This window comes from Labeo rohita, chromosome 12 (genome assembly GCF_022985175.1).
Source record: "Labeo rohita strain BAU-BD-2019 chromosome 12, IGBB_LRoh.1.0, whole genome shotgun sequence".
NCBI lineage: Eukaryota > Metazoa > Chordata > Actinopteri > Cypriniformes > Cyprinidae > Labeo > Labeo rohita.
This window is the reverse complement of record NC_066880.1, coordinates 1,194,012-1,338,190: the sequence shown is the minus strand read 5'-3', so window position 1 is coordinate 1,338,190 and position 144,179 is coordinate 1,194,012. Positions and strand designations below refer to the sequence as shown.

General features: G+C 33.7%; 4 protein-coding genes across 10 annotated transcripts in view; 2 read left to right on the top strand and 2 right to left on the bottom strand.

Annotated features, from left to right (window-relative positions):
• tbata (thymus, brain and testes associated) overlaps positions 1–14,259 on the top strand; it is a 16,020-nt gene extending 1,761 nt beyond the window's left edge. For both annotated transcript variants that reach the window (XM_051124889.1, XM_051124888.1), the window contains exons 3-9: positions 2,905–3,066; positions 5,137–5,231; positions 7,088–7,252; positions 9,213–9,294; positions 11,079–11,232; positions 11,690–11,724; positions 14,061–14,259. In XM_051124889.1, coding sequence (XP_050980846.1) covers positions 2,905–3,066; positions 5,137–5,231; positions 7,088–7,252; positions 9,213–9,294; positions 11,079–11,232; positions 11,690–11,724; positions 14,061–14,110 — 743 coding nt within the window. In that variant the 3' untranslated portion in view covers positions 14,111–14,259. The remainder of the gene's footprint in view (positions 1–2,904; positions 3,067–5,136; positions 5,232–7,087; positions 7,253–9,212; positions 9,295–11,078; positions 11,233–11,689; positions 11,725–14,060) is intronic.
• An 11,671-nt stretch (positions 14,260–25,930) lies between these two features.
• On the top strand, positions 25,931–32,514 carry star2 (steroidogenic acute regulatory protein 2). Its single transcript, XM_051124763.1, has 7 exons — positions 25,931–26,160; positions 26,242–26,346; positions 26,609–26,742; positions 26,825–26,980; positions 30,017–30,201; positions 31,972–32,065; positions 32,276–32,514. The coding sequence occupies exons 1-7, from the start codon at positions 26,007–26,009 to the stop codon at positions 32,387–32,389; spliced, it is 942 nt and encodes a 313-aa protein (XP_050980720.1). The 5' UTR covers positions 25,931–26,006; the 3' UTR covers positions 32,390–32,514.
• Positions 32,515–36,951: 4,437 nt separating this feature from the next.
• LOC127174312 (A disintegrin and metalloproteinase with thrombospondin motifs 14) lies at positions 36,952–107,472 on the bottom strand. 4 transcript variants are annotated; one of them, XM_051124692.1, is made up of 22 exons: positions 107,169–107,472; positions 106,494–106,870; positions 83,394–83,550; positions 79,210–79,406; positions 68,852–68,935; positions 62,231–62,387; positions 55,280–55,385; positions 51,626–51,769; positions 51,176–51,308; positions 50,879–50,992; positions 49,324–49,472; positions 49,077–49,249; positions 47,133–47,266; positions 46,910–47,033; positions 45,129–45,209; positions 44,349–44,512; positions 44,104–44,269; positions 42,672–42,804; positions 42,388–42,595; positions 39,767–39,896; positions 39,329–39,424; positions 36,952–38,009 (listed from the first exon to the last, which is right to left on the bottom strand). In XM_051124692.1, the coding sequence occupies exons 1-22, from the start codon at positions 107,245–107,247 to the stop codon at positions 37,483–37,485; spliced, it is 3,633 nt and encodes a 1,210-aa protein (XP_050980649.1). In that variant the 5' UTR covers positions 107,248–107,472; the 3' UTR covers positions 36,952–37,482. The 4 variants fall into 4 exon arrangements, with proteins under 4 accessions (XP_050980649.1, XP_050980650.1, XP_050980651.1 ...); XM_051124693.1 differs by having other exon boundaries at positions 62,240–62,387; XM_051124694.1 differs by lacking the exons at positions 68,852–68,935; positions 79,210–79,406; positions 83,394–83,550; positions 106,494–106,870; positions 107,169–107,472 and adding exons at positions 66,305–66,447; positions 66,561–66,870.
• Positions 107,473–122,486: 15,014 nt separating this feature from the next.
• Positions 122,487–144,179, bottom strand: part of pald1a (phosphatase domain containing paladin 1a) — an 85,893-nt gene continuing 64,200 nt past the window's right edge. For all 3 annotated transcript variants that reach the window (XM_051123764.1, XM_051123765.1, XM_051123763.1), the window contains exons 19-20: positions 131,706–131,861; positions 122,487–123,087 (exon numbers count right to left, since the gene is read on the bottom strand). In XM_051123764.1, the coding sequence (XP_050979721.1) occupies positions 122,938–123,087; positions 131,706–131,861 (306 nt within the window). In that variant the 3' untranslated portion in view covers positions 122,487–122,937. The remainder of the gene's footprint in view (positions 123,088–131,705; positions 131,862–144,179) is intronic.

Below are 144,179 nucleotides of genomic sequence, written 5' to 3'. Positions count from 1 at the left end.
CAAAATAACCCAACTGCGTTTTGATTGAGATTAACTGGAATGCACAATAAAAAATACATTTTTGTTTCTGTCAGTACTTTCAGATTTGTTAAAAAAAAAGTACAAAAACAGGCGTTATTAAATTATGTTTATTTTTTTTTTTAATAATTTAGGTGTTTTCTGTGTCACAATGATCAACTCAATTAAACAATTTGCTAAATGAATTCTTAGAGATTTTAATACTAAAAAAAAGGTTTTCTTTCTCAGTATTTTTTGTTTGCCAGAACAAATATCTAAACATTATTGAATCAAGATGCATTTAGTTAAGAAGCAAAATTATGTAAATAAACAAACAAACATCAAAAATATCTGCTAGTGTGCCAGTTTTTTTTCTTACTCCATTCTTATTTTAATCACTTAATTTGGATGCATTTTTTTTTCAGAAAACAAGGCTTGTTATTTGTCATTTTGGTTCTCAAGTAAATTTATCTTGATTTAAAAATGTTTAAATATTTGTACTGGAAAAAAACAAAAAAAAAAACAAGACAAAAGTACTGAGGAAGAAAACTTCTTTTTTAATTCCTCTCATTTTAGGTCCAGCAACAATAGAAAAATAAAATGATTTTTGAAAACAAAATCCCATCAGATTTACTTCAATAGATGAAGCTGTCAGTCAGTTCCTCTGTTCCTCAGTACCATCCTCTGCAAAAAAAAAAAAAAAAATATATATATATATATGTGTGTGTGTGTGTGTGTGTGTGTGTGTGTGTTTATTTATTTATTTATTTATTTATTTATTTATTTTTCAGTATTTTTTGTTTTTGCCAAAACAAACATCTAAACATTCTTAAATTAAGATGCATTTACTTAAGAAGCAAATTATGTAAATAAACAAACAAACATCAAAAATATCTGCCAGTGTGCCAGTTTTTTTTCTTACTCCATTGCCAGACATTTATTTATTTTTTAAGCATAAACTTGTTTACTTTTGATGCTTTTTTTTAGAAAACAAGGCTTGTTATCTGTCATTTTGGTTCTCAAATAAAGGTATCTTGATTTAAAAATGTTTAAATATTTGTACTGGAAAAAAAACCAAAAAAAACAAGACAAAAGTACTGAGGAAGAAAACTTCTTTTTGAATTCCTCTCATTTTAGGTCCAGCAACAATAGAAAAATAAAATGATTTTTGAAAACAAAATCCCATCAGATTTACTTCAATAGATGAAGCTGTCAGTCAGTTCCTCTGTTCCTCAGTACCATCCTCTGCAAAAAAAAAAAAAAAAAAATATATATATATATATATATGTGTGTGTGTGTGTGTGTGTGTATTTATTTATTTATTTATTTATTTATTTTTCAGTATTTTTTGTTTTTGCCAAAACAAACATCTAAACATTCTTAAATTAAGATGCATTTACTTAAGAGGCAAAATTATGTAAATAAACAAACAAACATCAAAAATATCTGCCAGTGTGCCAGTTTTTTTTCTTACTCCATTGCCAGACATTTATTTATTTTTTAAGCATAAACTTGTTTACTTTTGATGCTTTTTTCAGAAAACAAGGCTTGTTATCTGTCATTTTGGTTCTCAAATAAATGTATCTTGATTTAAAAATGGTTAAATATTTGTATTGGAAAAAACAAGACCAAAATACTAAGGAAGAAAACTTTTGTTGTTGTTGTTGTTTAGATACATCCTCTCATTTACTTCAATAGATGAAGCTGTCAGTCAGTTGTTACCATCCTGAAAAAAAAAAAAAAAGATTTGCCAGTTTTTTTCCTAACTCCATTGTCAGACTTTTTTTTTCTTATTTTAAGCATAAACTCATTTAATGTTGATGCATTTTTCAAGGCTTGTTATCTGACATTTTGGTTCTCAAGTAAATGTATCTTGATTTAAAAATGTTTAGATATTTGTACTGTGTAGATAATTCCTCCCCTTTTATGTAGGTCCAGCAACAATAGAAACACAAAATGATTTTTGAAAACAAAATCCCATCAGATTTACATCAGTAGATGAAGCTGTCAGTCAGTTCTAACCGTCCTCTAATTTCATTCTTAATGTTAAATGCTAGACTTGTCATTAAAACTGCATTAGCGACAGGAAGTGTTGGCATAAAAGCAAGGAGAACATATATTTTGTGATAAAAGCAGTAGGTAAATGCTTAAAAGATTAATCCCAAATTATTATTTAGTACAAAAACATGTATTCCTTCATCCTTTTATCCTGTTGAGACTCATGGCACATTAAAATATGCCTATAGCAGCAGGAATCCTGACACAGAAAGTGTTTTGTGAGGTTTTAGGCTCTATTAGCATAATAAAGGCACCTGAATCTATCAAAAGCCCCGTAGCCCTTCACGAGGAGAGTGGCAGCATGTTAATCTGTTCTCTGAATGACTGTAATGAAGAGTTGCTGCATAAACACACAGTTTGTCCTTGCGAACAAACGTGACATTTACATACTTCCAGCGGCGAGTTCTTCACGCTGAATGCGAGAAAGTGTGAATAAGCAGGTCTGTATTTGAAAACCCACACCGGCCTGCCCACAAGTTTCTAATTTAGACTGTATTGATGGCGAAGAGTAAAATCAAGCACAAACAAGCCTCGGTCTCCATGGATATTCATGCGGCGCTCTGATAGCGTGCGGTGAGGTGTTGCATTGGGGGATTTACAGCTGTGTCTTGACGTGTGATGACTTTTCACCTTTCTTTGCTTATTTTTTTCTTTTCTTTAGCAGCTGTTCATCACTGTGAAGAGCTTCGGCCACAGCAGGTGTTCAATGCATTTTAATGCAGGTTTTGATCAGGCCTCGCATGCACGTATGGACGCATGGTTCCCCGCTGGATCTGAGAGACTTGAAAGTCAAAGTTAAGCCCGATCACATTTCCAGCACAGATTTCCGATGGTCTTTTCTTTCCGCAGGGTTGAACGGTAAGCCGGTTTGCACGGTGAATGATGACTGGTACGGCTTCACTCCTCTCTGTCCACATCCACTCATTAAAAGTCAAGTGTCTTTTGGTGGGAGCCGTTCGTCTGCGTTTCCCACACCTGAAATTGGCTCGGATCGCTCTGGACCACGAGGAGGTACAGAATCAGAACGCTGAAAGCTGCTTTTCTGTTACAGAGACAGTTCGCTCAAAAATTATGCCTGTGTCATCATTTATTCACCCTGATTTTGCAACAAACCCGTGACTATATTGCTTTAGGAATCATGAAAAGAGATGCAAGAGTGAATATTCATAGTCTGCAGAGCTCAAAAAAGTACTTTTGTGTTGTTTTACATGAGGAACTTAAAGTTAAGTTATTCAAATTTTCAAAAAAACTTTTCAGTTTAAAATTTTTTCAAACATAAAGCTTTCAAATTTTATTTGTGATGTTTAAACAGTTCGATTTTTAAATGTTTCTGTTTTAGGGATTTAAATTTTTTGAGTGAAAAAGCAACATTTGATACAAACAGAAAGACAATGTTTTTACTTTTTATGACTGAGAGAGAAAAAATATGCATTCGCATCCATTTTATATTTCTATTTTTATTTATCGTGTATATGCATATTTTTTTTTAATCTTATAAAAAGTGAAGAAAAAAAAGTTTGACTTAATGTCCTGAGACCCTACATCCTCATGTGAGGACATTATATTTTAGTGAATTTCTTTGAAACTGTAAATGCCACAGTTTTAAGTCTAGATGTCCTGTACAGAGCACATTCAGGGCTTTTCAGAGATACTAAATGTTTGGATGTTTCACCATGACCTCTCCCTCTCCTTAGTCTTCAAAAATGTCTAATATTAATTTAATAACACTCTTATGGAAATATGATCATATTTTGTAATTATCATTTAAATCAGACACATTTTTTAACTGTGTATCATAAATCAACATCACAGAAAAATGTTATGGGGTTTCAAATCAAAATATGACTTTCTGTTACGAAACAGGACATTGATTTCATATATACATACCGGGACTAAAAGCATGGGAGACACAACAAATGAATATGGAAAGAAATTATATTTCAGTATTTCTATGAAATCTTACATATTATAATGAAAATCGTGTCAGTTATTACTCGTATTATTACATTTTTTTTATATTACATGTTGCCCCAAAAACACATTAATATGCAAATTAGATTTAATTTATAGATACATTGTATATAATGAGAAAACATGTTTATGGCCATTTTACACACATTTTGCATAAAGAATAATGGTATATAAAATCATTCTGTTATAACATAGTTGAGACTCATCTTTATACAAAGTTTGGTTTAAAAAAAAAAAAAACAATTGTTTTTGCCTATGCATGTTCATTCATGTCTTTTTTTTTAAAAAAAAACAAAAACAAGGAAATAGCATAACTTATGAATGAAATATCCTTTTTTACTTCTTTTTTTAATGCTCTAAGCAATGTAATGATATGAAAAAATACTCACTTTTTACTTTTTTTTCATGGTCTCTGGAGGTTAAAAAAGTTTGACAAAACATGCATATATAAAAAATAAAAGAAATAAAAAGAAATATATAAAAAATGGATGCGTGTTTGTGGAGGTAGTTATATATGCGCATAATGTATGTGTTTCAATGTTTTGAATGTTTTCTAGGGAATCATTTATGCATGGCTTATTCTTTTTTTGACTTTGAATATCAAACTGGGATAGAAAATCAGCATAAAAACTGCATGCATCACATTCAGAATTTATTATTATTTTATTAAATATTATTAAAAATTATAATTACATTACATTTTAGCAGCCTAATTTATGCTGCTGCTATTGCAACTTTTAGATTTAATATATTGGCCTCTAGTTTTTAAGAGGCAAATATTACAAAGCCCATATCATGTTTGTTGAAAAATAAACATAATGAAAAAAGAATGAAAGATTGTATTTCTATGCATCGAAATACATACTAAATGCTAATATTTACTTGTCTTTAAAAATATAATTTAATAATAATAATCTATTTGGGTTGATTAAATCAATAGGTTGATTTATTTATTTGCATTATTTATTTATTTTAAGTTAGTTGACCTTTGGAAAGTTAGAAATATTTTTTTTTCCAATTTTTCCCACATTTAGAGCAATAAATAAATAAATAAATAAATAAATAAATCCAGATAACAGTTCTTAACTGTTTATTTATTTATTTTCACAGCACTGATTTCTGAAAGCTGGCGTGAAGAACTCAAGGATTTGGCCACCAAAGTCAGTCTTTCAGCGGCCGCTGAGACTCAGCAGGACAAGAGAGAGGTACTTGACCTTTCCCTTACCGTAGGCGTCACAAATGATGCATGAATAATGTTCAGAACTGCATGAGCAGGAAGATGAGAATACAGCCTTTCTGAAAGAATGGAGAGATTTTCAGCTGAGAGCTGATAGGAACTTCTCAACTTTAGAGTGTACTGCAGTAAAACCCAGCGATCTGTGTGATTCATCCACACACAAAGCTTTAAAGACTCACTTTATTCCTACCAAAACACTCACATCAAACATTTGTTTTTAAGCTTTTAAACCACAATGGCACATTTTGCATTGCAAAAGGATGCTGTCAGGAGAACAGGAGCTTTGAGCATAATACACTCAATCCAGATCTGTTGAAAACAGACAGAAATCAGATGCGTTTCTTCAGGTTGTGCAACAGGGGCAGATATAAACCAGGTTTTGGTGTAAAAAAGCCAAAACAATTTCTTTGAAGATTTCACATATTTCATGCGATTCTTTGTTTATATGCTGCCGAGAGCTGATCGTGTGCATCATTAGCCTTTCAGACTTGAAATTGAAAATATGATCTGACTGTTTAAACCAAAGCAAATTTACAAAAGAACAGATTTCCGGTTGCCTGTGAATTTGGTTTCAGATGGGTTTGCAAAAATTTTAGTGAAAGGTCTTCAGTTTAATTCCCAGAATAAAAAATGCATTTAATGCAATGCAAAACACTTTTGGGAAAAAAAATGCATAAATGTACAAAGATTGTTTGATTATGTATGTATGTATGTATTTATTTTTTTATTTATTTTAGTATGCACTGATGATTTTCAACAGTTTTCAACATAAATTGTAACTAGAAAAATGCTTTTCAGTTACTAAATGGGTAACTATTATTAAAAAATGATAATTACATTACATTTTAACAGCCTAATTTAATATTTAATATATTGGCCTCTAGTTGCAAGAGGCAAATATTGCAAAGCTCATATTTTTGCATAGATTATTGGCATAAATCCTGTTAAACTGTAAATGTGCAGTAAAAGATTTAATGTATAAATGTAATGAATTATATTTTTAAAAAACTACAAACTGACATCATTATATTTGCCTTTCAATCATCAGTCATTAAAAGGAAATTTAAAAGTGTAAAAGCATTAACGAATTGCTACAACAGACCCAGAATAACTCCAAAAGCTCATTTATTTCTGCAGCAATATTATGGATGTGTTCAATTAACATGTTCGTTAACTGGAACACTGAGTCATTTTGACAGATAACAAATATTATCTACCTGTTTTAGAAACACTGCTAATAGGGATGAGAAGTGAAAATGGGAGACAATTACATTTTAAAACATCCGTCTGAAAAACTTAGAAGAGACTTGAGGATATGGAAAGAGAAACAAGTAAATCCCAGTGAATTATTCATGATTTCTTTCATAAATTACGTTGACAGACCACAGATGCAAAGTATATGTTGTTACAGAGGACTATAAATGGAAAAAGAAAATAATCAAGAGGAAAAGAATGCAGTGAGTGAAAAGAGCTCTTCCATAGATATTCTTGTTATAGCATGTCATTAAAATACAAGCATTATGTTATTCATCTCACATCTGAAAATAGAACATGAAGGAATATTTACAGCTCATTCAGTCAAACTGATGGATGAAGATTATATGTTGCAACCTTATGATTTGAAACGATCTGTTTCAGTCCTTTTGAGTAGATTTCTTAATTTTAAACACAGGCTTGTTAGAAAAAAACTTGGACTGATACACATGCATCAAGTTCAACAGATGAATGGGCATGTTATATATTAGATGACCCAGAATAAATCAGGTGCATTTCATTTTAGAAGCCTGAAAAAATTTTTGTGTTTCTTTGTGAATAAACTCAAAGAAACTCGCAGATGAGGAAGCTCCTCGCAGGAAGACGCAGTATTCGGCGCAGTCCGGCCGGATCATTCCTGCTTCATCCTGGGGAGGGAAAAAGCGCAGCAGCAGGACTTCACACAAACGAGCCCAGCGATGGCAGACGCAAAGCCTGGAGGGAGTGGAGCTCAAGGTAACACAGCTGTGGTTATTCGCTGACCTTTGCATTCTGAACAAGTGCATGGCACAGTTTGATGAACGTGAGCTCCAATATTTATTGCATTGCATCTAGATATAACACAAGCACTGGAAGATGTAAGAATAGAAATCCCACTTTTTAATTAAAATTGCCAGTCACATTATTGAAAAAGGCATCACCTGGTTGATACAACAGATTGCATATGCCGTTCAGGTCATGTCATACTTGCCTTAATTAAAATTGATTAGAAGTTATGTTTCTGTGGAAATACTTAGCAAAATACTTAATTAGAGCGTTAATTCACCTCTTGCAAAGTGTTTCAGAATAAATTAAGTGCAGCAGGCTAATCAAACAAATGCACAACCAGTCAAAAGTCTGACATAATTAAGATTTAATGTTGAATGAGGTCTTTTCTACTCACCAAGGCTGAATTTATTTGATAAAAAAGCTGTAAAATTGTAAAAAAATTATTGCTGTTTAAATAACTGTTCTCTATGTGAATATATTGTAAAATGTAATTTAATCCAGTGATGCAAAGCTGATTTTTAGCAGCCATTACAGACATTACAGAAATAAATTATGTTTTGAAACATGTAGGGCTGTCAAACGATTAATCGCGATTAATGCAAAATAAAAGTTTGAGTTTGCCTAATATATGTGTGTGTACTGTGTGTAATTATTATGTATATACAAATATGCCCAAATTAATGTATATATTTAAGAGAAATCTGTTATGTACAAAATATTTTTTTTTATATATAATATAAATTATATAAACATTATAATAAATACATATGCACTGTAAAAAACTATTTGTTGAGTCAACTTAAAATAATTTGTAACCTGGCTGCCTTAATATTTTAAGTTCAGTCAACACAAAAATTATTTATTCAACTTGAAATGTTAAATTATACTAAGTGACAACTTGGATATTTGAGTTGAATCAACTTTTCAAAACAAAATTTTAAGGCAGCTGGGTTACTTACCCATCTGTTATGTTTAGCAAACACAAATATCTAAGTTGTTACTTAGTACAACTTAACATTTCAAGTTGACTAAACTTATTTTAGTTGACTGAACTTAAAATTTTAAGGCAGCAGTGTAACAAATTATTTTAAGTTGAGTCAACAAATTGTGTTTTTTTTTTATTTTTTACAGCGTACTTATTTCTTAAATACATACCTGAATGTGTTTGTATGTATATACATAATAATTACACACAGATCACACACATATATTAGGCAAACTCAAACTTTTATTTTGTATGCGACAATAACTAGAAAATAGTTATTTTAAAATATTACAATTTTACTGTATTTTTGATCAAATAAATTCAGCCATGGTGAGCTGAAGAGATTTTTTTTTTCCAAAACAAATCTTAATTAGTCCAAACTTCTGCCTGATAAAGTATATTTTTTCCCAATGCAATGCTTTTCTGTGTGATGAATAAACTGTAAACTGAGATTGTTTTCTTTGACTCTTTTGATTGAACTGCCAAATCCTTCTGAATTAAACATGCAATGTGATCTGAATAACCATGTAGCAAACTGCAAATTGAAATGATAAAAATACAATGAAGTCTGCAATCTCTACAGTTTGCTAATAATTCATTAAGAATGCAGCCCACAATGTGTCAAGACAGATCCTGAAGCTCTTCTTGTTTGCTCATTTTCAATTTCAGATATGATGAATATGAAAGGAAATGTAATAAGCAAATCAAATATTTAATTACCATTTCATAATTTCAATATTTGGTTAGCTGGTTTTCTTCACTCCTGCGGGAATGAACTGCTGAGATCAGTGTTCGCTCTCTGTCCGGGGTTATTAGTCACTAGCACTGAAACTGAAATGAAAATGAATTAAAAACTAAAACAAAAGACACAAACACAAAAGTGTTACTAAAACTTTCTATAAAAGTGTCTCGGTGCTACTAAAGTAACTCTGTGTCTCTCAGGTGCTGGAGCTCTTGTGTCAGATCCTGCAGACTGATTCTCTCTCGATGGTTCAGCAGTGGCTTTTGTTGGCGAATGACAGAGGTGAAAAACTGGTGTTTCTCTTGTGTAAAATCTGTTCTGTTCTAAAGCTCTCTGATATTAGGGATTAAGGACATGCATGAAATCGTTAAGAATGGAAGCAAGGAAAACAATATCTGTTCAGAAACAGAGTTGTACAGTGAAGTCAGAATTGCGAGACGTAAAGTCAGAATTGCAAGACGTTAAGTCATAATTGCAACATATAGATCAGATTTGTGAGACAGAATTGCAAGACAGTCAGAGTTGCGAGACGCAAAGTCAGAACTGCGAAACAGGAAGTCATAATTGTGAGACGTCAAGTCATAATTGCAACATATAGATCAGAATTGCGAGACGTCAAGTCATAACCGCGAGACATCAAGTCAGAACTGTGAGATGTCAAGTCATAACCGCTAGTTGTCAAGACAGAACCGCAAGACATCAAGTCAGAACCGTGAAACGACAAGTCAGAACCATGAGACAAGTCATAAACGCCAGACATCAAGTTAGAATTGCGAGACGTCAAGTCAGTACCACGAGACGACAGGTCAGAACCGGCAGAGGTCAAGTTAGAATTGCGAGACGTCAAGTCAAAATCGCAAGACATCAAGTCAGAACCGTGAGACGACAAGTCAGAGCCATGATGCGTAAAGTCAGAACCATGAGACAAGTCATAAACGCCAGACATCAAGTTAGAATTGCGAGACGTCAAGTCAAAACCATGAGACGTCAAGTCAAAATCGCAAGACATCAAGTCAGAACTATGATACGACAAGTCAGAACCATGAGACGTAAAGTCAGAACCATGGGAAAAGTCAGAACCGCGAAACAACAGTTCAGAACCGCCAGACGTCAAGTTAAATTTGCGAGACATCAAGTCAAAACCATGAGACATCAAGTCAAAACCGCAAGACATCAAGTCAGAACCATGAGATGACAAGTCAGAACAACGAGACGTAAAGTCAGAACCATGAGAAAAGTCAGAACCGCAGACGTCAAGTCAGAATTGCGAGACCTCAGGTCAGAACCGTGAGACATCAAGTCAGAACCGGGAGATGTCAAGTCAGAACCACGAGACAAGACAGAACCATGAGTCAGAGACAGAACAGCTGTCATGTCAGAATTGCGAGACCTCAAGTCAGAACAGTCAGAACAGCAAGACTTTAAGTCAGAACCATGATACGTCAAGTCACAACCGCGAAGGGACAAGTTAGAACGTCAGAATTGCGAGACATCAAGTCAGAACCACGAGACGTCAAGTCAGAACCTTGAAATGTCAAGTCAGAACTGCGAGACGTCACGTGAGGACTGCCAGACGTCAAGTTAGAATGTCAGAATTGTAAGACGTAAAGTCAGTTGTGAGACATAAGTCAGAATTGCCAGTTGGAAAGTCAGAATTGGGAAATGTAAACTCTGAGTAGCAAGAAAAGTTTTAATTTATGTCCTGCAATTAAAACTTTTCTCTCAGAATTATAAGAAAAACACTGTAGGAATATAAAGTCGCAATTACCTTTTTATTTGTTTTTATCCTGTGACAGAAACAAGCTTCCACAATTCCGTGCATTTAATTTCTCATGAGAGAAAACTGTTTCGTTTGTTCTTTGTCTCAATTTATTCAAGTTAGTTATGAGATGTTCTGTTAAAATAATCACCACATAATACTGTACAAGCACAGCAGGGCAGCACAAATAGTCCTATTAGTTTTTGTTGTAAAAACATCTATGAGTTTAACATTTGGACACAGGGCGCCTGCGTCCTGCAGATGGATGTGCTATTGAAGGCTCATTAGATGTGTTTTCTTCTCTTAGAGAAGGAGCTGGTTCAGGGGTTACTCCAGCAGGCCATGGCCGACTCCAGCTCTCTGACCCAGCAGACATCTGGATCTGAACTTCTGCCATTGACGTCTGAAGATCTGCCTGATCACGTGTTCCTCAACTCATCTGTAAGCCGGAAGAGGAGCAGGTGAGTGTTTCCAGCAGGAACTAATACTAATAAATTAGTAAATTAGCTGATTAGTACTTTTTTTTTAACACCTCTCAGAGAAGAAATTATTTACAGTTTCATAATTAATGCAAATGCAAGATTAATTCTACAGTGCAAAAAAAAAAAAAAATCTTACAATATATATTTTTTTAGAAAACAAGACAGAATATCTGGTCATTTTGCTTGTGAAATATCTGATCTAAGAATTTTTTATTTTTTGTAACTAATTTGTAACTAGTAGTGCTATTAATTAGACTAATTTTATTAATCATATTTTTCAAAAATAGAATGTTATTACTGTGTTACTCATTTGTTCCAGAGTTGTTATTAATTAATGATGGAACAGTGTTCTAAAGTGTTACTTTTATCAGTGTCTGTTTTTATATGACTATCATTATGAATGTTTCAGTGAGTTTATCATCTGTCTTTTGCACAGTTCACATCCCGCGGAGACATTTCAAGACGAACCAGGTGAGGCTTTTGTACTTGTGTCAGATGCAGTTTGCTGATGTAAACTGGAGTGTTATTAATATGCCATATAGTCATTCTGAGAGGATTGAGTTCGTGACTTCACGTGGGCTGCATTTGGCAGAAAAGTGTAATGTTGCTCTCAGCTTTTATTAAAACACAATTTGGCTCCATTTCAAACTCTGCTGAATCCACTGCCTACATCAGGGTTCCTCTTTCCTGGTTCTGGAGAGCCACTTTCCTGCTAAATTCCATTCCAAATGTGCTTCAAAGCTTGGCTGGGATTTTCAAGTGAACTCAAAGACTTTGATTAGTGGATTTAAGAGGAACTAGAACTAAGTGCTGTAGTTGGGCTGGGATTGAGAAACCCTGGCATTATAGACAGCTGCACGCCTAATAATAAAGCTTGTTTATTGGCACTGAAGCTTTAACGTTTAATTGGTCAACGTGTTCTTTAGATATTAAAATGTTCTTTTAAGAAGGTTCTTTTAAGAACTGTTAACTGAAAGGAACCCAAATTGGTATTTTAAAAAAGAATTTTGCCCATGTTTTTCTCCAGTTTGCAGTCTGGAGTAGTGTAATGGACACAGACTCTGTTTTTCAGAATTCCATCCAGTCAGAGAAGATCAGACATGTTTGATATTTTGAAACAATCTTAGAACACAGATTGTTTTCATCTGTCATGTGTCTCCTAGCAACTAGGAGCATGTATCTGTGTTTGTTTGTTGTGAAAGTCTGGTAGTGTTTGCTCCTCTGTAACCACTTACACAGTGGGCAAGCGTGTGATGCCTAAAGTTTGGAAATCTGTCAGGTAGCCAAAGGAATAATTTACTGCAAACTGCATATTTGAAGAAGATTTACCCCATTTAAGATGTAAATGAGTTTATTTCTTCATCAGATTTTGAGAAATGTGTCATTCCATCACTAGCTCACCAATGGATGTGAATGGGTGCCATCAGAATGAGAGTCCAAACAGCTGATAAAAACATCACAATAATCCATAATTAATCCACACCACTCCAGTCAATCAGTTAACATTTTGAAAAGACAAAATCTAAAACAAAACCATCTTTAAGATGTTTTAAACTAAAATACGAGTAATGCATAATTATGCTTCCTCCAGTGAAAAAGTGGTCTGGTCTGAATCAGGAGAGAAATCTGCACAGATCAAGCACCGTTTCCAAGCCAAAACAGCTCTAAACAAAAAAATTATTGTGATGTTTTTATCAGCTGTTTGGACTCTCACTCTGACGGCACCCATTCACATCCATTGGTGAGCAAGTGATAGAATGACACATTTCTACAAATGTTCTAATAAACATTACAAAACAGTAGAGAAAACTGAGTAAAATCGTTTATTTTGCAAATGTTTTTAGTATTGCATGCGTTTTAAGTGTTTTAAGTCATCTTTAATATTTTTTTCTCACTCATTCAATGCAGTGCTGCTCTAAAATATTCTGATAAACAGTAAAATAATTGGGTAAAACAATGCATTTTTAAATGTACTGAGCTATTTTAACAACATCACCTACGTTTTGGAACAGAGCTCTTGTGTGTCCTTTTATCACCATAGAAACCTGAAGAGCTCATTAGATTGCATTTTGTGTTTTGTGGCTCATAGTTTATATTTGCTCCTTTGAGGTTTACATCTACACTCTTAGAAAAAAAAAGGTACAAAAGCAGTCACTGAGGCAGTATCTTTTCAAAAGGTACAGTTTTATACCTTATTTACCCCTGCAGTGTGCTTATTAGTACCTTTAAGGTATCTAATGTATAAAAAATGTACCTGATTAATACATATTATTACCTTTTAAAAGGGTACTGACCCAGTGACAGCTTTTGTAACATTTTTTTTTCTGTGTGTGTGCATGTGCACTAGTGATCTCTTTAACTTCTCTTCTGGAGAAAGCATATTGATGACTCATCCTGCATTGTTATCTCTCATGATTATTTGTATTTTTTCAGTCCTTTTGGAGTGAATTCCAAATTTTGGGGTGAAATGCATTTTACCTTACAGAGAGATGCAACTTCATACTATGACTATCTTCATAAATAAGACGTTCTGAAAATTGCTGTCAACAAAGCTGGAATTAAATGAGCGTCGTCCACTTCACAGACGTCAGATTCTAGTAAACAAGCAGTCGAGCGCTTCTGTTGGTGGTTTCTATAGTAATGCATTCCAACTAAATGACTAGTGTCTGTACAGGTCCTATTAGCTCAGACTGATATTCTGGGTTTCTTCAAACTCAAATGACTGATGTCACATTCTCAGAATGTTCTTATGATGTTCTCTGCATGTTCTCAGTGTTATTGTCTCTGAGTGTCTCTTTCTATTTTAGAGCGGATCGGAGAGGCAGAAGTTCTCACGCTGTACCCAGAAAACACATAACAGCACTGCTGTCACGAACGCAACATGTGCATGTCATGCTTCTGAATTAATTAGCTCGTTTAGCAGTTGTATTATTGTAATCATCATAGTGCAATGCAATGTTAATTTTTCATTTCTTGCTAATAAAGCATACAAACGTATTGTTCTTAAGCGTATTCATTTTCTGTGGGAGTCACGTCTCATGTGAAATGCCATTAATCAGGCAGCAAATTAAACAATTTAGACAGTTTAGAGCTCAAATAACAATATTTGCATTGAAGGATTTAATATACTGTAAGCGCTTTAACACAAATACGAGTTGTTAATTTCTTCTAGAATATCTTGTGGACTTCCATTACTCTGAATTATGTAATCACAGGTGATATATGATATGAATTTAAATACTTTCAGTTGATAATCATGCTGTTTTGAACCCAGAACATTCATTTGAAGTAACAAATTAGGCAAAAAAGGAAATTCTGTCATTATTTATTATTATTATTTTTATTTTGCACTGTTTTAGTTGTACACAGCAATTGTTTTGGCAAAACAAACGTGTGTGTATATAGAGTTAATTTGATAAAACAGATAACTCTCTTATTAACAATTTTCAAAAGTCATGTTTTTTTCTTTTTGCATTTGCATTTGATTAAGAAAGAATTACTAAGACAATAAAGCAAATATATAAATAATAAATTATACTAATAACAAAACAAAGCTTGAAAATGTAAAAAAAAAATTGAGTTATCTGTTTTTGCAAATAAACTCTTCATATATATACAATGCCGCTCAAATGTTTGGAATCAATAGGACTTGTAATGTTTTTTAAAGAAGTCTCTTATGCTCATCAAGACTGCATTTATTTGATCAAAAATACAGAAAAAAAACTGTAATATTGCAAAATGTTATTACAGTATAAAATAATGGTTTTTATTTTAATATACCGTAAAATATAATTTATTCCTGTGATACAAATCTGAATTTTCATTAGCTTTTAGTCCAGTCTTAAGCGTCACATGATCCTTCAGAAATCATTCTAATATACTGATTATCAATGTTGAAAACAGTTGAGCTTTTTGAACCTGTGATATTTTTTTCAGAATTGATTGATCAATAAAAGGTTAAAAATAACAGCATTTATTTAAAATAGAAAGTTTTTCTAACAATACACACTACTGTTCAAAAGTTTGGGGTCAGTACATTTTTGAAAGAAATTAATACTTTTATTCACCAAGAATGTGTTAAATTAATAAAAAGTTATAGCATAGATTTACATTGTTAGAAAAGATTTATATTTTGAATGAATGCTGTTCCTTTTAACTTATTCATCAAAGAATCCTGAAAAAAGTATCACGTTCCAAAAAAAAAAAATATTTGGCAGCACAACTGTTGATAATTCTAATAATAAATCCGCATATTAGAATGATTTCTGAAGGATCATGTGACACTTAAGACTGGAGTAACAGCTGATGAAAATTCAGCGTTGCATCACAGGAATAAATTATATTTTAAATTTTATTAAAATAAAAAACATTATTTTATATTGTAATAACATTTTGCAATATTACTGTTTTTTTTTTTCTGTAGTTTTGATAAATAAATGCAGCCTCAATGAGCATAAGAGACTTCTTTCAAAATATTATTATTTTTTTAATCTTACTGATCCCAAACTTTTGAGCGGCAGTGTGTATATATATATTATTTTTATTATAATTTTTTAAAAAATTATTATTGTTTTTGTGCAAGTTAAGTACGATGATGCTTTATAGCCCTTATTACAGCTTTGAAACTTTCCATTGTAATTTCATGTTTGGATGGACATGAAGGTGAGTAAATTACATTCTTGTGCTGTTCTAAAAAGCCTTCATTTTTGGTCAAAAATGCCCCGCTTTGTAAAAATTGCTTGAAAGTCTTTCATTATGCTTTTTCAAAACTTTTGTTATAATTAGCATCGTTTTTGTATTTCATTTTAGAACATGATTAATCGTAAACCTTATTGATCTGAGCTTACAAGTGAAAAACAAGCGTTATTTGTTCATGATTTTGGCATCTTCACTCAAAAACTCAGATCAATGAGGCCTGCATAACTAGTGTTTTCAGAAGAAATGACTCAACATGCTGTTTCTTTGTGCATATCATAGTCGAAACAGTTTGCATTTGGTATGTTTGACTTCATGTTCAAATCTCTGATGCTTGTTTGCAGATATTGTCAAATCTAAGGAGAGTTCGAGACACTGTTGACGCTCTGCTGAAACTGGGGTTTTCTCATTTGAGACGCAGCAAACTTCTTTTAATCTTGTCGGTGTTCAGGACAAACGGCTGTGGTATTGAAGAGATCTCGTGCAGGTTTTATTTCCCATGGGTGAGTTAGTGAACATCTGCCGTTCTGATCCGGTTCTGATTCTACAGATGTGTAACCATGGCGACGGGCTCAAGCGTGATCACGTGTCACACGTGTTGCTTCTGTTGCCAAAACAAAAAAACAGATTTTGCAAATTGTCTATCTCACTATTGACGTTGGGAAATGATAAGAGCTGTAATGGAAGGTTGTCATCTCGACACTTTCATTTCTAGTCGTACCTCATTATTCCGACTGTATAATCATCATATATCCCTCTGTAATGAGGTGACATTTTCTGTGATTTTAGGGGAGTGAATAATGAAAGTCTTTACAGCGGAGCATGAATGGGGCGCTTTAATTGAATTGTCAGTTTCTAAACTCCAGCTCGCCAATGCAATCAAAGCGAGCTCTGAGAAATCAGACATCAGGAATAAAACCACGTTGCGTGAATCCATCCCACGCCGAGCACATTAGTGCAGAAATGTCTGCGGTGAAAGCAGCTCTTACTGTCTGTGCATTACTGTTTCAGACAGATTCCCCTCATCTTTGGACACTCTGGCCATCAATATAGAGCTTAAATGACTCTGTTACTCACACAAAGGCTTATGTAACTTCAGCAGACCTCAGTGTCGTATTTCCTCTGTGGGTGAGACTGAGTTTGTACCTCAAAGAAAAGTTGTATCAGACCCAAAACGCCGCATCTAATGATCTGGGACAAATGAGGTGTAATGATGGTGTTTATGTTTAGAAATTCACCCTTAGAAGTGCACACTTCATGCACGAATCCCTTCCGGCCACCACAGGAGATGTTTTGCTCTTTTGCACTCATGCATGTTGTAAATTTTGTATTGAAAAGCTTCTGCTTCAGCAAATATCACATTGCATTGACAAATTGCATAAGAAGACACATGACGTGTTATGATGCTGTGGTGAGCAGCATCATTCTTTTCGGTCGTGACTAGTTTCAAACTAAATAAGAAACCCAATATAAGTTACAGGTGTTTGTTTTTTTTTATCTTTTTTTATTGTTTTACTCCATTGCATTTGAAGAGAATGTCCAACTACAAGATCTTAGGGACTGAATGCATTAGGTTGATTCAAGGTGCAACATTAACAGGCTATGTGAATGTGAAACGCTCCATGGATAATTAATTTTCTTTCAAAGAATGATATTTAGTAATTTAGTAGGTCAAGGAACAACACATGCCTTGTTATAGTAACCAAAGACAGTCAAAATTTACATTTAATATTTTCTAAAACTGCATTGCAAAACATTTGAATGTATTACAGTATTCAAAATGTGCATATATTGTAAATACAATGTAACAAATGTTGATGCATTTAGTTTTCATTATTTATACATTATTTATGGAAGCACATTTCCACCAATTAATTTAAAAAAGGTAATTGCAACTTTTTATCTCCCAATTCTGACTTTTTTCTTACAATTTTTTTTCTTTCTCAGAATTGTGTGATATAAACATGCAATTCTGCAATGCATTCATGCATTTGGATTATATAGTTTTAATGTAAACAAACTAATAAATTTAATGTTGTGCAATAATTTTGTCAGTAATGCTGTACAAACAAAATTTCTGCATTAAAAAAAATGCTGGCATAAATTATTATTAATTATTTGCATCGTGAACAGATGTGTGCTGATTCAAAGTAATTTAAATATATGCATTTTTTAAAAAATGATCGTATTTTGAAAACGCACTTAGAATTCAGAAATCTGTTTATTGTGAATATAACCTTTCTAGGGACTCTGGGTGCAGTTTAGAATATGCTATACTTTCAATGTACAATGCATACTTTTCAGCTTCCTCTGCCTGGAATCATGATTTTTGTACCATCTCTGTCTAAACCAGCCAGCCACATTTACTCAGTTGTTTAATTTATTTATATGATGCAATATTACTAGGTGTGGAACAAGCAATATTCAAGTTAAAATGCATGAGACTGAAACAGTTTAGATCTACTAATATTAAATACTGTATATAAATCTGGTAATTATGTATTTAAAACACATTTAGTACTATTATTAGTTTATTAGTACTATTACGAAAGGTAATTACAATTTATTATCTTACAATTCTGACTTTATCACATTTTTTCCCTTAGAATTGTGATATAAACATGCAATTCTGAAATAAAGTCAGAATTGTGAGATGAAAAGTTGCAATTACCTTTTTTAAAATATTTTTTTATTGAGTGGTGGAAATGGGCTGCTATAATTATTACTCATTCTAATATTGACACATCAACCATTATTTACAGTGAATAAAAGCTCATTTAAACGGCAAAAGTAGTTCACAGCATGTTTGCATTATTTTTTGTTCTTTTATGTCTAAAATGTGATGAAGTGCATCTCTCTGTTATCAGCCTGCAGGTGGCCTTGTGTGAGGATGAATGACGCGGAGACTGAACTTCACCTGCTGACCACATGCTCAAAAACTGGCTAAACTCCAAACACAGCTGTTGTATCACTACGCTGCATTTATCTGCTGTGCCTGCATTTAGCTTGAGCAGTTAACAAGCATGAAATGATTGTATTAATACAGGCAGGATTTCAGAAAGGCTGCATGACAGTGATTAACAATGGCCGATGTTTATCTGCTGGTTAATGCATGATGTGATGTCAACTTGGAATAGAAAAACAGTTCAGAGGCATTTCAGGCAGAGAAAGTTACGAAACCGTTTTCTTTAGAATAACACGCACTGATTGATCGTTCAGTGTAAAACCAGGGATGTGCACTGAGTGCAATTTTATGTTTGCGTAAACATCTTATTCACACTTATTTACAGCTGATGGAATGAGGAAAAAACAGACATGAGAGATTTTTCATTTGGAAATTATTAAAATGATTATTAAAAAAAAATAAATAAAATGAATAATGCCATTTTTAAATAAATCAATCTTTGAAAGAGAGTTAATTATACATCAAGCAAGTATTCAGAGAGTATTTCACATTCACATATTAATGTGGGATCCTTGATCAAACTGACAGGTTCAATCCCTGAGATCTTGCAGTCGGTTCCCTGCTGGAAAAGAAGCTTTTCAATTAAAGATTTACAACATATGGCAAAAGAGCAAAACATCTCCTGCGGAGTTCAGAAGATTTAGTGAATGAGATTTAGTGTTAAAACCCTCCTGGAGAAAAATCACAGTCTGTAAATACACTGAAACTCAACAATAAACCCTCTCAACCAGCTCACATGTCTCGCATTATGCTAAAAAAATTCAAATAATATTTTGCATAAAAAAATAAAGATCCCTAATTTTACATTTTTAATCACTGTGACATTTTCAGGTAAATTTTTACATTTTATATTTGACAATCAGATTCTGATTACTATAATGCAAAATGCAGTCACTGTATGTCATTACATGAAGAAAATACGAAGGCACTTATAAAAAAGTATCTTTCTGTTTTTTGCATTTCACCTATTTTTCCACTCCTTTTCACTTTTTTACTTTCATTAAATTTAGCATTGTATGCTATGAATATGGATGACTGACAAACTGAATATAATGTTCCTCATTAGTAACATACAACATTTATATATAATCTATACAGTATTTATTATATAGCTGTGTATTTACTGAAGGACATTATTTTAAAGCATCATTGCAAAACTGAGTGTTATGAGTATTACATTTTTAAAAATTGAAAAAAGAAAAACTTAGCTAGGTTTATGATGCTAATAACTGTGGACACCTGTGTTTCAACACTTGAAATGATTGAATTTGTCATCATACAGTATGTAATGCAAGTTTACGTATAGAGTTTGTGATTAAAGGATTGCGTGAATAAAAGCTAGATTTAACCTTCAGCTCTTGCATGATTAAATACAGCCTGTTTAATTACACGGATACAGAACAGTCGCAAAACATGATTGTTTCATGCACAAAAAACTTTAATAAGATCATAAGTGTGGAAAAAGTAAAAAAAAAAAAAAGGAAATCACTCAGAGATGTTTGAGCCCTTTAATCAGTGAGTGAATGAGAACTAATGAACTTTTGTCTTTGTGCCGCTCGTTAAAGCAGAAGCTTGATGAGGTAAATATACCTGAGCGTTTGAAGGGTCGACCAATTACTAGAGTTTCACATCTGCTGCATTTAGCATTTATGAAACCGTATTATTTCACCATGCATTATGAACTGAAATAGCAGATAAATGAATAATTAGAATCAGCAGACCGAGAGACAATAAAGTGCCATCATTGCTATAAGTTGTTTTGTGTAGGCAGAAGTTTCTTCATTTCATGAAGAACCTCTTAAAGTCTCTCATTTCATTATAATGGGTAAAAGTTTATTTCAAGAACAAATACTTACTATTAATTAGCATGCATGTATAGCCAGTATACTGGCTGTCTATTAGTGCTTAGAAAGCACATATTAATGCCTTATTCTGCATGGCCATATTTTAGGTCTCTTAATCCTGCCTAAACTTAACAACTACCTTACAAACAATTAATAAGTATAAAATACTTTAAAATAAAGTGTGATCCAAAATGCATAATACATATAGATCTCACTTATATTGAAGGAATCATTTAGCCAAAAAAAAATCTGAGTTTAATGTAAAAAGCTTTCTTCAATTTTAATGAATATTTTCAAAGGCTTCTTTCTCAAAAAGAGTTTGTTTCTCCACATCAGCAGCACTTACATACATTAAAACTTAGAGTTTTATTTCTATCTTTATTCTGAGTTCAATTTCAGTGCAAGTTTTAAAAAGTTTTTTCTTCACTTAACCATCACTTACATACACCAAACTTAGCAGTTTTATTCTTCTCTATATTCTGAAGGTTTTTGCTGAGGGGTTTGTTTGTATACCATTGGCCTGATTTTATTTCTTGTACATTTATCTATTTGCTTCTATAGATTTCAATTGCAATGCAGATTTTTCAAAGTTTTTTTCCTCACTTAACCATCACTTACATACCCCAAACTTTGCAGTTTTATTTCTATCTTTATTCTGAAGGTTTTCACTGAGGGGTTTGTGTGTATACCACTGGCCTGATTTTATTTTTGTGCATTTATCTATTTGCGTCTATAGAGTTCAATTTCAATGCAAGTTTTAAAACGTTTTTTCTTTACTTAACCATCACTTACATACACCAAACTTAGCAGTTTTATTCTTCTCTGTATTCTGAAGGTTTTTACTGAAGGCTTTGTTTGTATGCCATTGGCGTGATTTTATTTTTGTACATTTATCTATTTGCATCTATAAATTTCAACTGCAATAGAACTTTTTTTTGTCTTTTGAAAAATGTTTTCACTTGACTCACTTACGTACACCAAATTTAGCAGTTTTATTCCTCTCTATATTCTGAAGGTTATTACTGAGGGGTTTGTTTATATATCATTTATTTATTTTTGCACATTATCTATTTGCATCTATTTCTATTAGAATACATATTTTTAAAGGTGGTTTTCTCAAAAATGTTTCTTTTTTTCTTCACTTTGTCATCACTTACATACACCAAACTTAGCAGTTTTATTGCTCTCTATATTCTGAAGGTTTTTACTGAAGGAATTGTTTATATATCATTCCCCTGATTTTATATAAGATTTTATTCCTGAACACACCCTGAAAATGTATTTTTTCCTAACTGTTGACAGTATTTTCTGATTTGTGGAGTGATAAAAACAGAAATCCAAAATCCCCTCTGTAAGAACATTTAACACCAATATGTCAATAAAATTAAAGAATATTCTGAAACTTGCTTCATCCAGTGTTCAGATTTATTTTCTGGAAATTTATGGAAATTTGTGCATGTTTAATAAGATAATGCCTCGTTTGCATACTTAACATTTCAGAAAACTTGTAATACAAAATGTAATGTTTTATGCACTGTGATTAACCTGGGAAGTATGGTGATAAAAAAAACAAACATTTCTAATGTTTATTTCATTGTTACTTGCTATTTATTTGTGAAATCTGCTAGTGATTTCCGAGTGAAAATATATATTTTTTTCTTTTTCCCCTCAAATGTTATCCTATTCATCTGTGGTGTTTTGCCTCAAGTCATTATTCTCTTCTAACACAACCTTAGAGTCAGAAGTATATGTTTTTAAGTTGTTATAATGATTGGCGTACTTAACATTCACATGCAGTGCAAAACATTGAATACTGAACCAGATGTTGAGCATTTTAATGTTTCTGTCGTCATTTTCTCTGGTTTCAAAAAGATTCCACTGTTTCTAAGCCTCATTTGCAAACTATAACTGTAATTACTAGTCAGTGTAATTAGCTTTCACTGGAGGGTCAAGAAGTTCAACAGTGCTGCATTATTGTTACTGGAGCATAAACACACACTCATTACTGTGCGAGTGATTCATCGGTGACCTTTGTGCTGCTCACGACTTCATCTTTCAGCTGCCATTTAAGAAGTCACTGAGTCTCAGCGGGTGACCGATGAAGATGATGTTTGATGATGATGTTTGATGCGACTCTTGTCGCCTGCAGGTTTCTGGCCTCCATTATGGCTTCTGCTGCATTGACGCAAGAATCATAGATCAACGTCTGGACACAAAAGACCTGAGGATTCCTGTGGCGTGAGGTTTTTAACAATTTCACAGGTTGCTGCTAACGTGACGGCCACTGGACCTTCAGCCCGACCTGTTCTGAGGTCAGTGAAGTCAAATGTGAGAGATTTTAATGCAGCGCATTGATTTGACTTATTGATGTATTTTGCTTTGGAGAGAATGTGAGGTGTGTGTGTGTTATAATAAATGACACCTGCATATATATTGCTGCAAATATCTTTTGTCAAATATCAAACATTTGACAAAGTCAGCATTAAAGTCAGCATTTGTTGTGGTTAGTAATCAAAATAACCCAATTGCAGTTTGAATGAGATTAATTGGAATGTACAATAAAAAAAAAACATTATTTTTGAAAATTGTTAAAAATCGAGTTATATGTTTTTGCAAATTAACTCTTTAATTACATATAAAATTTCCATGCATTTGGATTATAGAGTTTTACTGTAAACAAATTAATAAAGTTAATGTCATGCATTTTTGTCAGTAATACTGTACATGATCAAAACGGGTCAAATTTCTGCATTGAAAAATAATCATGGCATAAATTATTATTATAAATTAACTATTTGCATCATGAACAAATGTATGATGATTCCAAGTAGTTCAAATAAATGCATTTAATGAAAAAAAAAAAAAAAAAATCATATTTTGAAAATGCATTTATTTAAACTACTTAGAATTAACATAAATCTGTTTATGGTGAAAATAACGTTTCTAGGGACTCAGAATGCAATTTAGCATATGCAGTACTCTCTATGTACAATGCATATTTTTCAGCTTCTTCTGGCTGGAATCATGATTTTTGTACCATCTCTATCTAAACCAACCAACCACATCAATTTTTTTTTTTCATATTATGCAATATTACTAGCTATGGAACAAGCAATGTTCAAGTAGTTAAAAAGCATGAGATTGAAACAGTTTGGATTTACTGATAATAAATATATACATTCATAAATATATACATTCAGTTTATTAGTACTATTACAGAATCTGACCTGTCTCTTATATGTATGACTGACAAAAATGCATCACATTAAGTTTATTAGTTAGTTTGTTGAAGCTGCGCAGTCCAAATGCATAAACATTTTATATGCAATTCAAATTTAGGCCTACTTTTTTTTTTTAGTGCATAAAGTAATCAGTAAAACAATACAGTAAAAGTTAGTGCATAACAACACATACTGAAGTGCTTGTTTGGTGAATTCTACTGCTCTGATCAGTGTTTTCACGCCACATTTCTTAGTATTTCCGACTCAAAAGCCCCATATTCTAGATAAAATGTAATTGCTTTTTTGACAGCGTGCAAAACACACGAGACGCTGATAGAGGAGGTTTTCATGCGCTGCTGAATTTATCAACTTCACACAGATAAAGTTCTCCAGAGCTTTAAATGACTCAGCAGCTCTGATCCCAAATCACCTGCCACTTTGTGCAGTTCGGCAAGTCCGTTTTAAACAAACACAAGAAAAACGGCACATTTTGTTTGCAGCGGACTTATTTGCATGCCATTTAATTCAGTCATCAAACAAACATCTTGAGAAAACAAAAGTTTACTTGTGCATTATTGTGATGTTTTCATCAACTGTTTGGACTCTCATTCTGACGGCACCCATTCACTGCAGAGGATCCATTGGTGAGCAAAGAAAATATATGTATATGTAGTCATCCAGAAATTCTCATTTCTGTGGTATAACATCTTGTGTGCATGTGGATTTTTTTAGATTGAATTAACTCTGCCTAGTTGATCATTTCAGACATGAAAACAAAGACAAATGACTTTAATTTGACACCAGGATGAATGAATCTGCCTAAACTCTTTCATCTTAGTGTTTCGGTGCATCTGTTGCCCTCATGCATGATGACACTTGTTCTTCACTGAAATCTCAATAAAAGGATGTGAAAGCTGAAATGTATCCTATATATGAGGTGGATTTGTGATTGTGATGGTACTAATGTGCTTCAGCATGTCTTCTGTCCTTTGGTCGGAGGTGTGGCTGCTGAAGGAGGTGAAGGTTTCTCTCAGGGTTTAATGAAGGTTAAGGTCAGTGTTAGGGTTGTTCTGCAGATCTCTGAAATAGTCAGAGTATGTGGGACTTTAAAGCTTTAAATACCTTGAAGAGTGTTTTCCCCCTTGTGCTGGTAATAAATAAAGGAATATTTTACTCAAAAATGAAAACAAACTGTAACACTTTAAAACATGGTCTTAACATGACCTTGCAATGAGCAATATATTTCCATGAATTTTTAACCTTTCTTGATAAAATGTAAGTAAATAAAATAAATACATAAATAAACAAACAAAATGATTTAAAAATAATAAATCAATTAATACTAATAAATCAATTATTTAGTAATAATAAATAAAGACTCACAGCTATACATGACTTTACAAGACTAACAAATGTTAACAAATGAGACCTTATTGTAAAGCATTAACAAACACAAAAATAATTGGTAGATAAATAAATAAAATAAATAAATAAACAATAAATAAATAAATAAAAATTAAAAATAAAATAACTTAATAATAGTAAATTAATATTTCTAAATCAATTATTTAGTAATAATAATTCAAGACTCCCAGCTATACATGACTCTACAAGACTAACAAATGTTAACAAATGAGACCTTATTGTAAAGCATTAACAAACACAAACAACCAAACAAATAGATAGATAAATAAATAAACAAGAAATCAATCGAACAAATAAACAATAAATAAATAAATACATACATAAATAAATAAATACAATTATTTAAAAATAAAATTACTTAATAATAGTACATAAATAAATCAATTATTTAGTAATAATAAATTGAGACTCACAGCTGTACATGACTTTACAAGACTAACAGAAAAAATACTTAAGAAAAAAAAAAAATACTATCTGATACCATCAATACCATCTTTCATTATATCTAACAGGTGCCAGTGACTTCAACCAGTGCAAACCTGCATTCTTGTTCCTCTCGAATGTGACCTTGGAGGCAAAGCCGAACTGAATCCTATCTTGTAAATGGAGGCGTTATCTTCATTTCTGTCCTTCACCGTCTCTATAAAAGCGTCCCGCGGCCTTCTGCTCTTCGCCATCTCAGCGGGAGCCAACATGCTGCCGGCCGTCCTGAAGCTCTGCTGTGGAATCACATACCCACATCTCCGGAGCATGGCAGGTACCTGACCTGTAGCTCCCGCTCGATGCATGAGTTTGTGTTTGTGTTGTGTTTTATTGATGTGTCCGTGCCGTCCTGCAGGTCTGCAGCGAGCAGCTCTGGTGGCGTTCGGCCAGGAGATCGCACACTGGCAGAGCAGAGGACAAATCACCCTTCCAGCATGGAGCTGTTTGAGATGGACTGAAGGTGAGTCTGTGCATTCATATTTCACTTCTCCCCAGCTCATGCTGCGTTTCTTTGATCAAAAATACACTAAAAATAGTGAAATATTATTGTAATTTAAAATAACTCTTTTCTATATGAATATCTGTTAAAATGTAATTTATTTCTGTGATCAAAACTGCATTTTCAGTCAGCATCATCTTTTATGTTCATATGCTGCTCAACAAACATTTCTGATTATTAGCAATGTTGAAAACACTTGTGCTGCCCAAATGAATGTTTTCAGAGGCAGAGTCGGAGCAGAGGACATCTGTGTTGGCCGATGAGGACGTGTTTTATCTGAGACAAGGAGAAAAAGCATTGAATGAAGCTCTGAAGATCGTCGAGTCTAAGGACGGATGGACACTGGAGACAGCTGAGGTGACTGTCTGTGGATGTAAAATGTTCTCTTGTTGTGCAAATTGTCAGAACATGTTCTCACTAAAGCATTTTTTCCTTGAAGAATGGAGATGTAATCTATAGTAAAGTTCTCACGGGCAGCAGGAGGGTTTTCCGATTAGAGGCTGAACTGGACGCGTCTCCAGAGGAACTTCAAGACATCTTGTTCTTCAGAGTGGAGGAGATGCACGAATGGAACCCCAGCATCAGACGCATCAAAGTAAGACATATGCATATTTTATCTTTTGAACAAAATTGGTACTTTTATTCATCAAGGATGCATTAAAAAAAAAAAATGCATGACAGTTTGCACTGAAAAATAAAAATGCATGGCAGTTTCCACTGAAAAAATTAAAAACGCACGACAGTTTCCACTGAAAAATAAAAATGCATGAGTTTCCACTGAAAAATAAAAACGCACGACAGTTTCCACTAAAAAAGTAAAAATGCATGACAGTTTCCACTGAAAAATAAAATTGCACGACAGTTTCCACTGAAAAATAAAATTTGCAACGACAGTTTTCAATGAAAAATAAAATTGCATGACAGTTTTCAATGAAAAATAAAATTGCACGACAGTTTCCACTAAAAAAGTAAAAATGCACGACAGTTTCCACTGAAAAATAAAAATGCATGACAGTTTCCACTGAAAAAATAAAGATGCATGACATTTTAATGTCATGCAGATATTGCCCAGCAATATTGCTAATAATCAGAAATGTTTCTTGAGCAGCAAATCGGCATATTAAAATGATTTCTGAAGCATCATGTGTCACTGAAGACTGGAGTAATGATGCTGAAAATTCAGCTTTGATCACAGCAATAAATTACAGTTTAACAGACATTCACATAGCAAACAGTATGTGAGCAAAGAAAAAATTGCAGTAATATTTCATAATTTTTAGTGTATTTTTGATCAAATAAATGCAGCCTTGGTGAGCAGAAGCTGTGAGCAATCCTGAGAGTCACGGCTTCCCAAAGCAGAGACTGTAAATGTAAATGTAGTGTCAGGAGCTCTAGATTGATGATTTTTGGCTTGCTGAGCAGCTCTCAAGGACACAGTGCTGTTTAATATTCTCTCTTGATAAATCAATAAAGCTAAAAGTGTTCAGAACTGAGAACATTGATCTGTTGCTTAAGCAGATATATGAGGTGGTTGAGATTTCTCTCATCCTCTCCGAGGGTCACACATCGTCTGCTTGTAAGACTACATGTGTTAATAACATAAAATATTAAACAACAACAATGATGTAATACCAGGCCTATACTACTGTAATTCTGTGATTCAAACTATGTTTGAGAAAATCACCATACAGTATATATTTTGATTCTCTATAATTGTTCTAATTGTAATTCAGTCAGCAATGCTTATTAATATGGAAATTATTCTTAAGCACTGCACTATGCATAATAAGCACACCTAGCTGATAGTAAACTATAAATTGTGAAGCAATCAACAACTCACAGAAAACAAACTATATAGTAGAAAAGCCTCAATTTAAGCATCTTGCATGTAATTAGCTTGCAATTTGTGTTATAAGACGTATATCTTTTGCAAACAGCTGCATGTGTGTCTCTTGATAATAAGATAAACATACACGATAGAACAGGTTGTGTTCGTGTATTCTCAGATAAGTGGCTCTGTGATTATGGTGCGTTCCATGTCATAATTACTGTAATTACTAGATGACTATCTGGACGTTCGACTCGGAGATGTTCACTTCTTCGGACTAGAAGTTGTGCGTTTCTATGGCAACACTGTTAATGGAAAAACTAATGTGTAATTAATAGACATCACCACACTACAGCATTACGCAGACACCTTAATTCACTTTTAACGGGACATTAGATGTGCTTCCGAATTAACGCAGATTAGCGCAACTGTTTGCATCAGTCTTTTTGAGTTTGAGTTTGTAGCGTAAACACATTTTTAAGTTGATTACTCAAAAAAATTGAAATTCAACAGCTAACTTGGTACATGCTAAATGTAACTTAATTAGCATTTAAATGAAATGAGCAAGATATCACTAATCTATGGAAGCACGTTTCCGCCATAAATAAATAATACCAAAAAGATAATTGCTACTTTTTTTTCTCACAATTCTCGCAATTGTTGAGTGAGTTAAGTCAGAATTGTGAGATATAAACCAAGATATAAACTGATCTAAACTTGCAATTCTGAGAAGTCTTTTTCCCCTTATAACTGGACTTTACCACTTGCAATTGCGAGTTTATATCTCAAAATTCTGAGAAAAAAAGTCAGAATTGTGAGTTTAAATCTCTTGCAATTCTGACTTTATTTCTGACAATTCTGATTTTTTTCCTCAATTGCATTTGCGAGTGATAAAGTCCAGTTTTAAAGGGAAAAACTGAGACTGTTCTCAGAATTGCAAGTTTATATCTCACAACTCTGACTTAACTTGCAATTGCGTGCTATAAAGTCACAATTGAAAGACAAACTTGCAATTCTAAGAAATAAAGTCAGAGTCAAGAATGTTTTCTCAGAATTGCGAGTTTATATCTCACAATTGTGACTTTATAGCACACAATTACGAATTGTTAAGTGAGAATTGTGAGACATAAACAGACATGAAAATGCAATTGTGAGAACAGTCTTTTTTCCCCTTAACCCTGGACTTTATCACTCGCAGTTCTCAGAAAAAAAGTCAGAATTGTGAGATATAAACTTGCAATTGCAGGAAAAAGGCAGATTTTATCTTGCAATTCTGACTTTATTTCTCGCAATTTTGATTTGGAAGCATGCAATTTTGAGAATTTCACAATTCTGAATTTAAAATGCACAACTGCTGAGATAAAGTCACAATTACCTTTTTATACATTTTTTAATCAGTGGTGGAAACTGCCTTCCAATCAGTGGCATTAGCGCATCATTGCTCATTATGTTATAAAGTCATTATAATGTTTACTTTCAAAATTAACCATGGTTTTACTACAAATAAAACCAAAAAAACAAAAACAAAACATGGTTATACTTATGACTGGTTTTCTGATCCAGGGTCACAAATGGTAATCAGTATGCCAAAAAAACAAAACAAAACAAAAAAAAACACGGTTACTACACTTTTGTAAAACCACTGTAAATTTTTGTAAGAAACGCAAGTTTGCAGTAAATGTTAACTAATAAATTTTCACGGTTTGCTTATTGTAACAAAAACTTGTTTCTGTGTTATGTTTCTGTGAAATAACTAAAGTCCGACTTAGTCGTTCGATTAAAACAAGCACGTTTATGCCACAGGTGCTGAAACACGTGGGCAGGGACACCATGGTTACACACGAGGTTTCGGCGGAAACGGCGGGAAACCTGATTGGCCAGCGGGACTTTCTGAGCGTCAGACATTCGTCCAAAAGCGGGTCACGTGTTTACTTGGGCGGAGCCGCGACGCGTTTGGAGTCCCTGCCGCCTCAGCCCGAGTTTGTCAGGTAAAATCACACGTCCGACGATGGACTGAAGACTTGTTTCATTCACACTGACTTATTTTTGTGGAAAGCAAAATAATGTTTGAATACCTGAGCTTATGTTTTCTGATCGCAACGCCACAATTTTGAGACTTAAGTGAATGTAGAATTTCAAATATATCAAATTTGCCTCTGTTTGTTGCTCAGAGCACTTTTATAACATCGAAAGACTTTGCATGTAGCGCACAAGCCGTATGCACCTTAAGGCAACATTTTACTTTAAGGGGTGTGACTGACATAACACATGTGACACATGGAGGTTTTATGCATGTTTATGACATGTCATTAAGTGTCATTCGCTCAGTTATGTCATTTTAAATGCAAAGATGACATTGTTTGAGATGCCTTTGTCATCACAACTTGACATAAACCAATACATCATAACCTGTCAGTGTCTTTATCATGACAACTTGACATTAACAAGACAATTTTGTACTATATAACAGCTATATATGTTGGAAATATGTGACCCTGGACCACAAAACAAGTCTTAAGTATCACGGGTATATTTTTAACAATAGCCAACAATACATTGTATGGGTCAAAATGATTGATTTTTCTTTTATGCCAAAATTCATTAGGATATTTAGTAAAGGTCATGTTCCATGAAAATACTTAGGAAATTTCCTACCGTTAATATATACAAAAATTATTTTTGATTAGTGATATGCATTGCTAAGAACTTCATTTGGACAAATTTAAAGGCGATTTTCTCCAAATTTTGATTTTTTTGCACCATTATGGTGGTGTCTTGGGTAGACTTTTCTATGATGTAAAAAAGCATAAAATAAAGAAAACATAAATGTGTGGGATGCTGTAATTAACCGTTTTTGCAGTGATATGGACCAAACTCTGCGTGACTTAACCCACCATTTTACTGTTTTCATTTTAATTTTTGGGTGAATCACTCTCCAAATGCAATAAAATACAATTTTATTTATTTATTTATTTATTTATTATTATTACTATTATTATTATTGGATGATTGCATTTATTTCTCTAAAAAAACAAAAAAAAAAAAAAAACCATGAAATGAAAAATATTCATGATGCTGTTATAAAATAATTTGACAGAGTATTAACACTTAACATTTTAATGACAAATTCAATTTGTACAACTGAAAAAAAGTGGTCAGAAAAATATGAATGACACAATTATAATGATCCCATGACCACATGACAGTTTAATGTATATTAATGTATATTAACCCATAAAGCTAAGTAGTTTATTAGGTTTGATAATAAATCTGCTATGTCATGTTTATGACAGATTTATGACAGGTTCTGTTGTCTTGGTAGTGTCGAGTTATCACGACAAAGACACTGACAGATGTATTGGTTTATGTCAAGTTGTCATAACAAAGGCATCTCAAACAATGTCATCTTTACATTAAAAATGACATAACTGAGCAAATTTGTCATAAACATGCATAAAAGCTTATGTCACAATTATAAAGGTGTAATGTCAGTCTTATGCACACCCCTTCAGGTAAAGTGTTGCCTGCTTTTTTTGCATGTCTTTTTTTTTTTTTTTTACAAATAACCGTCCACACTACGGAACGTAGAAGCTGAATTAATACAGGTTTGGACTGACGAGGGTTTTTCTTTTTGGGTGAATTATTATTTCATGTACATCTTAAATAGGAGTTAGCTACTATAACTGGACATAATCTTAAAGCATTTTCTCATTATAAAGACTGTCTGTAAGTGTTTATTTGGTGTTTGTTGTGTTCAGGGCTGAAGACGGACCCACCTGCATCATCCTGCAGCCGCTTCAGGACCGTTCCGACCGCAGTCGCTTCATCTGGCTGCTGAACATGGACGTCAAGGTACGAAACATGCACGTTTCATGATTTATGATTGATTTTGGAAGTTGTAAATAAAACATTTTACAACTCTACTTCAAAATTTAATGTTTAAATGAATTACTCTGTTATTATTTATGAAATTTACTACCGATTTTTGAGAGAAAACCGTTTCTATCTTTTTTTCTGATGCATTTCTACAGTCGTGTGTTTGACGTGTCCGTGTGTTTTCAGGGTTGGCTGCCGCAGTCACTAGTGAACAAGGCTCTTCCTCGAGCACAAGCGGACTTCACTAAACACCTGCGGCGCCGGCTGGCCGCGCAAAAACCAGAAAACAACAGATGTTAAAAGTCAGACATCAACGTTGACAGATGATATAGGAACACACAGGCAACATACACCTCAGATCAACAGTATGAAACTCAAGATATCAATGAAATTGATTTCACCATATAAAAAGACAATAAAAGCATTTTCACAGCAGTTATTTTAGTATTTTATTTATATTTTAAATTATTCCGGTAGTTTTCTAGTTTAGTTTAAAAGGTCTTTTTGACCTTTTACCTCACAAAAAAAAAAAATAAATAAATAAATAAAAATCGCAGCAATGTTTAATAAATGTTTCTAAATTATTTTTTATCATATATTTTTATTTTTCATTGTTTGTGGTCATTTTAATTTCAATTAATGTTAATTTTGTTTTTGTCATTTTTATTTTATTTTTTTAAAAATATTTAATAAGTTTTAATTCAATTTCAGTTTATTATACTACATCAGTTGTTTTGTGTCTGATTTTGTTTCATATAATTCATTCAAAAATGAAAGTTTAAATGAGTAAACAGGAAAAACAGCAGCATAGGGGGTTTGGAGCAACATGAAGGTGAATAATTATTTTTTGGTGAATATTCCTTTATGGAAATCATCCTGACGTGCTGTTATCATGCAGACTCACGCGTCTGCGCTCGCAGATGGAGAGCGTCTGACAGACTCGGCGTGATTCGCTGCGGATCCCACACTTCAAAAGGACAAATGACATGTTGAAGAGACTCTAAAGAGACAATCTCCAGAGTGAACTTTTATCTCAAATAGGCTCCAAAATCACCAGAATGGCCTTTAGAGAGCAGGAGAACATCAGCAGAGGACAATGACTCTATTCAATTGGATGAAAAGATTTTAGACATGCCTCAAATCCACAATATAATTGGTTCTGAACTTATAAGACGCTCCAGGGTCAGAGCACTTTATTTTTTAGTGCAGCTTAAAGGAATCGTTCAGTCAGAAAAATATAGAAAGATCTGCTATTATCAACCTTCATGTTGCTCAAAAAAAAAAAAAAACAAACTTTTTTTTATACATCTATCAGGTATCACGCAACATTTCTGGATGAACTATACATAAAATATATATATATATATATTATATATTTTCTATTACAAATACTGTTCCATTTTAATCAATGTCAAGTATAAGGCAGCATTTTTGAATGAACTGTTTCTTTTTTATAAATATTTTTATTTTTCGTTACAAATTCAATAAAATATATTATTCTATTCAAATGATTTTATAAAAAATATTTAGAAAAAGTATTAAAATACTATTAAAATATCTTAAAACAATCTTTAATAATCACTGCTGCTCCTTTTCATAAAATTATTGTTTTTTATAAAATCATTTTATCAAAATATAAATATTTTAAAAATATAAAAAAGTATAAAAAATATGTATAAAAAATATCAGAAAAGATCTGCCATTATCTACCTTCATGTTGCTCAAAAAGAAAAAGATTTCACAAAAGAGATTTCATAAATCTATCAAGCATCATGCAATATTTCTGACTTCTTTTTTTTTATATATTTTATAGATTTATTATATATATAGAGAGAGAGAGAGAGAGAGAGAAGTATTTTTTTTAAAGTATTAAAAATACTATTTAAAAATGTATAAACATTGCTGCTCAATTTTCATAAATGTCAAGTATAAGGCAGCATTTTTGAATGAACTATTTTGTTTTAAATGTTTTTCTTTTTCTTATTAAATTCAACAAAATATAAAATATTACAAATATATAATACAAGTATTTTTTGTATAAAGTATTTGTTAAATTATTTTATTAAAATATAAAAAAATATTTTTAAAATATAAAAACTATATATAAAATATAAAAAATACTTTTAAAAGTAATAAAAAATGTTATTTTGGTCATTTTCACTTTCTTGAATAAATGTGTAACAAATTCAGTCAGAACAATACAGAAAAATATGTATGTAGAAAGAGAGAATATATTTTTTAAAAAGTATTAAAAATACTGTTTAAAAATGTATAAACATTGCTGCTCGTTTTTCATAAATGTCAGCATTTTTAATGAACTACACATCTTTTAAAAAATTGTAAAGATGATTTAAAAATTATTTAAAAAATATATATATTTTGATATTTTAATAAAAATATTTTGAAAAAGTATTAAAATATTTTAAAACAATCTTTAATAATCACAGCTGCTCCATTCTTATAAAATTGTTTTTCATATCTGTTGAGCATGTAGCAATTTTGAATGTTTTTTTATTGTATAATGTATTTTTAAAATCATTTTATTAAAAAAATAAAAAACTTGAAAAAATCTAAAATACGTTTAAAATTAATAAAAAAAAATTACTTTCTTGAAAACATGTTTAACAAATTGCATAAAAGTTTAAAATGTTCAAAAATATTAAAACTAGTTTCACAGAAACTAAACTTTTTTTTCTGCATTTTCATTGATGTGTGTGTTATGGGTATAAATGATGAATTGAATTCTTGCGCTGCTCACTGAGCTCTGCTGCTGCCTGATATTACAGATGCACTTTTAAACATTAAAAATCAATGCAAACAAGTCTATATTAAACTTAGGCGCAGCTACGCAACAACTCGAGTTTCTGGGATGGATGGAGATTGATTAGTTTCCCTCACATCCGTCTGCATTTTGACTTTCTTTTTTACAATCCATCTTCCTTCCAGATGTCATAATCAAAACCGGTTTAGCTCTGCTGCTGCAATAAAACCCATGGACTTACTATTGCATACTTGGATACTCTATTTTAAAATTACATCATGATTTCATTCATATTCATTTCATTAATACAAATCAGACAATGCCCTGTAAAAAAAAAAAACCCTCACTTTTCATCAGACAAGTCTGAATTGTGTGAGTTGCAATTACCTTTTTATTTTATTTATTTATTTATTTATTTTATTTCATGGCTTCTTTATTAGTCATATTGTTCGCTGATGGGAATTTAGAAAAATGAAAAATCTCAGATATTAGTTTTGTTTCATTTTTAAAAATTATATTCTTAACCTTTACCTTTTATAACCCAGTGAAAAATAACCCAAGCTGGTTAAACCTGATGTTTCCACAGAATCTGTTTTGAATGTGCAAGCAAATAAAAACTCCACTTTTTACAATGTGTATACTTTCATGTATTTCATCATCCTACAACTTAAAAATTTAATAAATATTAACACTTAAAGCTCTCATTCATGTATATACAAGTACTATACAATACAGAAATTAGGTTAAACCACATGAGAGATGGCAGACCCGACGCTCTCGCACCTTCTGAAAACCTGCGAAAACCTATTTACAATTTTTACAAAACCACCCAAAAACATCACGACGGTTAAAAACAGATGCAAGGTCAATAAGAAAAACACAAAATCCAACACACAAACGGCAGGTGCTGCGTTAGAGGTGGTTTCTGTTGTTTCACAGGTGAGTGACGTCACAGGTCAGGAGCACCAGGAGGCGTCTAGAACCACGAGTACACTTGCTTTGTAACACTTTAGTAGATTCATGTAGTAGTTTAGCGTCATAAAAACAAGAAAAAAAAGAAAAAGAAAACATGCCGACGTTGTTTTTTTATTTATATACTGCTATAGTGTTGTATATACATTATATATACATTATATATATATATTTATTAGCTTTTTTTATATTTTGTAAATATAAAATTTGTACATTAGAAAGGCTATTATATATACAATTAGCTTTTTTTATAGATTTTGAGCTTCCTATTTTTCATTTATTATTATATATATATATAAGCTTTTATTTTTAAAAGCATTACACAAGCTATTTGAAAAAAAATATATAAATAGCTTGTGTAATGTATGAATTATATATTACAAGAAAAAATAAGCTTATTTTATTGTTAATACTTTAAAACTGTTAAAACTAATTATTTATTTACTTGCCAATTTTGAATTTTTTTTTAAATTTTTTTTTTCTAGTTTTTTAATCTATTATCTATTTTTTATATATTTCAAATGAGCTTTAATTTTTATATTTTGTTTGTATTTTGTGTGTATAAATGTTTAATTATTTTTAAAAAAGGTTCAGTTTTTAATTTTCAGTTTTAAATTAGCTTTTATTTTTATACTTTGTTATAATATATAATTCATACATTACACAAGCTATTTTAAATATGTGTGTGTCTGTATGTATAAATGTTTTTTAATTGAAAAGTTTTTTTTAATATTTCCATTTTCTTTTTCATTTGAGTATTTTTTCCATTTTATCTCATTGCTAATATTAGTAATTTGAATACTTCAACTTGAAATAATTTTAGTTACCATTTTCGATTTTTGTTTTTTTCTCAAGTTTTCATCTATGATCTATTTTTTATATATTTTATATTAGCTTTCATTTATATATTTTGTTATAACATATAATTCATACATTACAAAAGCAATTTATATATATATATATATATATTTTTATATTTTTTTATATTTAAAAAAGTTTCATGTGATCACTATTTTACATTTATTTTTGCAATTGGCATGTGCTGATTTAAAAAAAAAAAAATATATATATATATATATATATATATATATATATATATAATATATATATATATATATATAACAACATAATAAAGTTGTTTTGCTTTTTTGTGTAAAAAAAAAAAAAAAAAGTAAAATTTTAAAACGTTTTAAAATTTGGTCAAATAATGTGTTTAATTGTTGTTGTAATTAATCGCACCAAACGGCAAAAGGACTCTGGGAAAAATGTTATGTCAATTATTTTGACCGGCAGAAATGAACGTGTTATTTTTCGAGGGGTTTTGAAAAGATTTTTGCTTCGGCTTTACTACTTTGCAGTCAATCACAAAACTACATCAGAGTTACAAAGCAAACATACGCAGCTAGACTCAAAAATAACACTGCTACCATCTATATGAGCAAATATTGACGTACTACAGCCGAAGACGCGCGTCTAGTAGTCCTGAACACACAAAACAACACGGATTGAGCCGGAAGCAATTGCATTTCAATAACAGCACCTTTCGTCGTTTCTCCCGTTTCCACACACGGAGCAGAGGATTGTGGGAAGTGCAGCGGACTTGTGGGTGACGTGGGTTCGTTCTGAGGTAACCAGTAGCTGCTGTCTGATTGGTTAGTGATCATGTGACCGGCGAGTCCCTCGTTCCGCGGGTCGTGGCGAGCGAGTCCTCAGTGGCGTTCTGGATCTGGAGTCCGTCTGGTTCCCTGCTGGGCGTCTGGGCGGTCGGGCGTGTGGTGCTGACGCCCGGCGCTGGAGGTAGAGGTGAGGTGACGGTCTCCGGATAGGATGTGCTCTCGTCAGCTTTAGGGCTCGTGGCGGCGGCGGCGGCGGTCGGGCTCGAGGAAGTGGGCCGCGGTCTCCTGGTAGCTGCTTTAGTGGTGTGAATGAGCGGAGCTGCTGTAGACGAGGAAACAGACGTCTGAGTCTGCGTCTGCTGTGTCGGATCGGGATTTGTTTGAAGCAGAGGAGGGAACGTGAAATCCGGAAGCCATGAGAAGGGAGGATGAACGTCTGGAGAAACTGTACTGAAACCCAGCTTCCTGTTACAGGACTCACAGCACAGTTTATGATAACCCGGGATGGAGCAGTAGCGCGCCAGAACCTCCATCTGACAGAAGATTGACTTATCGCCCAGACACGGCTCATCTGGAGCAGAGATGGGAACAAATCAGGAAAGATGGATAGAGGATGTTTTTTAATAATAATAATAATAAATACAATAAAATTAATTTAATAAATTATATATAATGAAAATTTATTTATCATTTTTACAGGAGTATTTCTGAATTTAAATATACAGTAATTAATAATATCAATAAAAAAATTCTGTATAATAAATTAATTTAATATTTAATTTAATTAATAATAGTAAAGAATAGTAAAGTACATTCATATAAATTTAATGAATTATATATATTAATATATTAATTTTGATGAGTATACATTAATTTAAATAAACAGTAATTAATAACTAATAAAAGATTTTTAAATAATAAAATGAATACAATTTAATAATAAAATATAATAATAAAACAAAAATACATTTAATAAATTACATATATAATATATTAATATTTTCAGATGAGTACTAATTAATTAAAAAAATAGTAATTAATTTAATAATTTAAACAATTTAATAATAAAATAAACTCAATTGATTAATTAATAAATGTATTCATTTGATTAATTATTAAATTTTTACTGTATTTTTAATATAATAAAATCTATTTAGTTTTGTGTTTGTTTTATTTTTTGTTTGAATTTCTAATTTCTATTTTTACTGTATTTGTAATATAATAAAATGTAATTATTTAGTCTTGTATTTATGTTTGATTTTTTGTCTGAATTTCGAATTTCTATTTTAACTGTATTTTTAATATAATAAAATCTATTTATTTAGTCTTGTATTTATTTGTTTGAATTTTTGTTTGTTTGAATTTCTAATTTCCATATATTTTATAGTATTAATTTCTAGAAAAAATATTTTTTTTAGTATTGTTATTAGTGTATTTATTAAAAATACTAAAATACAAAAATAAATGAACTGCAATTACATTACTGATTACTGAAGTTAAAAAAAAAAGAATATATGATTATACAAAATAATTAATTAATACTCATTCATTCATCAAGGATGCATTAAATTAATCAAAAATTACAGTATAGGCATTTATAATGTTACAAAATATTTCTATTTTAAATAAATGCTGTTCTTTCTATTTATCTAAGAATCCGGAGTAATGATGCTGAAAATTCAGCTTTTGATCACAGCAATCAATGACATTTTAACAGATATTCAAACAGAAAATGGTTCTTGTAAATTGTAATAATATTTCACAATTTTTACTATATTTTTGATCAAATAAATGCAGCCTCGGTGAGCAGACCACAGCAGCAAATTAATGAGAAGCGGATCACTGGCCTGATCAATAATCCATCAGCGTCTTTATTGACGAGTCACTTACTATTGTCTTTATCCACAGTGTTTTCCGGTAGTTTCTCTTCCACAGCGGTGAAATTCTCCAATAAATCTTTAGTGGGACTGGGTAAAGATGGCTCTCCTGAGAAAAAGAAAAAACAACACAAAAGCACACTTCCTGTCAGACATTTGAATGAATGTATGTCTCTCAAAACCAAAAAGCTTCTTTTGAATGACTGGAATTAGTTTGTAAATAAATATAAAGTGAGTGAACGACATATGAATTTCCTTGCAAACATTTAAATTAATTCTGTCAAGCTGTCAAACTCCAAATGGAGAAAGCAAGGTGAATTATTAAGATATCATCTTAAAGCCGAGTGCTGTTACAGGATCCGCTCACTCTCATGATGAACAGAAGTCTAATCAGCGTCTCGTACGATCTCATGTCTCTGGTGTTTGTGCTGACGGTCAGTGTTTGTTTCACCTGTGCAGGGAGGAAGCTTGCAGATGGACACAGATTCGGGTTTGTCCGCGTCACACTGTCCCGAGCTGCCTTCAGACGGTCTGCAGATGACCTGCCGCTGCCGGATCCCTTCACCGCAACTCACCGAACACTACAGGAAACACAAATATCTTCATTCATACAGATCGTTCGGATGAATGCATGAGGAAATCTGGGTATGATAATAACAAATATTACCACTTTACAATTTGCTTTTTGAACCACAAATTTGTTAACCTTAAACAATTTAAATAAATTAGATTTGAAAACAATAAAAAAAAAAAAATTCTATTTAATATATTCAAATGTATTACAAAATGATTATATTCATAAATAGAACTTTAAAATTTATTTCATATTTGTCATACTTGGAAAAAAAAAACAATACCAGAAATTAAAAATAATTACACATTTCTAAAAATGAATACTAAGTCACAGGTAAAAATGTCAAACTCACAGGTAAATGTGGACTGATAATAACAAATATTACCACTTTGAAATTACCTTTGCATTTTGAACCACAAATTTAGTTAATTACCCTTTAACAATTAAAATAAATTATATTTAATTTATTCATATGTATTACAAAATTTTGTTTATAAATATATTTATATAATATTTGTAATACTTGCTTTAAAAAATAAAAAAATATAGAAATTAAACATTTCTAGAAATTCATACTAACTCACAGGTAAATGTGGACTGATGGTATGGACTTATTTAAACTTTATTTAACAAGAACATACTAATTTAACATTTTTTTTAATTTTATTTAACAATAAAACAGACCAAAATAATTGGAATTCATTAAAATGTGTTACAAAATGGCTAAATTAAACTTTTCAAGCAAATTGAAAATAAATTATGAAAATTGCAAATATACAAATGAAAATGTAAATATTTAAATCAGTATGATATTTGTATTTAATATTTGTAGCACCTAAAAAATAACATTAAACATTTGTAGAAATTAATACTATATTTAATATAGATTTATGATGCACATGCAAATATTTTAAATGTAAAAAATTATTATTAATTTATTAATTATAATTTTTTTTTTGCGTTTTCATTAATCCTATTTTTACTATTTTCATAATTCCTATTTTAATAATATTTAAACACGTTTAATAAATTTCTTAACCTAAATATTTAACTCATATTTCTGATTATCATCTAAACTCCAAGTCTTATCTCCTATGTGCAGTGTGTGTGTGCGCGTTTGACAGCTTTTATTAAACATTTATCCTCTGCCGTGTTGAGGAGTGTCATTGCTGTCAATGTTTTGACAGGAAATCTTTCATCCGTTTGCTTTGACTAATGAACTCTCGTCCTCCTGTCCTTAAACTTTAAACATGATGTCATTTGCTGCAGTTTTGCAACGTCACAAGAAAATCATGGATTTAAGCATGAAAACGAAAGAAGAAACTAGTCTAAACTCCATTGTGCTGCGGTTTCCACACCATTAAACATCACAACCACATCTGCAGACCCAGATTAAGACGAGCTCCAAAATAAACAGCGTTTACAACTGAAACAGTCATTCAGTCCAGCACAAAGCTGACAGTTTCTTCCAGTTCATGAAGGATGACCCCAAAGCTCTTGGGAGTTTTGTCCCTCAGCTTATTTCTGGGTACAGTTTTTTCCCCAAAATGTAGTCAAGTAGTGAAATCATTAAATTATTATTTTGAAAAAATATTTTTACTTATATTATTTATTTTATTATTTAATAATATTCATTATTTAATATTATTTTGTAATTAATATGTAATATTATTTTTTTATTTTTTAAATCATATTTAAATTTTTTTTTTAATTAATAAAAATAATATTTCCTGTTGAATACATTGCAAAAAGTTTTATTTTCTTAGTATTTCATCAATATTTAAATACTCTTAACTCAAGATACATTTATTTGAGATGGAAATCACGTCTTGTTTTCTGACAGATTAAAATGCAAATATCTGCTAATGGGGTCAAAAAAACCATCTTAATTATCAGAGTTGATAACGAGTTGATTTTCTGACCCCGCTGGCAGATATCTGTTTTTGTTTTATGCATAAACTAAATTTTTCTCAGAAAACAAGACTTCATGTGATTTGCATCTCAAGTAAACGTATCTTAATTTAAGAATGTCTAGGTACTTGAAAACAAGACAATAATACTGAGGGGGAAAAAATGAAATGAAATACTACAGCTATTTAACCTTTAATTAAGAATTAAAACATTGTAATGTTTATATACCATTAATACACTATAATACTTACATAAATATATTCTCAAGTAAACATATCTTAATTTAAGATTATTTAAAATTATACTAAGAAAGAAAATCAGTTTTGTTAATGTTCTATATTAATGTAAACAAATACAAATAATAAATGTTATATGTTCAGTTTTTCTTTTTCCTGTAAATTAAAATGAATAAATACAACTATTTACTGGTGCCTATATTGATGCTGTTTAATAATAAAACCATTATTTTTTAGGCACCAAATCACAACATGACCTGCCCAGAAACCAAAAAAAAAAAAAAAAAAAAAAAAAAAAGACTTGCCCAGAAATCCTTTGCTTGTATGAGACGTCTATTATTAAAGCCTCACCTGTGACCAGGCTCCGGTTCTCCACTGGGACGGGCAGGCGCTGGTGTTACAGGCTCTGCGGGTCTCGGGACGCTCCTCGGTGCAGTATTTGGTGTGAACGGGTCTGTTGGTGCCGTTCTGGAGCGGCTGCATGCACTGGACCAAACGAGACTGATATCCCAACTTCCCGCAGGACTTACTGCAGGGACCCCACTCCTCCACCACCCACCTACACACACAAACACACGCCTCGGTTAGGCTTCATTCAGGTCTCAGGTGACTCATAATGCTCGTGCGGGACTCACGTGGGCTGACTGCAGCTGTTGGTGTTGCAGCGTTTACGGATGGGTTTGGGCTTTTTACTGATTTCGCAGAAGTTCCTGTGAACCAAACGCCCATCGCTCTTCCTCCGACAGCCGTATTTAGTGTACTGGACACCTGAGGAACACATGTGCATTAGCACTTTTATTGTGAACTACCAGGCAAACGTTTGGAAGGTCTTTGGCAAATTTACATCTTGAATTTCTGACTTTTTCTTGTAGTTGTGAATTTACATCTTGAAGTTCAGACTTTTATCTCGTAATTGCGAATTCACATCTCAAAGTTCAGACTTTTTCCTGTAGTTGCAAATTTACAAGTTCAGACTTTTTCCTGTAGTCGCAAGTTTACAAGTTCTGACTTTTTCCTGTAGTTGCAAATTTACAAGTTCTGACGTTTTCCTGTAGTCGCAAGTTTACAAGTTCTGACTTTTTCCTGTAGTTGCAAATTTACAAGTTCTGACTTTTTCCTGTAGTCGCAAGTTTACAAGTTCTGACTTTTTCCTGTAGTTGCAAATTTACAAGTTCTGACGTTTTCCTGTAGTCGCAAGTTTACAAGTTCTGACTTTTTCCTGTAGTTGCAAATTTACAAGTTCTGACGTTTTCCTGTTCTGACTTTTTCCTGTAGTTGCAAGTTTACAAGTTCTGACTTTTTCCTGTAAATGTTATCAAAGTTCTGAAGTTTACAAGTTCTGACTTTTTCCTGTAGTTGCAAATTTACAAGTCCTGACTTTTTCCTGTAGTTGCAAATTTACAAGTTCTGACTTTTTCCTGTAGTTGCAAATTTACAAGTCCTGACTTTTTCCTGTAGTTGCAAATATACATCTCAATGTTCTGACTTTTTCCTATAGTTGCAAATTTACAAGTTCTGACTTCTTCCTGTAGATGCTGTAGGTGCAACTACAAGACTTTTTCTTGTAGTTGCGAATGTATATCTTGAAGTTTAGACTTTCTTTCATAATTGCAAATTTACATCTTAAAGTTTGTACTTTTTCTTGTAATTTCTTGTGAGTTTACCTTTCGAAGTTGGTATTTTTAGCGTAATTTAGACATTTTCTTGCCATTGCGAGTTAATATCTCAGAGTTTAAGTTGGGACTTTGAGATGTAAACTCAATGCAAAATAAAAAAGGTGAGTGCATCTTTTTTTCTCATACTTATACATTTAGCTTTGCATCACAGAATAAATTACATTTTAAAACATGTTCAAATAGAAAATGGTTATATATTATAAATATATTAAATATAAAACTTATTATTGTTATATAATTATAATAATATTTTTACAATATTACTGCTTTCATTCTATTTTTGCACAAATAAATGCAGCCTCGGTGAGCAGAAGAAACCTATTTTGGAAAAAAAAAAAAATTCTTATTCCAATCTTTTGTAATAATTTTCATCTTGTGTTCATTCGCACACCTCCGCCACAAGGTTTGGAGCACGGCGACCAGCTCTTCAGAGCCCACTCGTACGTGTCCAGTTCAGCCAGCAGCACGTTGTTGTTGGTGATGACCGGCAGAAGATCTTCGTGAATGATGTATTTGTAGCTCAGGCTGATCTTGGTGTCCTCGGCCTGCGGGTTGACCTGTTCGGAGCAACAAACTCAAACTCAACACCCGCCGCATCAACTCAATCAAACTCCAGCAGTGTTACACAGCTCTTACCAGAACCACGATGCCTTCGTGCAGCGGCCCGACAGTCTTCAGCGATTCTTTGCCATTTGCCACTGAATATTCCCACTCCAGGCCGTTCTCAATGAAAGTCTTGGATGTGACTTCTTCTCCCTTGGCGTTCAGGATGAAACTGCCAGTGACTTGATTTTTAACAGCTGAGGAACACAAGCACGGACAGAAGAGAAAGAAGGGGAAAGAAACTTCTTTAGAGAAACATTATGGGTTCAACGCAACTTAAGCTATTAACAGCCTCTGTGGGATTCTCTTTATTACCAGAGAAAATGATTTTAGTAGGCGTTACACAATGACAAAAGTTTCAAACTGCAATTTTGCACTTTCACAATACAGTGCATTAATAAAATGTATCAATGAAAATGTTTTAATTAACAACACTGCTATATACCATACTATGAAGTCTATATACTACAAAGTACACACATAGTAGCAGTAGTATGCTACACAGAGAATATCAACACATGAGCATATTGTTTTATTCTTATGAAATAAAACTCTTTGTACTTCACATTAGTAAATCAGGTTCTCAGCAGGAGCTGAACATGAGCTCAGGGATTCAAAACAAAGAAAAGAACACAAAAATACATACATACATACATACATACATAAGCATTAGAAAAACTGCTGAAGCCAAGTTGGGAGATGCTGGGGAGCATAAAACGGTAATTGGTCTCAATAGGAAGCATGCCTGCCCTAGTTTGTGCCGCTGGAGAAAAGCATTGATTCCTACCGAAAGATGCACAGGTACAAACTCACCAATTACGTGAGGCGATGTTTCATTTTCCTCGATCACAATGTGCCGAGCACCAGCAGGAATATCAAACGTCTTCAGCAATCCTAACAAACAGAGCGAGAGCTAGAGTGATCACGTTTAACAATAACAACCCAATATTTCATGCAAAAATCATACATTGTATTTTGCATAAAGCGAATGACTCATTTTAGCCAAATTAGGTTATTTGCATCATAAAAAAACACATTTTATCACACAAATTCTCACTGCTGAGAATCTATCTCTGAAACTGCTGAAATCTATCTCATCATTCTAGTGATTTTAAAGTGAAATTGCTTTCATGAGATTCGTCCAGACATGAAAATATCATACACAAACGCTGCAGAGATTCAGAGACACAGAACTGATCTTTACTTTTGGCCCGAGGTGTTTTACATGATCAACAAACCAATATACGATCCTTCACAAAGAAAAGGTCTTGCTTGTATTTCATTACAAAATCATAAATTAAATTTTGCATAAAGCAAATGAGGCCGATTTTAAGACTGAATAAATAATTTTTATAAAAGTAAAACACATTTTACCACATAAATTCTGATTAACAAGAAAAAAATCTCACCATAGAGATGATTTTTGGAGTGAAATATGAACTATGTGTTTTTATAATTTTATTTTATTTTTTAAAAATATTTTTTAAATATTTCTATTCAGTATTAAATTGTTTTATTTCAGTTTTTATAATTTTAGCAAATCAGTCTAATTTTATTCTATTCATTTTCAGTTAAATGTTATTCTTTTTCGTTTACATTTTTCATCTAATATTTATACTTTATGTTTTAGTTTTATTGAGAACACCTTTAAAAATTTTTAAATCAACATATTTTTTTACAGTTAGTTACCAAAGCAAAAAATTGTAGTGTTTTAATCTAATATGCATTTTATTTTGTATAATTCAATTCAATTTAATTTATGTATACAGCACTTTTCACTCTACAGAGTATTAATGAAAATTATTAATGAATTTAATGAAAATACTTGTAGTAGTTTTAACAGCATTGTTATATGCCGTAATTTAAAGTGTATATACTACAAAGTGCACAAATGTGACCCTGGACCACAAAACCAGTCATAAGTAGAATACTTGTAGCAATAGCCAAAAATACATTGTATGATTAAAAATTATCGAATGTTTTTGCCAAAAATCATTAGGATATTAATAGGATATTTTGCCAATTTCCTACCGTAAATATATCAAAACCTAATATGCATTGCTAAGAACTTCATTTGGACAACTTTAAAGGTGATTTTCCCAATATTTAGCTTTTTTTTGCATCCTCAGATTCCAGATTTTCAAATAGTTGTATCTCAGCCAAATATAGTTGTACTATATTGTATTGTACTTATTTATTCAGCTTTTTAGATGAAGTATGAATCTCAGTTTTAAAAAAATTGACCCTTATGACTGGTTTTGTGGTAGTACGCTATTCTGAACACAGACAATCTTGTTTTACTGTAGTAAAATAAAACTCTTTGTACTTCACATTGAAACACTTTATATTTTTCAGCAGGAGCTGAACATGAGCTCAGGGGTTTCAAACAAAAAGAAAAAGAAAGTAAGTGAACTGAACTATAAATTAAACTTGTGTTTGTCCCAAGGCATGTGTGTGTTTTTTAGGCCAAGGAGAAAGATTGAAATAAACGCTACTGTTGTAAATAATAAAACGTGGTTTCGTCAGGTTTGTCTGATCTCCAGTGTTTGTCCGGAGGCCAGCTGAATGTGTTTGCTCTCCATGTGAGTTTGTACCTGTCTTCTTCGGGGTTTTGGCGAGCGTGAGTTTGACGGTTCGGCAGTGTGAATTGTCTCCCTCGCAGACGCCGCATTTATCCTCCTGTTTGTACGATCCAACCTCCTTATCGCAGCCGACGTGCTGATCAAAAGAGACAGACAGGAGGGATTCAATCATTCACTCTTAATAGAAACAGGTCAGATCTTAGTACCGCGTTCATGTGCATGATATGATTCTCACCAGACACTCTCCTCGAGCGCAGACGCTGAACGGATCCGTATAACTGCAGCGCGTCCCATCATGCATCACCTGGTTCATAAAGACGATTTCACCTGTCTCTTTAGAGCGGCAGCTTAACTCGCACTTATGAGCCTCTGAAATACACAAACAGACACCAGACATCAACATCTCGCTCTTGAAGACTATAAAAACAGTCCTTTTAATATAAAGGCCAACAGTCTTCAGATTACATAACAGCGACTGCAAATGTACAGATGAGCTGCAGGCATGAACTAACAGAACGAAGTCATTTCATAGGGTCTGCCTCTGTAATTAAAGTCCCGCTGTGAATAAAAGTGTCTGCTAAATGACCATCTACTTGCTGTCAAGAGTTCACAGCTCATGCAATGCAGATGAGAGATGTAGAAAAGAGAAATGTCTCTCAAGGTGAGCCGTGACTCACACCAACTCACGCACAGATTATGATAAAGAAAAGCACAATGAGCCTCAGCTGTGTTGCTCAGCAAGACGTGATGTTAATTAATGCCTTTGCTCTATATATGGATGTATAGAGCGTTTTTCTCTTCATGTCTCTCTGCTTCTCAGAATGTCTTTCTCACAGGTTCCTTATTTTCTCTATCCGGTTTCTGCCAGGAACATTGTGTTCCCGCGTCCCACTCAGCGTCTAGTGTAAGCGGTGAATTCAGCTGTTTCAGGGTCACAGTGAGTGCTGTGCTCTTTCAGAGACTGAATTCACTGGGCATCAGAGGCAGAAATGAACCAGGCAACAAAAGTGACAGAAATACCCCAGATATTTTCAAAAATAACACCAGAGAGAAACAGATTTGTTTTTGTTACATTTTTACATGTGCATTTAAATGTTTAGGGTCAGTAAGTTGTTTTAAACAAAAAAAAGTCTCTTAAATCTCACCAAGGCTGCATTTATTTGGCCAAAAATACAGTAAAAATTAAAAAAATATATTAGAATTTAAAATAGCTGTTTTCTATGTGAATATATTTTAATTGTAATTTATTTCTGTCGTCAAAGCTGAATTTTCAGCATCATTACTCTTCAGTGTCTTCAGTGTCACATGATCCTTCAGAAATCATTCTAATACGCAGATTTTCTGCTCAAGAAACATTTCTGATTATTATTAATGTCGAACAAAATTGTGCTACCCGATATTTTTGTGGAAACTGTGATACATTTTATTTTTCAGAATTCACAGGTGAATAGGAAGTTCAGAAGAACAGCATTTATAGAATTAATTTATATATTTAAAGATAATTAATAATTTATAATTTTAATAAATAAAAATATTTTGTAATATTATAAAAGTCTTTAATGTCCTATTCTTAAAAACAAATGTTATTAGCCCCAAACTTTTAATTGGTGGAGGTATTTTATAAAATTCTGTTTAGCAAAAAAGTATATAGGTCATAAACAAGCAACATACTTCATATTTTGTTAAGGTTATACAAATAAATTAAAAGTTCTCCAGAATAGGATTTCCAAACTGTGGTTTGTGAATACAGGAGAAGTTGATAATCAATTCAATCATGAAAATGTGAAACTAGAATAAATAATAATAAAAATACTATTAAAATAAAAGCCTAAAGAAAGACTTTAATTTTTTTTTTAATTAGACTTAAAATTTTAATATTTGAATAATATTAAATATTGAAAATTATACTATTTTAATATTAAATAACTGAATAATTACAATGTAACTGCAATTTTATTTTAGAATATTTAAATATTTTACAATGAGTTTACAATGTGTTGTCACAATATTGGCTTATTTAAATTATTTCAAGATATTCAGGTGTCAAAAATGTTTGGGAATCCCTGTTCCAGGAAATCAATTCCAGAATGCAAATATAAATATATTAATATAAACACTTCATATATGAATGTATTAATATATAAAGTGAAAAAAATGAATTTAGCAGAGCTTCTCTCACCATCAGGGTGTTCATATGGGAGCCATGTGTGTTTGATATTATTGTGGTATTTGTTGCTCCGCTGGACGCACTGCTGCGCTCTGAAGTCCTCATACGGGCCGGGGCAGTCCTCTGTGTTACAGACTTGATAATCGAGTGTCGAACCTGGACAATCACGACCTCCATATGCAGGACTGCAGAGACAGAAAAGAAATGAATCACAGAGCCGTTTCACGTATGAGCAGGTGTAAACAGGTTTGTAACTCACACAGGGTTGTTGCACTGGCGGCTGCGGGATCGAACGCCTCCTCCGCAGGTACGAGAGCACGAGCCGAACTTCCCCCATGAACTCCAGCCTCCGTCGTGACCGTAGGGCTCATAAGACGACCGCCAGATGCAGTGGCCTTTAAAACACCACTGCAACAAACACACAAATTCACTAGTATCACTAACCCACAACTATTACTGTACCTGAACACTGTGTCCTGAACATTTAACTATACTAGTACCCATATAAGAGATGAATATATCAGTGCTATTGTTCAGTTAAACTTAAAAAATATCAATGCTATTGTTCATTTAAGAAATGACATATCAATATTGTTCAATTATGAAATGAAAATATCAATAGCTATTGTTCAAATATGAAATTAAATATCAATGGCTGTTGTTCAATTATGAGATTAAAAAAATCAATGCGATTGTTCAATGAAGAAGTTAAATATTAATGCCTATTGTTCAATTATAATATTAAAATATCAATGCTATTGTTTAATTATTGAATTAAATATCAATATTGTTCAATTACGTAATTAAAATATCAGTGGCTACAGTGTAAAAAATAAAAAACACAATTTGTTGAGTCAGCTTAAAATAATTTGTTACCCTGCTGCCTTAACATTTTAAGTTCAGTCAACTAAAATAAGTTTAGTCAACTTGAAATGTTAAGTTGTACTAAGTAACAACTTGTATTTTTGTGTTTGCTAAACTTAACAGATGGGTAAGTAACCCAGCTGCCTTAAAATTTTAAGTTGATTCAACTCAAATATTTAAGCTGTCACTTAGTATAATTTAACATTTCAAGTTGAATAAACCTGAACTTAAAATTTTAAGGCAGCCAGGTTACAAATTATTTTAAGTTGACTCAACAAATTGTTTTTTACAGTGTACTGTTCAATTTTGAGATTAAAATATCAATGCTACTGTTCAATTATGAAATCAAAATATAAATGGCTGTTGTTCAATTAAGAAATTGAATATCAATATTGTTCAATTATGAAATGAAAATATAAATAGCTACTGTTCAATTATGAAATTAAATATTAATGGCTCTTGTTCAATTATGAGATTGAAATAGCACTGGCTGTTGTTCAGTTAAGGAATTAAAATATCAGTGGCTACTGTTCAATTAAGAGATCAAATATTAGTGGTTATTATTCAAGTAAGAGATTAAATATTGATCTATTATGAGATTAAACATTAGTTGCTTTTGTTCTAAGCAACAATTGTCAAATGAAAATATGATCAGTAGTCACAGATGAAAGTCTGACGCTTGTAAACACGCCAGAGTAACGAAGTAATTTACGGATTTAGATGATGGTTGGTTTTGCTCCAAGTACAAATAGCTGGTTGTCAAAGAATCTGTTGTTTGACATTTTCCAAAAGCTGATTTCTCCAAAGCAGGTCAGTTTGTTCTTGCGCCAACTAAACATACAAGCTTTTTCTCAAGGTTGTGTGTATAGTAAAGGTTGTGTAAAGGTGATGTGATATACCAATCTCATTCAATTGTTTGATCGTGTTGACAAGAATCACTCCAGTCTCACCTTTCCTGGCGCACACTCCGTCCCATCAACCGGCGGGCCCTTCTTGGTCTTACAGAAGTACTGATTGTCAGGATGGCTGCACCACAGCTGCTTACACGGGTCATATGTACGGAACTGGAGGAAGACAAACTCAGAATCATACTGCATCCAAAAGGAATTTGTTTGTCTTGATTTGGCTCTGCAGATGCACAATATACAAGCTAATGTTGCCCATCTTGTTGTAAACTGGTCAAGCTTCAGTCTATATTTACAAAACCAGAGCTAAATATAAACGTAGAAAGATTCTTGAGGACTTACGGCGGTGCACATCTTATACCCCACACCGAAATCAAAGCGGCACTGCTCATCCATGGAGTAGTTTATCCCTGGAAGCTCTGTGAGTTTGGGCCATTTCAGCTCAAACGGATCATCCAGGAGACAATCATACGAGCTGAAAGAAATAAAGCGGTGCCAACACTGATCAACTTCATTGAAAAAAATATTAATTCTGTCTTGATTAAGAGATTATGACAATGGCTATTGTTCAATTAAGAGATTTAAATATCAATGGCCATTGTTCAATTAAACACTTTAATATTAGTGTCTCTAATAGTGGCTCTAATAAGAGTTGACTTTCTTCTTTGGAAAACAAAATAACAACATGAGCATCTGTAAATGTTCACAGCGTCAGATTTAAAGGCATTACTGTCATTTCTTTCTCTCTGGAGAGATAATGCTAGTCGTTTTCACTCTCTACTAGCGTCTTACTGGAGGTATCGGTTGAGCTCCTGTTTGCTGCAGCGGGACCAGTGGTAGCGGTGAAATGCGGCCTGGACCAGCGGAGCCATGATGCTGCCCATACTGGTCTCATCTGAGCAACGGTTCCCCTGGCCGTCATGCTCCATTCCCAGCCTGAAACAATCAACACAATCAGCAAACAGTGTCAGTTTAATCAAACAGGGTGTACTGTAATGTTGGGAAGATTCATTTTAGTGAATTGGTTCATTTAGACTATATAATGACTCACTGATTCTTTCCTGTGCAGCTTTTTTGTAGTGTAATAGTTATGAGTTGTTTATTACTATGTTTTCAAATTATTTTATTAGTTGTTTTTAGCATTTATTTGTGATCAAATCAAATGCTGTCATTTAAATTACGCTACCATTGAAAAGTTGGGTACGATTTTTAAAAACATTTTTCTTCTGCTCACCAAGGCTGCATTTATTGGATTAAAAATACAGTAAAAACAGTATTTATTGTGAAATATTATTACCATTTAAAATAACTGTTTTCTGTGTGAAAATTATGTAAAATGTAATTCATTCCAGTGATGCAAAGCTGAATTTTCAGCAGCATTACTCCATTACTCCAGTCACATGATCCTTCAGAAATAATTCTAATATGATGATTATAAAATGCGTTGATGAACAAAGTTCAAAAGAACAATTTTAAATATATATGTTTTGTAGCATTATAAACATCCTTACTGTCATTTTTAATCAACTGAATGCATCCTAAAAAAATGCAAATAAATTTACATTTCAAATAAATTAAAATATATTTAAAATGTAAAAATACATTTTGAACAATAGTGTGTGTATATATATATATATATATATATTCTAATAGTAATAGATTTAAAGTTGGTTAAGATTTTTAAAAACATTTGTCTTCTGCTCACCAAGGTTGCATTTATTGGATTACAAATACAGTAAAAACAGTATTTATTGTGAAATATTATTGCAATGTAAAATAATTGTTTTCTGTGTAAAAATATTGTAAAATATAATTTATTCCAGTGATGCAAAGCTGAATTTTTAACATCATTACTCCAGCCTTCAGTGTCACATGATCCTTCAAAAATCATTCTAATATGCTGATTATAAAATGCGTTGATGAACAAAGTTCAAAAGAACAATTTTAAATAGATATATTTTGTAACATTATAAACTGTCATTTTTAATCAATTGAATGCATCCTAAAAAAATGCAAATAAATTTATATTTCAAATAAATTAAAATACATTTAAAATGTAAAAATACATTTTGAACAATAGTGTATATATATATATATATATATATTCTAATAGTAATAGACTTAAAGTTGGTTAAGATTTTCAAAAACATTTGTCTTCTGCTCACCAAGGTTGCATTTATTGGATTACAAATACAGTATTTATTGTGAAATATTATTACAATGTAAAATAATTGTTTTCTACGTAAAAATATTGTAAAATACAATTTATTCCAGTGATGCAAAGCTGAATTTTTAACATCATTACTCCAGCCTTCAGTGTCACATGATCCTTCAAAAATCATTCTAATATGCTGATTATAAAATGCGTTGATGAACATAAAGTTCAAAAGAACAATTCATTTCAAAAAGATGTTTTGTAACATTATAAACACCTTTATTGTCATTTTTAATCAACCGAATGCATCCTAAAAATATTTATATTTTAAATAAACTAAATTTAAAATGAAAAAAAAAAAAATGTTGAACAGTGTATTTATATTCTAATAGTAACAGATTTATAAAGTTGTTACTGTTCTAAATAGTGTTACCGGTCTTATTAAAAATGATTCATTCGTGCACATTATTAAAAAAAAAAAAAGAGTGCTTGTTTTGATCTTCATTTACTGTGCATCAAAGTTTAGTGATATTAATGAAATGACTTTTCTGCTTACCTCTTATTTTTTAACCATGAGTCATACAGAGACACTTTTCACCATGCAATCAATTCATCAGGTCTGAACCTACTGTTCAGTTCTGTTAATTCAGTATCTGACTTCATTTAGAAATACTTCAGATTATAAAAGTGAAGTAGATGGCATACAGTGTTTATGTGACTTTAACCACTTTAAACTATATAAAGTCAGTCTTAAAGCAGCTTCTCAACATTCCCAGCAGTGTAGGAACATCTAACTATAAACAGATCTTTTCGGCATGTAGAGTCACGAGCGAGATGGACCGGATTCTGCTGACATCGTGAATTTGCTGTGAAACAAGAGCTTCCAGCTCATGTGACTGTTGTCAGTGTTCATAGAGACACAACAAACACTAAATCTGCAGTCATCGCTGATGAATCACATTATGAGGAAACAGACCACAGTGAGGAACAGCAGATGATTCATGTCTGTCCTTTAAACCGGCGAAAGGAGTTACTTAAGACATGGGATGAACCCGAAAACATAAAACATCTTGCAAAATGGCAAAAGGAGCATCTTTATCATGGCAGAGCTCTGTCCTACAAGGGGCGCTATTGAGCAGCCACGTCCATGTCCTTCAGGGATGTTCCTACTTATGGGTTGAAATTACCATGTCCATTCAACTAATTTTGATCATAATGCAATGGACACGCTGAGCAATTTCATATTTCTTTCTGCTTTTCATGCATATAACAGATGCTTTATGTATTTTATCATTCTCATGCCGCCACACTGAATGATTTCTCATAAACTGCCTAAATGAGTAGCTTTTTCCTGGCAGCGCTTTATCGCCATTATTCATGAACAGTCGACAAAATGCATGCAAATTAAATTGTGCAATCAACATTTCACAACAGTTCACCCTAAAATAAACATTTGCTGGAAATTTCCTCATCCCCAGGCCATCCAAGATGTAGAGGAGTTTGTCTGCTCATCAGATTTAGAGAAATGTGTCATTCCATCACTTGCAATGGGTGCTGTCAGAATGTCCAAACAGCTGCTAAAACATCACAATAATCCACACCACTCCAGTCTAGCAGTTTATCAAGATGTTTTTAAAATCTGATAAAACTAAAGTCCATAATCCATAACAATGCTTCCTCCGGTGAAAAAATTGTCTGGTTTGAATCAGGAGAGAAATATAGATTGACTTTTTTCACTGGAGGAAGCTTTATTATGGATTATGGACTCATATTTTGGTCGTAAGTGACTGTATGAAGACAAAACGTCTTAATGATGGATTTGTTTCTTACAAACATACAGCTTTTGGCTTCTCAAGACATTAATTGATGGACTAGAGTGGTGTGGATTACTTGTGATGTTTTTATCAGCTGTTTGGACTCTCATTCTGACGGCACCCATTCACATCCATTTGTGAGCAAGTGATGGAATGACACATTTCTCCAAATCTGATGAAGAAACAAACTGATTTCCATGTTGGATAAACTGAGGGTGAGCACATTTTCTGCAAACTGTCAGTTTTGGGTGAACAATAATTTAATTACAGCCAATACAAATTTGCATGTTGAATGACACGCCCCCAGCTCACAAAGTCTCAAAGCATTGCTGCTAATTACATCTTGTAGACATGATCATTTTGAAAAGGCAGCCGTAATTACTGGAAATGCATGCCAACGTGCTGTGCTTTACCTACACGATCCTAAATACTTATAGCATGTTAACAATCGGGAGTTAAATGCAGATGTAAACTTACACGTGTCCGGTTTCGTGCGCCACCACAAAGGCAGAGGAAAAGCCGTCTTCGTGGTTGAGCGTGCAGCTCCGCAGCGGGTGGCACATGCCCGTTACCGGGGCGTAACCTGGGCGACAGAGATCAAAGGGAAACGATGATGAACTGGAATGCGGGACATTCGAGAAGTCAGATCAGAGCCAGGTGAGATTCATTTGGAAAGTCTAAGATTCCTTGCAGTTCAAGAGCCGCGGGTCACCGTCAAATCAAACACATCAAAGTACACACATAACGTGGACACCCAACTTTACTTTTTTGACACTTCACTGTTCCACAATGGCAATTCTGAACTTTAAATATGACTTTTTGAAAATGATGTTTTTTGTGCTATGCTGCTCTGTTTCAAAACCAAGTGAGATGCTGTTTATTAAAAACATACACTACCATTCAAAAGTCTCTTATTGCTCACCAAGGCTGCATTTGTTTGATAAAAATACTTTAAAATTGTGAAATATTATTGCAATTCAAAACAGCTGTTTTCAATGTGAATATAAAGTAAAATATAATTTATTCCCATGTTCAAAGCTGAATTTTCAGCATCATTACTCCAGTGTCACATGATACTTCAGAAATCATTCTAATATGCTGATTTGCTGATCAAGAAACATTTCTGATTAATACCAATATTAAAAATAGTTTTTCTGCACAATATTTTTGTAGAAACAGTGATGCATTTTATTTTTTTGGATTCTCAGATAAACAGAAAGTTTAAAAGAACAGCATTTATTTGAAATAGAAATCTTTTGTGACATTATAAATGTCTTTACTGACACCCCCATTTTTGAACACAGACGTGAAAGTGCACTATCCAAACTTAATTTGTTAAAATTCATGAATAAATACATTTTCTAATATGATTTTGAAGTACTATTTTGATGGTAATGCACTGTCAGATTTTAAAATGGCTTTCAAATGATTTATTTTAACATTTTAAACTTTAAATTGATATATAATTTATGATAATATCTAAAACATGATAGAGAAAAAGGCAACAAAAATAGACTTTTGGTGACAAAGCTCAAAACTTCTTTTATTATGTAGATTTTTGAGGTGCACACTTGTTATAAATTAATCTATTACTGATCCTACATAACAAAAAACAGTGATAAAATATTATTTAGAAGTCTTAGATCTTTCCAACGGTACAGTTTGTCATGATTAGAATAGGATTTAATTGCAATATAGTGAAGTAAACTTCACAGTTAAAAGGTTAAAAAAAAGGTTATAAAAGTATAAAAATCTTACTGTCCCCAAACTTGAATGGTAGTGTACAGTTCATTCACCATTATAAACTAGAAATAAAATAGTTTAATCAAAATAAAAACTAAATATTAACACTGGTGCAATTTGATACAAACTTATTTAAAAGATTACTGGAGTTTGTTTTGAAAGAAAATAACATTTCATGTTTACCTCAATGTTACTTTTAGATAATTTTACTTTTACAAGTATTTTTGAAATTTACTGCCAATTTTTGGAGTGAAAATTACTACACCACTTTTTTCCTATAAGCACAACTTAGTTCAGATTTTCACAAGTTCTCCACTATTGCTTCCACATACACAGAAGCGCGCAAGCAGCCGCTACCCAAAAAGCTTTCGCGATCATTCCCACACAACTATTAGCCACGTTTAACAAGACATAGTGTTCAAACAACACACAAACACCACAAAAGCACAACACAGACAGAGACCGACACTCGATCAAGAGATGTGCAGTGCTAGAGCTTTAGTTTAGCTGAGCCGCTCCAGAGGTTAAAGCCAGTCTGGGTTCTTTTAAATGAAACGCTCATGCTATTGAAATCACCGACAGTCTTTGGCATGCAGGTGAAAAGCAGAAGATGCAGATTATGTGAAGCTTATGAAGCCTGTTGTTAAAGCATCAGTAATAACGGGGCCATCCAGCATCATTTGATCACTTGTCATACTAGTGATATTCCAGCTGCCCAGCAGCCATGTGGATTTTGTTTGATTTTTTACATAACCAGAACAACAACAACAAAATCAAACATGTATTTAGCCAGCGAAGGTTTGCATAAGAAATCAAGCTGCTAGCCGAGCCGTTTATCTGTCCACAGATAAATGTCCTCCAGGTGAATGCAGCTTTGCATTGCTCTGGAAAAGCGTTGCGTTGTCAAGCGACAGCAGTGCTGTAATCAAAGGGTATTAGATGGCATTAATCCAGGATATCGTGACTGAGATTAAAGCGCCGCCACATGAAGATGGTTTCTCAACATGTTTGCTCTACAGCATGTCAGGAAGACAAGTAAATATTTATTTTCCAAGTGTTGCCTGCATTTGTCAAGCTCAACCATTCAATGCAAAGTAATTGTAAAAAAGAAAGAGGGAAAAAAGGTGTAAAATCATATGATATCACAAAGAACAGTGTAGTGTGTGTGTGTTTGCGTATATATATATATATAATATCCAATTATTTATTATTGTTTATATGTATAGAATCATGAAGAACATAATATATATATAGTTTATTATATTCATATACATATAAACAACAATAAATGCTTAAATATTACATTCCATAGTTTCCATAGTTTTTCATATTTTTAGATACGTATGAAAATATTTATCAATAAGTAATATTCTATAATACATACATTTAATTATTTAGCAGATGCTTTGATCCCATTCGACTTACAAATTAGTATTTATTATAAGAAAATATTAAAATAGTTATAATTAGATATATTTTATTATATTATACAAATATATTTGTATATATACACTACCGTTCAAAAGTTTGGGGTCAGTAAGACTTGTAATAGTCTTTAAAGAAGTCTCTTATGCTCATCAAGGCTGCATTTATTTGATTAAAAATATAGAAAAAAAACAGTAATATTGCAAAATGTTTTTACAGTATAAAATAATGTTTTTTATTTTAACATACTTTAAAATAGAATTTATTCCTGTGATGAAAAGCTGAATTTTTATCAGCTGTTACTCCAGTCTTAAGTGTCACATGATCCTTCAGAAATCATTCTAATATGCGGATTTATTATTAGAATGATCAATGTTGGATAATATCAACAGTTGTGCTGCCAAATATTTTTTGGAACCTGTGATTTTTTTTCAGGATTCTTTCATGAATAACAAGTTTAAAAAGTACAGTGTTTATTCAAAATATAAATATGTCATAACAATGTAAATTATTTATTATTAACCTTTAATAAACTTTTAATTATTAACTTAATACATCCTTGGTGAATAGAAGTATTAATTTCTTAAAATAAAAAAGAAACACTAAAAATGTACTGACCCCAAACTTTTGAACGGTAGTGTATATATATACATTTGTAAAAATGTTTTACTTTTTTATTATTTTATCTATCTATCTATCTATCTTAGGGCTGCCAAACAATTTATCGCGATTAATTGCATACAAAATAAAAGTTTGAGTATGCCTCATACTTTATTTGCTTTATTTAAAATTTTCAAAAATCAGGTTTTTTATTAAATATGTTTTAAATATGCAAACATGTTTTTAAATAATTTATAACATAATAAAATAATTTATAATTTAACACATAATTTGTTATGTGTCAAAATAACCCCACTGCAGTTTGATTGAGATGGAATGCACAATGAAAAAAACGTGATTTTTGAAATTGTTAAATATGGAATTATCTGATTTTGCACATTACATAAAAATATTACAAAACATTTACTCCCAAACAAGAAAACTTAACCTTTTTTTTTTAAGTTATATTTATGGGCTTTTCATAGCTTTAATGCGAGTGGACAGTGGAGAGCTGACAGGAAAATACTGGGAGAAGAGAGGGAAACAGGATCGGCAAAGGACCTCGAGGCGGGTCTTAATCTAAAATGTTTATTGCTCAAAAATAAATCAAACACAGCAAATCGTGGTTTTATACATTAAACATTCAGACATTTTTCAGAATGGCGGGAAAAACGCATATAAAATAAATATTTTATAAATATCAAATTTAGTTTGATGCCTTGAGGCGGATAAGCAACATCTGAAGGTGAAACGCCTCCTGTCACTGACACTTTATTAAAAAAGAACAAAGATTTGACAGCTATAAAACAAGTTCCCCTGATCCTTTTCCAAACCACGTCATTCCAAATCACTACTGCTGTTAATAACAGGAACTGCTGAATCAGGGCCTTCCAGTTACTGCTTGACTTCATTCGGAGATCCACACCAACATCAGGCTTTAGTTACCGGCCGTTTCCCAAACACCTTCAGTCATGAGCGGTACTGTAAGCATGTGTCTATATTTGGGCCCTGAATGAGGGTTTAAGCTTGGGACGGGAGTGTGATGTTTGCCCTCGGGGTAAAAGGTTGCCGTTCGAGCGGTGTGCGACGTGCCCATTGCGATGTTATGGGCACAACAGAGGCCGTGGCGTAGCAACGGCAGACGTGCGAAACACAAAACAGGTATTACTGACTGTCTTTAAAAATCACACAAGGATCACGAAACCTAAACACACATCCATCAGAAACGAGTCCCGAAACTTCAAAAAGACTGACTGACACGAGCACGACTGTGAGTGAGAGTCAAACGCAGGACAATCAGGAAAAAACGTGTGAATGTCACTGCAGTAGAACAAGATATTAAATCAAGAGTCATTTAGTGTAAAGAAAGAAGCATCATTTATAAGCATAAAGAACATTTGTTGGCAGTGTTTAAGACAGGCAGTTTCGTGTTTGTTTGTGGCTATTGCATCGTGTTAATGTGATTCTCTACATTTATTGAAAACAACAAAACACCAAACACAGAATTCAACAATCATGAAGAACAGTTAAGCGGCATCTAATGCAATGACATTTACACACTTAGAAGAAAGACGGAGGTATATTTTGGTGCTGCTGTATTTTAAGCTTGCTGTACTGCAATATTTGACATTTCATTTTAATTTACACTACAGAGACCCGTGTTGACATTTATTAACCTTAGTTTTCCAAAACAAATGTTAAGAAACTTTTTTTTGTTTAACTTCAACTGGCTGCCAAAACAACATGTCTCATTTTCATTTAGTTTAACTTAAAGTACTAAAATAACTCAAACTAAATACGCTAAAACTAATAAGTAAAAATGAATACAAGTTAAATAGGCATATTTTAAATAAAATAAACTAAAAATAAAAAAAATAATAAAACAGACAAAAACACACAACAAAATTATTAAAACTTAAAGTAAAAACTAAATGAAATAAGGAAATATGAAAATGAAATGAATGCAAAATATTAACAAAAACATATTTACACACCTAGAAGAACAATGAAAGTTTTTGATGCTGCTTTATATTAAGCAAGTCATAATTTAATAATTTAAAAAAAAAAAAATATATATATATATAATGATAATAATAATAAAAAAATAAAAAATATATTTTAAAATTAATAAAAGCTTTATAGATGTATTTAAAATCAAAAACTAATAAAAAAGTCAAAAACGTGCAACAAAATTGTTAAAACATAATAACATTAGTAAAATATAATATTGAAATCAAATTTAAAATAAAAAAACAAACGTATTTACACAATAGAAGAACAATCATGTTTTTGGTGCTGCTGTATTTTAAGCAAGCCATAATTTCTTAATAATAATAATAATAATATTTATATATATATATATATTAATAAAAGCAATATAGATGTATTTACAAATCAAAAACTAATTAAATAAAGCTATTAAAACTTTGCTACTTAAAAATAAACATTACTAAAAGTTGAACAAAAATTTAAATGAAAACAAAAATTAAAAGTAAAATCTAATTAAAACTATTACCAAAAACTATAATAACATACCAATGATACTAAACACTGCCTCACACAGATCAAACACTCCATCTATTAAACACAACTGTTTTTGATAAAACAGATAAAACGTTCAGAATTTGAATCATGTTTACATGAAGTTAACACATCTTTCTCAAATAGCAGTTTAATGTAATTCTAAGATATCAGTTATGGATCTTAGTCATAGTCAACTCAATATTTGATGTTGATGTGAATGAAAATGAGGCTGTGACAATATATGCACAGTTAGTCTATTTTCTCTCATTTTTGTGTTTTCTAATTATTTATTTATATATATATAATTTTTTTGGTATGCATTTTCAATGTTTCATCAATTGATTAACACCAAATTACAAAATTGCACAATGGCTCAATCCTTTGAACAGATTGCAAATTAGTCCCTCACAGACTCGTTTTTATTTACAACAAATTAAATTTGCTGTCTATCATGACTAAGATGCCAAGTTAATCAACTATAACTACTACTAATACTACTAAAGATTATTTAATCTTCTTATTTTAAAGGGATATCACCCAAAAAATGAAAATTCTGTCACCATTTACTCACCCTCAGCTGACGGTAGCCACTGACTTCCATAGCATGGAAAGAAATACTGTTGAAGTCAATGGCTACCGTCAACAGTTTGGTTGCTAACATCCTTTTAAAAAAATATCTTTTTTTGTGTTCAAAACAAGAAAAAAATTCATAAAAGTTGAGGGTGAGCAAATGATGGCAAACATTTTGGGTGAACTTTCCCTTTAAATAGCATGCATGCAAGAAGAACTTCAACTTGGTGAAACACAAGAAATTTCACCAAACTATCTAGAAAAGAAACTTTATAACCAAAAAACTAGGAATATTAGTATTGCTGAGTGCATAGCTACTGTAGTAATAAAGATGTTTCTTTTCCTCTACATGCCAAAAACTCTCCTTCGCAACGTGGCGGTCAAAGAGTATTTTTGGTTGCTACAGGTTGGCACCGATGCCCAGTTTACATGGTCTGGAATCAGATTAGCTGATGTTTGATGGTCGATCCTGACCAGCGTCCCGGGCATCTGGATGCCAACCGTTGGAGAACAGAAGCAGAAAGAAGCACTTACTCTGCACAGCCTCGATCGAGAGAAACACAGTACCTTGCATACCTGCGGGACCAAAATCTTGCCTGGTGAGGAAGATTGCGTGGTCGTGATGCTCGGCGTGCTCGGGGTCGAGCCTCTGCTGGGTGTTCGCCCAGCGGCACACCTGCTCCAGACTCCGGGACGGATTCCCGCGCTCAATCAGGCTGATGGACTGGAAACACAGAAAACAACAAACCGGGGGAAAAAAAAAACATTTTAGTCTATAATAGACTATACTAGAGGGTTGAAACCATTAAAATAAGTAAAAATAAAATACAATAAAAAATAAAATCTAATAAAATTTGGGTGGCCAAAAAAAAGGCAGACAGGTAAAATAAAATATTTAATAAAGCAAAATAATTATATATAAAATTTAAATAATAATCATAATAATCATAATAATAATAATAAAAAATAAAAAATAAAATAAAATGAAAGTTGTTGCCCAAAATTGGCAGACAGGTAAAGTAAAGTAAAAAGCTCTTGCCCAAAAATGGCACACAGGTAAAATATAGTATGATAAAATAAAATAAAATAAAATAAAATAATAAAAAAAACAATGGCAGACAGGTAAAATAAAATAAAATAAAATAAAATAAAATAATTAAAGTAAAGTAAAATAAAATAAAAAAAAGATGCTGCCCACAGGTAAAGTAAAGTAAAGTAAAGTAAAGTGTTGTTGCCCAAAAATGGCAGACAGGTAAAATAAAATAAAATAAAATAAAATAAAATAAAATAAAAGTTGTTGTCCACAAATGGCAAAGGTCAAATAAAAAAAAAGTTGCTGTAAAGTAAAGTAAAGTAAAATAAAGTAAAGTAAAGTGTTGTTGCCCAAAAATGGCAGACAGGTAAAATAAAATAAAATAAAATAATTTTTGATAAAAACAAAACAAAACAAAAGAAAACAAAACAATGGCAGACAGGTCAAGTAAAGTAAAGTAAAGTAAAGTAAAGTAAAGTAAAATAAAAGTAAAGTAAAATGTTGTTGCCCAAAAATGGCAGACAGGTAAAATAAAATAAAATAAAATAAAATAAAATAAAATAAAATAAAATAAAATAAAATAAAATAAAATAAAATAAAAGTTGTTGTCCACAAATGGCAGACAGGTCAAGTAAAGTAAAGTAAAGTAAAGTAAAATGTTGTTGCCCAAAAATGGCAGACAGGTAAAATAAAATAAAACAAAAAAAATAATTCAGCTCTTTATTTTATAGTCAAAGTAATATATAATAATTTGATCAAAATAGACATTTTATGTCAAGGGTTGCATCCAAATCAAACTACATGGTATTTCTGCAAAAAATTGTCACTCAGTAAAAGCTCATGTTATTAGGCAAACGTCTAATGAATAATGCTAAATAACAACACTGCTTAAACAAATTCATTTCAGCTATAACTGATTAACGTTGCAAAACTGACATTGCTATTGAACTGAATTGAATCCACATTGAACTTACCTGAGCAGAATAATGTCACGTTCGTTCTAACAATAAATAAATGTGACCTGACTTTTTATCCAGTGTTTTTTGTTTTTAAAATACTTCAAATGAAAATGAGAAATGTTGCCTTGGCAATAAAATAAGTTTTTTTTTTTTATTATTTTAGTTCACATGTATTTAATCTAAAGTGAAATGAAAATGCATTTTTTAAGGTTTTAGTTAACGATAATAACCCTGACGTCAACATGGTCAGTTTGGTTGACATGCCATCATCCTCACATAAGCAAACCCACATAGTATAAGAAAAGCAAGACTACATTAAATACAAGCAGCAGGAATAAATAAGCGCCATAACGTGCTTTGAATTATTATAAATCATGTTACATTTCTGCATTCGGAACACTTTCGGTGCTGTGTCGCCACTTGATGTCCTGCAGCAAAACCGGTTGAGAAGCTCCGGTCCAGACCAGACTAAACATCAAAACAAACATGAGTCTGGAGTCTTAACTACATGCGGTGATCATTACCATATGAGAAACTGAGCGATGCATCAAAGCATCACTCTGATCTGCTTCACAAACGTTCTCCTCCTCTGAAGTCTGTGTGATCACAAAGACGGTTTAAACAAATAAAGTTATCACTAAATAAACCCTGACTGGATGATTAGTGCTCTGATGCTCCAGCAGACCGACCGCCTCTACGTTATCTGGCTTATTACACCACTACTGTCTAAATACATGGACATAAAATAGTGATTTGAGCATCAATTACTGCATGATAAAAAGCATTTATCAACTAATGATCTGAGCTGCTCCACAATCAGTTTTAGAGCGCTGTACTCTTAACTGGACTGGATTAAGTCATTGTTGTATTTTTATTTCTCCTGAGGATTTTTAGCAGAAACATCTGAGACACTTCCAGGAAACATGCGAAAGCTCCATTAGGTCTCTGAGCTCCAGAGATCCTCTGGGAGGACGGCGGGTATTTGAGGACACTTGGCTGTTTGTTTAGCATGAATACCCGCCGGTCAAAATCCATCTGAGACCGAGCCGAAGCTGAAATTCGATGACTGACTGGCTTTCTGTTCAGCTTCCAAAATATACCAACATCTCACTGTGACCCAACAGACTAAACACAGCAGAGTCACTGATCCACGACACACACAATAATCATCAATCATCAGCACACACGCTTTACACAGACACATCTCTCATCTCATCTCATTCAACAGCACACATTGTATAATTATTTAAAATATACTAATACATGATTTTTTAACACATCATGAAATTATAATATTGTTTAATATATACATAATACATTTATATTATTTTATGATATATTGTAAGACATTTTGAGCGTTTTAATGAATTAATTAATCAATTAATATAATATATCTACATAATATTTTATCACTATTTTAGGATATATTTAAGATATTTTAAGGGTATTAAAAATAAAATATAGAATAAATAATTTACAATTTCCTTTTATTATTTTTTTTTCAGCTAATGGTACATTATTAATATATAATTATTATAATATTATACATGATTATATAGTAAATTCTAATACTGTTTAATATATAGATAATATATTAATATTAGTTTATTGTTATTTTTTGAGAGTTTTAATATAAAAAAAATATTTATTTTATTATTTAAAATTGTATTCATTTTTATTCATTTATATACTTATAATTATGAATTAATATAATATAATATAATACATCGCTATTTTAGAATATATTTTAAGCGTATCGAAAATAAAATATAGCATAAATAATTTACTTTTTTTGCAGATTGGCAGCTAATGGTACATTGTTAATATATAATTTTTTATAATATTATACATGATTTTATAATACATTAAAATATTGTTTACTATATACATAATATATTAATATTATTTTATAATATATTTTAAGGCATTTTGAGGGTTTTAAAGTAAAGAATATTTATTTTATTATTATTTTATTATTTAAAGTTGTATTAATTTATATAATTATTCATCATTTTTAATTAATATATAACATAACATCTACATAATATATTAACACTATTTAAGGATGTATTTTAAGACATTTTAAGTGTATTAAAAATAAAATATAGAATAAATAATTGACTTTTTTTTTGCAAATTGGCAGCTGATGGTGCATTATTAATAGATAATTATTTATAATATTATGTATTAAGAAATTATTACATAAAACATTACAGAATGATGTATGCATAAATTTAATTTCTACTATTTTAGAATATATTTTAAGACAGTTTACAGGTATTAAAAATAACAAAAAAAAGGATAATTAATTTACAATAAGGTGGTAAATTCTATTGATTCACAGTGCAAAAACATTTTCAAAATTTAAAAAACTGTAAATTATTAAATAACTGTAAACTAGTCTTCTTTATTAATTTATTTATTCAATTTGGATACCATTAAAACATTTAAATATTTTTTTACATATACTGCCATTATATACTGAAGTCCAAAAGCCAACTAGTAAAAATGCTTTTTTCCTCCCATAATAATATCAGCATAATTTAAGAAAAAAATTTGGGGAAAAAATCTTAGTGTTTCAGTTTTTAATATATTTTTATGACAGCAGCATATGAACAAAACTAATCACTTAATGAAGCAGACACTCACTTGTGCTTTGCAAGTTGTCAAACTCAATGAATGTTCTTTGTCACTAGTATTTTTGCAGCTTCCAGCCAATTCCAGAAGTGCTGAAGGTGAGCATGAAGGACGTGTGGAGCCCATGTTTATACATGAGAGCAAAATGCAATCTGCTTGAATAATGCAATGAAAATTAAACACACATTTCACATGAAAGAGTTAACAGAATACAAAGTGTCATGTACAGAAAGACAATCTGCTGTAATGAATTAATGCAGCGTCTCACGTCTAATGAGGCCACACGCGCGCGGGATTGGCGTGTCGCTGGATTCCTGCTGGCGCAGGGTGTCAGCATTCATCCTTCAGAGCGGAAAACACTCATCCCTGCTGGGAATCAGGACACCAGCACACACAAACACTCACACACACTTACATATGTGGTTTACAGGAACTCTCCATAGACATGACGGTTTTCCTACTGTACAAACTGTATTTTCTATCCCTTACCCTAATCCTACACCTTAACTACAGGCATTTTTAGACACATTCACACACACCTGTACAATCTCTCAAGGGCTGAAACACAAACGTAAAATTTAAAAGCTTTGTTTGACTGACAGCACAGCTCAGCACTGAATACGTATAGAGAATGTACAAAAACAAAGAAATAGATTTCTGAACACTTACGACTATACTTCACTACATCTAGAAGGGAAAATGAATACTTGTAACTCAGTACATCTCCACAGCTCTTTCTGCTGCTTTTAAAAAGCATAGAAAATAAGAGAGCTTCAAATTGAGCTGCGTAGGCGGTTTGCTGATAGTTACACAATATGGGAACAATCATTCTTTTACATCAGTGTTTCCTTTCAACGTATCAGCTCACGAAGCGGTTGGTTTGTTTGCAAGTCTATTAAAGAAAATATTTCAATGTTTTTGTTCTTTGTGTCTTATGAAACTTTGTGTTCACATTCAGATCCTTTGTGTTCACTCGCAAAACTTTTGCATTCACTTTCAAAATATTTTTTTTCTGCCAGTAAATTTTGCGTTAACATTCAAAGTTTTTGCTTTGACTTAAAAAACTTTTGCACTTGTTGCAAAACACCTGTGTTAACCTGATCATTTTTGTAATAACATTCAAATCTTTTGCGTTCACTTGCAAAACATTTTCACTCCCCTGATAAACTGTGCATTAACTTTCACATCTATTGTGTTCACATCTATTGTTTCTCTGATAAATTATGCATTGCCATAATTATTTTTGGTTTGACTTATAAAAACTTCTGCATTCCCCCAAATAATTTTGCATTGACATTTCAATCTCTTGGGTTTACATGCAAAATTTAGCTTTTCCCCGACAAGTTTTGCATTGACATTCACATTTTTTGGATTGACTTTTGTGTTCCCCAGGAAACTTTATGTTCACTTACAAATCTTTTGCATTTCCCTGATAAATTTTACATTTACATTCAAATCTTTTGCACTCACTTACAAAACTTTTGTGTTACTTACAACATTTCTGCTTTTTTCCAATTATTTTTAATTTAATTTCATTTTTGCATTTTATTTAACATTTGCATTTCCCCCAATTAATTCTGCATTAACATAAAAGTTTTTTTGGTTTGACTTACAAAACGTTTGCATTTTTTACAAAATTTCTGCATTCCCCCAATTAATTTTGCATTGACATTTTAATGTTTTGGGTTCACTCACAAAATGTTTTTAATTAACTGATAAATTTTGCATTAACTTTCAAATGTTTTGCACTTTCATTTCATTTAGCAACATTTTGCATTCCCAATAAATGCATTTATATATGCATTTACATTTTGTTAGCAAAGAGGGAGAATGCAAAGTAAACATAAAGGCTGAACACCGGTACACTAAAATATCTTTTTTCTTTCCATCATCATGTCCCTTTAGAGACTCTAAACAAAACTGAATCATAGTCACAGAAGAATCGCGTTTGGATGACATACAAAAAAAAAAATATTAACATTGTGAAAAGCTAATAAAGTTGGACATTGGAGACAGTTCAGTCAAAAACAACTCCATTAACTGTACTTTATTTATGTAATACAGAATGTTTGTCAAGCTCAGTTTCTCTTTATTAGCTTCTGTTTCTGTCTCCAGCTGCAAACAGGTGTGAAAGCAGGTTATTTAATTGTTCTCTGATATTGGAGTGTGTTTGCCAGCTGGTGGTTCATTAAATCCACACTCTGCTACTGATCAAACACCACAGCAGTGACGTCTTCCAGATGGCTAGTTTTAAGCCAAATAACCTCTCTACTATTTCACACTACGCTTTAACAAAGCCGCTTTAATAAAGTCTGTCTCCTGAGTTTGTCAAACGTACAATACCTGCTGCCGGTGATCCATCAGCTCGTAAACAAATGCACTGACACACCAGCAACTCCAGTACTATTTTAAAATGAATAAAGTTGAAACAGAATTTTTTTGCCCCACAAAATCTATTATTGTTTACAATACACTATGAAGAAGCATGGCATGAAGAGAGGCTCAACTCAGTGAAAATGAAAATATCTGTTTTAACAAGCGTTTACACTCAATGCTTACCTGACGATATCCCACCAGGATCATTCGGACCAGCACAATGTTGATGTTGGTTCCCAGAGACTCGTCGTGATAGATTTCATCAACCTGTGGACGCACAAAAGATCTGATGAATAAAAGACTCTACAGAAAATGTAAAATCTGAATCTAAATCTATACTGTAAATCTAAAACTTTATACCAGTTATGCTGAATTGACTGAAAAAGTCCAAATTAAAACAGCTGACCAAATTAAACCATTTTACCACTGAGTTAGATTTTTTCTTTTTTGTGCCTTTAATTGACAGGACAGTAGAGAGACGACAGGAAAGTACTGGGCGGAGAGAGGGGAGCAGGATCGGCAAAGGACCTTGAGACGGGGTTCGAACTTGGGTCGCCACGAGCACAGTTGTGCTGTATGTCGGCGTACTAATCACAAGGCTGTTGGCGCCAACAGGTTTAATATTTTTTAAATTAAAGTATAAATAATCAAAAATTACAGTCGTTTAAAGAGGGATCATAGCATACAAACAGCAAAACACTTGCCTGGAAAAACAAGGAAAAAAAAAAGTAAATAGAAATAAATCAAATAAATTAATAAATAAATTTAATTTCGCTCGAGTATTTTTTTTTTTTAGCTCTGTAAAGCCAATCAGTATTATTTTAATATAATTGAGACTTACTATTGTAGTTTTAATTAATATTTTTGAATCATTTTTTTTCTCTTTTAATTAATTTTAGTTAAAGTTTAAGCAATTTAGGTGTGTTTTTATCACTATTAGTAATTTTTTAAAAAATATGTCCATATAGTTTTTATTCATTTAATTTCATGTTTAATTTGAGCTATTTTTGTCATTTTTAATTTAATAATGTTTAAGTAATGCATGTTTTTTTCTGGATCTGATGAATAACAAACTCTACAGAAAAAAACGTAAATCTACTGTAAATCTAAATCTTTACACCAATTATGCAGAACTCACGAAAAAAGTCAAAAAGACAACAACAAAAAAAAACATTTTACTCCTGACTACTGAGTTTGATTTGTTTTGGGGTTTTTTTAATTACAGAAAAAAAATACAGTCATTTACAGAGATTATAGCAAACAAACAGAAGAACATTTGCCTGGGAAAAAAAGTAAATAGAATACACAATAAATAAATGCAAAAACAAAACTACAGGAAAAAGTCATAAATTTAATTTTGCTCATGAGTATTTTTTTTTAAATACTGTAATGCTAGTAATGTTTAAGTAACAAATGTTTTTAATGGTTTTATTTGCTGTTTCAGTTTTAGTTTTTAAAACGCCAACAGCTCATATTTCTGTGTTTTTCTGGAGCGTTGAGTCTGTGGTTTGGGGTTATGAAGTCTGTCACATTTAAAGATCAATCTAGACAAACACAGCTGTCAACAATCACCAAAGAAATGAAAGTCAACACTAATGCAAACAACTCACTAGTGTAAATCCTCCAGGAATGAACTTGCACTAACCAAACAGTCCCAAACGCCACTATAGTTATGCCATAGTACTCTTTAAGGTAACTTGGAGTATCAAGCAAAGACAATGGCATCTTTCAGTACCATATTACGTAACCATCACAGCACCACCAACACAAACTATAATTAGATTTTTTTTTTTTATTTCTGAAGGAAACGATGAGCGATGCTTGCCAATGCAAGATTGCGAACATGTTCTGGGTGGCTGCCAGCTAATTAATTGCATGTCTGAATCACAAATGCTGCACAAAATCAACTTTAATACGTAGTTTTAGTTTACAAAGCGTTTGCGACGAAAACAACGGCAGCATGATTGTTTAGTCTCTCAGGATGTAGAAAAGTGAATGAACGTTGTTTAATGACTTGCTTCGGGCGACGTCCTGCAGGTGTGTGAACTGTAACGCAGGGAGTGTGACATGAAAAACGGCCTGACAAACACAGCTGGAAACACACAGACTGTCGAGAGATTTCTGTTTCCGGAGGAACATTATTCTGGCGGACGCTTAAAACACAGACACGCCAGACCACCCGACACAATTGAACACCTCGGAGATGCACAAGCTCGATTTCACATGTCGTTATGTTCGGAAATTACTCATGTTACACATATGTAACACATAAACGCTGCACTCTCAGTGTCGCCACAAGGGTGGGTTATAATGAGTTTTTTCTGCGGTCCATTCGCTTATTCAGCTCAATCTAATATCATGAGGTTTGACAAAATTAACTGTACTTCCAATGAAATAAATCACTCAACCTCATTTTTTTTTCTTCATGTAACCTAGAATAGATTTTTGAAAGATTATGTGACACTGAAGACTGGAGTAATGATGCTAAAAATTCAGCTTTGATCACAGGAATAAATTACATTTTACAATATATTCACATAGAAAACAGCTATTTTAAATTGTAATAATATTTCATAATATTAAGAATTAATGCAGCCTTGGTGAGCACAAGAGACTTCTTTCAACAACATTAAAAAATACAGTATATATTATTTCACACAGAAATACGTCAAGCGTTAGACAATTATTACATTTGCGTACTGGCGTTTAAAATGAGACTCAAAATGCTGATGTTATTGTAGTATCATTGACATACAGTTACGGTTTTTATTATTTTTAATTACTTTTCATTTTATATTTTATTTTTTTACTTATATTGCATTCTGTTTTCATATAAATTTTATTTTATTTTACTTTAATATATCTATATAGATTTCATTCATTTTTATTTCAATTTCAGTTTGAGTTATTTTAGCACATGAAGAAAAATAAATGAAAAAAAAAGAGAAATGTAGCCTTGGTAGCTAACTAAAATAACAAAAGTTTAAGTTTTTTAATTACATTCTATTAATGTTAAAAAAATGTGTTATTAATTTATTTTGAGTTGACTTTAATAACCTTGGCCAGGACACATATAAAAAAAAGTGACAAAACTGAAACTAAGGATTCCTTTAAACTCTAAAATTTAATTCGATTCTGTGGGAATGTCGCGCATCGTCTTTTTTTAATAAAGCAGTGCACTTCACCACAGTTTATTATTATGCAATGGCAAAAATGTCTGACCTACAAAAAATGCCGTTTGGGCTCAAAGTCTGACGCGTGGCACGCAGTTAATGAGCCCCCGATGTGGAATTTAAACAAAACTCCACGCTGCATCAATCTGGACGTGTTCAATCGCTGCCGTACCGTCCGCAAGACATGTCAGCACAACCACGGCTTCGAGCGCGGCGCACGCAGCCAGAGGGAAAACAGCCATGATCTTTTTTCCATATATCAGGAAAGACAGAACATTCAAACACTTGATCCTGCAGCCGAGGTCATGGAGTTTACAAATGCATTCTGGTTAAACGCACAGCCGTCGTTTCCTCCAGGTTCTGTTTTTGTGCCTCATGCTGGTTTGGCTCTGTGTGGCTGAAATTTAACAGCGGTGAAGATTGAAGATCAGCTTGGGGAATATGGGTAAGATAACGTGGGAGGAATCAGTTGAGTTAAATCCTCTTTAGTTTCCGTCCTCTTGATAAAGTCACCTTTAAAAGCACTCCTGCTTTACCGCAGCTCACGTTTTGCAGTTTTTCCACATACTGAAGAGAAAATCAGTACAAAACAGAGGAGGACAACACACATTGGAACACAATACCAAAAACTGTCCAAAAAAAGCATGATGAACTAAAACAGAGCTGCACAATTAATTGAATTAAACCCAAAATTATGAAAGCTTAGTGTGACTATCAAATCGAAAAAGGCTGTGGTTTAGATAAATAAACATTTGCTGCATGATTTAAAGTGAAAAATCAATCAAACATCTGAAAATTAGGAAACTAAAACAGCCATAAATATTAGTATTGTGATTAGTTTTGTTTTTGTTATTTTTATTATTATTTTTATTTTATTTTAATATATCTATATAGCTCTCATTCATTTTTATTTCAGTCTTAGTTTTAGTTATTTTAGTACATGAAAAAAATAAAGAAAATTAAAATGAACCATTTAAAAACCAAATTGCTTATAAATATTATTATTATATTTCTTATATTTTTCTTAAATACGCTTCCTAGTTTGCAGTGAAATAATAGAATATTATTAGTTCTGGAAAGCCTATAATATTTTATATTTATTTAGTAATAATAACAATAATAAAAAAATAATAATAAATAATAATAACAACAACAACAACAATAATAGTAATAATAATTAATAATAATAAAAACAATAATAATAATAATAATAATAATAATAATAATAATAATAATAATAATAAACCTTCACAAGAAAACTTGCTTGTTTAAAAAAATTAAATTGTATATATATATATATATAATATTATATTATTATTATTTTCAATTTAGTAATAATAATAATAATAATAAATAATAATAATAATCAACCTTCACTGGAGACTTATTAAAGACCCAAGTGAGCTCATCTGCAGTTCTAGAAAGCCTATTTTTGGTTTATTTAGTAATTATAAAAATAAATAAATAAATCATATTACTCAAATATTTTTTAATAAATAATAATTCTTCTTCTTATTTTTTTAAATAATAATTTTATTATGTTTTTATTACTGATATAATTTTAGGCAGGAATAGAATTTTTTTTTTTTTTAATCACAACCAAAGTTATCATCAAAAAAATAACTAGAGATTAATCTCAAAAATTAGATTTTTAATTGTACCAAAGGTACACTAAATGAGAAAAAATTATAACTGCACACTCTCTTAAGCATGCAAAACAAGTAGCCTTTGTCACGGTATGATCCTTTAACCTGCACTTCAAAGCGCTGTACGTCTGTTTCACTACTTTAATAAACGTAAACTGAAAGGAACAAATCCTGCACTTGACTCTGGAGCAGTATTAATGTTAACCTAAACAAAGCACTTCGAAGAACTAATTAAAAGCCATTAGAGCGATGACACCGTGAAGCGCTTCTGCAGCAACATTTCTAACCATGTGCCCTTCGAACATTACGAGTAATCATACTTAATCACAACATCATGTTCGCTCCGCTCAGCCTGTGTTGTCATCTCCTCTTCCAGAGCACAAATAAACTCACCGGCCACTTCAATCACGTCTGATCTAATGAGTTCTGAGAACTTGACTATCTGAAAAACACTAATTGGAAGGATTAAAAAAGCTATCCTATCACACGAATCTCTATTGTGGTAACACTCACAAACAGTTTTACTTTAGCAATACGACATTTCCGAGCAAACTTGGTAATTTAACGGAAAATATGCAGTACAGGAAGTGACAAGCAACATTGAACCCAACTGACTTTCAATGTATCAAAAATCAGAAATGCAAAGTGACATCAGCTGAAAAGGAAACTTGTTTACATGTACATTACACTTTTATGTACTTGGCAGACACTTATTCAAAGCAACTTGCATTGCATTTAAAGGAACAGTTCATTTTAAAAATAAAAACTTCAAAATTGGCCAACCAAAACCATTTGTGACTAAAAACTACTGCGTGCGACTATGAAAAATTATTTAGGAGCACCACGTGCGAGTGACCCGATCAGCATATTTGTGTTTGCACTTTGGGGAGCTTCAATGTGTGTTTTTGCAACGTTGAGTAATGCATCACAGACATATCAAACCAATCCTTTCATAAACAAAGTGTAGAGAGATTGTAAATAAGAGATTGACTGTGCAGTGTAGAGAACTTATTTGATTATAATGGAACTTTGTGAGATCGCAATGAACTAAGATGAGTGACAGCTTTAAACGAGTTTTTTAATGAGATACTGATTTAATACAACAGTTAAATAAACAAGAAGTTAATATTAAGTGACTTGCATTGTCTGACTATAACACTATTGCCAGAAAAATAGTCTGAAACAAGTCACAACTGAGCCGCTGCACATCTCCATTCAAACACAGCGCTGTTTTGTTTATGAATGAACGTGCATTTTGAAATGAATATAGTGAGTCAATGAGTCAATTTCCCATTCGTAAAGAGTGTCACTTGCTTTATTCCTGAATGAATCAGCCATTCAAACGAATCAAATGAATGATTCAGTGATTAAATCAGTGACTTGCTGCCACCTACTGGCAGTTTTAATTTTATTTTTAAAGTATCTTTTCAGTTATTTAAATCATTTAATATTTCTGTATTCAAAATGTTATATTTAAAACAACATGAGTTTATGAATTTGATAAAAGGCGTAAAAGAACTGACATAAAAGATGACATTTAATAAAGTTAGAAAAAACAAAGTTCCTCTGTAAATCACTTTAAGGAGTCAAATTTTTTAAGTTAGAAAAGTAAGCGTAGAGCCCTGAGATGAGTTTGTGTCTTCATCAGATGTGGAAAAATGTGTCATTTCATCACTTGCTCACCAATGCATGTGAACGGGTGCCGTCAGGATGAGAGTCCAAACAGCCGATTAAAACATCACAATAATCCACAAATAATCCACACCACTCCAGTCCATCAGTTCACATCTTGAGAAGACAAAAGCTGAAACAAATCCACTATTAAGACATTTGTAACTAAAATACGAGTCCATAATCCATACTAACACTTTAAACATCAGCTGTTTGGACTGTTTCTTTAATTAAACAACAGAATAAGAACAAGTAGAATAAGTTACCAATCAAAATAAATCAGTATTGACAAAATTAATTTGTACTACAGAGGTGGCACAGAAAACACAAAAGTGGTTTATAGAATGAGGCTCAGAGGTGGCATGAGTGCAGTCAAATTCATAAACTCAGGTTGGGATTAATGTTTTAAATATAACAATTTGAAAACATAAATATTAAATGATTTAAATAACTGAAAAGATACTTAAGAAATGAAATTAAAACTGCCAGTAGGTGGCAACAGGTCACTGATTTAATTACTGAATCATTCATTTGATTCGTTCGAATGGCTGATTCATTCAGGAATCAAGCAAGTGACTCTCTTTATGAATCGGAAATTGAATCATTGACTCACTAGTTTAAAAATGTACATTCATTCAAAAACAAAACACTGCTGTGTTTGAATGGAGATGTGCAGCAGCTCTGTTGTGACTTGTTTCAGACTATTTTTGACGACGAAATAGAGCAAAATCAGGAAACAAACTCATCCTAATCTTGGATGGCTTAAGGGTAAGCACATTTTCATTTTTGGGTGAACTATTCCTTTAAGGTGCATATTTAACGAAGTTCATTCATTCTCTGGGAATCAAACCCATGACGTTGGCGTTGCTGGCTCCATGCTATACTGTGTGAGTTACAGGAATGCACTTTATTCTGAGTTATGTTTTTGTGCACAATCACAAAGACACACCGCAGTGTAAATATAACAGACAAAGCGTTCACAATGCAACCATGAATGTGCATTAAAAAGGAGATCTATTTAACAATTCAGGATATGAAAAAGCCAGTTTCTGTAAGTCAAGTGACACAATAAACTTTAAACGTCACAACTAGCTAAAAAACTCTTCCTCCATCTGGAAAACGCACACAGACTGTAACTACATCCAGGTTTGGGTCGCTCACTCGGCATGATGCAATTACCATCCCACCATGCTGACACTTGCCTGGAAAGATGCGAGCGGATGTTCTGATCCACACGTGCACTGATGTCTCTTTCAAGTGTCCTGTAGATTGATGTCAGAGCCAAAGCAGACACGCAAACGTGATGAAAGCGTGCGCTTTCCTTATTTGTGAACCTGTTTGCGAATTTATGAGGTGCGACCCTGTCCGACGACTTTTGCGAGAGGCTCGTTTGTGTTTATTTACGCCAAAAGGCCTGAGTGAGCTCAGCTGCAGCTCTGGAAAGCCGTCTCAGTCTCTACAGGACACACATACACATGTCAGGCCATCAGTCACAGGCTAACGTGAACATCTGACAGCCACCTGCATGTGAAAACACAATTTCTCTGCTCTGACAGGAGGTGAACGGAGCCTAGAGACAGAAATGTGACGGATAACGCGACAAACCTGCATGAACTGTATTGACCTGCAACCAGTAAAGTTTCAAATCTACTTTAATGAGTAGTATTTAGCATGTGGCAGCTTATCAAATGTTTTGACTGAGGCTAAGCTTCTGATATAAGAAGTACACACACTGATTTGCTCGTACAATGATGAGAAAGGCAGCTGTTCTATGAAGGTGTTGAACATCTCTCGCCGGAGTACAGCATCACACCAACGCAGGACAAAACTGGGCCGTTTCTCAACACAAGCAACAACGCAAGCATTGTCCGCAGGCTCTGCGCTGTCCAGAAATCAGTCTCCAGGTGGTACGACACCCACAATGCCGAGCAGAGGAGCTTAACGCAAAACGCAGAGTGATTGGTCTCGCTTCTGTATGCCATAGATACAGGAAACGATAAAGACTGCATATTATATTACTATATTTTAGCTTTAACAATACTATTATAGTTTTTATTAATTTATAGTTTTATATTTTCTGCTTTTATTTACATTTTTGTTCGTTTTAGTAATGTTTTATTAGCAACGATAACAGTAAATTGCACTTTTATTAAGTAACAGAAAGATTAATAAATGCTGTAAAAAGCTCGTGCATTAACAAATAGAGCTTATTGTAAGTGTTACCACAGGAAAAGGTCTAAAACTTCATTAAAGATCTAATCCTGCTCTAAACAAGCAAACGCTGGCTGATCGGTTAATGATAAAAATTGTGAAGTCAAAAGAAAGCGTTTTCTTTTGGGGGTTTTTTTATACACTGTCTCTCGCACCATAAAGCTCAGCACACAAATGAACACTCCAGAGACTATGAATGTGTGTTTAGTTATAATTTGAGGACAAAACTGTCACTAGAAGCGAGCAGATTCTTGAACACCTCCCTTCGGGAACATCGTCCACGACACAAATGACTCCGAAATAAAGTAAAGCTCTGGTTACAAAAATGGGTCACAGGTTTGTTCTGACAGGTTGCTGACAACAGAGAAAAATGATGCTAAATGCAAATAATACAAAGCAATGAACTGCACAAACATGCATAGTTAAAATGACCAAAAAAAAGTCACAATGGAGAAAACACTTCCCAGATTTTTTATGAATTTTCAATTAGATGTTAATGTAATCTGGGTCATCTTTTCTTAAATATATACCTATATTTCTCTTTCTTCATAGATGTACAGACAGATGTACAGATATATTATTTATACATATATTATACATATCAATTACTGCCATCACAGAAGTGTTACAGAGTTCCAATACAACAGAAGTAATCGCTATAAGGATTCATTGCTATAAAAAAAATATATATTTTTTAATATATTTATATTAACATATTTTTAAAATAAATATTTTACCCATCATTTGTGTGCACCAGTGTTAATTTAGTATCAGTAATATAATATTAAAATTTGTATTAATGTTTTGAATTTATTATTTTTATATTTTCCATTTTAATTTTTTTTAAATGTTTAGTTATTTAATTGTTTTGCCATTTTGATTACTTTTATTTAGTTTAATTTAATTTTCTTTTCTATATACATTTTATTCTTTTTTTGTTTTAGTTAGAAATCTTATTTTAGCACCACTGAGATACTATTATAGTTTTTATTCATATTTTGTTTCGTTTTTTTAATTTTACATTTTCATTATTTTCATTTATTAAATAGTGTTTTGCCACTTTTAAACTCAGTTTTATTATTATTATATGTGTATTATATTTTATTATTTGTATTCATATTTTGCATTTATTAATTATAAACGTTATTAATATTTTTATATTTTCCATTTTCATTTTTAATTTTAGTTTTAGTTATTTAATTGTATTTACACCTGTATCTATTAGGATTTTAAATAGTAAACTGCACTAATTGTGGTGTTGTTGTTTTGTGCTGTTGTTGTGTATTGCTGCAGCTACAAATCAAAGACAAATTTCCTGCAAAGGACAATAAAGTATAACTCTATTACATTTATTTAATATATTTAGATAGACAGAGATATTTTTAATAATATATATATATATGTGCGTTTGCACACGTGTGTGTTTTCAGGCCGTCTGTGTTGGACCCATGACCCCTGGTCTCCATCAGGTCAGTCACCGGTCTGTCGTGTGGATCAGCCCACCGCCGCGATCCTAACGGTAACAGTTACGGAGTGAAACCGGCTCCCTGTGAAAATCTGACTGGGGGGATTTGGTGTGCGTAAGCAGATTAAGGTGGCAGGACCTGGTGGGACGCATATTCAACAGGTCTTTTCTCTCGTTCTCTTTCTAGTAATCCTCCCGCAGACGCAGCGTTTGAGAGGTGCTCGACAGCAGCGCGCTGTGAGGTCAAGAGCAGTGAACCGTGGGTATCGTAATCACGACAGGGTTGCTTTCAAGCTGTTTTGTGCAAATGTGCTTCGAGAAATCTAGCTGAAGAGGGCAATTACGGTACATTTCTTCATTAAATCAGTCACTTACTATGTTCATCAGTGTCAAGACGTAGTTCTGCACGTGCTCTTTTCCATGGAAGCGCACGACCGAATCGTCCACGGCGAGAAGGACCTCGATGTTGTAGTTGTCTTTCTTCGCGTGTCTGCGTTTGCGCTCCGTCTCTGACAGTTTCTCCTCCAGCACGTTGAGAGCGTTGGGCAGTTCGGCGATACCAAAGTCTGTGACTGAAAACACACAAGATTTACTGCAATGCAAACAATGCTTTAGTAACGGGACATTGCATTAAAAACTTGCTGAATGAGACTCGTCAACCCCCAAATATGAGTCATGACACGTCAGTCAACAGAAACAGCTCAAGCTGCGAAAAGAAATCCGTCTGCTCTGAAATGTTACGAAACAATAAACATTAATTATAAAACAAGGACTTCTGCTTTATTTCAGGAGCGTTTCCCTTTAACTGTGAGGATTTGCCATCTGGCGTCTCCACAGACAAAAATTGAAGCGTCCCAGATCACAAGACACATTATTCATAAGACAGCCTAATTAATGTAGACGTGAAACATTAAATGCTGTTTTAATGTGTGAAACAGCATGAATTTTGCATTTCAGAACAAGGGAAGTGCACACAAGCAGAAGAAACCACTTGTCAATTTTAAGTTTAATATTTGAAGACTGAATATTTACTTTCAATAGTTTGCTTCGGCTCTAAAAATATATTTTTATATTTATATTAATATATTTTTATAAAAAATTTTACAGTTTGTTATTTTATCTTTATTAGTTTTTTTGTCTATATAGCTTTTTATTAATTTTTATTTCTCAAGTTAAAAATCTTATTTTAGTATTAATCTTAGTTTAGTTGAAATACTATTGTAATTTTTTATTAATATTTTGTTCGTTTTTATTTTTATATTTTGCATTTTCATTTCAATTTTAATTTTAGTTATTAAATTGTCCACTTTTATTGTTTTAGTAGTTAAAAGTTTAACTAGTTAAACTCAGTTTTATTTTAGTGCACTATTATTATTATTATTATTATTAATTAATATTATTATTATTATAGTAATATAATATTAGAATTTGTATTCATATTTTGATTTTTTTTTATTTATTAATATTAATTTATATATTACATTAGAATTATACATTATAATTTTTCATTTTAAAGTTTTAGTTATTTAATTGTATTTTTTTTATTTCATTTCATATTTTTGTTTTTTAATTTCAAGCAATTTTTAAAATAATTTTAGTTCTAGTTAACTACAGTATAATTCCCCTGGTAGGCACTGTGTATATTTATGCTTTTAAACCAGCATCTGACTACATTTTTTTATATTTTGCATGAAGAATTCAGTATGCAGAACCAAAGCTAAAATGACAGAAAGAAAAAATGTTCACATCAAACCTTTAAATGCATAAATTCTACTGCAGCAAAAGGAAGGCACAGCCGAGGTAAATATCATAGCAAAAAACGTCGAGACCTCTGGCACATCTCTCCATAAAACCCGAGACATATGGTATTTACATTGACGTTCTCCCATAATTTCACAGACGTCAGAGCTGAACGAGCCGCAGACCAGTCTAGACTTAAACTACTGACCATCATTATTCTCTCTCTGGCTTCCTCTGATACAGGTGTGGAGCATTAAAGCGCCGTACAGCTGCAAAACTTTCATTTCAAGGGTTTTCCCGTTTATTATGATAATCAGTGTTCAGACTTTCAGACTGTATTATGGCATCACCAAGCCCCACTTCATACTGCATCTAACAAACGAACAATAGTGTTCCGCTCTGTTTCTCCATGTTTCTTCATCACTCTCGTGTGAATCTGTCCACTGATACCTACATGGAAACATCTATCGCCGGATAAACAACACAAGCTGACATCTTTCTACCACTTCCACTATTTCATATCACTTGCATCATTTCATTGTCCAAATGGGACAGTCAGACATGGATTCTCGGTAAATAATTAATGCAGAGAGGCTTTCACAGGAAACGAAGACCAGACAAAGTGACAATTTAGTGTCTGAGTGTCATTTCTAACTAGTGGAAGTCCTGAAGCAATAATCTAAAAAAGTTTTGAACAAACCACCAAGTTTCCAAAGACATGCACTGAGGAAGTTTTGGTATTCTTTGAATTTTAACACAGTACATGAATATGGCAAGAATGTATTTATTTGATTAAAAATACAGTAAAAACAGTAAAATTGTGAAATAATATTACAATTCGAAATATCTGGTTTCTATGTGAATCTATGTTAAAATTAAATTTATTCCTGTGATCGAAGCTGAATTTTCAGCATCATTACTCCAGTCTTCAATGTCACATGATCCTTCAGAAATCATTCCAATATGCTGATTTGCTGCTCGAGAAACAGATTTACAGATGAATGGAAAGTCCAAAAGAACAGCATTTATTTGAAATAGAAATCATTTGTAATATTACAAATGTCTTTACTCTCACTTTTGATCAATTTAATGCATTCTTGATGAATGAAAGCATTAATTTTTTTCAAAACAAAAGATCTTACTCATTCAACGGCACTTCAACATATTAGAAATCAATAGATGGTGATAAAAAAACAAGTTGTGCCGTTCATGATCTGTCAGGTGAAAGATCTCTTTCTTTTTCTCTATTAGTTTTTGGACAGGATGTGACCTATGAAAGCAGATGCTCTGGTCGGTTCGACCGCTGACGGTCTGCAGAAGCGGAACAGAATTTACGGCACCAGCGAGGCGCTTTTATAGTAAGAGATCTTTGACTTCCTCCAGTGATTCCATGACAGCTTCCAAACTTTCTGCTTCAGTTCAGCAGCTTTTGAGTTCAGCATGTGGTACGAGCACTTTAATAACGTGCACTTAAATTCACAGAGAGAGTCTCAGACCCTTCACTTTATTCACAGAGCAATAAATCTGAATCTTCTGCATGCAGGCTTGCTTGATTTCAATTTCATGTGTCAACAAAGATGTCAGAATGTGACACAGATTGATAACATCAACACCTCAAAGTGTAAGCTAAGATACGTATCATACACGGTGACAAAAAAAGTTTATTGATGTACAGGTCAGAATCAACAATCACATTTTTCATGCAATAATTCTCAGATACGTCACATTTAATCAAAGTTAAGTGGAAATCGTGATACGGAAATTGTTATTTAAAAGCATTTTATAAGTATTTTAAATACTTTATATATCTTGTCTTATATTTTAAAATTATTCTAACATTATACATTTGTGTAACAGTAACGTACATGCTCAAGTATAATATTTAAAATTATAATTGTACAATTTTTATGCTAAATAACATTTTTACGGTTTATTACTGTTCTTAAATGCTAATTTCTTTTTCTTATTCTAATTTTGTAATAATAAGAAGAAAATTAATAGAAAATTACAAATAATAAAGTTAATAAATTAATTAAATTACAAGTAATACAGGTACAATTTTTATAATCATTTTTAAATCCTAATTTTTAGTAATCCTAAGATTTAGTAATAATAGTAAAATTCTTATAATAATTCTTAAATACTTTAAAAATATTGTTGTATTTTATTTAGTAATATTTCTTATATTTATATTATATTTCGTTATATTTATTATTTATAACAATTAATTAATAGAAAATGACAAGTAATAAAATTTATAAATTAATGAAATTACAATTAATACAGGTACAATGTTTATCATTTTTATTAGCATTTTTAAATACTCATTTTTAGTATTTTTTATAGTAATTTAGTAATAATACTAGTAAAATTAAAAGTAATAATGGTAAAAATCTTATTATGATTTTAAAATCTTTAAGAAATATTGTTGTATTTTATTTAGTAATATTTCTTATATTTATATTATTTAAATAGTAAAATTAAAAGTAGTAATAACAAAATTCTTATAATAATTCTTAAATACTTTTAAAGTAATGTCATATATTTATATAACATTTCTTTACATTTCTTATTTATAATAATTATTATTATAATGATTATATTTGTTTATTTGTAATTTACCTCCTTTTATTTATTTATTAACTATTATTTTTTCTTACATTAGTAAGTTATATTGCTGTATTTTAATTAACATTTTTGTCCAAATTGTGCAGCCCTAAAAACACAGAAAACCTGGAGGTTTTGAAATCAGAATCATAATTTTAATCAGAATAGAAGAAAAAAAAAGCAAAAAAAAAAAAAGCATAACTTCTGCTTACCTTCATTGTGAAGGTCATCCCGCCTCTGATCCTTTTCCCTTTTGATGGCCGACCTTCGATAGACCACATGGACGCGACCTTTGACCTCCACCTCCTGCTGGCCTTTCTCTAGCGGCTCGATGAAGAACTCTTCATCATCAGTGCGAATCAAGCCTGCCTGAAACCACACAGAGATCCATTAGACAAACACAGACGATCAGAATCAAAGAAATTAAGTGAGCAGATCCACCTTGAACTACAGGATCATGGTTCACATTTGCTTTGACATGCTTAATCAGCAAGAGTTCAATTTCCACATTAAGATTCAATGTCAGACAGCAGGACAATCTTATAAGCAGGACAAATATGATTACCCTCGCGTCTGTCACTCACTGAGACTGCGGGAACTGTTCAGGGAGGAAACGGAGGACAGAGAATGATGGGAAGGAAAAGCACTGGTGGTTGCAGAAGTGTCTGCTGGAACCATTGACTGATATTTGATTCAAACAAATCTGTTAGACTGTTCTTCTCCACCACAAACCCCACTAACAACAGACACTGTTTAAGACTCCTTCACTTCAGAGAAACAACATCCAAACGGCTGTCACTTTAATAAAAGTCCCGTCACATCGACTAAGCCAATATGACACTCCAGTACGGATTCTGACGAGAACATAAGTGCTGCTTGCCTGTGCAAGCCTCGCTGGGGCTGCTGCGACACCGGATGTTCTGGATGGTTAAAAGATGTTCTGATATAGGTGGTTGCTAGGGGCATTGTGAATCGTTGTTATGATGTTTTAGATGGTTGCTAGAACATTCTTTAAGGCTGTCAAGTATTCTAGGTGGTTGCTTGGGTGCTCTGGACTGTTGCTAGGGTGTTTTACATGGCTGTAGAGTGATTTAGATGCTTGCTACGTAGGTCTGTGTGTTTAATTAAAATTAAAGTGAAATTGTGTTATACTGTAAAATGAAATTAATTATTTAAATGATTGCTTTTTATCATTATTAAATTCCTTATTCTAATTTACTACTAATAAAACAGTAATAGCAAAATTAATGGGAAAATTACAAGTAATAAAATTAATAAATTAATAAAATGAAAGGTAAATGTATTCATTTGTAATTATAATTTTTTTTATTATTGTTTTTAAATGCTCTTTTATTTCTTATTCTAATTTAGTAATAATAATAATAATAATAATAACAATAGTAAAATTAAAAGTAATAGTAGAATTCTTATAATCATTTTTATTGTTCATAAATACTTTTTTAAATGTTTCCATGTTTATTTTGTAATATTTCTTATACTGATTATTTTTTATATATTATTTTTATATCATTTTAAGTTATTTAACCCTTATTATCCTTTTCTTTATTTATTTTTATTACTTTTATTTAACAATATTTGTATTATTATTAACAATAATTTAACCTTATAATACTTAATTAATACTTAAATATATATTTAAGCATAATATTTAGTATTATAGTTTTACAATTACACTGTAAAATGAAATTATTATTTATTACTGCTCTTAAATACTAATTTCTTATTCTAATTTAGCAATAATTATAGTAAAATTAAAAGTAATAAGAGAAAAAAATAGAATTTTTTAATTATTGTTTGTAAACACTTTTTTTTAAATATTTGTATTTTTATTTTGTAATATTTCTGGTTTATTTAATCTTAATATTTTACCTAATATTACTGGGTTTCATTTATTATTTATAATAATAGTAATAATAATAACAATAATACAATTATTATTATAATATTATTTTAATTATTTGTTATTTATCCCTTATTATTATATTATATTATTTATTTTTATTTCTTTATTATTTATTATTAACAATAATAGTATTTTTTTAAATTTCATATTAATAACAATTAATAACAAACTTAATATTTCTATTTTGTTTACATTTTTCTTTAGTAATATCATGTTTATTATAATAATACAACAACAATAATAGTAATATTTATTATTATTATTATTATTATTTATATACAAACAAAGGAAAACCTGGACATTTTAAAAAGAAACATATAAATCAATTTAATCTGAAAATTCAAAATTAGATTTTTTCACCTCTCCTCTACACACATAAACTGAGATCAGGAATGAGTTACAATGCAAAACTCAATATTTAAGGTTGGGGGTTTCAGAAAAAAATCCAACCAAACCAAAACCAATAAACAGAGACACCAGTGAAAAAAACGACTTCGGTCAAGAACACTTTTACGAGTACAGCGCCTTTTTGTTTAAATTACCATCAAACTGTCGTTTCAGGCTAAACACGGCCAAAAAAGGCCAAGAAACAGCAACAAGAAAAGCATCCACAAGCTTTTTTGGCAGAAATGCTATAAATACACTTTCAGCAATCCAGACCATAATAGACTGTGTTCAGCCTGCACTTGACCAACAGGACGAACTCCTCCTACCTGTGATTTCAAACTGCATACATTTGTATATAAGCTTAACATCAGCAGAGAACGAAATGTGCTCAGTGATAGGTGTTAGAAGAGAGTTGAAATTGTTCGAAGGCCAGAAAATCCCAAGAGCCAAGGCCAAAGCTCTTCTTCTGCGGCTCACGCTGTTTTCACGGAATGGAAATTGAACGCGAATTGAGTGTTTGGACAGACGTTTGCTCAATGGATGGAGCCCAACATCTGCACCAAACCGCTCGGCCGTAACCAAACTCACAGAACTAGAGCTCTTACCTGAACAAAGGCAGAAGGAAGCTTTTTCATCTGGAATACAAAGACTGTATGTGCGCCATAATGTAGGCCAGGAAACACAAAGCCCAAGCGGTCATTATTTTTAATTATTGTAATCTTTGCTGCTGTTACAGCTCTTTCTCCAGAGGAACGGCGGACTCATGCCGAGTTTTGCAGAATTCATTCAGGTTTGGTTAAAGGATGTGGGATTTAGTCAATGTCATAATACTGACCTAAAATACAACTTGCACAAGATTCTCACAAAAGACTGAAGAGTGAAGGACTCTTTTCACACCAGGCAGAAATCTATCGCCCAAAACATCCTGGCGAACATCCTACAAAACCACACGCATGAACAAACATCACTTACTCTTACTTTAGAACATGAAAATGTCTAGTTAAAGCATGCTGAAACCCACAAGTTCAAGTTCAGATTGTGGGGTCACCACCTGTCCATCATTTTCCACTTCCTGTGCACCTACGTGACCGAGTCCTTCTTGACAATATGAGCAAACCTGACGCTTCTTTAAGCTCGAATATACACTAAATTCCACATATCAGCTCCAATGTCTTTGAAGGTGGATATTTATAATATAGCGAGACGCGCCGTCCAGCCCCATACGGGCGCAAGCATTTCACACACGCAAGCTAGAAGAATCACACATGAGTAAAACGGCTGAGTAAAAATGACACGCTCTGGAGGAACAGATTTAACTCCGACAGTCAGTCTTCAAGCACATGAACATGCATTTAGAGGTTGTATAGTGAATTTAATCAAAACAAAATAAACTAGTGCCAAATTTACAAAGCAAAGATGGCACAGAAGCACTTCTGAAGTGCATTTAAACTGTTTAATGCTGCACAGGGGTGGCATAAATGCATTTGCACACCAATTACAACTGTATAGTTTCATAGTACGACCTGAGGTGGGTCAGAGCCGGCATAAGTTAATCTGGTTTTTATGCAGCATTACATACTTACAAAGAATTTTGAGCAGACACAAAGCAACCTTAACTCAGATGTGCAAAGAGGCATTTAGTTCACCCTTCATTGGTGGCACAGAAGCACTTCTGAAGTGGCATTTAGGTGTCTCTACACAGACTATTTAATGCTGCTCAGAAGTGGCATGAATACATTTCCAGAACATATACAACTGTACAATTTTATACTATAGGTCTGAGCAGGCTTAATCTGATCTGGCTTTTATGCAGCATTGCAACTTTACACTTTACACTTTTTGCACAAAGTTTACACAAGTTTCCTAAAAAGCATAATGTTTACAACAACCAGAAACAGATGCACATCTAAGACTGAAATTATCTGCACTAGCCTGTAAGTGAAGCGTTTTCAGCTGAATTAATAGCAGAAACTTAATCATTTGAAACAAAAACCAAACCTGAGGAGTATCTTGCAAGCATAATGAAAAAAGCAACGCAAATACTGTGAAATAGATGCAAGACACTCATACTTCACAGACCAGACACTGTATATGGGGGATCGAGATTGTAAAATCGTCCCTTCAATCTGTTTCTCAGAAATGCGACTTACTGAAGAAGGTGCAATACTGTAAAACAGAGTTGGTTTTTCCAAAAACTGCTTGACAAAAAAAAAAAAGAAAAAGACAAAGAAAAGGCAAGCGTCCAGTGGTGAGAAAAACCCAAAAATCTTTCTTCATTGTCACACCACAGCAAAACATGTAATTTGAGGGAGATTGTTTGTCAACCTATAATTTGTAGTCAGGAGCTCGGCCTTCTGTTTGAAGTAAACAATTCTGGGAGTCAAACATTTGGACAGTAATACATTTTCTACTTACATTTCTACATATATGATCAGCAAGGGTGCATTAAATTGATCAAAGTGTCAGTTTAAGTCGTTTATAATGTTACAAAAGATTTACATTTGAAACAAATGCTTTTCTTTTGAACTCTCATTCATCTGTGAATCCTGAAAATGTATCACAGTTTCCACAAAAAATATAAGGCAGCACAATTGTTTTCAACATTGCTAATAATCAGGTGTTTGTCAAGCAGCAAATCAGCATATTAGAATGATTTCTGAAGGATCATGTGACGCTGAAGACTGGAGTAATGATGCTGAAAATTCAGCTTTGATCACAGGAATAAATTATATTTTAACTTATATGCACATAGAAAACTGGTGTTTTAAATTGTAATAATATTTCACATTTTTAATGTTTTTACTGTGTTTTAATTCAAACAAATGCAACCTTGGTGAGCAGAAGAGTTTTTAACAATATTTTGATTCGCATGGACATGTCATTTGGACATGAAATCTGCATTCAAGGCAGGCCCGGCTTCACCAGAAGCTTGGCCCACCCTGGCCCCACACTAAATAGCCTAACAGCCAATCACAAATTGGAGCGATATTCAATTTGCTAGATTTTAATTTGTCTTTTTTTCTAACCGCTCACACCCCGAAACATTTTAATATTGTATATAGTTTTCGCGCTATCAATACGCAGGGTATTGAAATCGCTTTTGCACTGTTTACTTTCACTTTTGCTTTCGTGATTAACACGCACTATGTGTAAAGAATGTTTGTCATTGAGCACTAAGCAGCAAATCCTCAAGCATGGTCTGTCAGTCACGTCTCTTATTTTCTGTTTTATCAATGATCGATTTAGAGTTTTATCCCCCTTGGCCTACCCCCAAACCTACCCATTTTATAGCTAATATAAAAGGCATTTAAAACGTAACTGACCAAAATGTGCAGGGAAATCTCTCTCTGTACAGTAACAAAGAAACACATGACAGACAGATAAGTACAATCACAATTATTTATTTATTGCGAAAATGTCAAAATTAAGCAGTACCAAAAGCAGTCCAAATCATGATATAAAATCATGATAAAATCACTTAATTTTGTAATTATGTTGCGTTTTGGTCTATTATTTGGTTCTATTGTTAGTCACAGCATGTCGGAGAAAACGCCTTTTGTGTCTCACCACGGCAAACAAAGTAAATATTACATGAATGGTTAAACGATTGCAGAAATGTTATTTATTTTAAGGGTTTAAAGTGTAGTCTTGTTTAACATCATGCATCTTGGAAGCGAGCTGCCAGCAGAAATCAGACGGAACAGAACAGAATGTTATCATTTCATACTGAGTGAACGATTAAACAATTTAATAATGCAACTGAAAACATAAGGTCATTGATATGACAACTAAAAATAATAATAATGAAATTAACAGGGATTTTAATATTCATAAGGATTCGTTTTTAGGTGTCATCAATGCATAAGTATTTGTACATTTAGATGCTGTGAATAAGTCAGTATGGTACATCTTAGTGTCTGGAAAAACGTAAAAGTAAATGTAAGTTTTATATAACCACTTTTTGCATAAAATACATGCGAATTATCATGAGATCACGTTGGTACAGATGCTTTCAGTTTAGAATTGTAGTGTATGTTTTCCAACTGAACTAAATGTTTTTTATTTTTATAAAAATGCTAAACGTCAGTGAAGGCGATGCCCCGGTGGTCAATTAATGTAATCAGTGTATGACCATACATTGTGTAACACCAACATACATCCATAATGTATTGTGGCAGGCCGCCCGAGCTCTCTTCAGCGTCGCCCTGGAAACATACAAGGATCAGCTGGCACCACTCAGCACGGACCGAGCCGTCACAGCTGCCGCTCGTTACCGCTGCTCATAAAATCCAGCACCTTGAACTGCCAGTGGAGAAGCTCCTTCCTGGAATGCAGACGCTAACCTCTCTTTCTCTCTTACCTAGACAGCAGCCTGTGACGGCTCGGCCACGCACCCTCACGGTTCACGGGAAGAAGAGACTTGGAGCACAGCGCACTGAAAGGACCGCACGGAGCTCCCCACTTTGAGTTATTTTGCACTTCGATTGTCAATAAATTCACCCTCCGGGGATTTTTGCACCAGACAACCTGTTGTGTGATTCTTCTCCCCGCCACACTGGTGGAGAATGCGGGCAGATTGAGAAGAATCACCAACACGTCTCCCGTGACCTTGCTGATTTTTTTTCCTCTCTCTTTTTTTTTTTTTTTTTTCCCCCGCAGTCAACAAACTTTGGAAAAAAGACGGCGCTCCTTCCCCATCATGGAGGATCTGCTCAAATGCTTGACAGAGGTCAGCGTACGTCAACAACAGATCGTAGAGCATATCGCCGGTCGCCAAGGGCAGGTTGAAGAGGAGCTCGCTGCTCTCCGCCTCGCCGCCGCTCAACGTGTGCCGCTACCTGATCCCCGCATCAAGGCTACCCAGCTGCTTCCTAAGTTAACCGGGGATGATGACATCGAGCTATATTTACAAATGTTTGAGACAACGGCCACCCGGGAAAACTGGGATCAGAGCGAGTGGGCTCGGCTGCTGGGACCCCTGCTGACCGGAGAGGCCCAGCGTGCGTACTTCTCCTTGCCAACAGAACTCGCTGAAAGTTATGATAATTTAAAAAAAGAAATTCTCGGACGTCTTGGGCTGTCCCCCATATCAGCCGCCCAGCTGTTCCATGAATGGGAGTATAAGCCACGCCACCCAGCCCGCGCCCAAGCGGCTGAGCTCGCTCGACTCGCACGACACTGGTTGCTAGAAGGAGCACCCACGGCTGGTCAGGTAGCGGAGCGCGTGACGATTGACCGGCTGCTCCGAGCTCTTCCCCCGGCCGCCAGGAGGGCGGTGGGGATGACTAACCCCACTACCATCGCTGAGCTCGTCGGATCCATCGAGCTGGCGGAGGCAGCGATGCGTCGTGATCCGGGGGAGCGAGCGCCGTCTTTTCCCCGGAGGGTGGGACAGGAGCGACGCGCGCCGGAGGGTACCCAACGCACAGTACACAGGCCCGCGGCTCCCGGCCCGGTAGACGAACCGATGCCTACGGAGGACCCTGCACCCCCACCCCGCACATGGATGGCCGGCTGTATTGTGCATAGGGAACCTCCGCGAGGAGCCCCGCGGGCGGAAGTCAAGATCAATGGGCGGGCAGCCCTAGCACTCCTAGACTCTGGAAGTTCGGTAAGTCTGGTTCAGGCCGCCATATTACCGCCCCGAAAAGATTCCAAAGCTCACTTACCCATCACCTGCGTCCATGGAGACACCCAAAACGTCCCCGCTCGCAGAGTAACCATCTCCGCTGCGCCGGGGGCGTGGCCGGTTGAAGTCGGTATTCTAAAAGAGCTGCCCGTCCCGGTGCTCCTTGGAAGGGATTGGCCCGGGTTTGAACAGCTGCTCCTCGCTACCACTCAGCCAGCCAGTCAGGCCGGGAGCCGCCGCGATCGTCGGAACAAACGACATCCACGCCGCCCCGCCCTGTTAGCGTCCGACAGCGGGAGAGATGGTGAGTCCCCCTCCTCAAACACTAATGTCTTTTTTGATGTTTTCCAGCAGGTGGCGGGAGGGGGCTCCTTTGCCAAAGCTCAGCTGGAAGATGACAGACTTAAGCATTGCTGGACCCAAGTCCGTGTCATCGAGAACCAAGAGCAACAACCAGCGCCCCATCCTCTCCCGCACTTCATCGTGAAAAACGGCCTGTTGTACTGTGTCGCCCAGCGGAGGGGGGAGGTAAAAGAGCTGCTCGTGGTGCCAAAAGGGAAAGTGGAAATGATTATGGAACTTGCACACGCCCACCCAATGGCTGGTCACCTTGGGGCTGCAAATACCGCCCAGCGCATCCGGGACCGGTTCCACTGGCCGGGTCTAGACGGGGATGTAAAACGGTTCTGCCAAGCCTGCCCGGCCTGTCAGAAGACCTCGCCACGAGCACCTCCCCCCAGTCCACTCATTCCGCTTCCTATAATAGGGGTACCCTTCGAGCGAATTGGAATGGACCTGGTGGGGCCGTTGCCAAAGTCTGCCCGCGGACACGAGCACATCCTGGTGATCGTCGATTATGCCACCCGGTTTCCAGAAGCCATGCCCCTGAGGAAGGCTACAGCAAAGAACATCGCCAAAGAACTCTTCTTGCTCTGCACCCGAGTCGGCATCCCAGCTGAGATACTGACTGACCAAGGGACCCCCTTCATGTCACGGCTAATGGCTGACCTTTGCCGGCTGCTGCGAGTAAAACAGATCCGAACGACGGTTTTCCACCCGCAAACAGACGGACTCGTAGAACGGTTTAACCAAACATTAAAGCAAATGTTGAAGCGTGTGGCGGCGGAAGACAGAAGGGATTGGGATCTGATGATCCCCTACGTGCTCTTCGGTGTCCGTGAAATTCCCCAAGCCTCCACCGGTTTTACACCGTTCGAGCTGTTATTTGGCCGTCAGCCAAGGGGATTACTGGATGTGGCTCGAGAAGCATGGGAACAGCAGCAGCCGGCCCCTCTCCGCTCCGCGATCGAACACGTGAGAGAAATGCGCGAGCGGATTGAGAGGGTCATGCCATTAGTACGGGAACATCTGACGAAGGCGCAGCAGTCCCAACAGCGGATATACAACCGGGCGGCCCAGCCACGAGAGTTCCAGCCCGGGGATAGGGTCATGGTGTTGGTCCCCACCTCAGCTTGTAAATTTCTCGCCACCTGGCAAGGCCCATATACGGTAATTGAACGCATTGGACCGGTTACTTACCGACTGCGTCAGCCCGGCCGACGGCGTGAAGAACAGCTCTACCACGTTAACCTGCTTAAGAGATGGGTGGGGACCCGGGAACAACTCACTGCCCTAGCCTCGGTTGACCCCGCTGTCATCGACGTGGGGGACCACCTGTCGGCCGCCCAGAAAACCGAGCTGAGCCATCTGGTCAGTCAGTTCTCCGATGTGTTCTCAACGCGTCCCGGGCAGACCAACGTTATCCAACACGACATTCGCACGCCACCTGGAGTCATCGTGAGGCAACGTCCCTATCGGGTCCCAGAGGCTCGGAGACAGGCCATCGAAGATGAGATCAGCGAGATGCTCAAGTTAGGGATAATTGAACCATCTCGCAGCGCCTGGTCCAGCCCGATCGTCATGGTACCAAAACCAGACGGCACCCTCCGTTTTTGTAACGACTTTCGCCGGCTCAACGAGGTCTCAGAGTTTGATGGATATCCGATGCCCCGTGTTGACGAGCTACTCGAACGTCTGGGGAGGGCCCGGTTCATCACTACCCTCGATCTCACAAAAGGATATTGGCAAGTCCCTCTCACCACATCGGCAAAAGAAAAAACAGCCTTCTCCACCCCTAGTGGGCACTGGCAATACCGGACCCTCCCCTTCGGCCTCCACGGGGCCCCAGCCACGTTTCAACGAATGATGGATGTTATCCTGCGTCCCCATCAGAGCTATGCCGCAGCTTACCTCGATGACGTAATCATCCACTCTGAGACCTGGCAGGACCACCTAGAGCGGCTACGGAGGGTGCTCCTGGAGCTCCGCCGGGCTGGACTGACCGCCAACCCCCGGAAATGCCATCTTGCCCTCGCAGAAGCTCAGTACCTGGGATTCCGGGTTGGACGAGGGCTGATCCAACCGCAGAAAAAAAAAAGGTCGACGCCGTCTTGTCAGCGCCCCGCCCAACAACCAAGACCCAGGTACGAGCCTTTTTGGGGTTGGCGGGATACTATCGCTGTTTTATCCCTAACTTTTCACCTTAGCATCTCCCCTGACAGACCTCACCAGGAAGGGGCAGCCGGAGAAACTGATGTGGAACGACGAGCTTGAAAAGACCTTTCAAAGCATCAAAACCGCGCTCACCACCGAGCCCGTCCTGAGGGCTCCCGATTTCAGCTGCCCCTTCCTGCTACAAACGGACGCCTCAGACACGGGCCTGGGGGCGGTCCTCTCCCAGGTCCGGGACGGTGAAGAACACCCCGTAACTTACATCAGTCGTAAGCTGGCCCCGGCAGAGACCCGGTATGCGGCAGTGGAAAAGGAAGCCCTGGCCATTAAGTGGGCGGTCCTGGAGCTCCGCTACTATCTGCTGGGACGCCGCTTCACCCTGATAACTGACCACGCTCCGTTACAGTGGATGGCTCGCGCTAAGGATACCAACGCCAGGGTGACGCGGTGGTTCCTAGCGCTCCAGGACTTCAGCTTCACAGTAGAACATCGGGCTGGGACAGCCCACTCCAATGCCGACGGTCTCTCCAGGCTATGGTCAGCTTACGCAGGTCTGTCAGGGCGCACTCCCCACCCACCCCTATCTTTCCCGTTTTACTGTCCTAATTCTCGTTACAGGACCAGCGCGACGCTTAGGGGGGGGGGGGGAGTGTGGCAGGCCGCCCGAGCTCTCTTCAGCGTCGCCCTGGAAACATACAAGGATCAGCTGGCACCACTCAGCACGGACCGAGCCGTCACAGCTGCCGCTCGTTACCGCTGCTCATAAAATCCAGCACCTTGAACTGCCAGTGGAGAAGCTCCTTCCTGGAATGCAGACGCTAACCTCTCTTTCTCTCTTACCTAGACAGCAGCCTGTGACGGCTCGGCCACGCACCCTCACGGTTCACGGGAAGAAGAGACTTGGAGCACAGCGCACTGAAAGGACCGCACGGAGCTCCCCACTTTGAGTTATTTTGCACTTCGATTGTCAATAAATTCACCCTCCGGGGATTTTTGCACCAGACAACCTGTTGTGTGATTCTTCTCCCCGCCACAGTATAGTGCTCTATTTTCACACACTAATTTTGTATTTAATATACTAAAAATTGTTCTTTAGTAAGATAATCTTAAGAACATCTAGTGTACTCAGCTGTGTATTTTGAGGCACTATAAACTAAAATGGGCTTTTACCATAATATCTAAAACCCGGGCCCACCTCAAATATCACTTGGCCCACCCTTCACCTCATTTCTGGAGCCGGACCTGATTCAAGGACAAAATTACAAGGTTAGGGGTTTATTTAAATGAGTAAATGTAATCAATCAGCAATAATTAGCTATTATCATATTTGCGAAGTGTCTAAGCTGTAAACAAACTTTTAGAACTTTGTGCACATCCCTTCTAAATCCAGCATGAACCTGCAGTCAGTGTGAAGTCACAGGAGCGCGTCGCTTGCGTGACACTTTCTAATGGAATACCGTGTGATCCGTCACTGATCCGGCATTGCGGGATGGGAACATGTCGTACATCACGCAGAGAGTTTCACACTAATTAACGGAGATCGCAACGAGCGCTAACGGAAACGGGCATAATGCTCTCACGCCACGACTTCATCTTTCGTAATCCCATCCGCCAACACAACGGGAGTAACTCCACATCACCCCAGCGCTCTCTGCACTGTCAGGCCTCAAAATAAACAGGCTTCATATCTAGTGCAATACCAGCCTTCACTACAGGAAGAGTTCAAGCACTTCTGTCATCATTTACTCACTCTCATGCCGTTCCAAACCCGTATAACTGACGACATCAAGGTGAATAAATGATGACAGAATTTTTATTTTTTGATTGAGCTATTTGGGGTCTGACATGGAAACATAATAAATCCCGTGCATCAGTTTTCCCGGAAGGTCACGTGCCTGTGGCTTTGAATGCGTCTATGATGGAAACACAAATAGCCGCTTCTTGATACGGATAATACTCCTGTTTCCAGCACACATAGTGAACATACATTTACGAAATTAGACCTTATGTCATCGCTGCTACATCCACATTTACCTCAGTACACACTCATAAATGTATGAACACACATTCAAATCTGTGGGATTTTTCCGCCACGGAAGCTAAAATCGTGCTTAGGAAAGTTAGAATAACCGACTTTTCTCAGTTTACACTTTTCAGAAATAAAGTATTACTTACCAGCTTGATGGATTAATGCAGCAGTGCTCAATCCTGCTCCTGGAGATCTCCCTGACTGCAGAGTTCAGCTCCAACCCTGATCGAACACACCTGAACCAACTAATTAGGATCTGAAGGAGCACTTGATAATTACAGACAGGTGTGTTTGGTCAGGGTTGGAACTAAACTCTGCAGGAAGGCAGATCTCCAGGAGCAGGATTGAGCACCCCTGGATTAATGGATTCCCTAAAGAACGGCTCCAGAGAGTCTAGTCGTCATTAGTCGAGAAAGCGGCGTCTTTATGCGGTTTTGTCAGATCTTCCGTTTCAGCGTCTCCCGCGTGTAAACAAAAACGGCGCGAACTGTGATGTTTGGTTTACGGACTAATGATTCTTTGGAATCGATTCAAAAGAATCCCCGACGCAGGTTCGAGTTCGCTTGTGAGTCGCTTTTACTCAGTGAATCGTTCTGAAGCAGTTCACAACTGACTCCCTCAGCTAAACCAAGAGTCATTTTTCGGTTATGTCCGATTCGAGATGAACCGAAAACAAAGACTTTGACTGAAAACCGTTATGTGATGGTTACGTTTTTCTTTAATTTTATCCTTTATTAAATCACTTTACATTTTACAACAGTAGTCAGATGCTAGGCCTCAATAAAGACGAAAAAAGAATTAAAATGAATTAAAACAACAAATAAAGAATTTACAAAAAATAAATAAAAAATAAAAAACAATAAAAAAAACTATTTACTAGATTATGAATAGTTTTTTTAGGCATTGCTGACCCTCTGATTTCAACAATTAATCGTGATTAATCACATCCAAAATAAGTGTACATAATATATGTGCGTGTACTGTGTATATTTATTATGTATATATAAGTACTCACACATGCATGTATATATTTAAGAAAAATATGTTATGTTTATATATTAAATATATTTATATATGAAATAAATGATATGAATATATACATGTAAATATTTTAAATATATACTGTATGTGTGTGTCTTTATATATACATATAAATATTAATAAATATACACAGTACACAAACAGACACACACACGTTTGTTTTTGTGAATTGTGGGGACTTTCCATAGACTTCTATAGATTTTATACTGACAAAACGATATTGTCTATCCCCTAACCCAACCCTAACCCTAAACCTACCCCTTACAGAAAACATGTTTGCATCGTTACACTTTCAGATAAACATCATTTACTATTTTTAATCATTTTAGGGGGCCAGCGGTCCCCACAATGTCAAAAATTTCAGGTTTTACTATCCTTGTGGGGACATTTGGTCCCCACAATGTAGCAAAAACAAGTACACACACACATATATATATATATATATATATGAACAAAAACTTTTATTTTTGGATGCAATTAATTGTGATTAATTATTGCCCAGCACTAATGTTTATTAACTGTTCAAATGATGACATGAAAATGAAAGAGTATATTCATAACAGGCCTTATATTGTAATTTACTAATGGTACAAAAGATTTTTGCTCATTCTTTAGGATGCAAATTTACGTTTGATTTAACTACAAGCGAAACTTTGTTTGGGTGACATGAACCATAATTGATACAAACAAAAAATTTAATTAATTAATGCAAAAGATTGCACACATCGGCTTTAAATAAATAAGCTTTAATCAGAAATGTGTCATGAAAGTGTACATAAAAAGGCCGGCTCCTTTATGTCAGCGCTGAATCTTAAAAACAAGACATCTCGCTTCTGTGAGGACAGTGTAAACTTAAGTGCTAGCTAGTGACGGCACGTTTCAGTTTCCCCAGAATTCAGGGAGGTCGGACTGAATCTAGCAACCACAAAGATCTTGGACGCAGAGATAGAACATATATGCTTTCACAGCATTCCATATTGCCATGCATACCCTAAACTGGATTTGCTGTGGGTTTACCATGGAGCTAAAGTTAGAGACCGAGATTCAGCTGACGGCTCAACTGACAGCTGTCACGTTTGGTTTTAAAGGGTGTTTTCACACGTGCACGGCAAACTTTTAAAACCTGCACGCTTTGGGTGAGCATTCATTACTGTCTGCGTGTTGATTGATTCAGTGAACTAGATGAATCTGCAGGCTGCAGTTTGTAGGGTGGGGGACGCTCTTCGACACGCAGACCCTGCAAGCCAAGACGTGCCGGTGTTGATGTTGGCGCGCTCTCAATCACACGCTCGGCAGCTGATCTATCTTTACCGTGACAGGCGTGCTTCCTCTCCCGCCTGATCCGTGCCATACCAATGACCTCATAGGCTTGAAGGGGACACCCTGCTATTCGTAAAACCTCGAGGATGCGCTTTCAAATGCGCTGCATTACAGCGGCAATTACAGTTATCACAGCCCATACTGAGAGCAGCTGTCTGTGCATTTCTGCAGGGCGCGTTTAGAAGCACATGGACCTCCATCAGCGACTGTTTGCCCAATAACCCGCTGGATGGAGGCAGTTAAAGCAGAATAAACCTTCAAATAACATCCCCTGCATTGCATAAGAGCTCTAATGTGGGGCTGTTTTGTGTCCATCGATGTGCTACATCAATATCATCATATTCACTGAGGTTGCATTTGACAGAGTGTGCATAAGAGCAACCAAGCTGATCAATATCGGCTTGTGAACATGTCACGCAGTGTAGCTGTCAGAAACAACTGGGTTTTATGTTTATGCATTCTTTAATCAAAAGCATTTTCATGCATCTTGCACCGCCAGAGGTTATCCATTCATCAGAAACACAAGATTTTATGTTTGCATTATTAAGTTAGGACATTATTCTATAATCAGGAGCATTTTATGCATCTTGCATTTGCAACGTTAGTACTAAAACAGAAAAGTATGTGAAATACAAATGCATCTAGCTTTGCGACATCGATTTTGTGTCGGTGCATACTGAAATGTGCAAAGTGATAAAGCAACAAAAGCGCTAGTCCTTTACAGTAAGTTTTCTCTTTCAGCTCAGCTACAGTCATGGTGAAGCAACAGACTGAAGAGAATCTTACTGAGCAAGTTAAAGTTAGTTAAATTGTTGAATGCAGCACACATTTGAAGGAAACTCTTTCTGACAGCCTGTTACTGCCACAGCAACGCATTATGTTGCTTCATACAGGGCTATATTGTAAAAGCTTGTCCATAAATTGGCCCACAGGGCTTTTCACCATGTTTTCTGCTGAATTTAGCATGCAGTGCGCAGTATGAATAGCCTCAGAACCAAAACTCTACATGCACAGCCTGAAAGACACGAGATGAGCCAGAGCGGTTATCCATTCACTAAATGTCAGAAACACCAGTTTTTATGTTTTCATCTCTAAGTGGTGATGTTACTCTTTAATCATAAGCATTTTGATGCATCTTGCATTTGCAATGTAAGGCTTAAAATATACAGAAAACATGTGAGACATAAATGCATCTAGCTACGCAACATTGATTTTGTGTTGTTGTATTCTAAAATTTATACATGTCACAAAGCACACATTGCATTCTCAGTTTTGTCACTACAGTGTGCATTAGCATGCATTTTAAGCCGTTTTCTCTTTTAGTTTACTACTGTCATGGTGAAGCAACAGAAGCATTCTTTTATAATGCTTCAATGCATTATTTTATGTTCCTTCTTAGAAGCACATATTGCAAAAGTTTGCTTTTCACCATATTTTCTGCTGAATTTAGCATGCAGCGCGCAGTACGAACTGCCCCAGCACCAGAACTCTACTTGCAGTAAATATGCATCAATTGCATGCTGCAGACACGAGATGTGTGCGAAAGACTTCAGAGACACATTTGGACCACCATACACATGAACCAGAGAGTGGTTATCCATTCACTAAATATCAGAAATAACCAGTTTTTATGTTTGCATCTCTAAGTGGTGACATTACTCTTTAATCAGAAGCATTTTGATGCATCTTGCATTCGCAATATAAGGCCTAAAAGCATATGAAACAAATGCATCTAGGTATGCAACACTGATTTTTTGTTGCTGCATTCTGAAACGTACAAGTCACAAAGCAGGCGTTGCATTCTCAGTTTTGTCACTATAGCGTGCATTAGCACGCATTCTAAGCCATTTTCTCTTTTAGTTCAACTACTGTCATGGTGATGCAACAGAAGAGAATCTTACTGAGCAAGTTAATTAAAGTTAGTTAAAATGCTGACTTGTTTGAATGGCACACACCTTTGAAGGAAACTCTATCACCACCTTAAGGTGTGTTACTGACACAACAATGCACTATTTTATGTTCCTTCTTAGAAGTCTACATTGCAAAATATTCCTTTTCACCATATTTACGGCTGAAATTAGCATGCAACGTGCTGTATGAACTGCCTCAGCACCAGAACTCTACTTGCAATAAATATGCGTCAATGGCATGGTGCAGACACAAGGTGTCTGCGAAAGTCACATTTGGACAACCTCACACATGAGCCAGAGAGCAGTTATCTATTCACAAAACATCAGAAACAAACAGTTTTTATGTTTGCATCTCTAAGTGGTGACATTACTCTTTAATCAGAAGCATTTTGATGCATCTTGCATTTGCAATATAAGGCCTAAAAGCATATGAAACAAATGCATCTAGGTATGCAACACTGATTTTTTGTTGCTGCTTTCTGAAAATTACAAGTCACAAAGCAGGCGTTGCATTCTCAGTTTTGTGACTATAGCGTGCATTAGCACGCGTTTTAAGCCGTTTTCTCTTTTAGTTCAACTACTGTCATGGTGATGCAACAGAAGAGAATCTTACTGAGCAAGTTAGTTAAAGTTAGTTAAAATGCTGACATGTTTGAATGGCTCACACATCTGAAGGAAACTCTATCGCCACCTTAAGGTGACACAACAATGAACTATTTTATGTTCCTTCTTAGAAGCCTACACTGCAAAAGTTTGCTTTGCACCATATTTTCCGCTAAATTTAGCATGCAGCGTGCAGTACGAACTGCCTCAGCACCAGAACTCCACTTGCAATAAATATGTGTTATTCGCATGCTGCAGACGCGAGATGTGTGAGAAAGGCTTGAGAGACACATTTGGACCACCTCACACATGAGCCAGAGTGGTTATCCATTCATAAAACATAAGAAACGAATTTTATGTTTGCATCTGTAAGTGTTGACGTTACTCTTTAATCAGAAGTACTTTGTTAGGCCAAAAAGCATATGAAACATAAACGCATGCAGCTATGCGACACTGATTTTTACGAACTGCCTCAGCACCAGACTTGCAATAAATATGCATCAATTGCATGCTGCAGACACAAGATGTGTGAAAAAGGACTGAGAGAGCACCTCAGTTTGGACCACCTCATACATGTTTCTGCCAGAGTTTCAGCTTTCATAATCATGTCTGGTACGGTTCAGAGAATCACTGCCACAATAAATGTTGTCTGTTCACATATTCATCAGAAGTGCTTCTGTTGTAAAAGCCTTCATCACTGTGGAGCGCGGGTGGTTTGTTTACCTGCTGTATCAGCATCTCAATGCAAGTGCAACACACAAACAGCTTGATGTTAGCACTGCAGCTGCTAAATGAGACTATAATTGTATATCATCCTTGAAGTTTACTTCAGTTGTTGCAAAAGTAAGCAATGGTGTCTATGCAGTGAGCATTTTTGTGTCAAAACTGACTATTCAGTCACTTTAAATTGCTGCAATCTTCCCACAGTGGGACTCTGAAGGTTTAAGGTCCAATAAAGAATGAGGAAACTCTCATTGAGTTGGGTTTCTCATCAATAGACACATGATTTGCAGGAACTGGAGCAGACGGTTTGTTTTGATTTGAATTTCATTTAGCCCTTTTAGGAAGAAATTACTAAATATCATTACCTGGTTAATCAATTAAACAAATTAGAGTTTCAGACTTTTTACTGATGCAGTATATAATGAAAGAAACTTGTGCTAAATACAGAATGGAATACTAGCGTACTATTTACTTTACTATACTGAATACTACTTCAAAATACTATGTATGTGAAACATGCATAAGTTTTTTAAAATGCATTGCGTTTTTAAAATCCAGTGTTGTCTAAAAATGTCTGCAAATATGCATTATAAAAAATGTTAAAGATCACAGTTTATATATGCAACTTAGTCACTTAAAATGCTTTGCATTATAGGATACAGTTTCAATTGTTGCATATGCATAAAAAGACAAACATAGTATGTCATGTAGGTATTTTATGCACACTAAAAATGTGCATACTGAGCACAGTATGTTGTAGAAATAGTAACATTTCAAACCAGTTATTTTTAATGCATTGTCATGCTTCTCATAGCAGCTACACTCACACTGCTTTCCCACAATGTGATTCACGGTTTAACCCGACTGTAATCTTGAGTATCTCAAGCATGCACATCATAAACTGTAAATGCATTTGCTGGCTGCTAATTGCAGTTTGCAAAACCATTAATGCTGCACAAATAAACACTTCTGCTGCAGGCCAGACAGCAGCTGGGTTCTGTCACTTTCATTTTGCCTTCCCTAACCAATATTTTCTCGAACGGCACAGAATGGCTGTTGTGCTCGCTTCTCGCAGGAGAGGCAGCGCAGTATCGGTTCTGTCCGGGACAGCGGCGCAGGAGACAGCGTGTCATTGTCCGCGCGGCCCTGACAGTGATTACCTAAGCGAGTAATCAATGTGGCCGTAATGAATGATCTCATTGTGTGCGCAAACGTGCTGGAGGAACAGAGGCGCTCTGTGCTGCCCCTCGCGGAAATCACTGCTGCTGATGGGAGTATTGAATTGCACCGAAAAAGCAAAGCAATTTTCGCTGCCTCCTAAAGATCTTTGATTGAACTAATAAGAGCGGAGACTACAACACAGACGTACTGTCACAGTAGCGCTGGGTCGTGTGTCGTGCAGTGACAACAACAATGCACACGCACATACATATGGAAGCTTGTTTATGCCATGGAGTAAAAATATAACGCTGTAATTTGAGACTTCTTCTTTCACAATTTGGACTTTGCATCTCACAGTTCTGATTTTTTATCTGAATTCTCAGATTATATCTTGCAATATTGACATCTTTTCTCTGAATTCTAAATGTATATCTTGGAATTATGACATTTTTCTCAGAATTCTGACTTTGCATCTCGCAATTCTGACTTTTTTCCTCAAAATTTTGACTTTACGTCTAACAATTCTTTCACAATTCTAAATTTATTTCTCAGAATTCTAAGTTAATATCTTTAAATGTAGAGTTTTTCTCGGAATTCTGAGTTTACGACTTGCAATTCTGACTTGATTTCTCAGAATTCTGAGTTTACATCTCACAATTCTGACTTTTTTTCTCAGAATTTTGACTTTACATCTCATAATTCTGACATTTTTCCACAAAATTATAAATTTACATCACATTTCTAACTTTATTTCTCGGAATTCTGAGTTTATGTCTTGCAATTCTAACTTTATTTCTCAGAGCTCTGAGTTTACATCTCACAATTCTTACTATTTTCCTCAAAATTCTGAATTTATATCTTAAAATTCTGACTTTTATTTGAAATTCTGAGTTTACATTCTAAAATTTTGACATTTTCTCAGAATACTAAGTTTACATCTGGTAATTTTGACTTTTTTCATCAAAATTCCAAGTTTACATCTTGCAATTCTGACTTTTTTTTCTCAGAATTCTAAGTTTACATCTCAAAATTCTGACTTTTTTTCCTCTAAATTCTAAGTTTGTATCTTGCTGTTCCGTCTTTTTCTCCAGAATTTTATATCCTGCAATTTCGAATTTTTTCTCTAAATCCTCAGTTGACATCTTCCAATTTTTTGTTCAATGTTGGAAATAAGCTTCCATGCACACCGTCACATAACTGTGAGACCTGTCTGTGTTTTGATTTGAGACAATGCACTGAGGAATGACCACTATCAAGGGTGCACTCACTCAGCTTTAAAGGGTCAGAAGGGTCAACTGAATCCATGCGTGTTTGGGAGATTTAGGACGGTTTGAGTCTGTGACCTGAAACAAATCCTCAAGACAGCAAGTTTCCATAAGGCACTACTCTTATTACTTGTTCCAGTTAGCACAGGATGTTGACTGTTGCACAGCCCCGATCATGTTTCAGCTGGCAAATTAATGAATCCTGTCATACTGTGGGTAAATCTGTGTACTGCGACCCTCGGATAAGGACTTGAGGGGGACAGACAGACATTATTAGTGAAGGTATGGTCAGTGCTGGTGGGCATGTGAATCTTACGTAAGAGCTGGAAGGACTGGAAACTACAGCTATTTGACAGTTGAACATGTCCGGAGGGCAGCGGATAATCAGTAAACCCAGATTTATACAACAGCTTGAGTCATTATAATGAATATTGTAGTACTGCTGCATGCATCCCAAAATCCGGTGAGCTGCAATCCTGGCATCTTCATGCAATATGAGCAGCACTTTTGAAGCATTTGATGCCCAAAATACTCCAAATTTGGAGCCCTCCTATGTTGTGCATGCCCAAAAACTCTGTCTATGTTTGGAGAGCAACTATGATGCCCAAAAAAGCTTTACGCTACTATGATGGCCAAAAATGAAAGCAAGACACTTTAGGCAAAAATAGTTTTTTCATTCACTGGTCAATTTTGATAATGCAGCTGTTTCAGACTAATGGAAAGAAAACATCCAAAATGCACGTTTGAGTGTTTCTTTTAATGCATTTATCTATCTACAGTATCAAATAGTTTACATCTTGCAATTCTGACTTTTTTTTTTTTTTCTGAGTTTATATCTCTGATTTCTGACTTTTTTTCTCAGAATTCTAAATTTACATCTCAGAATTCTGACCTTTTAATTTCTTGCAATTCTTACTTTTTTTTTTTTTTTTTACTGAATTCTGAGCTTATGTGAGTTACATTTCAGTTTTTTTTGTCTTAGAATTCTGTTTACATCTCGGAATTCCAACTTTTTCTTTCAGTATGAGTTTATATAGCACAATTCTGACTTTTTAATCTCACAATTCTGAGTTTACATCTTCCAGTTCTGACTTTTCTCACTGAATTCTGAGTTGAGTTTTTCTCAGAATTCCGTTTACATCTCAGAATTCGGACTTTTTCTCTCAGTATTCTTTTTCTCTCACAATTCTGACAATTCTGAGTTTACATCTTGCAATTCTGACTTTTTTTTCAGTATAAATTTATATCTCACAATTCTGACTTTTTAATCTCACAATTCTGAGTTTACATCTTCCACTTCTGACTTTTCTCATTGAATTCTGAGTTGACATCTTGACATTTTTTTCAGTATAAATTTATATCTTTTTTAATCTCACAATTCTGAGTTTACATCTTCCACTTCTGACTTTTCTCACTGAATTCTGAGTTGACATCTCGGAATTCTGACTTTTTATCAGAATTCCGTTTACATCTCGGAATTCTGACTCTTAGTATTTTGAGTTTATATCTCACAATTCTGAGTTTACATCTTGCAATTCTGACTTTTTTTTGGAATTCTTAGTTTACATTTCAAAATTTTGACTATTTTCTCAGAATTCTGTTTACATCTCGGAATTCTTTTTCTTTCAGTATAAGTTTATATCTCACAATTCTGAGTTTACATCTTGCAATTCTTACTTTTTTTACTGAATTCTGAGCTTACATGAGTTACATTTCAAAATTCTGTTTTTTTTGTCTCAGAATTCTGTTTACATCTCGGAATTCTGACTTTTTCTTTCAGTATGAGTTTATATCTCACAATTCTGACTTTTTAATCTCACAATTCTGAGTTTACATCTTGCAATTCTGACTTTTTTTTTGGAATTCTTAGTTTACATTTCAAAATTCTGACTATTTTCTCAGAATTCTGTTTACATCTCGGAATTCTGACTTCTTCTTTCAGTATAAGTTTATATCTCACAATTCTGAGTCTATATCTTGCAATTGTGACTTTTTTTCCACTGAATTCTGAGCTTATATCTGGTAATTCTGACTTTTTTTTTTAATTTTGAGTTCGCATTCCAAAATTCTGACTTTTTTTCTAAGAATTCTGTTTACATCTTGGAATTCTGACTTTTTCCTTTCAGTATTCTGAGTTTATATCTCACAATTCTGAGCTTACATCTGATAATTCTGACTGTTTTTTTTGGGGGGGAATTTTGAGTTTGCATTCCAAAATTCTGAATTTTTTCTCAGAATTCTCTTTGCATTTCGGAATTCTGACTTTTTCTTTCAGTATTCTGAGTTTATATCTTGCAATTCTGACTTGTTTTCTCTTAATCCTCTTCCAATTTTTTTCCCATAGTGGAAATATTAATTTGAGACATTGCACTGAAGAATGTCCCCTATCAAGGGTGCACTTACTCAGGTGAACTTGTTTCAAACTAATAGCCAGAAAACATCCAAAATGCACCTTTAAGTGTTTATTTTAATGCATGTTACTACTTGTGTCTGTAGATTACAATGTATATCTTTAAAAGTGTGTTTCTCCACTTCAGCAGCACTTGCATACGCCAAAACCTTTAGCTCTAATATGCAAAACAAAAAAATTTTGGAACCAGGCTCAGATTTTTTGTTCTGGAAATGTATGCAAATTAGACCTAATTTGCATATTTAAACGTAATAATAACTATTTCAAACATAATGCTCATCTCTTTATACACTAAAATGTGCTCCATGCTGTTTTTTTGACTCTTTCCTCACTTTTTTGGCAAAGCTGCACACACTTATGATGCCCAAGGTTGACATCTCACTGTAAGCTGTTACTCACCAGTCCATCACAGTTACTGATGGCCACCGAGGCCCTCGGCATGTCCGTTACATCCCCGGTAAACACGCAGTCTCCCTGCATCTGCTCTTTGGCCTGTTCCTCAAAATCCTCCTGCCACTGAACAAAAGCTCCAGGGGCCACGAGCCTCCTGTTGGCCCTCAAACGCAAGTGCAGCTCCTTTCCAAACACAGTGACGTTGAAGAACAGCTGTTGCCCGTTCAGGGCCGTGTGAGGCGTAACGGGGGCGCCGCGCGGGACCCGTTTCCTGCCGGTCGGTGACGCTCTCGCGGAAAGCACGTGAGAAACGAACCGGCCACGGGCGTCCGTGCTGAACGGGACGATCAGACCGAATTCACTCAACTTACCGGAGAGATTCCCTGACGAAAACAAACAGAACAGAAGATTGCATTAAAATCCGGTGTATAAACGTTACATAAGACCAAACTATGCATGTAAAACTATTATTACTATTTTTAATAATTTATATATAAATTAAGTTTTATGCATATAAAAGTTATAGGCATATGAATGGACATGCATGCAAAAATTCGCATGCACTCAGTATCTGCAGTCAGAAACACTATTTTGACGACTTGATCTTGAGTTTTTTTATTGGAGTGTTTTTAAACCGTTTGCTAAAGTATAAGATAAACTCCTAAAAACAGCTTCTCTTACCATGAGATTTTGCAGCATGTCTATAATCCATAAATAAGAGGTTTATCGTACAGTACATGAAGAGGTAAATATAATCCATAGCTGTGGCAATCAGAGCCAATGCACGAGAGTTTTCTTCTGGAAGTACACTGGAAACTTTCCTCCTGGACGCGGTTCATGAGGAACGGTGTGTTGGAGAAAGTGCCGCGGAACTGCAAAGCATTGCGAGCGTCTCTCCAACTCCACACTGACGGACACCGAGACTTTCTGCAGAGTTCTGATGGACTGAAGTGGACTGGACTCAGATGGGACAACCCATCACTGAGAGCTCATGACGACAGCTCCAGCAGAGGGAAAAAAAATAGACGACCGCCTGAAGCTCCACACGTGGAAAAAATGGCTCTTAAATGGTTAAATGTGCTTTTAATCAGAGGGAACGCAATGGTTAAAAGTAGTTAAATGCATTGGAAAGTCTTTGTGGCGATTTTGTTGAACGCTTTCGCGCATTTATACTTCAAACAAACTTTGGTGGGAAAAATGCAGAATTTGAAAAAGTCATTTAAAGGGATAGTTCACCAAAAAACGAAAGTTATGTCATTATTTACGCACCCTTAGTTTCCATAAAGTTAGTCATAAAAACAGTCCATATGACTTATGCATTGTATTCCAAGTTTTTGTCCCTGTCAGACAATGCTTTTGTCTTTTTGTTTGTTCTTTGTTTGGAAAAAATCAACAAATAAAGCGCAATATATGTGTGTGTATATATATATATATACACACACACACATATATATATATATATATAAACATTGATACAATAGTAAACACTAATTATAAAAATTACAAAAAATATTAAATGCAAAAAAGAGTTTACTGAATCCAAGTATTAATGAATAACAATAATTTATCAAACTTTTTGAGGGGGGAAACATTGCTCAGCTACGGTGAGGAAAATGCAGAATTTGAAAAAGTCATTTAAAGGGATAGTTCACCTAAAAACGAAAAGTTTGTCATTATTTATGCACCCTTACTTTCCATAAAGTCAGTCATAAAAACAGTTATATGATTTATGCATTGTATTCCAAGTTTTTGTCTTTAACAGACAATGCGTTTTGTGTGGAAAAGAGCAGCATTAAATATATGTCTCTTTTTGTTGTATGTTTTGTTTGTTTTTTGTTTGGAAAAAATGAATGAAAAAGGAACAATAAAAGTTAAGGTTTTGTTTACTGTATGACATATACTGTTAATGGACTTTGCTTCTCCTAAAATGGTGCAATATTAAATACAATAATAATAATAATAATAATAATAAAATAATATTAAATGCAAAAAAGTCAAAGTCAGATAAATTATTATTCATTAACACTTGCATTCAGTAAACTTTTTTTTGTTTGTTTTTTTGCATTTATCATTTTAATTTTGTATTATTTCTGTATTTAATATTGCATAATTTTAATGGACTTTGCTGCTCCTAAAACAATGCAATATTAAATACAAAAATATTATGTATTTTTGTATATTTGCATGCTGACTTTTTCTGCTCCTATATATAATACAATGATGCAATATTAAATACAAAAATAATAAAAATGATTAAAAATATTAAATGTCAAAAAAAAAAAAAAAAAAAGTTTACTGAATGCAAATGTTAATGAATAATAATAATTTATCAGACTTTTTGTGGGGGGAAAATATTGCTCAGCTTAGGTGGGAAAAAATGCAAAATTTTGATAGTTCTTCAAAAAAGCAAAAGTCATGTAATTGTTTATGCATGCTGAGTTTCCATAAAGCCAGTCATAACAGTTAATATGACTTATGAATTGTATTCCAGTTTTTTTGTCCTTAACAGACAATGCTTTTTGTGTGGAAAAGAGCAGCATTAAATATATTTCCTCTTTTTTGTTGTTTGTTTTGTTTGTTCTTTGTTTGGGGAAAAAATGAATAAAAAGCAACAATAAAAGTTAAGATTTTGTTTACTGAATGACATATACTGTTAATGCACTTTGCTGCTATTATATATATATATATATATATATATATATATAACTAGATTCAATATTAAAAACAAAAATAATAAAAATTTAAAATATGAAATGAAAAAAAGTTTACTCAATGCAAGTGTCAATGAATAATAATAATTTATCTGATTTTTTTGTGGGGGAAAAACATTGCTCAATGTTTTTTTTGCTCAATTGATTAGTTAATTAAATTAATATTTCCAGTATACATGTGGAGCCGGAAATCTGTTTGAAGTGTAGCTCCCCCTACTGGACAAGGATGCAGGTGCTCCAGTGATGCCAATTTGCATATTTTGCATTAATTAGCAAAGCTGCAGAATAGACTGTAATTAGTGACAGACCAAAATCATCAACACGAATGACAAACTCATTCCAGGAGCTTAAAAGTCACAATCTTCAAGTGAAAAACTGAACAACGGCTACCATCAGGAGTCATTCAGTTTCCAAGAATGATCCAGCAGTGCTCTCATCCACTTGTTAGAGCTCTTTCTTTCACATGCAATCAGCTGTTTCCCACATATACAAGGTTTGGCTGATGACAAGCCGCTCCCCAGGAGAGCGATGACATAAAGAAAATCCCCTGATCTCACACTCTATTGGCTGATAATAGACAATTATCCCATATAAGGCCTCATGAAGTAGATCCTGGAGGTTTTTAGTGTGATTCAGGTGTGACTCAGAAGGGATCTGGTCTTGTTAAGGCGCTCAAGAGCAGCAGGAAGACTTGTAGAGAATCATGTTGTTCCAGCTGTACTGAGTCACATGTAGTCTTTTATAATGCTTGTTTAGTCCAGCACAAACAGTCTAGGAAGCTTTGTCGCTTGGTTTTATGTTAGTCATTCATTAAAGGAATAGTTCAGCCAAAATGAACATTTTATTATAATTTACTGACATTCGCATCATTCCCGTCTCATGCTATTTTCGTTTTGCTCTTTTGCATACACAGATTTATCATGCAAAGCACCAGATCTTTATGGCGTTTATGATGGTTACTTATAATACTTTTTATAAAAATCAGCGAGTCTCAAATCTGATCAGCAAGATCTTTTGAGGAATGTTCATCTGTTCATATTCTTACTTCATATTCTGCTCAGTTTGAGTCTCAGTTTTTTCCTCCATATTCTCACTATATCAGACTATATGAGCTATAAAAGCCTGATGCAATAATTATGATACTCAACACAAAACACATATGCAATATTTTGTCTAAAAGTTCAATCAACTGTTCAACAAAAAACTGCTTTTCTGAGTAGGATTTCATATGTCAGGCTTTACAGGCATAAAATAAATTCCAACACAAATGATTTTGCTCCATGACAGTGTAAATAATTTGTCCTGTACGAGTTTACTGTGATTCAGACTTTCAGATGAGCTCAGAAACATCCTTCGTCTTGTTCAGTGTGTCATTACATCACAAATTAACTTGCAAAAGTAACTAGGTCAAAAAGTTCATCAAGACAAACTTTAAGTTGGCTTGAGAAAGCTGGACCTGAAGGTTTGAAAAAGTTTGAAAAGTTTAAAAAGTTTAAAAAGTTTAAGAAGTGTTAAAAAGTTTTAAGTTTGATGATTTTCAGTCTGAAATAGTATGAAGTTTAAAGTAGTTTTAAAAGGTTAAAGTTTGAATGTTTGAAGACAATACAGCCTCAGATAGACAGATATATAGCATGTTGTTAGCATGTTACTTACATTATTAACATGTAATTAGCATGTTGTTATAACGATTAGCAAGTTACTAGCATGTTTTAACATGATTGGCAAGTTGCTAGCATGATCCTAGCACAATTAGCAAGTTGTTAGCATGTTGCTAGCATGTTTTTAACACGATTAGCAAGTTGCTAGTATGTTGCTAGCATGTTGCTAGCATGATTAGCAACATGTTTTTAGAATGATTAGCAAGTTGTTAGCATTATTTGCAAATTGTTAGCATGATTAGCAAGTTGCTAGCATGTTTCTAGCATGATTTGTAAGTTGCTAGCATGTTTCTAGCATGATTAGCAACATGTTTTTAGAATGATTAGCAAGTTGTTAGCATTATTTGCAAATTGTTAGCATGATTAGCAAGTTGCTAGCATGTTTCTAGCATGATTTGTAAGTTGCTAGCATGTTTCTAGCATGATTAACAAGTTGTTAGCATGTTTCTAGCATGATTAGCAAGTTGTTAGCATGTTTCTAGCATGAATAGCAAGTTGCTAGCATGGTTTGCAAATTGTTAGCATGATTAGAAAGTTGCTAGCATGTTGCTAGCATGTCTAGCATGATTTGTAAGTAGCTAGCTTGTTTCTAACATGATTAGCGAGTTGCTAGCATGATTTGCAAATTGTTAGCATGTTTCTAGCATATTTCTAGCATTAGTAAGTCGCTAGCATGTTTCTAGTATGATTTGTAACATGTTTCTAGCATGATTAGCAAGTTGCTAGCATGTTTCTAGCATGATTAGCAAGTTGTTAGCATGTTTCTAGAATGATTATCAAGTTGTTAGCATGATTTGCAAATTGTTAGCATGATTAGCAAGTTGCTAGTATTATTCTAACATGATTTGTAAGTTACCATGTTTCTAACATGATTTAGTTGCTAGTTTCTAGCATGTTTCTAACATGATTTCTAGCATGTTTCTAGCATTAGTAAGTCTCTAACATGTTTCTAGTATGATTAGCAAGTTGTTAGCATGTTTCTAGCATGATTAGCAAGTTGTTTCTAGAATGATTTCAAGTTAGCATGATTAGCAAATTGTTAGCATGATTTGTTAGCATTATTCTAACATGATTTGTAAGTTACCATGTTTCTAACATGATTAGCAAGTTGCTAGCATGATTCGCAAATTGTTAGCATGTTTCTAGCATTAGTAAGTCTCTAACATGTTTCTAGTATGATTAGCAAGTTGTTAGCATGTTTCTAGCATGATTAAGCTAGCATGGTTTGCAAGCATGATTAGTATGATTTGTAACATGTTTCTAGCATAATTTGTAAGTAGCTTGCTTGTTTCTAACATGATTTCTATTCATGATTTAGCATGTTTCTACATGTTTCTAGCATGATTTGTTGGTGATTTGCATAGCATGATTCTAGCATGATTAGCAATTGTTAGCATGTTTCTAGCATGATTCTAGTTAAGTCGTTAGCATGTTTCTAGCATGTTTCTAGTATGATGTTGTAACATGTTTTGGCATGTTTCTAGCACAATTCTAGCATTAGTAAGTTGCTAGCATGTTTCTAGCATGATTAGCAACATGTTTTTAGAATGATTAGCAAGTTGCTAGCATTATTTCCAAATTGTTAGCATGATTAACAAGTTGCTAGCATGTTTTTAGCATGATTTGTAAGTTGCTAGCATGTTTCTAGTATGATTAGCAAGTTGTTATGTTTCTAGCATGATTTGCAAGTTGTTAGCATGTTTCTAGCATGATTAGCAAGTTGCTAACATGCTGTTAGCATGTTTCTAGCACAATTCTAACATTAGTAAGTTGCTAGCATGTTTCTAGCATGATTAGCAACATGTTTTTAGAATGATTAGCAAGTTGCTAGCATGATTTGCAAATTGTTAGCATGATTACCAAGTTGCTAGCATGATTAGCAAGTTGCTAGCATGTTTCTAGCATGATTAGCAAGTTGCTAACATGCTGTTAGCATGTTTCTAGCACAATTCTAGTATTAGTAAGTTGCTAGCATGTTTCTAGCATGATTAGCAAGTTGTTAGCATGTTTCTAGCATGATTAGCAAGTTGTTAGCATGTTTCTATCATGATTAGCAACATGTTTTTAGAATGATTAGCAAGTTGCTAGCATGTTTTTAGCATGATTTGTAAGTTGCTAGCATGTTTCTAGTATGATTAGCAAGTTGTTAGCATGTTTCTAGCATGATTTGCAAGTTGTTAGCATGTTTCTAGCATGATTAGCAAGTTGCTAACATGCTGTTAGCATGTTTCTAGCACAATTCTAACATTAGTAAGTTGCTAGCATGTTTCTAGCATGATTAGCAACATGTTTTTAGAATGATTAGCAAGTTGCTAGCATGATTTGCAAATTGTTAGCATGATTACCAAGTTGCTAGCATGATTAGCAAGTTGCTAGCATGTTTCTAGCATGATTAGCAAGTTGCTAACATGCTGTTAGCATGTTTCTAGCACAATTCTAGTATTAGTAAGTTGCTAGCATGTTTCTAGCATGATTAGCAAGTTGTTAGCATGTTTCTAGCATGATTAGCAAGTTGCTAACATGCTGTTAGCATGTTTCTAGCACAATTCTAGTATTAGTAAGTTGCTAGCATGTTTCTAGCATGATTAGCAAGTTGCTAACATGCTGTTAGCATGTTTCTAGCACAATTCTAGTATTAGTAAGTTGCTAGCATGTTTCTAGCATGATTAGCAAGATAGATAGATGAGTTTGAATGAGTTTGAAGTGATTATAAAATACAGTACATAGAAGGGAAGTTCGACTGATTCTTAAGGGATTCTGAGAGTTTTGACAGTTGGAGTTTGAATAGTGTTGCTCATTTGAACATTCCTTCAGTGTCAGTCTATGGGATTTTTCCAAGTTTTAATCGTCATTTTTAGGAAAATCGTAAGTCCGGTCAGTCTTTCTCAAGCCAACTTTATGACTGTTTTTCAAACTGGTTTCCCCAAACCCTCCCCCATCTGCCACTGGTCGGTTAAACACATAGTCCCGCCCCAAACTCATGCCGTTGTTTGAGCCAAAAGTTGGCTGTGCATCACAATTATTTCCACACTTTGCATTAGAAATCAGAATAAGCAGCACTAACTGTTATAAAAGTAGCATGTAAACAAGCGTTGGCATTTATTAGTCACACTATGAACACTAATTCAAACAGAGCTGATATAAAGAGAAAATGACAGCAGGGAATAACATTTATAGAACAAAAGATCACATATGTATATGCGATGACAGATTTCAGAGCGTTGCATGCTGAGCTTTAATCAATCACTAATCATAAAAAAATGATGTTAAAAGCCTCCATTTCATACAATTGTCCATATAGAGGGTAATAACAGCTCTTTATACTGCGGAGCCGAGATTTATCTATCAATCATTACACTGTGAAGCATTCAGAGGACAACAGGCTTGAACAGCCTTCACATTTCATTGATTTCTAAACCCGTTTCAACTTTCAAACAGAGCTTTGTTAAAGAAACAGTTCAACCAAACGGATTCAACTGTTTTGTCAGCAGGATCTAAAACACCATTGGACGCCACTCATTTTCACAGCGTGGATTAAAAAAACCACAGAGAAAGAATTCTGATGGCTTTGAGACAGCATCATGCTCATCTAATGATTATTTACACTGTTTCTCTCTCAGTCTCAGCTGATGTTTCAATGAACGTGTTTTACTTTGTGAACTCAGTCACTAATAAAAGCCTTTAATGGCCCAAGAGAGTTTTAATTTTGCATTTTTCATCAGTTCAGCAGGTGCATGATGGGAGAATCTCAATCACAGATGGTCCTTCATTAAAGCACCGGGCTCTCCAGCGTCTCTCGTGAGAGTTTTTACACATGAATGTGCATAAAACAGCACATGAGAAGCAGAGAAGTGATTTTTCTCTCTGTTATTATCATTCATCTCCATATTTGTTGTTCACGTACGTCTGCAGGTTCTGAACCTCTTGAACTTTTAGATATTTCAACTCTAATTATTATAGTTTCAATATTTGAAGCTCATTTTAATAATCTTTTTGCAATGTTATTAGCAGAATGATTTGAAATAAATAAATGAATAAATAAAATAACACCACAATATGTCAGTATTCACCCAATATTTGGATTTGGCATCAACAAATATGAGTTTTCAATTACCACTTTTTAATAACTACCAATAATCGCCCCAATAGAAATACTAAAAACTATAAATATCAATATAAGTATTATTTTAAAAGTTAGGAAATGTGAAAACACAAGAGAGCTGAACAGAAACATATTTGCACATTTTAAAAAAAAAAAAATATATATATATATATATATATATATATATATATATATAAAGATAAACTGTTACTGTAGTAAAACCAGGGTTAATCTTGCAGTCAATATGCATGTTTTTTGTTTTTTTTTACAACTAAACTATGCTTATTGTAATATAACTGTGGTTAATATGGTTTTACATTTTTATTAAAGTAATTATTATTATTAACAATAATAATAATAATACATTAATAAATGTAACCAAGATTAATACAAAATTATTTTTATTATTATTAAATATATGTGACCACAAAACCATTCTTAAGTATCATGGGTATATTTGTAGCAATAGCCAAAAATACAATTTTATAGGTCAAAATGATCAATTTTTCTTTTATGCCAAAAATCATTAGAATATTAAGTAAAGTGTTCAGTGAAAACATTTTGTACACTTCCTACCATAAATATATAAATGTAATTACATTTTTAATTTTTGATTAGTAATATGCATTGCTAAGAACTTCATTTGGACAACTTTAAAGGTGATTTTCTCAATATTTTGAATTTTTTTTTTTTGCACCCTCAGATTTACAAATAGTTGTATTTTGACCAAATATTGTCCTATCCTAACAAACCATACATAAATGGAAAGATTATTTATTGACCCTTATGACTTTTTTTTGTGGTCCAGGGTTACATATTATGTTTATTAAGCTGCTTGTTTATTTAATATGAAAAATGCACATGAATATATTTCAATATAAAACTACAAATTTTAAACCAAATTACAGCAACATAAGTGAAACTATACAAATACATGATGATCAAGTATTATTTATTAATCTTGAATATAGTTTTGATATGTGCAAATTATAAACATGGATAAACTATAGCTCAATAATGTATTAAATTATTAATAAATGTATTTTTTATTTTTAAATATATTTTTAATATATTTTTATAAATAATTCATTATAAGATCTATTTTTATTTTAATATGTGACCCTGGACCACAAAACCAGTCATGAGGGTTACATTTTGGAAAATGACATTTATACATCATCTAAAAGCTGAATAAATAAGTTTTCAGTTGACTATATTTGGCTGAGATACAACTATATTTGAAAATCTGGAAACTGAGGGTGCAAAAAAAACAAAATAATCAGAAAATCACCTTTTAAGTTGTCCAAATTAAATTCTTAGCAATGTATATTACTAATCAAAAATTACGTTTTGATATATTTATAGTAGAACATCTTCATGAAACATGATCTTTACTTAATATCATAATGACAATTTTGACCCATACAGTGTATTTTTGGCTACTGGTCCAGGGTCAAATGACATAAGTTCAAGTTATTTTTGAGTAGCTAGTCACAATCAGCTCCATTTCCTGAAAATGACTCTTATATGTAAATTCATAGTGTTAATGAAGTGAGCCTGAGTTGATTTGACTAAACAAACTGACCTTTTAAGTTACTTATTTTAAGTTTCACTAATAAGCTCTAACCTGTGAGTCACCATGTTTCTATAACATATAAAGTATTTTTATAGTGTGAGCCATGAAAGCCGGAGACGATCTGTGTTGGTACTGGACGAATATGTTTCTCTAATGGCAATGATGTCAAGTTGTGACAGCTGAAGTTTTAATTAGCAGCGCAGAAGGTTTAGCCGCCGTCGTCGTCTGCGAGGGGAAGCGTGGAGTTCAGTGCCGCTCACCTCTCAATGCAGCTCTTTGTTTGGCTTCTTCTTCACGTCTCTCTGAAGCGCCGGCTCCGGTTTCAGCTCCGAGAGGATCTCAGAGGATCTGGAAGGCATTTCAAAGCGCAGGCCGCCATATCGTCCACAGCGCGGCTCTCAGAAGAGCTTATCGGCAGATTCGGTCAGATACAGCAGGCCGCGCTCTCGACGGCAGCACAAGCGCACATTTAGTCCTTCCTGCGAGATATTAGAGGAACACGTTCGTTATTAGAAAGATAAAAGACTGGAGATTAGTCTCCCAGCAAAACATATTGACAGATACACACTTACATAAAACAACAACATAATGACTGTGATAAAGGAACACTTATACTTACTTTCCGGAAGAGTTCACCCAAAAAACTATGACATGAGAGAGATTAAATGTTGACAGAATTTACATTTTTGAATGAATTATTCAATAGCAAAACATTTGTCTAACGACTCTCACTAAGGTTCACACTAAGGACCATAACTATAAAGGTTTAGTTAATAACTGTTCTAATTCTGTGAGTAGAGTCCACACCGTTACAATAACAACAAAGTGGAACGATATCGCTGGAATTACTTTTTCAGAGCATTTTATTTTTTTCTAGAGGACTAATGATAAAAACATCAACAGCCAATCAGAATTCATCCGACTTTAAAGAGTGCATGGATTTAGGGCGGCAGAGTTTTGCCAAATCTGTGGTTTTCATGCAGAATTGGGCTACTTTAACACTGTTGCCATGGGTTGTTTTTCATGTCCATGGGTTGAAGTGAACCCAATAACCTGATATTTACCCATGGAATGTGAATTTTACCATGGGAACCCTGCAAAATTTTTTTTTCAACCCTGCAGAAGATGAAAAAAAAGTGTGAAAAGCGTGAAAGGAATGTTATAGTTTGTTGGTGTGAATGATTGTTTTTTTTAGACGATTAATGATAAAAACATCAACAGCCAATCAGAATTCATCTGACTTAAAAGAGTGCATGGATTTAAGGCGGCAGAGTGTTGCCACATCTGTGGTTTTCCTGTGGAATTGGGTACTTTAACACTGTTGCCGTGGGTTGTTTTCATGTCCGCCGGTTGAAGCGAACCCAATAACGTGATATTTACCCCTGGAATGCAAATTTTACCAGGGGAACCCCGCAAAATATTTTTATTTTGGCCCCTATAATGCAATTTTTACTGCAGGACCCCCTCCAAAACACGACTGGGCTAGTTTTGAGTAGAAATTGTGCAAGTTTTATTGTAAAAACCTGGCAACCCTGCAGAAGATGAAAAAAACTGCAGTGTATGCTTGGCGTAAAAGGAATGTTATAGTTTGTTGGTGTGAATGATTTTTTTTCTAGATGATTAACAATAAAAACATCAACAGCCGATCAGAACCCATTCAACTTTTTTCTACTACAAATGGTTTTACTACAAATAAAAACAAAAAACTATGGCACTTTTGAACCGCAGCTTTCTGTTGTTCATCAAGGCGAATGACGAACTCGAATGTGAAATTTGGAATGTTTTCGTGGTCAAATGAAACTCCCGATGGCGCAAATTCATATTTAAATGGCTGGAATTTGCCCACAAAATTTCTAAGAGTAACGATAAATGTGAATGCACTTTCATGCTTATCGTTGTTGATGTGAATGGGACATTTGCCATCCTGACTGACCCTTTGCAAAAACACGTCCTCCTTAGACCATCATGTGAACTAATCGTCTTTTCCTATTTACTTAAAACACGAAATAAACATGAATGAACATCAGAACGTATTTTATTAAGTGGAAAGATGTCAGTACACACCATTTTCAAGTTTAAGTCCACTAAAGTTCATCTACTCTCCTGTCTGATTTGTTTGTCGGACATAGTGGCGTATTGGGGCATTCTGATTGGTCAGATCGCCTATCAATCAAACTGTTCACGAAGGGTCAATTCTAGTGGAAGAGCTGCAGAACAAGCTGCTGCTCCTGCAGACTCTCTTCTGCAACGTCTGGCAGTGAACCTCTTTAATCTGCTGCTCTCTGGTTTCATTTTCATTAATCTAAGAGGCTCACAATGTGATAAAACCCCGAACAACTTCCGTACCTGCAGATAAGCCTGAGAGCGAGCAGAGATCTGGAGTATCAGTGTTTCAAAGCGTGTGGAGGGTGAAGGAGGGATGTGTTTTCCTCTTGAGCTCCTCAGATGAAGTTCATCCACATGCAGGATGGAAAATTTCCCGTGGAATCAACACTAATACACATTTTTGAATTGAGTTTTAAAACCAGAACCAGAATTGTTAGTATAACTAAAACTAATAAATCATTGAATCATTTGCATTATTCTCCTGCTCTCCATCAGTTGAGAAGCATCTAGAACACCACGATTGTTGAGATGATGTTTTGTCAATGGCTGAATCAGCACATCCTCATCTGAACCACTCTGAACATGTTTACATGACTTTATGTGTATCAGCAAATATTTATAAACCCCAAACCCGCCGGCACAGCTCACAGACATTAGTCTCATGTCTGCACGGTAGCAGGACTTCCTCTCAAACCACAAGACAAAAAAACAAATCCTTTATGTCAGCGACTTACTGTAAGCAATACTTTTAATAGCATGCAAGAAATTGGGCTACTACCAAGCAGATATCAGCGGAATCATTCGTCTCTGAGACAGCAAAATGAGCATAAAATAGCTGACAATTGAGTGGCAATGTTTTGTGGAAGACTGCAAGATTGAACTTAAGAAGTTTCTGAGGAAAATGTTTACCTGACATGATGCTGTGTGGTTCACTTTGTGAAGTGAAGAGTATCTATGATCTTCTGCTTGGCATATGTGCGATTTGTCACCTGTTTCATGGCCCAGCAGGTGAAAATTACATTTCATTATACTGAGTTCAACCTAAATTGAAAATTTGCTCACCCTCATGCCATCCAAGATTAGGATGAGTTTGTTTCTTCATTCTTCAGATTTGGAGAAATGCATCATTCCATCACTGTCTCACTAATGGATGTGAATGGGTGCCGTCAGAATGAGAGTCCAAACAGCTGATTAAAAACATCACAATTATCCACAAGTAATCCACACCACTCCAGTCCATCAGTTAACATCTTGAGAAGACCTTGAAAGTCCATAATCCATAATAACGCTTCCTCCAGTGGAAAAGTCAATCTCCTGTTCACTGTAAAAAATGCAAATGCATATTTTCCAGTTAATGACACATTTTGAGTATTTTCTTGAAAAAACATAAAAACCCTTGTCAGACCAACAAAATGACCTCAAATGTTGTCCCAACTAGTCAAACACAGTTGTCTGAACAAAGAATTTGTTGAAATGTTAAAGGAGAAGTCCACTTCCAAAACAAAGATTTACAGATAATGTGCTCACCCTCTTGTCATCCAAGATGTTCATGTCTTTCTTTCATTTTTTTGAGGAAACATTTCAGCATATAATGGACTGATATGGTGCTCTGAGTTTGAACTTCCAAAATGCAGTTTAAATTCGGCTTCAAACGATCCCAAATGTGGTTGTAAATGATCCCAGCCTGAGAAAGAAGGGTCTTATCTAGCGAAATGGTTGTTTTCATGAAAAAAAATACAATTTAAATACTTTTAATCTCAAACGCTCGTCTTGTCTTTCTCTCCCTGAACTCTGTGTATTCTGACACAGGACAGTTAGGGTATGTCGAAAAACTCCAATCGTATTTTCTCCCTCAACTTCAAAAATCATTTCATAATCATCCTACATCACTGCAGAAGTACCAACTCAAAGTGAACATGCAAAGAAGACCAAACACCCTTAACAAAAAAGGTAAAACAGCGATATAGGGCGATTTTGAAGTTGAGGGAGAACATGAGATGGGAGTTTTTCGACATACACTAACTATCATTAACCGAAACAAAAACAGTTCAGGCAGAGCAAGACAAGACGAGCGTTTGACATTAAAAAGTATATAAATTGTATTATTTTTATGAAAATAACTGATCGTTTTGCTAGACCCTTCTTCCTCGGCTGGGATCATTTACAACCGCATTTGTGATCGTTTGAAGCCGCATTTTGAAACTTCCAAATCAGTCCATTATATGAAGAAAAATCCTCAAAAAACTATTTCTTTACGACTGAAGAAAGAAAGACATGAACATCTTGGATGACAAGGGGGTGAGTACATTATATGTGAATCTTTATTTTGGAAGTGGACTTCTCCTTTAACATTTCAACAATGTAAAATTCTTTGTTCAGACAACTTTGTTTGACTAGTTGGGACAACATTTGAGGTCATTTTGTTGGTCTGACAAGGGTTTTTATGTTGTTTCAAGAAAAGAGCATTTTCTAAATGTTTTGTAAACTGGAAAATATGCATTTGCATTTTTTTACAGTTAACAGAAGATTGACTTCTCCACTGGAGGAAGCGTTATTATGGACTATGGACTTTAACTAATTAGTTAAAAATGTCTTAATGATGGATTTTTTTTAGGCTTTGTCTTCTCAAGACGTTAACTGATGGACTGGAGTGGTGTGAATTACTTGTGGATTATTATGATATTTTTATCAGCTGTTTGGACTCTCATTCTGACGGCACCCATTCACATCCATTGGTGAGCAAGCGATGAAATGACGCATTGCTCCAAATCTGGTAAAGAAACAAACTCACCTACATCTTAGCCTGAGGGTAAGTACATTTTCAGCATTTTTAGCTGAACTGTTCCTTTAGCGCTGAATTGATGTGGATTTGATTTATATAGCTTTTCTTGTATTTCTATGAATGTTTCAAAAGTGTCCTTGAGTGTTTTAAAAGGAACCTAAATTCTTTGCTTTATTATTTACGACTTGTACTGGTGAGGATTGACTTGGGGAACTCAGTGTATTGACACAGTCATTTATATTTCAGCATGTTGTCTTTGTGTTTTGCTGAAGTGTATTTCGCTTCGAGCCGCATGTGTTTTGCCTCTGCGCATAATTCAGGCTCAACCACACGATGACATCACAGAAAATACCCCCCTTTCAGGCCAGGAGCGCTCGGCTCGTCTCTTCCACTTTTCCACAGACAATTAAAAACCACAAGCCTCTGAAGCCCCTCTAATGAGAGTCTAATCCTACCCATGATGCAAAGCATGTTCTCCCCCGTTCCTCCCAGAATAAAGCGGGACGCTGCAGGACGACTCCAGATGCCAAATGCTTCTAGGAATATCTTATAGCTGTTTACGCGCAAAGACACATATGGATATGAGCATACTGGTATAGACACATTTTGCTGGGAACTATTCTTTAGTCAGGTTTTATGAATAATAAACCTTTTTTCATTTTCTTTTTTCTCTCTTAAAGCAGGAGGCAGAATTACCTAATATAAAATAAATAAATAAATAAATAAATAATGCAACATCATCTTGCGTTCTCAATATATATATATATATATATATATTTATTTATTTATTTATTTATATATTTATTTATTAATTTATTAATTTATTTATTTTTTGGGTTCTTTTTTTTTTTTTTTTTTTTTTTTTTTTTTTTGAGTTTTTGAGTTTTTGTCATTTTTATTATTTTATTTTTGTAAATATGTACATATTGTTTTTTTAAGTTTCATTTTTTATTTTTTTTGCTTTGGAAATCAGTCTGAATGAAACAAGTGACCATGACTTTTTCCCCCTTTAAGATCCTATTAAAAACTAATTGGTCACAGATTGAGCAGTCAATAAACAAACATTTCTGTTACGAAAGATTTTTAATGGAGACCGCCATTATGAAAGTCTTCATCATGAAAAACGCTCATTTATAAAACAAACATCACAGTTCCTGCAGCCTTCGAATGTTAAAAAAGAACCGAGTGAATAAACTATACAAGCAAACGCACGTCAAATAACCACCTAAGCTAAATGTGACATAAAAAGAGTCCTGTTAAATTAAAAATAGGTTAATAATAGATGTGAGAGACTGGCACGAAAAGAGAAAATAACCACAAATGACACTAATAAGCGAGCGTCAACAGGTGAGAGCTCATGAATATTCATGCAACATCATCTTGCGTTCTCATTAAATTTCCTCACAGTGGGTTGAAGATCTAGTCTTTGAAATTTAAACTGCTGGATGCTATTGATCAAAAACAGGTGGGCGTCCTGCAAATGAACGAGAGTCCTGCAGATTCCACCGGCGTTTCTCAGATGAATTCTCCTCTGAACGGAAGCCCGTGGCGGTTCTGCTGTTGCCAACGGTGACGGAGACGGCAGAGGGTTGAGTCTTTCAGGTCCTCAAACTCAGAGAAGCCCAACTGATTCAACAGCTCATAAACTCCAGCCTGAGCCGCCACCTGAACACAAAACACACACAGACACAACTCAGAGAATGTTCATTCATTACAGGACAGGATTGTGCTTTATTCTTCACTCCGACTCGAATTCCGGTTCGGTCTTTGTGTGTGACGTGGCCAGTTCAGTCCGTATTCTGACTCATGCAGCTGAACTGGTGCCCGACCCGGTTCTTGGCTCCTGAGAGGCCGCTGGGGACGGTTTGTGCCGGTGAACTGGTGACATCTGGTCATGACGGGGTGAACGAGTGGCGACACGTGAACACAAGAACACACAATATAAAAGCAGCACAGCCGGCTGGGTTTACTTTGGCTCTGTTGACACAAGCAGCCAAAACCGAGCAGTAAAACCAGCTGAAAACAGTCAAGACCACAGAATGAGAGGAGCACAAAAACCAGCACTGCAGGATCACAACCCACACAGAATCTATTCACCCATCCATCCAACAGTTCAACTATATATCTGTCTACCCATCTGTCTATCATTCCGTCTATCTGTCAAACAATACATCCATCTATGAATCGAACTATATATTCATCTATCCATCTGTCTATGACCTTGTCTATGCATTTGTCGGTCCATCTATATATATCCATCTTTCTATATATCCATCTACATCTATCTATCTATCCATCCATTTAACTGTCCGTCTAATTAACTATATATAACAATAACTATATCTGTCTGTCTAACTATATATATATATATATATATATATATATATATATATATATATATATATATATATATATATATATATATATATATATATATATGTCTATCTAAATGTATATCAACCTACCTGTCGGTCTATCCGTCCATCTATCCATCTATCTATCCATTTGTATATATCATCTATCTATCTAACTATATATTCATTTATCTGTAACTATATACCCATCTATCTTTTTAACTATATATATCTAACTATCTATCCATCTAACTATATCTCTGTGTCTGTCTAACTATATATCCATTTACCTGTTTATCTATCTGTATTTCTATCTTTCTATCTATCTGTCTTTCTATTTTCTATCTATCCATCTATCTGTCTGTCTATCCATCTGTCTAGCTGTCTATCAAACTATATAAGTATCTATCTATCCATCTAACTATCTATCTATTCATCTAACTATCCATCTATTCATCTATCTAGCTAACAAACTATATAACTGTCTATCTATCCATCTAAATATCTATCCATCTAACTATCCGTCTATCCGTCCAACAAACTATATAACTGTCTATCCATCTAATGATCTATCCGTCTAACTATCTATTCATCTAACTATCTGTCTATCCGTCTATCAAACTATATAACTGTCTATCCATCAAACTATTTATCTTTTCATCTCTGTCTAACTATCCATCTATCCATCTGTGTATCTAGCTAACAAACTATATAACTGTCTATCCAATTAACTATCTGTCTCTGTATGTGTCTATCTGTCTATCAGTCTATCAAACTATAGAACCGTCTATCCATCTAACTATCTATTACCTATTATAGGTAATAGGTAACTATCTATTATCTATTAACTACCTGTCTAACCATCCATCTATCTGTCGGTCTATCCATCTGTCTATCTAGCTAAAAAGCTATATAACTGTCTATCAATCTAACCATCTATCCATTTATCTATTTGTCTAACTATCCGTCTGTTTATTTGATTGTCTGCTTATTCCATCTGTTTATTTAACTAACCTTCTAACTATCTATTCATCTAACTATCCGTCTATCCTTCTGTCTATCTAGCTAACAAACTATATAATTGTCTATCCATCTAACTACAGTATCTATCCATCTATCTATTTGTCTAACTATCCATCTAACTATCTGTCTATCCATCTATCAGACTATATAACTATCTATCCATCTATTTGTCTAACTATCTGTCTAACTATCCATCTATCTGTCTGTCTATCCATCTGTCTATCTAGCTAACAAGCTATATAACTGTCTATCCATCGAATTATCCATCTATTTGTCTAACCATCCGTCTATCTGTCTATCAAACTATATAACGGTCTATCTATCCATCTTAACCATCTATTCATCTAACTATCCATCTAACTATCTGTCTATCCATCTGTCTATATAGCTAACAAACTATATAATTGTCTATCCATCTAACTACTGTATCTATCCATCTATCTATTCGTCTATCTGTCTATTTATCTATAAAACTATATAACTGTCTATCTATCCATCTATCTATTCATCTAACTACCTGTCTAACTATTCGTCTATCTGTCTGTCTATCTGGCTAACAAGCTATATAACTGTCTATCCATCTAACTATCTATCTGTCTGTCTATTTGTCTATCAAACTGTATAACTGTCTATCTATCCATATAACTATCTATTCATCTAACTATCTGTCTAACTATCTGTCTATCCATCTGTCTATCTAGCTAACAAACTATATAACTGTCTATCCATCTAACTACAGTATCTATCCGTCTATCTATTTGTCTAACTGTCTATCCATCTATCAAACTATATAAGTGTCTATCCATCTAACTTTCTATCTGTTCACCTAATTACCTACCTATCTGTCTATCCATCTATCTAGCTAACAAACTATATAACAAATCCATCTAAGTGAGTTTTTATCTCTGCCGTAACATACACAAGAGTTTATGCCATGAAGCGCAGCTGGATTCGGGCATTAAACGCTTGAGGTACCCATGATTCCCTGCGTCAGGTGTGAACGGGTTCTGGACCGACTCCCACCAGCAGCTATAAAAATAACAAACACTGGACACAATGAGGCAGCAGCGCAGACAAACACACAGCCACAGTAAAAGCAGAGCCATCGCAGATGTTATGAGAGCAGAACGCCATCCGTCATCCTCTGCTGCTCTTTAGCCAGACAAATCCTGACAAACACACGATATTAGCAGCTATAAATCTCCTGACAAACACAGCGTCTGCAGAGACACACAATATCACCTCAAACGCCTCATCACATCACCTTAAAGAAACGGTTCACCCAAAAAAAAAATTGTAACGAAAAGCAATCATTTTGTGTTCCACAGAAAGAACTACAGATCATACAGGTTTGGAAAGGCATGAGGGCGAGTAAATGATGACTGAGTTTTTATTTTGGAGGTGAACTATCGCTTTAAGGTCAAAATGATTCATTCTGCTTTCCTTTTCATAACAGAGAAAGCAGCATTTGTCGTCAACGGGAAAATCGAAGCGCACATACAGTATAAACAGAGATCTATACTACGGTACATCGACCTCTGAGACCTCAAACACCCTCTGAATGTTCTGGCTTGTGTTGTATAACAGAGAGAGAGGTCAGAGCGTTGACCTTCGACCCCAGCTGAAGGATGACCCGGCCAACAGGACACTCTCAACGGCGTGATGAACGTGACACACATTTCCAGAACTAACGCATCTGGATTTTCAGTGCATTTCAAAAAGGGAGCAGACTCAACTTATGTTATAAAGTAAACTAGAGTTTGGAAACTGTTTTTGATGTTGACTTGAAAATTGTTAACACAATGCTAAAAGTTTCAGCAAGTTACTATGATTTAACACCCTGTTAACAGGTTTTAGTACATTGCTAGCATGATATAACATGTTGCTAACGTGATTTAATGCGTTTCTACTATGTTTTAACATTTTTAGCATCATTAGCATATTGGTAGCATGTTTATAATACGATTAACATGTTAACGTTTTGTTAGCATTACTAACATGTTGCTAACATGATTAAATACATTGCTAACGTTTTAACCTGTTGCTAACCCATTTAACACATTAACTTGATTAGCATGTTGCTAACCTGTTTCTAGCATGATTAACATGTTAACATGTTGCTAGCATGATGTAGCATGATTTCTGTTTCTACCATGTTTTAGCATTTTTTAACATCATCAGCATATTGTTAGCATGATTTAACACATTGCTAACGTTATGTTGCTAACAAACACATTGCTAACATGTTTTAATAACCCCTTTTAATTGATAACATGATTAGCATGTTGTTAACATGCTGTTAGCAATACTAGCATGTTGCTAGCATTTAACATTTAAGCAGGTTAACATGATTTAACATTACTAACATGTTTTAACATGTTGTTAACCTGTTTTAACAGACTGTTAACATGACTAGCATGTTGCTAACACGTTAACATAACATATTGCTAGCATTACCAACATGTTGCTAGCATTTTGCAGCAGATTCTAACGTTGCTAACATGATCTAACATTACTAAGATGTTCTAACATGTTGCTAACATGATTTCTGTTTTTACCATGTTTTAGCATCATTAGCATACTGTTAACACGATTTAACACTGTTAACATGTTGTAACGTTGCTAACAAACACATTGCTAACATTTTAACATGTTGATAGCACGTTTTAACACTGTTAACATGCTGTTAGCAATACTAGCACATTGTTAGCATTTAGCATTTAATCAGGTTAACATGCTTTAACATTACTAGCATGTTTTAACATGTTGGTAACCTGTTTTAGCACACTGTTAACATGACTAGCATATAACAACACGTTTTTAGCATATTGCTAGCATTACCAACATATTGCTAACATGAAGTAACAGATTCTAACATGTTTCTAACATGATTTAACACATTATTAACATGTTTTAACATGTTGCTAACATGATTTCTGTTTATACCATGTTTTAGCATTTTTTAACATCATTAGCATACTGTTAGCACGATTTAACACGATGCTAACAGCTACATACATTGCTAACATGTTTTAACATGTATGTAATCTGTTTTAACACATTGTTAACATGATCAGCATGTTGTTAACATGTCGTTAGCAATACTAGCATGTTGCTAGCATTTTGCATGTTAACGATTTAACACATTAATATTGTTGACAGACATGTTTTAGCACACTTTTAACATGATTAGCATGTTGTTAACACCTTAACATTATTAACATGTTTTTTGCATGTTGCTAGCATGATTTAACATTACTAACGTGTTTTACCATGTTGCTTACCTGCTTTACGCCACTGTTAACATGATTAAAATGTAGCTAAGGTGTTACTAACATGATTAACATGTTACTTGCATGTTGCTAGCAAGATTAACATGGTACCAGCATGTTTTAACACATTTACTATATAACACACTCATAACTTATTGCTTAAATTGAGCCAAATATAATTCAAGCACTAATTAGACGCCAAACTGTCCTGTTATTATTTAAAACTGCAATTGCAATAATTAATACGGTGCATTTTAGAAGAGTTGTGCTCATCTCTTCATTGTATTTGTTATCTAAGGTCTGAATGACTCTCAGATTTCTTCATCCAGAAAGAGTTGTGCTAAAAATCACGAAGGCATTCTTCTGCACCGCGTGTTTTCACAGGGATCACCAATACGTTTGTGTTTTTATAATGCAGGAATGTCTTCAATGCGGCTCATTCAACTTCAAAGATCCAGAGCCGAACAAACCCACGGAGCTCGCAACACACACTTAGTGTCAAACCGGACCACCACATGGGCTTTAAACACCACTTAATGCATTACAAAATTACAAGAGGAAAAAAAATAATGATAATAAAAATATTTTAAAAAATGTACTTGATAATGTAAAAATGTATCTATATAATAAAAATATAAAGTATATTGTAATAAAAATATTATACAATTTTTAAAAATTGGTTAATGTAAAAAAAATTTTTTTAAAAATTATATATACAATTTTTTTTTTGAAGAAGAAGAACCAATCTTTTTTTAAAAGGCAGTAAATTATCCATGTAAATTCTATCCAAAGCAACTTATAAATGGTCAACAACTCGAAACGAGCTACTAATCTGGAGGAGAAAGGCATTAGAGGCGCTAAAGTAACGCGTCTGAGGAACCCACTGAGAGCCTCTTGAGTCCACATGAAAAACTTGTTATCGGTCAGGGCTCAGGAGCCGAGAGCCGTCCACGCTGGAATGAGACTTCATTAGTTGTTATCGCTGCGCCGCACATTGACTCTTATCTGAAGAACTGAAGGAAGCAAATAGACTGGGGACAAACTAGTGGGGATTTATAGTCACTGTGCCTTGGCAATTTTTATATATATATATATATAATTTTTTTAATTATTATTTTTATTTTTATTATTGTTTTTATATATCCATAATTTTTTATTTTATTTTATGTGTCTTTTGCATTTTTTAGTACTTTTTATTTCTGGATTGGATTTAATTATTGAATTCAATTTATATATATATATATATATATATATATATATATATATATATATATATATTTTATTATTTATATTATTTTATTATTATATATATTATATATATTTTATTATTTTATTATTTTATTATTATATTTATTATATATATATATATATATATATATATATATATATATATATATATTAGTGATTTTTTGTTACCGATACTGATACTTTCCATAATTATGTGCCCAATAACCGATATGCAAAACCAATATTTATTTACTGTTATTAAGTAAATCAGTGACAGATTTACTTTGGTTTTAGTTTTAGCTGTCTATAATAACCCTAATTTAAAAATATAAAGATTACTATTTTTTGTATTTCTACATGGCATTGTGTCCTTTCTGACTTACACTGTAAGTGGTATTTATTAAAAAAACACTGTTCCTTTTTTTTTTTTTTTTAACTGAAGGATGAGTCAAATGATTTCCTGTGCTAATGTACAGCATGTCAATGGAGTTAAGCTGTATTTAACCCAGAATATTCCATTTATACGTGCTGGATTACAGTCACATCAGTGACGCGGTCAATGCCTGGAGCCAGAATCCAATAACAGTCTGTGATCATCGATTAGACATGGAGTCAGGAGAGAAATCAGGACGGATGTTTGCTTGGAAGCTAGTGTAGTTCAACTCTGATGCTAAAGATTATTTTTACAGCATACAAACTGGAACCAAAACATACTAGGAAACACAAACAATGTCAGGTCAAGAGTTTATAGAAACATCATCACAGGGTTAAACAAAATTCAGTTTACATCAGTTCATCATAGGTTGCTGAAGTGGAGGATTGGAAGAGAACGGAAAAGCATCAGGGAAAAAGCGCAATAATCCACGCAGGGGGGAAACACTCATTTGTTTGGAATGACAGTAAATTCCAGACTTTACCGTGAGCCACAGCTGGCCTCATACACACACGCACGCGCACACACAGACACACACAGAGACCTTGTGAAAGTGGTGTGTGAAGCAGCGGCGTTCTCAGTAATGCTAGAATAAGCTTGTAAATTCCAGGGGCCACATCCAAATGAAGTGATGGCTACGGCTCGACAAGCGCAAATTCACACAGGAGAAGAGAATAAACCCAGAAACATTCAGATCTCACTGAATCATCACTCCTTCTGATGAGTTACAGTAACGTTAAAAGTTCACTAAGGTTTGTGACGGACTTGACAAATCAAGTTTGAAGCTAAAGGGAGATGAACACTAAGCTGGGTGGTAATAATAATAATAATAATAATAATAATAATAATAATAATAATAATAATAATAATATGTATATATATATAATAACAAAATAATATATATATATATATATATATATATATATATATATATATATATATATATATATATATATATATATATATATATATATATATATACACACACAAATAAATATAATAAATAAATAAAACACAAAAATGTTAAAATAAAATAAGGAATCAAAGAAATGTTAATAATAATGAAGGTAACACCAATAAAATAAGAGAAAAAACAAATAAATATAAAATAAAGTCAAACAAAAGAACAAATACAAAAAAAAAAAAGAAATCTATAAAATAAATATCTATTTTATATTAAAATACACACACACACACGTATATATATATATATATATATATATATATATATATATATATATATACACACACACATACACACACACACACATATATCTATATACACTAAATCAAAAATACTAATAAATAAATCTAAATATATATATATATATAAAAAACAATAAAAGAAATATTAAAAATAATAAATAAAACACTAATAAAATTAAATTACATTAATAATAAAAGCACCAACTGATGTGATTTAATTGCATATTACCAACAAAATTAAATAAAATACACCACAAATATTCCACAGTATTAATTTCTTGTGATATCAGCAGAAGAGCAATCGAGTTGTTTAACTCAGCAGAAATCATGGTGCAAATAACCTGCAGACTTATTTATCAATGTGTCTTTTGCACCATAAGCTTTTATAAAGAAACTAAATAATGGAGAGAACAGCTCAACATATTTACATACTTGTACTGTATTGTTTGCAAGAAAAAAAATAAGCAAATGAATTACTATTATGCCGAAGCGAGACTATGAAAGGTCAGGCTGCTTGTTTGACTATATACGGCTAAACCGAACATTTCCAGAGACACAGTTCAGATCGAAACCACAAGTTTTCCCTGCCACTGAAAAGGTCCAGCTCATTATTCATTCAGTTGCAAAAAGTAGAAACTTTCCAGAAATTTAAAAAACTTTCCAGGATTTTTTGGAATTTTTTGCAACTCTAGACAAGGCACAAGATTTTACGCCAGCCGAGGCTGCAATAAAATCTCATCGTGATGTGTGTGCAGCGTCTGATCTCACCTGTAGCATCCAGTCGCTGAACGAGCGCTGCCAGGAGTCTCTCTTCTCCAGGTGCAGGTACGTGTTGAAGAGGATCAGGTACATGTAGCGCTCCAGATACAGCAAACTCTTCAGAGTCAGAGCCTGGATCTCCGTCTCATATTTAGAGCTCTTGATCTGTCAAACGAAACAAACAACACTCATATGAACATGATACCAGCTGCTGGACTGTATCGCACAAAACTGAGAAATGGTGCAGGCATCAGCGGTGCACTTAAGTACATTTGTCAAGTATTTGCATTTTATCACGGCATTTTAATTTTGGGAAACGTTTATTTGTGCACGACTACTTCACTAAGCATAGTACAATAGTATTGATTATTGTAAATGAAAATTATATTTAGGTCATGACTGTCAGGTATTTGTGAATTAAAGCAGTTGTGAAACCAGTCCACTGGCCATTAGCAAACTTTTATTTTATTTTGTTTTATTAAAATAAAATAAAATAAAATAAAATAAAAATATATAATATAAAATAAAATAAAAATATTACACTAATTTCTGCAATATTCATGTGACTTAATTGCACATTACCAACAAAATAATATCAAATACACCTTTAATGAAACAAAATAGTGCTGATTCTTTTTAATGAACCCGCTGAATTGGTTCGCAAATCGCACTGAACAATTCAATGGCGAATTGGACTGATCCAGTTGCAGCTGTTCTCGAGTCAACTCACTGATTCAATGATCTGTTTGAGAGAGTCGTCATGACTTGGGATAAACTAAACTAAAATAAAATAAATAAATAAAATAAAATAAAATAAAAAATTTAATAAAATAAAATAAAAATTAAATTAAATTAAACAAAAAAAACTAAATATAAAAATAACACAAAATAAAATAAAATAAGATAAAAAATTAATTAAATTAAATTAAATTAAATAAAACAAAATACAACAAATACAAAATAAAAATATATAATATAAAATAAAATAAAACATTACAGTAAAACTTAATTGCACATTACCAACAAAATCATATCAAATACACCTTTAATGAAACAAAACAGTGATGTCTGATTCTTGATTGAGCTGATTCTTCTCAATGAACCTTTTGAATTGGTTCGCAAACTGCACTGAATGATTCACTGATTCAGTGATTCAGATTGAGAGAGTTGTTGCTTTTTAAAAATGGAAAAAAAAAACCTTTATTTTGTTCAATAAAACTGAAACAAAATAATAAAATGAAATATAAAACAAAATAATGAATACAAAAAATATACAAATATAAAATTAAAAATGTATATAATATAAAATCAAAAGCATTTCACTAATTCCTGCTGTTGATAGCATATTTTTGGTAATACAATAAAACATTTGCTTATTTTCAGATCAATACATATTACATGTCTAGATCAAATTTCTTTATTGACTAGAGCTGGATAGAATAAATCATAACAATGCTTTTAATATTCAAGTACATTAAAAATCAAAAATTTCTGTGATTTTACTCAAGTAAAATAAAGAGTACTTAAAGTAGCGTATTGTTAGGCCATCTGTAGTTTTAAACAAGCCCACGAAACTCTACAACTAATGATGATTAAACAATTACGTAAAGTTATGCTGATTTGCCCCATATACGTGTTCAATTATGTATAAAAGAAGCACTTCTGCAAGCCTCATTAATTCTAAAACATATTGCACGTGTAAAACGGAGTCTCACTGGGAAGAAATCTAAACCCCGACTAGCAACATTTAAAAATCGTTTTAAAAAATGAATTAAAGCCGTCCCGCTGACTGCGTAATCCTGCGCTTCTATAAATGAGATCAGGCCGAGTAATTGATGCAGGCGACGGGAGATTAATTAGCCGTAATATTTAGACTTTACTCAAACTGTTGCAACAAAAGGAACTGCAGAGCATAAAAAAGGCCAATTACACGCACAGCCAGAGAGCGAACGCACAATAACGGCCAATTAATTCAATTTAGAAAGCTTGAGTCTTAGACATTCAGCGCCTCAATGCTCACCGCTGCACTTGTTGTGTAATAAAAGATGATAATTAAACACTTTTCAAGGTAATTTATCTGTAGCTAAGCTTGCATTGTACTGGTAATGTTTTAAACTCTGTTCTGATCATTGATTCTCATCAGCCAGATGCACACTGAGGTTAAACCGGGACAGAAAACTCTGGAAACAAATTGATCTTCATTGTTTTTTTAGTCCAACCGAATGCATGTGATTCAATAGAGTCTTTGTTTGATTCAGCGCTCTCTCTCTCTCTCTCTCTCTCTGTTTTAGAGCAATCAATAAACAAAACGCAACCTTATGCACAACAATGCATGTTGCACAGATTAATGCACTTCAAGCATGCGGAGATATTTCAGGGCGTTGTTTAATGTTAGAGAAAAAAGGTCAAACAATTGATATCGGATCCATAAAACAAGCTGACAGGAATAATCTCGAACATGTTGATGTTCTGGCATCCGTTGAGCTCAAAACGGCGAAATGTCTGAAATAATCTAAGATAAAGGCTATTAAAGGCAGATGTTTGTCTGGGTTTATGATGTGAAAATCCTCCCTATAAAGGGAGTTGAATCAGTGCAACAGCTGCTGGATAATAAATAAAACTTAGATGTGATTTAGATGATCGTTGACTTGAAAGACAGTCCAAATCTGAACAGTGAAAGCAAACGTCATTGTTTCTCACACCGCTGTGATTAATGAATTCGTTTAGCGCACGTCCGACAACGAATCGCTGATACTGACCACAGACAGACGAAACTTTACTATCTGTGCGCTCTGATCTGATACAGGAAACGACTGAAAATAAAATTGGCCATTTCTGCAGCACTAACAGGATTAAAAGAGAAGTCCACTTCCAAAAAGATTCACAGATAATGTACTCACCCCCTTGTCATCCAAGATGTTCATGTCTCTCTATACTTTTTAATGTCAAACGCTCGTCTTGTCTCACTCTGCCTGGACTGTTTTCGTTCCGGTTCATGACAGTTTGGGTATGTTGAAAAACTCCCATCTCATGTTCTCCCTCAACTTCAAAATCGTCCTTTATCGCCGTTTTACCTTTTTTGTTAAGGGTGTTTGATCTTCTTTTCATGTTCACTTTGCAAAGACTGTGTTGGTACTTGATTTTGGATGATTTTGAAATGATTTTGAAATGATTTTTGAAGTTGAGGGAGAAAATACAATTGGAGTTTTTCGACATACCCTAACTGTCTTGAGTCAGAATACACAGAGCTCAGGGAGAGAAAGACAAGACGAGCATTTGAGATTAAAAAAAGTATATAAATTGTATTATTTTTATGAAAATTACCAGTCGTTTTGCTAGATAAGACCCTTCTTTCTCGGCTGGGATCGTTTACAACTGCATTTAAACTGCATTTTGGAAGTTCAAAATCGGGGCACCATATCAGTCCATTATATGGAGAAAAATGCTGAAATGTTTTCCTCAAAAAACTATTTCTTTACGACTGAAGAAAGAAACACATGAACATCTTGGATGACAAGGGGGTGAGTACATTATATGTGAATCTTTGTTTTGGAAGTGGACTTCTCCTTTAATAGAATGGAAAAATAACTTTTTATATTTTATATATATTTATATATATGTTTAGATGTTGTTAAATTATATTTATTTTTATAAACAAATTATATAACATTTAAAAAAAAATAAATTACATTGTTTTTTTAGTAAACAATTCAGTGTCACATAATCCTTCAGAAATTATTCTAAAATGCTGATTTGCTGTTCAAGAGACATTTATTATTATTATGATTATTATGATGATGATTATTATTATTAGCATCAATATTTAAAACAGTTGAGTAATTTGTTTCAGAATACTTTGATGAATAGAAAGATCCAAAGTCAGTATAATTTATTATTATTATTATTATTATTATTATTATTTATTTTTTTTTTTTTTTACTAAGCTGTTAATAATAAATGTTTTTTGAGCAGCAAATCAGAATATTAGAATGATTTCTGAAGGATCATGTGACTGGAGTAATGATGCTAAAAATTCAGCTTTGAAATCACAGGAATGAATTCCATTTTTAAATATATTCAAATAGAAAACAGTTCTTTTAAATAGTAAACATATTTCAGAATTTTACCGTTTTTGCTGTAATTTGGATCAAATAAAGGCAGGCTTGGTGAGCAGAAGAGACTTCTTTAAAAATCTCTTCTTTAAAAATCTTACTGTGTATAAATTATATATTTTATATATTATTTTTTATTAATATTCATTTAATATTAACATTTTGAATCATTTTTATTTACTAATTTTGAATAACTGTTATTTTATCATTTAGAAGATTTTTTTATATTTTGATATTTTTAATTTTCTATATATGCATATACGTCTATAGCTGTTATTTTTTATTTCAGTTTCAGTTTTAGATACATTAGTTAAACTAAATTAAAATGAGAAACAACTAGCTTGAATAATTGTTTTTAATATTATGTTTATGTTTCAGCTGTTTCAGAATACATTTATTTATTTTTTTTATGGTTTTGGGTAACTGTAATAACCCTGTTTAAATATAAGAAATAAATAAAATCTGCACTTCGGTATAAAATGTTATAAAATCAAAAGTTTGGGATCAGTAAGACTTGTAATGTTTTTTTAAAGAAGTCTCTTATGCTCATCAGGACCGCATTTATTTGACCAAAAATACAGAAAAAAAACAATAATAATGCAAAACGTTTTTAAAATATAAAATAACGATTTTTATTTTAATATACTTTAAATTATGATTTATTCCTGTGACGTAAAGCTGAATTTTCATCAGCTGTTACTCCAGTCTTAAGTGTCACATGATCCTTCAGAAATCATTCTAATATGCTGATTTATTATTAGAATCAATGTTGGAAACAGTTGTGCTGCGAAATATTTTTGGAACACGTGACTTTTCAGCATTCTTTGATGAATAACAAGTTAAAAAGAACAGCATTTGTTCAAAATATAAATCTTTTCTAACAAGCTATCACTTTTTATGAATTTAACACATGCTTGCCGAGTAAAAGTATGAAATTCTTTCCAAAAAAAAAAAAAAAAAAAAAAAAAAAAGAATTTTTACTGACCCCAAACTAATTTGAATTAAATGCTGTTCTTTTGAACTTATTCATCAAAGAATCCTGAAAAAAAGTATCACGGGTTCCAAAAAAATATTTTTAAAGTAGCAGCACAACTGTTTCCAGCACTGATAATAAATCAACATATTAGAATGATTTCTGAATACTGAACTGAGATGAAAGAAAGACACACCTTTACCCTTAAGACCACTTAGCGGATCACCTTCAAGAACATTCACATGCATCACGAGCAAAGGCAGACGTCTGCATTATTACACACACACCTCCTGATTTGTGCTGTAATGACTGGATTGAATCCCAGCTCTGTCAGTACTGATGCTCTGCGCTCTCGTCTGTCTGTCTCTAGTAATAACGGCTCACGACGCAGCGCGACAGGTTACGAGCAACGCAGGAATACTTGAGAGCGCCAGCGCATCCTAATGAAGAGACGGAGATCAGCGATCCCTGGAGAGCTGCTTCAGATGATAGAAGAGAAACGCTCCTCTCTTCATTAATCACGGAGAGGTTTTACTCCACCAGAAACCCTGAGCGATGTGCTTTTAAGTAGATTGAGCTCATCATTACTATTGCAGGCACGAGGTGATGCGGGTACGGGATGCACGTTGCAGGGAACAAACATGCACAACTGCGATTAAACTACAACAAAAGAGTCTCATTACAGGAGGAACATTCTGTCATCATCTGCTCATGATGCTCAAGACATGTACTATATGACTTTGATCAAAAATTAGTTATTTAGGAGAATGACCAAGCTGCTCTTTTCCATCTCATTTCTGCATATTCAGATCTGACGCTTTCACAACACGCTATTAAAATCACACAATCTTTCGAAATTGGTGAGAGGATTTACAGGCTAAAGAATGAACGTAAATATAAAAAAATAAATAATTAATTTAAAAATATATGCACACATGAATAACAATTAATAAAATTAAAGTAATAAATTTATAAAATAAATAAATTAAGTTGGTTTGTGTAAATTCTCAGCAATAAATTGATAAAAATGTAATAAACTATAATAGAATTAAATAAATGAATACATAAATAAATAAAAATATAAACATGAATAACAATCAATAAAAAATATTTTTTAAAATGAATAGTTGTTTTATGTTAATTATTATAATCCCTAAAATTAAATTAAAACATAAGATTAAAATAAAAAATTAAAAATTAAATAAATTAATTTAAAATATATTTTTAAAATAAATTTTAAATACTTAAATTTCTGTTCATTGTCAACACTTTAAAACTGTGACTGTGATCACTAAAATTAAAATAACTAAACAAATAAATAAATAAAAATAAAATAAAAATAATTACAAATTTAATAAAATTATAAGATTAAATAAATAAATTTAATTTAAAAAAAATATTATATGAATGAATAAATGAATATATAAATAATGTTGGTTTGTGTTAACTTTCAGCATTCCAAAGCTGTTAGTATAATCCCTGAAATGAAAATGCATAAGATTAAAATGAAAAATTAAATTAATCAATTTCTAAAAATCAATTAATAATTAAATAAATTGATAAAAACTAAATAAACTATAATAAAATTAAAGAAATAAATAAAACAAAAATATAAGCACATAGTTATTGTAATCCCTAAAATTAAAATACATAAGATTAAAATAAATAAATAAATAAATAAAAATTGGGAGGATAGTAATCCCTAAAATTAACTTAAACATATTAAAATAAAAAATAAAAAAAATTAAATACATTTCTGTTAATTTTCAACACTCCAAAACTGTAACTGTGAATTAAAAGAGATAAAATTGAAAAAAAAAAAAAAAAAAAAAAAAAAAGATGCCTGGAAACCAACAGTCCAGGTATGACACAGCTCATCAGCCAATCAGAAGTTACCATTATCATATACGTTAAAAGTTTAAAAGAGGAGCAGATAACGGGACTGAACGCACAGGACTCTCCAAGGTGACAAAGAATTTATGAATGAGAAGGTCAAAGTGTGCAGCTGACCCCTGGAGGTCAAAGGTCATGGGGAAGACTTCACATTGAAAAGAGACCTGATGCTCCACAAACTCGAACCCAGACACTTCACTTCATCACCCTTTGAGCCGCCTGGCTGACAGCTGTCCTGCATGGGAACTTTTGCACAATTACACCAGATAAAAAACATGAAAATAACAGAGGAATCTGCTGACAAAGCTGCAAAATCAGCCCTCAGACAGCAAGAGTGTGGGATTCAAGGTCTGGAGAAGATCATGTATAATTTAAAATGCACCAACAGCTTTAAACCTCAATCATACTAAAAAATGTAGAAATACATGCATTGCACGCACATGCAATACAGAGATTTACACCATAAACACTTCATTTAAGCAACGATAAATCAGCACACCCACACGCCACCGATCACTGACCCATTCATGCTTACTGCATGCAAATCAGGCTGATAGTTGAAAGTATCTTTGACAAATAAAAATAAATAAATAAATAAAATTAAAATAAATATATACACAGTTAAATAAATACATTTAAAATCAATGAAAATTTAAATAAGTAAATAAAGACATTAATAAATAAAATTAAGATAAAAAATTATACAAATATTAATATTATACATATAAATATTAGAAGTATTATACTTTAATTATATTAGAATTTATTAATATAATTTAATATATTACATTTAAAATGTATAAATATATGACAAATATAATATAAATGTTTAAAATGAGTACATTGAAATGAATTAAAATAAATATAGATTAACATACATTAATAAAATTAAAAAATAAATACAAATGAAATAAATACATTTAAATAAATGAAAATTAAAATAAGTAAAATAAATGAAAATTAATAAATAATTAATTAAAATAAATTATAAATATGAATATTATACATACAAATATTAGAATTATTTTAATTATATTATAATTTATTAATATAATGTATTTAATATCATATTACATATGAAAAGCTATAAATATATTATGAATATAATATAAATGTTTAAAGGGAGTATATTTAAATAGATAAATTTAAATCAATGAAAATTTAAATAAGTAAATAAATAGACATTAACAAATAAAATTAAGACAAATAATTATATGAATATTAACATTATACATATAAATATTAGAATTATTATATTTTATTTATATTATAATTTGTTAATAATGTATTATTATATTACATATTAAAAATTATAAATATATTACAAATATAATATAAATGTTTAAAATGAGTACATTTAAAAAAATTAAACTAAAATAAATATAGATTAAAATAAATACCTAAAATTAAAAATAAACAAATTAAATAAATACATTTAAATCAATGAAAACTGATAAATTACACATATGAATATTAACACTATACATATAAATATTAGAATTGTTATATTTTATTTTAATTATATTATAATTTATTAATATAATGTATTTAATATCATATTACACATTAAAAATTATAAATATATTACAAATATAAATGTTTAAAGTGAGTACATTTAAATATATAAAAAAATAAAATAAATATAGATTAAAACAAATAAATGAATAAAATAAAAAATAAATACATTTACAAATAAATCTCTTATATACTGCATGCAAAAATGGCAAATTGCTATAATGCTTGTGTATGTACAGATTAGTGTAATTACTGCTATGACTTACAGCTATTTTACCACCATTTGGTAATTTGTAATTAACTTTTACCCCTACAAGAGGACCAGGCTGATAGGGTAAAGTCTTGACATTAACATGAAGACCTCAGCGTTTACTGCATCGTTGTGCGGTCTGAATGTTAATGTCCATTTTATCGTCCTCACCTCTCACTCTGCTGAAGTGTATTAAAGCGTGTCTGTGCGTTAAAGGGCAGGACATTAGATAAACGGCCTCGCTGAGGGAGGGAAGACGTGAAAACATGCGATTAGGATCGCAGAGAGGATGAGGAGATCCTTCACCCACACACGAGCAGAGAAACGTAAGGATGTATTCAATCAGAGACATAATGGAACCCAAACCATTTCACATGATGAAAACCTGAGGAATGAAGATATTTCTACTATAAAATCATTCTATTCAGAAAGTACAGCTAGCTATTTTTTTAAATTATGTTATATATTAGACTGGCAAAAACGTCTACATTTGACAAAACTTTGCTTTGTGGATGTATCCAAAAATAAAAATGATTTCTAAATCAAGTAAACCTTTTTTATTTATTTATTTATTTATTTATTTTGGTAGCGTTTGCATTAGGTTAGGAAGAATAGCATGCAATGCAATGCAACAAAATGCGGAACAATAAAATACCAAAAAATAAAAAAAATAAAAAGTGCCCTTTACATCAAACAAGTTTGACAAATTTTGGTTTGTGTTGTTTTTATGTTGCTTTTGTTTTTCTGATAAAGCAGGGTTAGCATCAGGTTAGAAAGTAGTATGCAATGCAATGCAATGCAACACAATGCAATGCAAAGCAATGAAATGCATTGCAAAAAAAAGTACTACAATGCAATGCAATGCACTGAAATGCAATGAAAATGAAATGAAAATGAAATGCAATAAAATGCAATTAAATGCAATGAAACAACGAAATGCAGTGCAATGTAAAACAATGAAATGCAATGCAATGCAAGGCAATACAATGAAATTAAATGCAATGCAAAGCAATAAAATGCAATGCAATGAAACAATGAACTGCAATGCAAAGTAATGAAATGCAATTAAACAAACTTAAGAGAAATGAAATGCAATTAAAAGAAATGCAATGCAAAGAAATGCAATAAAAATCAGCCCATAAAAAGTGTCTTCTACATAAAATGAGTTTGACACCATTGGGTTTACACTAGTATATGGTCATTATAATTCACTTCACATAAAAATAGAAGTATATGATACATCCTCATTCCCTTGTGGGTATTCATTCCTGCACCATCACTACCAGCTGTGCCCTGCACTCCCAAGAGCCTGTGAATACTGAGGGGACGGGAGCCTCAAACACACTCGCACCCCGTCTGGATCATGATAGGACTAACGCCTGGAAGACACGTGTGAAGAATCCACACACACACACACAGCAGATGTTCATACCTCAACACATTGTAAAGAAACAAGACATTAATGCACACACACACGGCTGCTGTGTGCCGCTTTCTTTCACCGATATGTGTGCATCCATCCTCCTAAAATATTCTTCCTCCATAAAGAAGTTTGTATGAAGTCAAATTCTCACATTCCTTCCAACAGGGTGAGAAAATCCACTCCAGATTTCTTAGATTCTCTCCGAACAGCACATTATTAAAGGGACAGATCACCCTTAAATTATTCTTCTGTCACCATTTACACTCGCTCATGTCTTTCCAACCCACATAAGCTTTCACTTTGTTCAAAACAGAAGGGGTTTAATAATTTTAGATGTTTAACAGAATGTTCATGCTGCTCTTTTCAATACAATAACACAGACGGTGACCAGATATGTTCCAAAAACTATCATAAAAGTAGTTTATATAAATCATTGAACAACAACACAGGTTGCTCTTAAAACAAAACTATCATATGACTTCATCTATGAACGTTCATAAAGTCATGTCCTCAGAAAAAACAAAAAAAAAACAAAAAACAAATCAGATCAAACCCCCCTTTGTGGACACTTCCAAAGTTAAAAAACTAATTTCTAAATACATTTTTAAGGTAAATCATTTTTAAGGTTTGCATTAGGTCGAATGCAATGAAATGAAATCCAATGCAATTAAATGAAATGCAACAAACTGAGATAGATCAGATGAGAGATACAGAGAGTAAAATGAGAAAGCAGTAGCTGAGGTCAGTAGCTCAGCATTTCTAAATACAGTAAATCATTGTTTAAGGTTTGCATTAGGTAGAATGCAAAATAAAATGCAATGCAATGCAACGAAACGAAACGCAATGCAATGAAATGTAATAAAATGCAATAAAATGCAATGCAATGCAATGCAATGAATTGCAATGAAATGAAACGCAATGCAATGCAATGCATTGGAATGAAATGCAACGGAATAAAATGAAATGGAATGAAATGCAATAAAATGCAATGAAATAAAATGAAATGAAATGCAATGAAATAAACTACAATGAAATGAAATGAAATGCAATGCAATGTAATGAAATGCAATGCAGTGCAACTGAATGCAATGGAATGAAATGCAATGAACTAAATTACAATGAAATGAAATGAATTGAAATGCAATGCAATGCAATGTAATGAAATACAATGCAACAAACTGAGATGGATCTGTTGCAGTGCAACAGATGAGAGAGGTACAGAAAGTAAAATGAGAAAGCAGTAGCTCAGGTGGTGTATGACAGTGCATGAAGATGTTTGCTTGAGTCAGACCTGCTTTCATAAGCATGAACATGCACAGAGACTCATACATGCGCAAACATGAACATACATGCATATGCATACAGACCAACACACTTGACTGGATCTGAATGAATGTGACCAATACACACACACACACTTATTTTTATTTTTGACAATTTTTTAAATATTATTTTAGATATAAAAAATTCTATATCTACATTATTTGGAGCAGATAGTGAAGGGAAATAAAATTCTTATTACCAAATGTGTACAGAAAATTGGTTCATAAATGTGTACAGTGCGCAGAGCTGCAATTTTAAAAAAGAAGCTGAAATATAAGATACTTTTTATTTGTGTCACGTTTCGATCACTACATCATTCCAAGACTTACACTTCTGTTATTACAGAGTTTGTGGTTTCTACTATTTTTATTCCACTTTGCAATAATTCCAATATGTGTAAAATAAAGAATGAGTAAGTCTGTCCGACAACACAACACACACACAGAGACGCGCCGCTGCACGTGGCGGGAAACACATTCCTTCCATTCCAGAAAGAAAAATGTGCACGGGGATCTGGCGCATTAACTGGAAGAAGAAAGATGAACATTTTAATAGCACTTTCCTAGTTACCTCACAGAATCTCAGCCCGAGGAGAAAAAAAACACCATGATTATGTCATGATTTATGAATTTCCACTCCAGCGCTGCAGCTCACAGACATAAGGGCCAGAGAAATGAATTTAATAATTCCAGCCGGGATTTCATTGCTGGAATGCTGATCATGTGGACGGGAAGCGCTGCAGTCGGACAGACATACAGGTGCCTCGCTGTCTTATTTCCTGATAGTAATGAAAGCAGCAGCGCTACAGACTCACAGCTGAGCTTCTGTAACACACACTAACACAAACAAAGATGCCACGTGAAGGTAAAAACAGTTCAGCTGCTAAAAAACACCTTGTGACCCATGCAATTGATCTTTATATAGACACTACTGCTCAAAAGCTTGGGTTCTGGAAGCTCACCAAAGCTGCATTTATTTGATCAAAAATACTGTA

Bases quoted from the DNA above. Each gene is read 5' to 3' on its own strand.
- LOC127174312 (XM_051124692.1), bottom strand. From the start codon at position 107,247: ATGGATTATATTTACCTCTTCATGTACTGTACGATAAACCTCTTATTT. The intron at 62,388-68,851 runs GTAAGCATTGAG...CTGTGTTTCCAG, and splicing joins TCCTGGTGGGATATCGTCAG to TCCATCAGCCTGATTGAGCG. The intron at 47,267-49,076 runs GTGAGAGAAGCT...TGTGTATTTCAG, and splicing joins CCCATATGAACACCCTGATG to AGGCTCATAAGTGCGAGTTA.
- star2 (XM_051124763.1), top strand. From the start codon at position 26,007: ATGGAGGCGTTATCTTCATTTCTGTCCTTCACCGTCTCTATAAAAGCG. The intron at 26,743-26,824 runs GTGACTGTCTGT...TTTTCCTTGAAG, and splicing joins GGACACTGGAGACAGCTGAG to AATGGAGATGTAATCTATAG. The intron at 32,066-32,275 runs GTACGAAACATG...GTGTGTTTTCAG, and splicing joins TGCTGAACATGGACGTCAAG to GGTTGGCTGCCGCAGTCACT.